Genomic DNA, 105,492 nt, shown 5'->3' on the forward strand with positions numbered 1-105,492 from the left:
GCCTGTCACTCTGTCCTCCTCCTGGAAAGGGAAGAGACGCTGCTCTCAACCTGAGAGCTGGTGCAGTCGCCGCAGCCTCCACTAGAACCCAGCTGAACTGCTGTCCCCTCAGTCATTTCTCAGAAACCAGGTGGCCACCGTCTTGAGTTCAGAGCACTGAGATGGTGTAATTACTCTGTAATCACTTGGCGATGTGAAGACACCTGCTACCGGTCACGGCAGCGCCTCTTGTGTTCAATCAGAATGACACACAGCCCGGGAGAGGGCGGACCGCCAGGCTGGGAGACAGGCACGACGACGTGTCTGACGGCAGAGGCACTTGCAATACAACTAAACCCTCACGGGGGGGACCAGGCCTCCGTCCACGTGTCTACCAGTCAACACTTTTAGCTGAATCCCTCTTCTAAACTGCTCACGGGCTCATGGTGCTAGACAGTCAAGAGCGTGTACGTGGGATTATACGAGAAATCAAGACTCAAAAAAGGAGCCTGGATTTGTGTCCCTGACCTTTTCAACAAACTCACGTATTAACAAAGAGTCAACATCTAAATAGACTTTTATTTTTTTTCTTTTACTTATTTGGACAGAAAAGAAAATTCATCAGCTTTCATTAGAGTCTCCCTAAGCGTTGGAGACGCGTTAAACTCGGAAATAGTGGACCTTGTAGAAAAGCATCACAAATTAAAAATAGATTTCTCCACGTGGTAAAAGTGCTTCCAATCCAATTAAAGGACACGGCGAAGGTGTGTTGAGACGCGATTTAAAATTTGGCCTACGATCCGTGGCAGCGGATTAAAACCACAGGCGAGGTGACCGTCATGACCCCGGGGACAGAAATGTGAGTTGGGAGCATGCCGCCAGCAACACTTGTAATTAACTGAGTGACAAGGAAGAACGTCCCAAAGCCTGAGTAGAGTAGGTTTGCATCTGTAAAAATAAGGGGGCGACATAAACTGGGTCGAAGGGGGATCACGTAACTCTAGGAATGACTTGCTTCTTATCTGCGGGGACAGCCAGACCAGCCGACCACCCTGGCCGAGGTCTCCCAGGGAGACCTGTGGACCTCGGTTCAGAAAAGGCCCAAGTGTTCTGGGCAGTAAGCAAAGCCCTTGCTGCCAGCTGCTCGTCACATAGGCCTTTCTGGCTGGCGGTGAGCAGGCCCCGGGCCCGCGGGAATCAGGCCCAGCCAAGCTGGTACAGGCGGGTTTGCCAATGCCCACCACAGCGCTCTGAGGGGTGCTGTGAGGCCGGCAGACGCCGCCCGGTGACCATGCGAGGGACAGAGTTAGCCAGTGGTCATCCGCAGAGACATTCTGGTGTCTCAGCCATGCTGTGTGTTTTCCAGAACAGGTAGTTCTGCTAATGGTGACAGGCCCCCGTGCTCTGATGGAGGCGAGGTGGCCTCTCTGGCCCAGGTCTAGGCCTGTGATCATATGCGAGGAGCCACGACGGGGTGGGGTGAGAGGGGGAGGGCAGAAAAGAAGAGGGATATCTCCTTTTACAGAAGATCTGAAGCAACAGTAAGAAAATAACCTGAAGACATATTTAAAAACAAAAAGCAGCCTCACACTTCGCTGCCATCCTATCGCCGTTGTCCCTTTCTCCCTGTGCACCAGCCACGCAGGGATGGGCAGGAAGGCCGCGTGGACGTATCAGAGGGCCCCGCTCCCCACGCCGTCGCTGCCTTTTAATGGCGCCGGGTTGTGTTTCTTCTTCTACGAGCCCCGTTCTAAGCTGCCTGCGCGGGGCAAACGCTGGAAAACCCTCCGGGCTCCCACACACACCTGAGCGGTCCCAGCTGCGCAGAGCCCACCCGGCTCGCTTCCCGCCCCCTGCAGGCACGGCGAGACGCGGACCATGTCACGGATGTCTCTCCACCTTCACCAAGCAGAGCGCGCTCCGGCTCATCTCATCCCATCCCTGGCGCCCCTGGTGGCAGCAGCCCTCCCAGGTCCCCTGTGCTAAGTGGGCTCTCCCGCGGCCTCCGGGGGGTCGTGAGGGTGCCCTCCATGGCCCCCCGCTGGTGGCACGGAGGGTCTGGTTCAGGGCCACACCTGCCGGGTGCTCGCTCCGAGGCGGTGGCCGCTCTCCGGAGGGAGGCCGTGCTCTTCTTTGCGTGGAAAGCGGGATGACGCCATCCTCTGACCAGGTCCGTCCTGGTCCCTCCAGAGGCCCCGAGCACCCCTCCCGGGCCGCAGCCCCACGCAGGGCGTCTCCGGGTCTCTGGCCGGCGGGTCGGACGTCAGGCTCCCCCTCCCCTCCCTGGACCTGGTCCTTACCTAACCTGGGCCACGCCCCTGGCATCAGAGGCTTGGAGAAGTGTCCTCCAGGCCCAGCAGCTCTCGCACGAGTCTCTCCCCGAACTGGGCCCGGCTGTACCTCTTCACGTGGTAGGCCTCCGACATCTTGTACAGGATGTAGGCGTTATTGATGGCAATGCTTATGGCAAACCAGAACACCTGTTGCCAGGTCTTGTTTGGTTTATGAGAAATGAAATACCTACGAGGACAGAACGGCAAGAAAGGCTGGCTCAGACGGTGCCCAGGGACCCGGTGCAGGAGAGACATCCCCAAAAGGCCTCATCGGGGTCAGCGAGATGCTGCAGGGGACGCGGCGTGGGAATCCGGCTGTGGGGAGGGGCAGCCTCGCTCTGAGGCTCGGTCATGTGAACCGTACTTGAACGTGCAAACAACCCCTATCAAAGATCAGGTGGGAGGAGGCGGGTCACCACAGGGGACACCGAGACCAGGAGCCGGGCCTCTGCGGTGCAGCCCGGAGCTCTGGCGGGAACCGGGCCTAGGGGCTCCCCTGCTCGCCGAGGGCCCTGCGCAACTGCGGCACAGCCCAAGCCATCTCGCGCCGCGTCCGCCCGCAGCTCTGTGCGTGTCTCTTCACCACGCCCGCCTGCCCTCAATGGAGGCCTCCTCTGCCCCGAGGCGGAGGACGGCGCTCCCCCCGGACCGCCAACTCAGAACCCATCCCTGCACCGCGCCCTCCGTCTGCACGTGTGTCTCTGCACCCCGGGGGCCAGGAGCCTCGGCACCACCGAGACGCCCAGCCAGGGCGGCCACGGATGTCCATTCGCTCAATCGTGCCGATTCCCCTGGAGCCACTGCGCAGGCCCGCGAGGTGCCAAGCACGCTGCAGGCTCCGCGGAGCCCGTCCAGTGACTCCCTGGGCAGCGGGGCTCCCTCTTACACCCGGGCTTTCCCAGGGACCCAGGTCCACGTGCTGCCCTCCCCGCCCACAAGCAGCCCGGGGAGACGTCCGTGGCCCTCAAGGAGCGCTGAGAAAATGCCCACCACCTTTGGGGTTAGTGCAACCCTGTTTCAGGCTGTGAGGCTCAGGCCCAGTCATTTCATAGGCAGACCGAGGTTCAAGGGCAATCACTTTTTCCCTCCTGTTGTGGACACAGGAGCTCGCCCCGAGACAGCAGGGGGCCGTGTACATGCACACCGTGCGGGCACTTGACGACGACCCCACACCTGAGACCGCGCCCGCACGCGAAAGAGCTCCGTAACCAGTGCCGGAAAACACGCGGCCCGGCCCGACGGCGCCCAGGGCCCAGAGGGTGTGGGGTGAAGGCCAGCGGCTGGGCCGGGGGGGAGGGGCAGAGAGGGCACTGGTGCAGGAGGTGGGGGGCTGGGCAGGCCAGGCCGCGGGCCCAGGATTTTCTCTCTCGGGCTCTCCCGTTGTCAGCTCTGAACCTGGGGAGACTGACCGCCCAGCAGCCGCTCTGCTCTCGGCGGCGAGGCCTCCCGTGCCGGGCGCCGGCTCACTTACTTGCTGTACTTGTCATCGTACTTGCAGATGTAGCTGAGGTGGGCGGCGAAGGCCTCCACGGCCAGGGGGCAGGGGATCTCCCCACTCCTCCTCTTGATGATCACTCCTGTGGGAAACAGACGGGACATCCCCTCTGAGCCGCCCCCCGCAGACCCCCGTGCAAAATGCGCCCCTCCCCCCTGCCTGCTCGTCACATAGACGGCAGGGGACGAGATGGAGGAAAACCACCACCAACACCACCACTGCAGCTTCAGGGGAGTGCAGGACACCAGGCCACGGCAGGGCCACGGCACGGGGCCACGGCACGGGCCACGGCAGGGGAGGAGATGGAGGGGAACCACCATCAACACCGCCACCGCAGCTTCAGGGGAGTGCGGGACACCGGGCCACGGCAGAGCCACGGCACGGGGCACGGCACGGGGGCACGGCATGGGCCACGGCAGGGGAGGAGATGGAGGGGAACCACCACCAACACCACCACTGCAGCTTCAGGGGAGTGCAGGACACCAGGCCACGGCAGGGCCACGGCACGGGCCACGGCACGGGCCACAGCAGGGGAGGAGATGGAGGGGAACCACCACCAACACCGCCACCGCAGCTTCAGGGGAGTGCGGGACACCGGGCCACGGCAGGGCCACGGCACGGGGGCACGGCATGGGCCACGGCAGGGGAGGAGATGGAGGGGAACCACCACCAACACCACCACTGCAGCTTCAGGGGAGTGCGGGACACCGGGCCACGGCACGGGCCAAGGCAGGGCCCGCTGCACCCGATGGGGCCTTGAGAGCAGAAGGGGAGCTCAGGACCCACCTTCCCCCTCCCTCCCTCCCTCCCCCGGGCTTCAACCCCTCCCTCCAGGGTCTGAGCGGGGTGGGAGGAGGTGGCCACCAAGGTCAGGCAGCCGGGGGTCTCTTCCACCTGCCCCACCGCCCCCATCAAGGCAGAGGGTGGCACTAGAGGCTCAGGAGAGGCAGGAGCTGCCCCGACCCCAGGCTCTTCCACGCCTCGCGCCGCGCACAGAGTGCTTCACACCCAGCCGCCCCTGGCGCTCCCTCTCTCACACGCTTTCAAACGCCTCTTCCTCCCAAATACACGTGGAACCGCGTCCCAGGGCCACTCGCCAAGGTCACGGCAAGATTCAAACGGCCCACTGACCGGGCATGAGAAGCAAGAGGTCATCAGTCCTCTTAAGCCTGCTGCCCAACAACCTGTTTTCCAAGACCTGCCCCGCCCACCTGGGTGGACGTCCACTGTGCCCACGGAGGTGACGCGGGGGCGGGAAGGACGCTCCTGCGAGCGAGGTCGGGATTACAGAGCGCTTCCTCCGCGCAGCCCGCCCCCATCCCCGCTGCCCACAGAACGGTGTGATAGCAGAACAGCGCCATTCAAAGGGCTGGGGGTTTTCAGCACTACTTAAATAGGCGTAACTGAAGTAAAAATGGTCACACGGGTCCATGTGCTGAGGCTGAGCCCTGAGCCGGGATCTTTTTTGTCTCCCACCCCGCTCCCCCAGTACTGAATTTTTGCACTGAAGAAGCACCTGGACATCTTGTGAGAGACGGAGAAGCCAGGCCCCGCCCCTAGAGCTGTGGTCTGGGGACGCCCGGGGCAGGACCCGGGCAACACACTTCCTAAAACCTCCAAAGCTGAGGATCTCCGTGCCCAGCCAGAGGGTCCTGGGCCCTGGTTGCTTAGGGATCCTTCCCCCACTCAGAGAGACGTTCTATGGACGGGTGATGCAGATGCACGTGCATCCTCCACGGCTGGGCTCCTGGCCAGAGGGTCCTGGGCCCTGGTTGCTTAGGGATCCTTTTCCCACTCAGAGAGACGTTCCATGGTCGGGTGATGCAGACGCACGTGCATCCTCCAAGGCTGGGCTCCTGCCTCCAAGGAGGGCTGTGTCTCTGCAGCACCCTTCCTGAGGGGACCTGTGCTGGTGTCTTTGCTCACCACCCCACCCGACCTCAAGTCCAAGTGGGCAAACACCCCAGTTTCACACCCCGGCCCAGGCACATGGCCTTGGGAGGTTTCCCACCTCCAGCTCCATTTTAATTTGCCCGACTTTCGACCACAGCCTCCTCTGGGACTAAGGAGGCGCCTGTAGGGCTCCCCAGAGTCCACATGTGTATGAGCAGATCAGACCATCCCATAAGGAAATAAAACCCCCTCCGTTCTTTTCCCAGAGGAAGAGGACAACTCACTCCGAGTCACCAGGGCTCCCAGCGGGTCAGGCCCACTGTCCGAGGGCCTCGGCCAGCACCGTGCCCCCGGGGCTCCCCGCCTGCAGCTCCGGCTGCCGCCTTCTGCACAGCCAGGGCCGCCGCTGTCCCAGCACACCCAGCCGTGCCGGGCCTGCTTTCCTTCTCCGTTTCCCTCCCATCCCTTCGAATGTTTTAACTCAGCATGAGGATTGCAGCTGGAAATCTCAGGGGACTGGTTGCAAAATCCAGGTGTGCGTCAGTCTCTGAGCATTTCCCCAAGTTCATAAACCAGTCCACGCTCCTCTCTGCTGACGTTTTGGATTTTAGATACTATTTGAGCTGGAAAGGGTAAGACTGCTGTCCTATAGTATCCTTTTCTGAGGACTGAAAAGCTTTAGACATTGGAAATACTGACAAGAGGTGATGTGACATTTATTGTGTCCCCTGGCATCATAACCAGGAATGCCGTGCTCTCCTGGGTGCACCTGTACATTTCCAGCCGTGTGGGGGACCCTCTGCGCACAGCTTCATTCCACGTGTCTACCTCTGTGACACTGTAGGTCCACGTGGGCCTATGAGAGGACCACGTTGTCTTCATGTTCCAGTGAGTTCTGTCTTCTGCCTTCCCCAGGCTTTTTCTGGCTGGGCTGACCTTCTTTCCGTCCTTCTGTAAGTCTGAATGAATGAGTCAAGACCTGACTCACAGACCCATGCAGACATTCCACACTCACATTAGCCTCATGGAAACTGAACCCTAAGTGGGCAAAGACGGAGATGGCAACGAGATGGTAGACTCAACATGGATTCTAGAAGAAACGCAAAAGGATGTGGTTCTCAACGGGGATGTCCCTGGATGAATGAAAGCCTGCATGTGCTCACCATCTCTGAAAGAGGGCTCATTTCCCCTTAGAACCTGGAGTAAAGAATAATAAATCAATCCCTAAAATGTTCATAACTAGTTACATGTTTGCTAAAATTCGAAATTCTGCTCATGTTCTAGAAGAGCAAATACGGTCACGGTAGAAGACGGTATAAAGCTGAGATGCAGCCTTTAGAATACAGGAGACTTTGTCATCTGGGTGACGTGTAAAGTAAGTAGGGAATAAAAGAATTATCTGATAAATGGTGCAGGTACACAGGTGGGGCTGCTTGGTCAACCGACCTTTGCCACTTAACGAAAAAAAACATCGTAGCAGCCCGACTGGTGCCGTGACCAAAATAAATTCCAAGTGGATGGTTGCGAAGAGCGCAAAATCACCCTATGAAACAACCAGGTGAACTGCACTTGCCTGGCCTTGGGACACAGCCGGGGCTTTTAGGCATGAGAGCAAATAACATGATCAACAGCTGTGCCTATGCGGAAATGAAAAACGCTTTTGATGTTAAAATTACTGGCCATAAATAAAAGCAAAAGGAAAACAAACGAAGAAAAATGTCTGCTATAGGCATAAAATCTGCTTTCAATTTCGGAAGACACATACCTCCAATGAAAAATTGACAAGAACATGAAGAAAGCATTGAAAATTAGCTGAAAACACAGGAAAAGATGTTCAATCCCACCAACAGTCACCACAATTATATTTAAAATTCTGCAGCATTTTCAGCCATCATATTGACAAATTTAGAAAAGAAAAAAACTAGTGTTGATAAAGCAGGAGGAATAACCCACTGCAACGGCAGTAAGTACAGCCTTTTGGCAACACAGCATCGAGAGCCTTAAAAACGTTCAGACCCTTTGGCCTAGCCGTCCAACTTTTAGATTTACCTGGAGGAAGTGATCAAAGATGTACCTGAAGATTTACATGTGAAGATCTTCACTACATCATTCTTCATATTATGAAAAAAGGATCATTCATAGGGGCCAAGATAAAGAAATTATGATACATCTAATGATGGAATACGAGGTGCTTTTTATTATTATTATTTTTTGCAGGCCTCTCACCGTTGTGGCCTCTCCCGTTGCGGAGCACAGGCTCCAGACGCGCAGGCTCAGTGGCCATGGCTCACGGGTCCAGCCGCTCCATGGCATGTGGGATCTTCCTGGACCGGGGCACGAACCCGTGTCTCCTTCATCGGCAGGCGGATTCCCAACCACTGCGCCACCAGGGAAGCCCACGAGGTGCTTTTTAAAAATTATGCCTTTGAAGTACACAGAAAGGAATACTACCTCCTTCATTAAGAAACGAGGCCCTAGGATGTGGGCCAGGAGAAGGACTCCCGGTGGGGCGCATGCCGGCCACATGGCCTCCGCTCTGAGCCCCCTGGGCCGCACCCAGGGTCTCCTCTCACCCGCCGGGCTCCCAGTGTCCACAGGCCCTGGGGGTGCCCAGGGGCCTGGCGGTGGGGGTCAGTCTGTGGCCAGGCTGTGGACACACTCCATGGAATTTTCAAGGGCGACTAGGATTGGGGACTGCATGATGTATAATAGAGTACGTACTTTAGAAAACTACCACGGAATTGAACACAAATACCAGTTGCGGCGTATTTAAAAATCCCCCCTCCCAGTTTTCTCATCTAGCCTCAACAGCCTCCCGCCTCCTTCCCTTGGGGCCTGATTTAAGGGTTCTCAGGTGTGTCATCTTCAGTCCTAGTGCAGGCTTCTCCCTAACCTCCCCAGGTGCGGTCTTTTCTCTGCTACCTCATTTCACCCAGCTCAGACAGGTGCGAAGTCCTTGCTTCGGGACATCGTTTCAGAGACTATCATTTAACATAACTTGGTGGGAAGCAGCTCCCATGCCCTACACCCAAACCTGTTCCTAGAGACACTCTGGCCCCAAGGCCCGAACCGCAAGAGAGCCGAAGTCCAATTCAAACTGGCATTCAGCTGACAAGGTCAATTCCAAACCTCTCCTCTAAGTGCCCTTGACACAGCACTCGAGGGGGGGGGGCGCTTTCTCCACCCCCTACACGTAAGTAGGGTCACGACACCCACGTGCTTGAGTCCCTCGATTGCAATCCCCACTGAAAAGTAACAACTTAGGTGTGTGTGGGGGGTGAAGGATGGGAATAAATGAACAAGAGGCACGAAATACACACCCACATACCACATACACGCACACATACCACGCACACGCAGACACACACACACACATCGCACACCCCTGAGCTCCTTGGCAGTGTTCCTTCAATAGAGAAGAGGAAAGATGGCTTAATGTAAAGGAACACAAGGGACTTTTCAAATACACTACGCAACGATAAATATTTTTGTAAAGGGTCCCTTTGTCACTGCAATTTCCTTTTCTGTTGTTTAATCGTGTTTGAGCTGTAGGTTACCTTAAATATAGGCTCCTTGCTAAATGAATCCCCTTGTTAGCAATGGATTTTAAATCCCAAGGAAAATCAATGATACCAGCTGAACCCCCCAAAAACCCAACGCTAGCGATTAACTTCTAAGGAAGACATTTCAAAGATAAGAATGGTTGACTATTCCCCTGCCTCCCATCAGAACAGATTTTTCACAGAATCCTAGATGATGATCGTGTAAATACCGTTCAAACGGAGCCTATTAATCACACCGCGTACGACCTGGGGGACCTGCAAATGCCAGCCTCATGGCTTCTGTTGACGGCTGGCAAGTCCCAGGCAGCGGACAGCCTGCGGGCCCAGGAAGCGCTTGCCGTCCCGTGAAGGGCAGCAGCCGTCACCCTGCGGTCCAGAGCCGAAGAGGGGCAGGGGTCACCCGACGCCAGAGCTCACCCACACCCCTGCCCCAGCGCCCACCACGTGCCCACCTTGCTGCACGGGCGAGTAGGCATTGGTCAGGAAGCGGAAGTGCCCCTTGTTGTACCAGCAGATCAGGGACATGCTCCCCTTCGTTCGGATGCTGTGCTGGCCCCGGGCGGGCGGCAAGGCCGGGCTGTTCAACATGGAGGGCGGCAGGCCGGTGCAGTCACTCTTCCTGGGGCTGAGCAGCCCGCAGCAGTAGATCCCTGCGGGGACACGGACCGCATGGCCTCAGGGCGGCTCCCCCCGACCCCCTGGGCTCGGCCCTCGGGGGCCCCCTAGAAGAGATGGTGAAGTCCGGGGGCTTTCATCCCAGATGTGCCACCGCCCCCAACTTCCGGACGTACTAAGATCGCAGGGAAGAGCTAACGCAAGCAGGGCGTCGGCAGTAACAACGGCAGCTCTCGCGGCCAGAGGGCTGGCTACCTGCCAGCACAGGGCTGAGCCCGAGGACCCAACCTCCCACCTGCTTCTAAAAACTTCTGAGCACATGCGATGCACCAGAACTGCAGGCTCCCGGCTGGGCGGGCAGAGACGGACATCATTAGCACAGATCTGTCTGCCATCTAAGCCTGACCCAGCTAATCACCCTGCCCCCTCACCAAGACTCGCTGGGCACCCGGGCAGCCCCGGTCCCGTGCAGCCAAGTGAAAGGCAGAGGAGGCAGGGAGTCCTCACAGGACACGCGCGCTACACGGGGTCCTGCCTGTGCTGTACACCAGGCCCCTGGGGGCGGGGCTTCCCTGGGGCGGGGCTTCCCGGGGGCGGGGCTTCCTGGGGGGCCTCAACGCCCAGCACCTTCCACGGGGCAGGAGACCCTCCAGGCAGAGACCAGCAGGAACAAGGAGGCTTCTCTAAATTCCGCCGGGACTCAAGGTCTTTCCCAGCCCTCCCTGCTCGTGGTCTCCGGCTCTCCCTGAGCCCAGGAAGCCGTGGGGAAGCCCGCCCCTCCCCACACCCGCGGGGAGGGGGACGTGAAGGGGCACTTTGACTGAAGGCCCGCGAGCAGTCCGCCCCTCCGGGCTCACTGACACTATGGGCACATGTCCCAGGCCCATGCGCTCCTCTCCACTGCGTCCCCCCCAATGCTGAAAGGACCGCTGATGACTTCCTGTCTTCCTTGCCGCCCCAGGAGCAGCAGTGGGTGAAGAATAACACCCGCGGGGGGGTGGGGGGGCAGGCCCCGTCTTGCTGCCAGAAAAAAGAGGGCTCCCTGCAGCTCCCATCTCTACAGATCCAACTACCCAGACTCCGCTGGCCTTGAGATTTAAGAAGAACGTGTCTTCCAAACAGGGAAGAGGATTAGACGAATGGGGATAACGTTTTAAATCGCCCATCGGGTTCGGTGAACCCACGCACCCAAAGGGCAGCTGCATTCTCCTAACAGGGGAGGAAGAGAATCAGCAGCACACGAGTTTACTTATGAAAACAGCCAATCTTGCGTGAGTATCCTTCCTGGCTGTTGTTTTACAGAGCAGTCTCCGTGCGCCCAGGAGGGACAGCCAGACTCTCAGCTGGGGCTCCTGTCTTCAACCCCGGCCGCCCTGCCCGTTAGACGCCCCTGGGGGCACCAGGCCAGACAAGGCAGTCAGAGTCCCTGCGGATGGGGGGCAGCCATCCGTGAGCAACGTGGAGACAACCTCCCCGCGTGTCAATCATCACAGGGGAAGCCCAGGAGGTCATGTGGGAGGGCTCACAGCCTCAGATGCTTCTAACAAACAGGGGAAGAAATCTGTCTGCTCTCGGAAAACTTCAAATTCCATGTCTAATTATTTTCTTCCCACTGGAAGATTCTCCTCCATCCTCCGCTAATTCCCCGTGTGGGGAGGGCCCAGGCCAGCGGCCCAGCTCTCAGGGAAGCCTCTGGCGTCCTCACTCAGCACCCCACCAGCCCACATGCTGCAAGCGGGTCCTGACTACGTCATGCGGCTCTTGGCCCAGGAGACAGGGACACCCACGGTGTGGGGCAGGGAGCGGGCCTGCAGGGCACACGGATGCCGTGGGGGGCAGTTCTGGGAACCCCGGCGGCCATGCACGTGACACTCACCCTGGGACCCGCACGAGCGGGCCAGCGGGTCACCCCACGCTCTGACACGGGCACCCATTGTGCTGGGTTAAAGTGCGTCAGCGCCAGTTTTCTCCAACTTGACTCCACGGCCCCTCTTCACATAGTCTGACCTCTCCACACGGAATTCTCTCAACAATTAAGCCCTGAGCCCCGTTGGGACCAGCCTTACAGATGAGTAAGACGCAGCCCAGGCCGGCAAGAGCACAGGGTCCAGGCTGAGGCCGTAGGTCGGAAGCTGTGGGCTCCCCATTACTTGAGAGGGTTTGCTTTTTTTCTTTTTTTTGGCTGCGTCAGGTCTTAGTTGTGGCACACAGGCTTCTCTCTAGTTGCAGCATGCAGGCTCTCTAGTTGAGGTATGTGGGCTCAGTAGTTGTGCACGGGTTTAGCTGCCCTGCGGCAGGTGGGATCTTAGTTCCCCGACCAGGGACTGAACCCACATCCCCTGCATTGGAAGGAGGATTCCTTACCACTGGACCAGCAGGGAAGTCCAGAGGAGGTTTGGTTTTAAGGGCAGACATCAGATCTGTTGCTAAGCAACCGGTCTGCAATTCCAGCGTCTGGAGTAGCTGAGTGGGGGCTTTCTGTGTTTCTCCCGAGTGGACTGGATATAAATCCCAGATGTAGGATGAAGTGAAGGCAGATACAACCTGCCATGGGGCTTCCTGACTCGGCCCAGGTCTGTCTCTATAGCCCCATTTCTGCCAGAGCCCTGGAAGGCTTGCCCAGTCTTTGCAACAAACGAACCAGGCATCTTAGCACTGAGGGGAACTAACACCTTTCTGAGGCCCGTTGTACTGCTGCCTGTATTAATGCACACAATTCTCTGCCCAGCTGGAAGGGGCCACGTTACAGACTGGGGTGGGGAGTTCAGACTTCCTAAGAGTCTTAGTAGGAGCTGTGCCTTGGTGCTGCGGATATAACGTTTGTGTCCGCCGCACCCCAAATTCCTATGCCGAAAACCTAATGCCTGAAGTGATGGTATTTGGAGGTGGGTCTTTGGGAGGTGCTTAGGTCATGAGGGTGGAGCCCTCATGAATGGGATTAGTGCCCTCATAAAAGAGGCCCTACAGAGCTCCCTAGTCCCTTCCACCATGTGAAGACACAGGGAGAAGTCTGCAACCTGGAAGAGGGCCCTCACCCGACCACACTGGCACCCCGATCTTGGACATCCAGCCTCCAGAACTGTGAGCAGTGAATTCCTATTTATAGGAACGATAAAAGGATTTATAGGGTGGTCTATAAACCACCCACTCTGTGGTACTTTGTTATAGCAGCCCGAATGGACTAAAACACTAGGAGGACTCCTCAGATGGCCATGGCCTTACCACAAAGGACACAAAGAGATGTGCCCGGAAGACCTGAACTGACCTGTCCCCCAGACCACGAGTCTGGTCTCCCTCCAGACCTCCAGTGCCCAGCAGGGTGCAGGCAGCCGGCAGGTTGGCATGACCTGTCCCCCCGGGGGCGGGCCCCCCCGCCCGGCATCCTGTGCTCTGTGCTGCCCGCCACACGCCTGCGTCCCCAGCCTTGCCCACCACTTCTTGGGGGCGGGGGACTGCGCTCAGACTCGCTCCCCACTTGCCAAACCTTGCTTTTCAAACTCCTCAAACAGGGTCAGGCTGGTGATGCTGGGCCCCGTGAAGATGATGTAGTTCTTCCCGGCCGCGGTCCGGCACAGGCTCCTGGCCACCATGCTGTGCAGCTGTGGCTTGTTCTTCAGCGCGTCCAGCCCATCAGGGCCCCCGCCTTCCTTCAGGTGGACGTAAATCTGCATCAGAAACGCACAAGGGTCAGTGAGCTCACAGAAAGGTCGGGCAGGGGTCCAACCATTCTGGAAGCACAGGCTTCCGTCTCCAGGCCGGGTGTGTGGGAAAGCCACTCCTCCCCGGGCTTCCGGTTCCACAGTCCCCACTGATCCCAGCATCTCCGTGGCCCACAGAGGCCACCAGTCACTCCCAAGGCTGCCCATCAGCTGGTGCCTCAGCCCCAGACTCTGCAATTTAGAAATGTCAAGGTAAGAAGGGAAAGGTCAAACTGTTACAAGTAATGAATCTGGCAGCTGGGATCAAAAGCAAACACATCCCCCCATTCTGAAGCACAGGAGTCAGTTCACGGTAAACAGAAGTAAAGGCTACTTCACCTGTAAGAGATAAACATATCCGTGCACATTCTGTTTGAATACAGCTTTTTAATTCACAGAGCACATCCACAATTACCCCCTTACTCTTTACAGTAATCACCGTGTGGGCAGAAGGGGTAATATTGACTTCATACTGCAGAGGAGGGGACAGGATCAGGGATTTAAAACTCACCTGACGTCCCAGGACCAGCAAGGATATGCTGCAACTAGTACACAATAATTTTAAATTCTGTCCGTGAACATCCTCGAGGAACATCATCTAAGAGGTGGGTGCAGGAAGTGGGAACGGAGCCAAGAAGCGTGTGGTCCTCCCTACGGCTGACTGAGCCACGCAGAATTATCATATGGGTATTAACCACTGACCTCCTTCAGGGAGAACAGCTCTTCTCATGGAATGTTCTGGGTGCCTTTGCTGGCAGCGGTTCACAGACAGTGTGCCCGTCACACTGATCAGGGACCCTGACTGTCCTCCGAGGCACAGAATTGCTGAGTGCAGGCCCGTCCGTGCAGACTGAGCACAGCCGAGGGCGGGCACAGGGAGGACCGGCAAGTCCACGGTACCGCCAAGTCCACGGTACCGCCCTCAGGCAAACGACTGCGGACAATCATTCGCAAAATACAGTGTCTCAGGTTCCTGAGGCAGACGAACAGCAGGCGGTGTAGGTCCTTCTCTAAAAGCAGCTCATCCTCCAAGGCTAATTCTGTCCCGAATACTCATCTGAGACGTCCCCAGGGAGGACCGACTTGCCCGCAGCCCAGCAGGCAACAGCGGGATCACGCAGCAGGACCCCAGCACTTCATTTTGGGGTCTTTACGCCTTCACCGCCTCACTCCCAGGAGGAACCTCTCTGATAGAGAGTAAAACACCGACACAGAGAAGCCAATCGTCTTGGCCACGTGTCACGTGAGGTTGCGACCGAGCCAGGACATTTCCTCAGAACCCGCCTGCTCTCCTTCAGCAAAGCCCAGTCCTGCGGCTCCCACCATGGGTTCTGCACCGAGGCCAGCTCCGACTCACGGCCCCTCCCAGGTATCCTGCCTGAACTGCTGGCACTGCCACGCTGGGCACTGTATCCCCAAACCTACCTGGGGACAGCTAGTTTTGTCCCGTGTGTCCCTCGAAAAGTAATCATCGGGCTACACACACCCAGGATTCTCACCAGGAAACAGAAGATGTGCTGCTGGAAACTCTCAGGCCAACCCTGATGACACCCCATGTGGCTTCCAAAGTCCCCTGAGAGACGGGCAGACCGTGGCATACTCGGCCCGAGGCAGGCAATATGTCGTAGGATGAAATGCAAAATCCTACAGCCAAGTTCAAAAACTTAACTGCATCTAGTACAGGATGCAAGAAACGTGACTTAGCAAGAATATTTTTGGAAAACAAACACTAAACCCTTGGAGATGGCCAACTGCAGGCCTCAGATACCATGACTGGCCTAAGTGATCATGACCCGCATTAAAAACCAGGGTGGTGAGCATCTCATCCTTCCCTGGTCAGGCGTAAAGAGAAGGGTGGTGGTTGGCATATTAGTTTGCTAGGGCTGCCATGACAAAGAACCACAGAGGAGCACAGAGGACTCCAAGAACTTTGCTTTGGCTAGAGAGCTGTGTCATGGAATGATGAAGAGCTTTCTAAGGCAAAACCAAGATGAATGTATACAAACAGAAAACAGATCTGCAAGCATCAGAGCCCTTACTAACACTCAGAGCTGTCCAAACACTGAATGGGTGGCCTCAGAGAGGCTCCAGGACAAGCTGGTGGCCGCTCGGGAGGTCTGAGCTTCAAGTACAGGGGGTGTATGCCAGTGTCAGAGGACGGTTCAGAACCACACGGATGCCAAGTTCAGGTGCCCCAACAAAGCGGCACATAAGACCCTGGAGCCATCAAGGCTAAACGTGGCCATCGCAGGGCGAGCGACACCAGAAGCATAACCTTGCCCTGGAGCCAGCAAGGCTAAACGTGGCCATCGCAGGGCGGGCGACACCTGAAGCATAACCTTGCCCTGCGTCAGTCCTAACAGCAAAGGGTGTCGGAGTCTGAATTCAGAGAACACCGCTTCCCTCCTGGATCTAATAATACCCTGGAGAGAATCACGTCTTTCTCACCAACCGCTTTCCCAGCTGAGGCACTGCGTGAGCCAGGGCCTTATAAACTCGTTTCCAGCAATAAAGCCAGTGTTTTGGAAGGTGGGTTATCCAGGCTCCCGGATAGGAGATGCTTTCAAAACATCACCCCCCCTGGATTTCCAGACCCGACTCAGCTGCACAGACTGGTGTCCTCCCCTGTCCCGCCCCCGCCCTCTTTGGAAGCGTGGATGTCCTCGGGGTCGGCGGGTGGGGAAGGGGTGGCACGCAGGGGCGCTGAGGACCTGCCACAGTCCCTGTTGGGACAATGCTGGGAAGGGAACCGGGGCGCCTGGTCAGGGGACAGTGGATCCCTCACACGGCCCCGAGGGACTGGCCGCTTCTGCTCATCATAAGACACGCACCAAGATATGTGAGCCAGGAACTGAAGGCAAGGGAGGACCGTCCTGTCTCAGACTCACCCATCAGGGCACAAGAGGGCCGAGGCACCAGCTCCCACTTAGCAGTGATGTGCAGCCCTCCCCAGGACCCAGAGCTGTGAGACATCCCCCGAGGTCGTGTCTCAAAGTACCTCCCCTACTTGCCAGGCCACGGGCAAGGTGACGCATGCCCCCTTCAGGGCAAACGTCGTCACTCCGCAAAACAGTGTGGCGTCAGGACTGCGTTGTGACTTTCGTGGGCCCTTTTGCTTCCACGGGCCTCTTCCTCCATGAAAAAGTATTTGAAATTATATTTTACAAGTGCATTGGCATACAGAGAAGTATTACACGTCGAAGCACTTCCTGCAACTTACAAGTTCGTTATTTTGTCCCTTCTGATTTTAAGAGAAACAGAAACACCGTCGCAGGCCCCTGAAGTGCTGTGGGCCTCGGCACTGATCCCGTCGTGCTGTGGAGCCGTCGGCCCTGGGCGGGTGGGCAAGGGAGGAACACACGAAGGCCGTGAAGCGGTGGCCCGGGCGGCAGGTGGTGCGGGTGGGATGCGCGGGCCCTGGCGTGGTGGCGCTGAGGGCCGTCCGGGCAGCAGCCACGCACAGAGGAAGGTGGAAAGAGGAGACGGTCGGGCGGGCAGATACAGGGGAAGAGTCGGCGCCTGTGGGTGCCAGGGGCTGAGCCGGGCCCCTGGGTCGCCAGCATTGGGGGGCGGGCCGCGGAGGAGGGGCTCACAGGGAGGCGTCGGGGGGATGGGGGGGAGGGCACCCGGAAGAGGAGGGAGGGCTCAGGAAGGCCCAACAGCCTGGCTGGAAAGCAGTGACCGGGGTGGGGGGGGGGACACCCGAGGACGCTGGTGACTCCTCCAAGGCCACGGGGCTCGACGCAGAACTGAAACAGAAATGCTGTTTCTAACTACACGTTATTTAAAATCCGGTCTAAAGGACGATTTCTACCTTCACACACACAACTGTCCTCTCCTCACGCAACTCATTCAGTATTTCCGGACAGATATCCACACTCAAATGTAGACACACTGTGCACTTGCTGCCTCTTTTCTGCTGGGTCACGAGTCACCACAAGCCAAGTGGCTTATACAACACCTGCTGGCACTCCGGCTCTGCAGGGCACCGTCAAGGTTCTGCTCAGGGTACTTCGGGGCTGCAATCAATCAGCATCGCTGGCTGTGTGCGCCCCGTCCCCTGCTGGCCGAGCCGGGGGGGCTGTCAGTTCCTAGAGGCCCCTGCCCTCTCCCCCCAGGGGCCCGTCCATCCTCAGAGCCGGCAGTGGAGACTCTCCCTTGGGTTGAGTCCCTCCTGTGCTGCACGTCCCTTTGCCAAGGAGAGCCCTGTTCCCTTTAAAGGCTCACCTCGTTAGGTCAGGTCCACCTGGGATCATCTCCTTTTTAAAGTCAGCGGGTTTAGGACCATAATTATACCCGCAAAATCAAATTCCCTCCACAGCAACACCTAGATCAGCGTTTGAGTGAAGAGCTGGGGCCATTACACGGGGGCAGGAATCTGTGGGCATCTTCGATTCTGCCTGCCACCCACGGGGGCACAGCGTTTCAACAGCCGCGTGCCTATGCACCTGACGGACCCAAACACCACGGCTGATGAAGGCAACGCTCCCCCATCTCAGTAATAAACCCAGCAGGGTGCTGATGATGTCATAAAGTTGTTGATGTAAAAGTAAAGTGGATGATGTCAACTTTATTCCCTGAAAATAGACTGATTCCATGTACAATGTACGGAGACCAGCAGTGAGACCTCCCTACCCAAACACCCCACACGGGTGAGGGTTTGGGAGTGTTCATCACTGCTGGGAACGCTGCCTTGGTACAATCTTTGTGTGCGCGTGTGCGTGTGCACGTGCGCGTGCGTGTGTGTGTGCGCGTGTGCGTGTGTGCATGTAGATACGTTGACTATACCCTTAAATGGCTATTTTTATACGTTGCAAGTATAGATAATTTGAGATTTTTGTTTTGCATGCTAAACACTCAAGTCAATTTAATAAAAAAAAGACAAGCTAAATATAATTATAGAAGAGCCCCCCATCAGGGTTACCCAAGCATAGGCCCACGTGGAACTCTTATCTACTCCCGAGACAGCCCCACCTCAGTTAGCGCTTGTTAATATGCACTGCATTAAGCCCACACCTGGAGGTGATGACAGCCTCTTCGCTGGGATAACACATTTCTCCAAAAGCCATGACGTGTGGTGGTGTTACAGGACCATCTCAGATGACTTAGCTTCGTATGCCCACACAGGCAAGTCTGAACACTGGTGTTTCCCCAGATTCCAGCCAGTCCCTTCCCAAGGAGTAGACACTCAGCTGCTGCATCAGGAGAAGGGGAGAGGTATGGGGTCAGACGTCTCCCTGTTCCTATTAGGAAATCTGGAAGAAGCCTGAGGCCAAAAAGTGGCACCGATAGGAGTCCAAGGAGGGTCTTGAATTATGGCACTCGTACTAGAAGGTAAGGTGAGTTTATGTTTAAAGTGAATATAGGGCTTCCCTGGTGGCGCAGTGTTTGAGAGTCCGCCTGCCGATGCAGGGGACACGGGTTCGTGCCCCGGTCCGGGAAGATCCCACATGCTGCGGAGCGGCTGGGCCCGTGAGCCATGGCCGCTGAGCCTGCGCGTCCGGAGCCTGTGCTCCGCAACGGGAGAGGCCACAACAGTGAGGCCCGCGTACCGCAAATAATAATAATAATAATAATAAAGTGAATATAAAATAGGGTCTAAATAGGAACTTCCCTGGCGGTCTGGTGGTTAAGCCTTCTTCGCCTTCCAATGCAGGGGGCACGAGTTCGATCCCTGGTCGGGGAGCTAAGATCCCACATGCCTCGGGGCCAAAAATAACAAAACATAAAACAGAAGCAGTATTGTAACAAATTCAATAAAGACTTTAAAAATGGTCCACGTCAAAAAGTCTTTAAAAATATATATATATGATCTACAAAAATAGTAACCTCAAAAGTCCCAGCTGAGGGGCACGGTTTCCAATGAAGTGTTAAACTGGGCAGTCAAAAGGCCACACAAGGACTCAACCTGCCTGACCAGCGCCGCTGGGTCAGCCTGGTCCAGCTCCCACTGGTCTGGGTTTGCTTTGACTGAATAACTTTAGCTGGTCTAAGATGTGAACCTGTACCCGAGTTGGATGAGTGAACCTATGACTCTATGAAAACAGTCATAAGCTCCCATGGAATCTTACCCCAACTACACGCCATTGCTCCAACTGCTGAAGACAGGCGGCCGATCGTGTGCAGATTTGAAAGCCCGCCTTAGACAATCCCATCACACCCCGACAGAGGCAGCCCCACCGAGCACCCCCACACACCCATACACCGCGCTGGCGGCCAAGGAAACGCCACACACCTAAGTGTGTAATTGCTGCCTCGTTGGCTTTTCAAGCGTTCTCTCTCTCCGTCCACGCACGCAGAGAGCACCGTCACTGTACAACAGCCCCTCCTCCAGCAAGGAGGGGCACGGGGGGGCTCCCATCACTGCGTAAAACGGAATGTGCGGTTGAGACCGTTCCCCTCTGAGCTACAAGCTCGTTTGACAAGTGTCGTTAGGGCAGAAAAATGCATCTTTCAGTTGCCAAGCTTTTCACTTTTCCTGCAAAAAAGTTCTTCTTCCTCCTAGGATTTATTGACTTTTTCATATACAGATTTAGAAAGAGAAGGAAGAACATTTACTGATATATGATATCATACGGTATTACATTTTGCCCCAGGATGTTATTACTAATGTTGTGTATTTTTTATTGACATCGTAACAGAAAGAATCTTAGGAAACATGGAGTACAGCGGTAATGCCTTGGGAGATGCCTGCACCACGTGACTGTCTATCTTAGCCCTACTTCTGAAATGCCCCAAGACCTCGAGAGGTGGGATCTAGTTCATCACCGCCTCCCCCAAAAGAACACTGGTGACAGCTGCCGTCACGGATGGACTCAAGGGTCATGAACATGCACCAGCTGATGCCTCCACTAAGCTGTCCCTGGGCTTTGCTGGTCTTGACCACTGGCCCTACTTCTCTCGCAGAACAGACGAGAATCGGGCTTTTCCATGGCTGGTGGAGGGCATACCTGGGGACGGGGAAGTCATTCCTCGGGGACTACGGTGCACAGAGCAGGTGTAGGCTGTAATCCCAGCAGTGGGGCAACAGCACAGGAGTGCAGGGGCCGCACTCATGGAAACCACGCGGAACAAGCACGTGGAGATGGGCGGGGCTGTCACCCATGCGGGGGGACGGCCACACGTGAGAGCCATCAGGTTTAAAGGATGCTCACTCCTCTCGCGAGGAACGGAGTCTGCCACCAGGAGACGATGAGGGCAGAAGTCCTGGATGCGATGGGCAAAGCCTCTGCCATTTAGCGGCTTATGTGATTTGGGGCCAGTTAGTTAATTGCTCTGAGCCTTGACTTCCTCATTTGTAAGGATAGTACTACTCTCTGTACCTCGCAAGGCCACTGTCTTTACGTGCAAGTCGTGTGCACAGAAGTGATTTTTTTTTTTATGGCAAAGCTCCATATCTGTGCTGTAGCCTCGAGATACATGGGGCTGTTTTAATTTAAATTAGCTGAAATTAAGTACAATGAAAAACTCAGTTCCTCAGTCACACTGGTCAGGTACGCAGCAGGCACATGTGGCTAGTGGCTGCCGTGGTGGAGCCCACGGGTACAGGACGTTCCATCCTCACGGGAAGTTCCACTGGACGTGCTGCCTTACGCCATCCTTGGCTCACCAGCCTGGTTTTCCAGCAAAGTCTCCATGCCATCACCCTGTGGATGGTTTTTACTACCAGTGTTTTCTCAGGTCACCTCTCGCCACGACCACGGCCAGGAAGGGCTTGTGCACTGAGGCCATTCTCTACCCCGTCTTCTCCAGCACCTTCGGTACTACAGGTCCTTACAAGAACCTTGCTTTGTTTTATCCCAAAGCTCAAATAATCGGTGAGTCCGTCTTTCAAAATGACGGATTGCGGAGGAAACTCTAATTCGAAAAGATACATGCACCCCAATGTTCAGAGCAGCTCTATTTCCAACAGCCAAGACATGGAAACAACCTAAATGTCCATCGACAGATGAATGGATAAAGAAGAGGTTGTACCTATATACAATGGAATACTACTCAGGGACTCCCCTGGTGGTGCAGTGGTTAAGAATCCGCCTGCCAATGAAGGGGACACGGGTTCGAGCCCTGGTCCGGGAAGATCCCACATGCCGCGGAACAACTAAGCCTGTGCACCACAACTACTGAGCCTGTGCTCTAGAGCCCACGAGCCACAACTACTGAGACCGCGAGCCACAACTACTGAAGCCTGCATGCCTAGAGCCCACGCTCTGCAACAAGAGAAGCCACAGCAATAAGAAGCCCACGCACCGCAACGAAGAGCAGCCCCCGCTCGCCACAACTGGAGAAAGCCCGCGCGCAGCAACGAACACCCAATGCAGCCAAAAATAAATGAATAAATTTTTAAAAAAAGAATGCTTTCTTAAAAAAGAAAAAAAAAGAAATACTACTCAGCCATAAAGAAGAATGAAATAATGCCATTTGCAGCAACATGGATGGACCTAGAGATTATCATACTAAGTGAAGTAAGTCAGACAGAGAAAGACAAATATCATATGATGTTGCTTATATATGGAATCTAAAAAAATGATACAAATGAACTTATTTACAAAATAGAAAGAGACTCACAGACATAGAAAACAAACTTATGGTTACCAAAGGGGAAAGAGGGGGAGGGATAAATTAGGGATAAATTATACACACTACTATATATAAAATAGATAAACAACAGGGACCAACTGTATAGCACAGGGAACTATATTCAATATATTGTAATAAACCATAACAGAAAAGAATATGAAAAAGAATAGATATATAATGGAATCACTTTGCTGTGCTAACACAACATTGTAAATCAACCAACTACACTTCAATAAAAAACAACAACGGATTGGAGGAGAAGGTGGCTCTGCACCCCTCACATGAGTGTAGTTCCTTGGGGAGAGGGCCAGGGTTTCATCTGGTCCAGTTAGTGCCTGACGCACCTACACGGCACTTACATTCTTTGCTGTCTCTCCTTCCCTATATGGTAAGAAGGGTTGGGCAAACTAAACCATTCCACAGTATGAGGAAGGGATTAGCGCTCAGCCACTTGCTCAAGGACACTCAGGTCTGTGACAGATGTCCTGTGCCCCGGCCAGTTCCATCCTGGGACATAGCCACATTCAACCTGGACAGGATTGAAGCCAGCATCCCGGCCACTGCACAATTAAACAGATGGGTATATGCGCTGCCCAGTTTTTGATTCCACAAGCAAAATTCACTCTTGTTAATTAATTCCATTCTGAGCCTCATTTTTCAAGCTAATCCGGTTAGTTTTAGGTCAGGAGCAATTCACTAGTACACAAAAAAATTAAAAGTCAAATAAGAAAAAAAAAACCTTCAGTGCAAAATCCTCAAGTTCTTTCAATATAAAAAGCATGTCTCAAATAAGGGAGACCAGTGACAATTTGAGGCTAGAACATCAATCACACAACAATCAAGTCGGGTAAGAAACAGAGACTTGGTTTTTGTCTAAAGGGAGAAAAGTTATCTCCCTGGGACAGACCATACCCTAGTGGTCCAGAGGGTGGGCTCCGGGGTGGGGAAGGCTGGGTTTAATCCCAGGTCTGTCCCTTTAGGCTGAGACTTCGGACGAGGTAGCGAGTCTCTCTGGGCTTTGGCTTCCTTACCGTGAAACAGAGGCAGGAGCACCCCTACCTCCCAAGACGGCTGTGAACAGAAAATGAGCACTGCACGTAGAGTGCTTAGTTGTGGAGCCTGGCCCGCGGCAAGCGCTCCACGGATGCAAACTGTCATTTTCTGAACTGCAGAAGCAGCTCATAATCTACTGATTAGACTGAAGGGAAGAAAAGGCTCCAGAGCAGCTGGTCCAGCCACACCAAGTGTGCGGCCCCTCACAGATGCTCCCAGGGTCTCCTGGACACCGCCGGTGACGTGCACGGGGTCAGGCGGCAGGGTCCCCTGGCCTGGGGGCTCCATTTGGCTTCCGGCTTCTGAAGCCCAGTCTCTGGTGTAGGTGCACTCACTGAGCGGTAGGACCACGCTTGCCATTTAGAACGGCTCTGCCCCCGCTTGGCACCCAGCACTCAACCCTCTAGAGACTGTCCAGTTGTCCTCTGCAGGCAGAGCACCGGCCCTTAACTAAAGGTCCCACACGGGCCCCCCAGGCCTCTGCTCTGTGCCCCGCTCTGCCCGGTGCTCTCCCAGCCGCCACCTCCGGCTTGGGACCCTGGGTCTCACACTGCAGAGGCAGGCAGCCTATTTCAACACATTCGAATGGGAGAATTCGGCGCTTTTGACCATACCAGCTTTTTTTTTTTCATTAGTAGACTCTTTTCTTTCTTCCCCAAAGAGTCTCAGGGCTGCTCTTAACCACCGTAGGTCAACACAGCATTAACTAAACTGTGCTCGTTTTCCCCACTTTATTCTCAATCTTTCTGACGTGGTAGAGACAGAACAGTCTCTACAGAGAGAGTTTCCTCCTGTGCCCATGGAAGGGTCACAGGCTTCCAAGGTGAGGGACCTCAGTGTCGCCGACTAAGAACCCACGGACGCCCGGTGACACGGCTTCCCCTGAAACTGGACATGCCCTCTTCTGTACAAACCCCTCCTTGCAACCCTCAGCTCACTGGGAGCCATGGACGAGGGCACAGGCGGGGACCTCAGCTCACAGGCGGCACGGGCCGGAGGACCTGCTGGGGTCGGGGCAGCTCTCGGCAGGCCTGTAACTCACCAAGAACATTCTCTCCAGTGTACCACATGCCTCTGATCTGGAAACGGCAGTGGTTTTGCAAAAAGAAGGCATCAGCCGCGGTCTCAGAGCACAGAGCTTTGTACCCGAGGAGCAAGCGCGTCTCGGGATGGTCAGAGCCTCACGTCACCAGTGATTCCCCCACCTGCTCGTTCCACTGCCGTCAAAACCTGGGGTCACAAAGCCTAAAGATCCTCCAGGGGACCCGCGACAAGTACTCCAGGCCGTGGGCGCCTCCGTCAGCCTCGAGGATTCTCCACTGTGGACAGAAACGCCGCGGATCACCTGATTCTCCGGAAATGGACACTTCAAAGGTGAGTCACAGAAACACTCCGATGGGTGTCAAAGACGCCCGCCCGTGTTTGAAAGAAGATACTGCATGGGCACGCACTGGCCCCGAGCCGGGTCACCGGGTGTCTCCTCTCCCTCCCTGAAGGGGTCCTGGAAGCGGAGACCGTGGAGTAGGGGGCCGGCCAGCCCTGTGGCTCACATCCCTGCCTCCATCTATCATCGCCTGGAGATCTGGGGTAAATGACTCAATCTCTTCGGTTTTCCCAGGTGTAAAGTAAGGACAGCAAGACGCCTGTCAAGGTTGCATCCTCTCAGTGGCCATGCTCAGGGCTGGCCTGTGGCGAGTGACACTGGCTCTCACCTGTCAACCTCAATCCCTGCCTGCACGGTCCACCTTCCCCTCTGGGGCACCCGGGAGCCTTTCTTAGCCCCACAGGCGCCACCCTACAGCCTCACAACATTCCACACACCCCTCACACGCAGGTCACACTGTACTCAGGGATATTTTTTAACTTGCTTTTTTATTGAAGTGTAGTTGACTTACAGTGCTGTGTTCATTTCTGCTGTACAGCACAGCGACTCAGTTACACACATAGAGACATTCTTTTTCATATTCTTTTCCACGATGGTTTATCACAGGATACTGAATATGGTTCCCTGTGCTGTACAGTAGGACCTTCTTGTTTACCCATTCTATATGTAATAGTGTGTACCTGCTGACCCCAAACTCCCGATCCTTCCCTCTCCCACCCTCCCTCCCCCTTGGCAACCACAAGTCTGTTCCCCACGTCTGTGAGTCTGTTTCTGTTTCATAGATGACGTCAGTTGTGTCACACTTTAGACTCCACATATAAGTGATATCATATGGTATTTGTCTTTCTCTGTCTGACTTACTTCACTTAGTATGATCATCTCTAGGCCCATCCCTGTTGCTGCAGATGGCATTATTTCACTCTTTTTTATGGCTGAGTAGTATTCCATGGTATCTATTACTCATGAATATTTTTCATACTTCCATCTCTCCTATGAGGGAGGCCATTAGGGCTCCATCCACTTCTGGGTCTTCAGTGCTGAGCACAACGCTAATCCCATAAAGTGTGGTTAGAAAACAACCTGCACTTAGGTTTTCCTTCGTAGACGTCTTGTTTTCCCATCTATTTTGTAAACTCCTTGATTATAGGGATGTCTCTGACTTCAGAAGAAAAAAAAAAAAGCTGGCAAGCCCCTTAGGCTCTAGAGAGGGAAGGCTGAAGAAGCCGTGGTCCCTGCCCTCTAGGAAGCCAGGGAACCTCAGACACAAACAGGTTGTGTGAGTTAGGTGGTAGCAGAAATCCCTCTGCAGTGGAACCAACGGGATGGAGACAGAGATACAGAGAGAGTTCTATCCATCTATCCATCTAGCAAGAGATAGAGGTATTTATTTCAAGAAACTGATTGTGTGATTACGGAGGTTCATTAAGTCCAAAATCTGCACGACAGCCTGGCAGGCTGGAGACCCAGGGCAGAGCTGCAGTTCGTATCCAAGGCCGTCTGCTGGCAGAACTGCCTCTCCTTTCAGTGAGGTCAGGCTTTTTCTATTTAGGCCTTCAACTGATTGGATGAGGCCCACCCACACGAGGGAGGGCACTCTGCTTTACTCAAAGTCCACTGATCTAAATGTTGTCACCTAAAAATACCTCCCCTGGGACATCCAGAATAGTGTTTGACCAAATATCTGGGTGCTGTGGCCCAGCCAAATTGGCACGAAATTACCCATCACGCCCTCTGAGCCCTGCTAACGTCAGAGGGTAAAGCCAGAAAGGCCGGGTCAGAAAAGAGGTGAAGCAGAGCAGGCATTCACGGGCACCCTGCAACCGCCCCCTTCCCCTCCCCCCGGCACCAGAGCCACCTGACAACAGACTGCCCAAGAACACTACACGTGACCGCAAGCGCCTCTCCTGCACGGAACGCAGACGGCCCGCGCTGGGGCCAAAAGCCGAGCACATACCCTGTCCCGGCCACTCACCTGCCCGTAACTGGGAGTCCCAAAGGCCCAGCAGGTAGAGCAGCCTGACCAGGGGAGTGTGACCAGAGTTGAACATTCAACCAGACCAGGGTGCCAGGTGACCCCGCCTCCGAGCTCCAGAAGCATCCATAGTGTACCCGGAGGATGCCTTTGCTCGGGGGGAATTCACGCTTTCTGTGTGATCGTGTATCATCCCACGGCTAAGAGAGATGCTCCTGGCTGTTGGGGTTGATGAAACAGTTCTGGAAATGGATCGTGATGACGGTTGCACAACACTGTGATGTATTTAATGCCACTTAAAGGTAAATTTCACGTTACGTACATTTCACCACAATAAAAAAAAAAAAAAGATACGCTCCTTCAGGATAGGCCCACAAGATACAATACAAATTTCATCCCTCAAAGTCCTTGAATGAGTTGCCAGATTACCTCAGACTCGTGGCCCCAGTCCTACAGGCAGCAGTCTCCTCCCCAGGGCAGTGTGGCTGGCCTCATTTGATTGTTCCTCGGCCCTGAGCACTGCAGGCTGCCATCGTCACATGCTGATTCGGTATTAAGCGTTCGGTGCAGGGGGAGACCCCAAGGTAGACACCTTGGACCCGAGGGCTTTTGTGGTGAGTAGGCCTGCAGGGAAGCTCTACAAGCGCCAAGTGGGGGACCGGCCCCACCACGATCAAGGCCTCTCATACAAGATTCTGGAAGGAGGGCTGGAGGAGAGAGCTGAGGACAGACGAGGCAGCACCACCTCATCACACGGGACAGCATCTCCACACGGGTGTGACTCTCTCTGCAGTGACTGCACCTCCTCTGATGGCTTCTTCCTCCTGGAAGAAATCCCTCCCTCCCTCTTGCACCCCCAGAAGTGAAACACATTAACTCCTTCATTTTCAGGGCGACACAGTTCACCTCTTCTCCCACACACCTCCCTACTGTCTCCTCACGGGTTAGATCACCCAGGACTCTTAACCACTTTCATCTGATTCTGAGATTCCCCTTCAGATGAATTCAAGAGTAGTGAACCTATAAAAGTACGGAAAATACTGGGGTTCCTCTGGACACCCTTCCTGTTAGCAGCAGTGTCTGTCGAACTGTGGGTTTTCCTTCCTCGCTCGGGTGCCCTTAGAGCACTCACCGCTTCTGAGGTTGGAGCTCCTGGCCAGCTCTCACGATGACCTTTACTGGGACCACCTGAGAAACCACGACCCAATCTGGAATGTTTTTTTCCTCACTTAAACCTTGATCTAGAATCTTTCAAGCGGAGCTAATCCCCAATGCAGCCCTACCTCAGAAGCATGCAGTCCAGTCAGCAAACCTTACAGTCTTGGCCGAATGACACTATAAAGCCAAAGCCAGGCCATGGGTCTCCTGGAATCCACTGTCCCTTCCAGGTATCAGCTGTGTCCATGACAGGGTAACAGGAGGAAAGTCATCTGGTCAGCTTTGCAGACCCTAACTGGCAGGCCCCGGGGCAATTCTGTTACTGTGTCACACACAACAGCAAAGCCTCAGTGGCCCGCGATCACTTTTATGAGTTCATGGTTTCAGGACTCGGCGATCCAGCCGGGACATCTGCCCATGGTCAGGGCGGAGAGGCCAGAGGAGAACCATGCACACGCCCTTTCCAACTCCTTCATGCGCCACGTCTGCCGGCCTCCCATCGGCCAGCCTCAGACCTGCTACCGGCGGGAGGGCAGCAGGGGTCGAAGGGCCACTTGGGCAGCAGCATGGCCACAGCCTCTTTAGTCTCAGCAACCGGGATCCTCCAGTGGAAAGTTATTTAGAAGAAGAATTTATTTGACAAACTTAAATGAAGAAAATGGGCTTGTGTACACCGTCCCACAGGTGATGTTAAAAAAGAGAAGAATCACAGACCCTTGCAGTAGAAGGGGCCTCACTGATTAAGGCCCCCCATCCCTTCACTCTAGAGCTAAGGACACTAAGATCCAGGACAATTTGGAAGCTGGCTTAGTTCACACAGGAAGTAGCAGAGCTGGGCTTGTAGCTGGCCCCCAGGACTGAGGAGGGGGTCCCTAAACATCAGCAGCGCTGAGCCAACTCATCTGGGAAACGGGTGTGCACACCACTGCCCCCTGTACCTCAAGGCTGGTGTGAGAACAGAGGAGATGCAGGTGTGAAAGCTCGGGGGTGGGAGGCTCCCCCTGCCCCTCGCCCCATGGCTGGATCTGCCTGGGCCACTGCCTAACCAGGATTAGGGTCTGGGGGACCAAGACAAGGGCCAGGATGCTAAAAGGACAACCGTCCTCAGGCCGCGTGGGTCCTTCTCAGACAGAGGTGTCCCTCCCTGCTTTGCTGCCACCACAAACACCTTCATCTCGACCAACGAACCGGGGAAGCCACGGAAGTCCTCGCTCCACCTGCCACGGGACAGCCTGCAGTCAAGGGTAGGTACCCCTTCAGCACCTGCGTGCACGGGGCTTCCAGTCACCCCGGCCTCGGCGGAGGCCAGACTGCTTGGGACCGGGAGCTGCCAGCTTCCATCCTGACTTCTAAATTCAAACCCTCAAGCTGCACAAAGCTTCCTAGGATCAGAGAGTTTTAGAAATAAAAGGGAATTTCAAGGTACCATCCGAACCTTTTATCTGACAGATGGGGATTTTATAGGTTTCACAGAAACTAGGAGGAACCCGCACAGAGAGGAAGAGAGAGAGAGAGAGAGAGAGAGAGAGGCCTTGCAGGTAATGGTCGTGACTCCTCGCTACTCGTCAAGTTTACAGTAAAAAGGAAGTGGTGGGCTTCCCTGGTGGCACAGTGGCTGAGAGTCCGCCTGCCGATGCAGGGGACACGGGTTCATGCCCTGGTCCGGGAAGATCCCACATGCCGCGGAGCGGATGGGCCCGTGAGCCATGGCCGCTGAGCCTGCGCGTCCGGAGCCTGTGCTCTGCCAACGGGAGAGGCCACAGCAGGGAGAGGCCCGCGTACCACAAAAAAAAAAAAAAAAAAAAAAAGGAAGTGGTGCCAGATGCGCACATTCCTTCAGAACCCGCACAGGCAGAGCCCTGGGAAGGCAGAGCCATGACTTTGTACCCCGGTGCCTGGCACGACGCTGCAGGCCACAGCACTCAGCAGTAAGTATTTATTCAAAGGATGACTAAATGTCATATATACAGTGAAACAGGCTCCCCTGTCCCCAGGGCAGCGTCACTGCAAGATACTATAGCGATGGCAGGGGTTGTGTGGGGAGGGAGGGCCCAGGCTGTACGTCCAGAGTGTTTCCCGCTCTGGGGTGGGTCTGCCTAGCAACAGCCTGAAGCCTGTGCGTGAGCCCAGCTGGAGAGCCTGGGCCCAGCCCGACCTGAAGCCCCCCGGCCTGCGGGGCAGGGCGGGCTGCTGCTTGGGGCACACGCACCTTCTTTGCCGCGGCTCGAGCACATGCGGCACGGAGATGCTCAGCTGAACCTCCCTATGAAGCCTTCCCTGGCTCGGGGGAGGGGGGAGGAGGTGTGCAAAGCCCCTGCGCCTTGGGCCTGGGGCTGCAGCCGGGCAGGGCAGTGAGGGCCGCCGAGTGGCCTGAGCGGCAGGGCGGGAGGAACCAGCCCAGCCGGGGTCCGCTTCGCCAGCCCCATCTCTTCTTTCCGTGCGCCCCGCACCCTGCCGCTCCGGCAGCTCGGCGGCATCTGACACTGTTCCCGCAGCAGAGCTCGGCCACCTCTGCAGGGCAGAGCCAGGGAGCAGGCAGCCAGGCAGGCTCAGAGGGCCGGGCTCCTGATGCCGTTGCAGGCCTCTGAAGAAGGTGTCCTTAGGACAGAGCCCCGGCGGGGTCTGGGGGGTGTTTCTGGGGCGTCACACGGCGCGCTCTCGAGAGCCATGGCAGCGACCTCTGTGCCCAGCGTTCTGGTGAAGCCTCTGGCTGACACTGTAAGGGCCTGAGCCGTGATCGGTGTTTACGGCTGTTGTTTAACCCCAGGGGCCGGAGTGGGCAGGAAGAACGTGCAGCGGACAGCGCCAGCTAGCCCCGTGTCCCAGCAAGGAAGAGAGCAGCACAGCCCAGCCTAAGCTGCAGCATCTAGTGAGGCGCAGTGAAAAGGGTAAGTGGGCAAGTTCACCGGTTACCAAATCCTCCCTCGGCCTCCAGGGCCGGCCCAGGGCTCACCTGGATGATGAAGCCAGTGGAAGAGCACTGCCGGACCCAGAGGCTGAATTTCCGCTTTTTCCTCTTCCGCAGCTCCCGCTCTGTGCACGTGGCAATGAACACAGGGTCTTCATCAATCAGGGGTTCGTGTAGCACCTGCCGGGAAAGAAAAAGCAGAGATTCTCATGGAAGGCAGCGTGAGCGCAGGGTGGGTCTTCAGGTCTGGGCTCAAATCTAGTCTCTGCCTTTGACCAGCTGTGTGACCTTGGCTAAGTTACTTTACCTCTCTGATCCTGAGTCCCCTTGAGTCTCCTCGAGTCTCCTCATTTGTCTATACCAGTGTTTGGGGGAGGATTAAATGAGAAACTGGCACTTAGCAGGTATTTAGTAAATGGAAATCATCATGACAGTTGTTATTATTGGCCTAAGGTCCTCAGTCCAAACTCTCACTTGGGAGAGGGACCTCCAGCAGGGGTCCTGACTTCCAGCTGGACATGCCTGGTGGGGACACCCACTTCCTTTCAAGGAAGACCTTTCCACTGATGGACGCTCCAACCGTTCACTGACGCAAAGGTGACCTACATCTAACCTAAACCTACCGACCCACCTTCACACAATTCTTTAGGTTCTTTAGGTTTTCCGGACAGCTCTCATGCTGGCCCATGACCTTCTTTTTCCCAGGCTAAACATTCTCTTTTTAAAAACTCTTCCTGAAATGACCCAGTTCCCTCATTGCCACGACCGAGCCTCTGGCTCTCCTCTGGGTCATCACGTCCTTTCTGACGTGGGACTCCCCAGGCAATTTTTAAACTTACTTCACCTATTTCCACTTCTACATGGCACGGTGACAGGACTTTTTCAATGACAAGACAATAAAGTAAAAAGAAATGGCATAAAAACAGGTTCCAGGGGCTCCCCAAGTTTTGTTTCTTCAAGCTAAAGCTTTTGGGGGGACTTCTGGGGAAATTTTAGGAAGCTGCTACACCTCCCTTCCAATCCAACTTCAAGCTTCCTTACGGATTGGTGCGCACATGTGTGGTTCACTGAAATGAAGAATGCTGGAAGCACTATGATTCCAAGAACTCTTCACAAAACTCCAGATTGGGGCTGGCCCACTGCCCGCTGTGAATGAAGTTTTCCCAGAACCCGCCGTGCCCCTCACTGACGTGCTGTCAGTGGCTGCTTTTGGGCTACAAGGTCCCAACACAGACCACACGGCCCCCAAAGTCTAATACCTGGCCACTGACAGAAAAAGCGTGCCAATGCCCGCTCTCCATCAGGGCCTTTCAACTTGAATGAACAAACTAGTCACCTGGGAATCTTATGAAATGTGGGTTCTGTTTCGGAAAGCTTGGGGCAGGGCCTGAGTTTCTGCATTCCCAGCGAGCTCCCAGGTGATGTCAGAAAGTGGTCTGACGAGGGCAGAACAGGGGATAACACTGACCGAGTGTGAGATGGACAGTGGCTTTCCACTCTCCCATCAATGTTACCTCGAATTCCACTTAATAAATAATGGCCCTGCAGTGTTGGGTCTTAGGTGTGCATACCAGCCCCTCCAGTGCTCTGTTGCTGGAAGCCGGGGGCCTTAAGCCCGGCCTCCCCTGCCTTGAGCTCACGAAGGAGAGGCTGGAGAGGCTGACCTCGTGCCCGGTTCCGTGCGGCTCCCCAGACCTTCAAAGCCCATGCGGAACCACTGCAGCAGGATGGCCACGTCCCACACACGGAGGGGCGGGCGGGTGGAGTGGGGAGTGAGGAAGATGCGGCCCTCTCTCTGCTCTCCAGAAAGCCAACGTCCTCTACTCCACCTGCACTTATCACAGAATCCCGTTCAAGTTTCTATTTAATCACATGCTTCACCGAAGCAAAAGAGCCAGCAGGAACGCCTGGCCTTCCATGGCTTCTCCTCTTTTCTACCCTCATTACAGGCATGTGGAACGGGTCACAGCTGAGCGCAGCACGGGGTAGGGCGCTCTCCAGAGCTCCGAAAACTGCCCCCTCCTCTGCCAGGCTGTCGTCGGCCAGCACTGCTGTCGCCCAGCTGTGTGTTCTGAGTCCCTCCCGGGTATGACGAGCTCAGGCTGGGGGGGCAGTGGTTATGCAGGGGAGACACGGCAGCCATGTATTGACTTCCGCAATCCCTCCCCCAACCCTCCTTTAACTAATCTGCCCCCGGGCTTGAGGAGACACAGCATCTCCCCATTTGGTAGCTGTGTATAAACACTCGTGCCTGGGCGCACCCCACTGCTGGGGTTGCTGATGGAGTCTGGAGACTGTAAGCTCATCCCAAAGGGTCCCATTTGCTGGAATAAAAAGGCTCCAGAGACTGCAGGGCAGAGGGTGCTGTGTGCCGTGTGCCCAGGTGCGGTGTGTGTGTGGCGGCGATGCAGAGCTGTTCCCCGGAGCCTGGAGCGGAGTCTGCTGGGGGATGGGACGGGGACTGTCCCACTGGTCTCAACAGGCAGAGTGAAGACCGGTCAATGGAGCCCTGAGGCCTCGGGGTGGAGGACTGCCACTTGAAAACACACCTTCTCCTAGGATGGAATGTTCCAGAGCCAACAGGGATTTCAGAAAAGGAGAAGCTGGGAAGCCAGGAAACCTTGAGGGTTTCCTTTATTTTACTTAACGAAGACGTATATGACCCTGATGTTTCTATGTGTAAGAACGAGGCAGCCTCTGCGGCAGCGAGGCAGAGAGGCTAAGGGCGTGCGCGTGTGTGCCCAGCGCCACCGCTCGACGGCCCGCGTTGGCGGGACCGCCAGCCCACAGGATGGCCTGAGCATGCTCCAATCCACGCTGCACTTTCTGGTCTCACGTGCTTTGGCTGGCCCTCCTCACGCAGAGTTGGCTCAATGGGGCCCAGAGTCAGGAGGAAGAGGAAATTCCAGGTGATTACCAGCTCACTGGAAAGCCAGTCCCAGGGACTCGGACTTCCCCTCTGCCTCGTGTTCCTGTCTGGTGGGTGGACTCTACTGGGTACTGTTTGCCCCCCAGACCCCCTTTCCATCTTCCTACCCTGCACTGTGTCCTGGTGGCCAACCTCTTATAAACCGCACACCCCAGGGCCCTGCCCCCAGCGCCTGGCTTGTGTGGCCACGAGGGAGGGATGAACAAGAGATGCGAGCCCTGCCTGCCTGCCCACGCCGTCGCCACAGGCTCACGGCGGCTTCCCGCTGCTGCCAGCCCAGGTGTTCGCCACCCTGGTGATGCCCCTAAACCCTGACTGTCCACAGTCCCTGCTTCCAATTCTCTGCAACTGCCCTTCTGGAACATAGCATTTGTTTCCTGCTGGGATCCTGACCGACATTTAGAGCGCGGGATGGAAAATGGTAGCAACAAGAGCACATAAGTTTGCAAATACAAAGGTAAAAATAAAAATTAAATACAAAGTAAAATTTTAAAAAGAAAAAGCGAAGTGGGGGGAACAAAAAAACCCAACGTGAGCAGAGAGCCGCGAGCCCTTCCCCAGACTAAATCTCACGTCAGCCCCTCTTTTCTCGTCTCAACAACTGGACGCAAAGAAAAGACGTGGGCGGCAAGAATAAAGTGACCGTCCCTCGAGGGTCTCCCCTCGTACCCATCTGAGCCGTACGACGCAGGAGGGCAGAGCTGCCGCCCCAGACACCCGCCCCCCTCACGGCACCCATGCCTGGGGTTGGGAAGGGGTGAGCCCACACAGCTCAGAATTCGCTAGTGGGTGCTGCAGTGTGCCCACCGGCTAAACGGACCCTGGGGACACACACAGAGGCATGGCGATCGCCCGGGACGCAGGTCTCAGGTGTCTGATGCTGCAGTTCCAGAGGGATCAGACCGTCCGGGGCCGGCACACGGCAGGCACACACAGACATGGGTGTAATCACGGGTACAGCTCGTCTAGGGGCTGGAAGGACCCTGGGCAGCCTTATCTTTAGGCTGTTGAATATCAATCATCCAGGGAGTTGCTTGCTTGACTCTGGGAAGATGCTTAGTCTGAGTGAGCTCACAGCCCCGTCCAGCAGCTCTTCAAATGTCTGATGCCAAGGATGGCCAGAATATTGATTTTTCCCCTTGCATCCCAGCTGGTCTGGCTCATTTTCAACCAAGCAAATATTCAGTGACACACACAAAAAAGCCACGCCCAGCCCTGAACTTGGTCCTGCAGGGCCTGTTATAAGGCAGGGCGTGTGTCCCCAAAGACCCCACCTCCTGGTAAGAAGGAAGGTGAGTGACAAGACAAAACGGCATTCGTTGCCCTATAAATAGTTGGGGGTTCGGGAAGCCTGGAGTCACACGGGGTCCTGGAGATGGGAAACCTGCAAAGCCAGAGAGGAGGGAACACCTCCCAGGAGTCAGAAGGCGCGTCACAGACACCTGGAGACCCTCATGAGCCGGCACATTCACAGGACAGCAGAGCAGAGGCAGGAGGACCGTGCAGGGACCGCGGACCTGACACAGGACATTATCTTCCCCACAGAAACCCTGTGCTTTCCAGCTGTGCGGAGAAGGTGAGGCAGGGAATTAGGAGAGGATCTCAAAGAGAACAGCGGAAAGAACCTGGGGCTCGTGACGAAGGCCTTTAAGGAAAAGCACAAGGAAAAGTAGTTGGTTGGATGGGTCTTTAAATGTACAGATAAAAGAGAAGCAAGATTCTGTCTCCGTATGGAACAGGTCAAAAGGAACTGGGCTCACGTGGGCCAAGAACCTCCTGATGTTGTCCTTAGAGAAATTTCTAGAAAGAGCCACCTCCTCAGTTTCCCGACCCGCAGAGCAACTTTGAGGACGATTCTGAGACTGTCTCACCACAGCCAAGTGCGATTGCCTCAGCCAACCAGAAGGCCTGGGCTCGGGAGCTGGGACACACACAGGCTCCATTTAGGAAGCGAGGAAGGTGAGGGGCCGTAACAGTCAGGGCCGGGGCTCTGTCACCTCCCGTCCAAAGGCGCCCCGCGCCAGGGGACCTCAGCACCTGAGCCACTCCGACGGCCTGAGGACGGCTGCAACCCCAGGGTCGTTCCCTTCACCCCCTAGAAGGCCTCTCGCCTCCTTTCACCACCAGCAGATGAGCACGTACTCGGAGGATACAAGAAAATTAACATTACCCTGAGCAAACCATCATTTACAAAGAAAGTGTAATGAAAGGAGACGGAGGGGCTTCCCTGGTGGCGCAGTGGTTGAGAGTCCGCCTGCCGATGCAGGGGACACAGGTTCGTGCCCCGGTCCGGGAAGATCCCACATGCCGCGGAGCGGCTGGGCCCGTGAGCCATGGCCGCCGAGCCTGCGCGTCCGGAGCCTGTGCTCCGCAACGGGAGAGGCCACAGCAGTGAGAGGCCCGTGTACCGCAAAAAAAAAAAAAAAGAGAAGGGAAACTGCATCTCGGAGCAAAACGCTGAATGTGGGTTGGAGCTGTTCCTCCTTCAGCTCCCTCTGATTGGATGGGGATGGATGGGCTGGGGGACGAGCAGGGATACCCCGGAGGTGACCTCGGGGTCAAGGCAGGATGGGAGGGTGCCAAGGGCACCACCCACCGTTTCCCCAAACCACTGCCACCCCTGAAGGCCCGGCCCTGGCTGGCGGCCTCACCTGGGTTTGGGAAGGCCTGAAGGCGGCGTCGAAGCCATTCTGCAGGGAGTCCAGGAAGGGCTGGACCTTGTAGAGGCCGTGTGTGGTCTGGCTGGAGCGGAAGGCCACGACGTGGAAGTACTTGAGGATCTTCTCGAAGCGGGCCTGGCTCATGACCAAGGCAAGGCTGCGGTTGCTGTAGAAGCCGCCGCTCCAGATGCTGAGGACGGACTCGCAGTGGGAGGTGCTGGTGGAGATCACGTAGCCCAGGAACGCCTTCATCTCCGGCAGCGTCACGTCCACCCAGGCCCCGTCGCTCCCGAACCGCTCCTGGAACTTCTTGGCGTACAGGTTGGTCTGCACCACCATGTTCTTGAGGACGTTGTCAGGGACGAAAAGCTGGAAGAAGTCCACGGCACTGGCGCTGGGCGGCATCTTCCGGATGGGACCTGGACAGGCAGGCCAAGCGCCACTGCTACAGCCACTGGGTCCCCTCGAAGCCTCCGCCCGAGCGCCACCTTCCCTCCCGACTCCCTCCAGGGAGGAGCCCGAACACGCGCCCCGAAGCGTCCTGCTCTCCACCCCTCCCCCGACAGGACACGCCGCCCCGCTTCCCCACTGCGCCCTGCCCTCGGCCCCGCCTCACAGCTCTGGCAGACCAGAAACACCATCGGAGAGAAAGGCCCGCGGGGTAGGAGGGTGGAGGGCCCCCACCAGCGACACAGCGAATTCGGAACAGAGGAGCTCGGCGTGGCGCTCTGGCTCTCGTCTCCTTGTAAGTTAAGGTGACTTTGGAAATAAGAATCCTTTCACCACTCGGGGCCCGAAAGATTCCGTTCAAGCGAGACGGCAACCTATTAGGTACTGTCTGGGTGGTGACTCTTAATTTATTAGTAAATAAATCTGAAAGGTCTTGTTTAGATAATTTCACCAATGCAATGAAAACCTCACAGTTTTTTACAAATGCAAGGACAGCCTTTTGAAACACACACACACACACACACACACATACACACACACATCCTTAAAGAGACATGGCTTTCAACTCCATGTAAGCCAGGCTAACAGCATGTAGAGACTTGAAGGGGCAAGCTTTGCTTCTACTGCATCCTCATAGTGACTTCTAATAAAAGCTGTGCACGTTCTTTGGAAGCTTAAACTCACCCCCAGCCTACCCCCAACTTTCCTCTACGACTGAATTAGGCAGTCTCTGAAAAACAACTTTTCTACAGCAAAATTAAGACTGACAGTGTACACGAGGCATCCCAGGTCTTAAACGCAGATGGACAGATCTGGGACGTGCAACCCTAAATTTACTGCTCGCTAACTGCACGGCCTTGGATAGATTTCTTCATCCCTCCCGTTCATAAAGTGGGCACAGTAATAGCTGCTTTGCCAGGCTGTCGTGTGGGGCAGGCTGAACGGGGGACGCAGGGGATGCACCGCGCACAGTGCCTGGCCCTACGGAGGTACCTACAACTGGGTAACCTTTACTGAGACGTTATCTACAGAAATCCATTGATGGCGGGCTGAGGGCTTTAGAATGCTCTAACTGCCCTCATTTTACAGAAGAAGAAACCAAGGCCCAGAGAGCAAAGCGGCCACCATATTCTTGCTCACCAGTCGTTTCTTGGAAGGGCTCCAGGCGGTCCTGGTGCCACGGGCACCGCCCTGGCTGACCTGACAATGAGGCCGGGAAGGCGACTCCACGGCCGCCCTGACTGAAATCATTTTATTTCCGCGAACCTTGCAGTAGGTGAGGCCATAAATTATTCAGGGGTAGCTTTCAAAAAGGAGGCAAACCAGCATTTTAATGGCTACATCATGCTGAGTAAGCAGAATGAAATGTTCTCTTCCAAAAGTTATGTTTAAAGTCGTTTTGCCTCTCAGACCATTTCAAAATGAATTCACACAGGGGCCTGGCCGACCGCTTAATGAAGAAACCGGGAAGTAGCTGATACCCTCTTATAAACTCACACAGCCGTCTCCCTCCCCTCCCTCCTCACGGCCACCCACCCCATCGTGTCACCACGCCGCTCCTTCAAGGCCCCATCGCCACCACCCACCTGGCTCCCTCGGCCTCCAGGGGATCAAACCCAGGATGTGGCAGCAGGCCTGCAGACCGGGGGGCCCCGACAGTCGCTCAGAGACTCCCCAGCCCACCGCATGCGAGGAAACCCTAACCCCCCTTCTCAGCAGCGGCTACAAAAGCAGATGTGCTGTTTGGAAAGGGGACGGTCACTCGAGGGTGGCAGGGAATCACCATTCAGTGAAAAACGTCGTGGTGACCCTGGGAACAGAAAGGAGTGCGACCGGTATTCCCTCCCCAGACGTTCTCGATGGGGTGAGGGGAGCAGGCCACGGAGAGTGACCCAGTGATGTCAGGCTGGGGAAGGCTGTGCCCACGAGGGGACCCTGACTCCAGGGCCTGGGGACAGGGTCCGGGAGGCTCCCTGAAGGGGCCACGCGAGCTGGGCTTCATGGGTGGAAAGTCATCAGCCCGTGGGGCGGGGCTGCAGACGTTGCAGAGTATTTCGGGCAGAGAGAACATCTCGTGCAAAGGCCCCGGGAGGAGGGTAAGCGGCTCGAGGCGTCGAGGGGCACGGGACCTGGGCTGGCACCGTGAGCACAACGGACCACACCTCAGGGGGTCCTCGCTGCCGCAGAGTGGGGGAGGTCTGGGCAGCTCCTGAAGTCACTGAGACCCGGCGGGGACCCAACGGAGCGGGAAGGGTGGCCACGGCCCATCCCTGTGCTTCTCGGGCTCCTCCCCTGGTCCCCCTGCAGGTGTGCTGGGCACGGGCACGGACTACAGGCGAGGGGGCAGTGGGGGCGGCCTGAGCCCGGGAGCCTCCATGCAGAAGCGGTCACATCCACTGATCACTTCTGCTGGCACCAGGACTGGCACGCAGGCTGATACCGTAAGCTAACGGTGTCTGGACCGAAACCCCAGGCCCCCACTGCGCCCCCCACCCTCCGCTCCTCCCCACCGGCCCCCCGGTTACCTGGGCCAGACACCTGGACCACCGTGGGTCCTGCGCCTCCTGCAGCCCACGCCCACCCCTGCGGCACGTCCTGCCACCCTCACCGCCACACCGTGCCCACCAACCAGCGCATGCAGCCCGCCCTCCCACGCGGCCGCCACCTCTGGCCCGGACGATTAAAGCAGCCTCCCGCACGGGCATCCCCCCTCCCCAAATAACTGACAGCAACAGGGAAATTATTTTAAAGACATAAACCGGAGTACAGTACCCGCTGCGTAAGGAAAACGCCCCCACGAGCGCCCACTGCACTTAAAGCAGAACCACATTCCTCCCCAAGCGCTCAGGGTGCAGGGCCCTGCATGCCCCACCCCCAGACTCGCCTGGGCCGCGCTGCATGCCGGGCAGGTGGAGCTGGTGTCAGGCCTGGGCCCCGGCATCTCTTCCCACCACAGGCCCTGCGTCCACGCAGGCCCGTCTGCGGGGACGAAGCCCTCCTGGCCTCTGGATTCCCTGAGCATCCCCGGTAGGCTTTCCTGCCCACCCAACTGCAAGCTGACCAGCGCCGGGCTTCTCAGTCTCGGCCCCCACTTGGTCTCCCCGCTTATGTTCATCAGCCTACGGTGGTTTCCTTAGGGACTGACACTTGCTGTGGCCTGCCTCTGCTGCCCCACCCTCAGAGGTCGAGGCCGTCCTATCACCCTGCCGCCTTGGAGCCCAGTACACGGTATGTTCAACACATTCCCGCTGGTGGTGGATGGAACGTGAGTGGCAGGGAGGAAGGAGCCACGCCCACCAATGAGAAGGGGCATCGGTGCTGAGCCCCCTAGGCAGGGTCTGGTGTCTGGACAGCAGCCCCCCGTGCTAATGCCTGGTGGAGAGGCCAGGTCAGCCAGCAGCTTCTGTGTGTAACAGGAGGCCTGAGTGGGCGGGCAGGGTGGGGCAGAGCTGGCACACCCCTGGCTGCACCTCCCTGAGGACACCAAGCTGGGGTGGCCAGGTGAGCCCTGGGTGGGACAGGATGTGGGAAGGGGCGCGTCACAGACACCTACCAGGTGCCCAGCTTCGGTGAGCTGGCTTGGGATCTTGTTGGGTTTAATTTCCTCCCTCCCTCCCTTCCTGGATTGAGGGAAACCACTGCAGAACTCCCCCCGGCCCTTCTGCGTCTTCTGATGCCTTTTCCCCCTTCCCTGTCCACAGCTGCTGGCTGTGTGACCTTAGGCAGGCCACATAACCTCTCTGTGCCTCAGTTTCCTTACCAATCCGATTGGAGTAATAACCACCCTAGAGTGAGTGGAAGTCAGACAATGGCTGGTCCTGGCCAGTCCGCCCTGAGGCCCGCTGGGGTGTGGGTCCCGGTCCCCAAGGAGCTTCTCCAGCTGCTCCCTTCCCTCCACGCACTGCACCACCCAGACCCGAGGCAGCGGGCACCCCGCGTGTGGCACTGACCCCCACCTCTGCCCTGTCTGGAAGAAAAGCCTGGCTTTGTGTGCTTTCGAAAGCGTAACCTTTTAGAGACTGAAGCTTTCATTTTGAGATGAGATTGGCATTTTGCATACACTGGCACTTTGGGGTACAAACAGTCAGCAGTTTTGCGACATATATGAGGAACAAAGTATTTTGAATTAACGGTTTAAAAATAAAAAAAAAACTTATCTCCAGGCCAAATCAAACGGTATAAAAATATAACGGGAGGACTTCCCTGGTGGCGCAGGGGTTAAGAATCCGCCTGCCAATTCAGGGGACATGGGTTTGAGCCCTGGTCCGGGAAGATGCCACATGCCGCGGAGCAACTAAGCCCACGTGCCACAACTACTGAGCCCACGTGCCACAACTACTGAAGCCCATGCCTAGAGCCTGTGCTCTGCAACAAGAGAAGCCCCCGCAATGAGAAGCCCACACACCGCAACGAAGAGTAGCCCCCGTTGCCGCAACTGGAGAAAGCCTGCATGCAGCAACAAAGACCCAATGCGGCCAAAAAAAAATTAATAAAAAAATATAACGGGAACATCCTGCATCATCACAAAAATATTCCTCTCACTGGAGACACTGAAAAACCTTAAGGCAACAGTCCATAAATGGGTAACGCAGAAGACAGGCGGACCCGTTGTTCTCATTGCCAGCTGCAGCTGGTCTTCATCTTCGGTGGACGTAATCGTCCTGTCTCTCGCATCCTGCTCTCCTTCCCCCGGTGGCTGATAGGCAGGACAAGCCAGCTGTCTGACAAACACTTGAGGTCTAAGTCTCCACTGCAGGACGCAGCCAGGCGGCCACGGGAGAGCTCTAAAGCCTCTTCCCTTGCGTAACTTTTGCTCACAGCTAAGTGACAGGCAACGAATGCAATTCACAGCCGGATCAAGGGGTCTCCAGGCAGGGGTAGGAGTCCCGGCTGTGTTCCCGACGTCCCTGGATGTGTGGCAGGGGGAAGGGGGATACGCTGCCCTATGTCACCAGGCGGCTGTAGGCAGCACCAAGGCTCCCCTTCCGTTTAGGCCTGATCTGCAACGCTTACCAACATACGGAAATGAGCTCAGATCAGTGCTACAGTCCCCTAAATGGTGTCTTCCAACAGAGGAACATCTAAGGCCGTTAGAAAACCTGCAGAAACCTGGCCAGAAAACCCCAAGAACCGCATCAGTCACGTAACGTGTCAGCTGTGGGGCTTCCTCGTTAGGGACGCGTAACAGTAAACTGTGCACGTGTGTGCGTGTGCGTGCGTGTGGTCTTCCTCGAGCTAATGCAGCACAGTGGTTGGCAAAGCAGTTGACCACACAAAGAAAACAGTTTTGGCGCCGGGCACCTGAGTTGATGCTGTTCACAGCGAACAGACCATAGAATAGCAGCGTGGAGTCCCTACAGAAAGAGGCTAGTGGGCTAATGGAGACACTAAATCCAGAACCTTGACTAGACGTCATGTGGCAAAGCGCAGGTACACAGACAAGGGGTGACATGCACCCGAGCCCGACGTGTCACCTTCAGAAACACTCACTGTATGAGGCCCATACACACACGTAAGAAAGCCCTATTTCACACGAAACGTTCAGATTTCTGTGTGACAGCCAACTCGAGTTCCTCCACCTGAAGTCAACCTGCTCCGAGGGGTCTCCTGGGAGCGCTCTGCTGGGCAGAGGTGGCCGTGCCCATCTCCACGTGCACTGAGCTAAGACAGCCCTGGAGAGAAAGGACGGCAGTGCCCGCTCCCCTGGGCCCGGGGAACCCCCCAGCCCGACCGTGTCCTCTCTGTCTGGAGCAGCGGTGTCTCTACAGTCAAGCTCACGTGCACAAACTATTCTTTGGACTCCGTTCGTGAAGAGAGATCAGGTCAGACATGTTTGTACAGACAGAACAGGAATTCCTCCCCCTCCGACCGGATCTGGTTCTCAGCGTGAGTAGCAAGGTGATGACGCCACAGAGCAGACGCAGAGGTCACACGAACGACAGATGTCACTGTAACTGCTTTACTGGCAGTAGCCCAAAGGCCAGGAGGCAACAAGGCTATTCTGCGACAATCTGTGAGTCTGTGAGGTCTGCCATGCCCAGCGTGCTGTGGCCTTCAACAGTCCACGCTACTGAGAAAGCCTGGCCCAGGCTCACCCTGCACCCACCCTCCCCCCAGGCTCATTCCCGACCCACCGCCCGCCCTGGACCAGGCTCATCCCACTAAGATACTTGGGCACCAACACACAGCTTCCCCTCTCCCTTAGTGCTGGGGGGTGGGGTGGTGGTAAGGGTTGAGGAAGAGCTGCGCACAGCTGGGGCTGGGGCTGGGGCTGGGGCTGGTCTGGGGCTGGGGCTGGGGCTGGGGCTGGCCCTGGGTCTGGGGCTGCCTCTCGGTCTGGGTCTGGGTCTGGGTCTCTGGGGCTGGGTCTGGGTCTCTGGTGCTGGGGCTGGGTCTCTGGGGCTGGGGCTGGGTCTCTGGGGCTGGGTCTGGGTCTGGGTCTCTGGGGTTGGTGCTGGGGCTGGGTCTCTGGGGCTGGGTCTGGGTCTCTGGGGCTGGGTCTGGGTCTGGGTCTCTGGGGTTGGTGCTGGGGCTGGGTCTCTGGGTCTGGGTCTAGGGCTGGGTCTCTGGGGCTGGGTCTGGGTCTCTGGGTTTGGGTCTCTGGGGTTGGTGCTGGGGCTGGGTCTCTGGGTCTAGGTCTGGGTCTCTGGGGCTGGGTCTAGGGCTGGGTCTGGGGCTGGGTCTGGGGCTGGGTCTCTGGGGCTGGGGCTGGGGCTGGGTCTAGGGCTGGGTCTGGGTCTGGGGCTGGGGCTGGGGCTGGGTCTCTGGGGCTGGGGCTGGGTCTCTGGGGCTAGGGCTGGGTCTCTGGGGCTGGGTCTGGGTCTCTGGGTCTGGGTCTGGGTCTGGGTCTGGGGCTGGGTCTCTGGGTCTGGGTCTAAGGCTGGGTCTGGGTCTCTGGGGCTGGGGCTGGGGCTGGGGCTGGGTCTCTGGGGCTGGGGCTGGGGCTGGGGCTGGGGCTGGGTCTCTGGGTCTGGGTCTAAGGCTGGGTCTGGGTCTCTGGGGCTGGGGCTGGGGCTGGGGCTGGGTCTCTGGGGCTGGGGCTGGGGCTGGGGCTGGGTCTCTGGGTCTGGGTCTAAGGCTGGGTCTGGGTCTCTGGGTCTGGGGCTGGGTCTCTGGGGCTGGGGCTGGGTCGGGAGCTGCCCTGCTCCAGGCTCTCGTCTACCTGAACCTCCGGGAAGCTGCTGTTTCTCTGGGTCTCAGCTTCTCATTGGTAACTTGCATCATCTCCCTTCCAAGACTAACGAAACAACAAGACGATGATGTAAGTTATCTTGAGGAATGTCAATAATCGCATAGAAGTCTCATATCGTCATTCTGAAATAGCTGCTGTCCAGACACGCTGAGGACAGCCCGCACTGGGCCCAGGTCCCCATGACTCGCCAGGCGTGCGACCTGGGGCACATTGCTTAACCTCTCTGTCTTGGTCTGTTTGGGCTGCTACAACAGAATACCACAGGCAGGGGCTCAAACAACAGAAATGTACTTGTCACAGTTCCGGAGGCCAAAAGTGCAGGGTCAGATCGAGTGCAGGCAGATTCGATGTCCGGCGAGGTGACGGCCGCCTTCTGGTTCATAGGGGTCTGTTTCCTCGCTGTATGGGGAGGGGACCAGGGAGCTCTCTGGGTCTCTTTTATAAGGCACACATCCCATCACGAGGGCTCCACCCTCATGACCTGAGCACCTCCCAACACCATCACACTGGGCGTTAGGTTTCAGCGTATGAATCTGGGGGGCACAAACGCTCAGTCTACAGCACTGTGATCTGCAGTCTCCAAGTCGGTAAAGGGAAGATAACAGTATGAAATTCAGGGTTTGGATGAGGATGAAGTGGGGCGACGTAGGTCAGGAGCCTAAGGTGCGTCGCACACGCCCGACGCCCAGTAACAGCGCCTCGCCACCTGCGGACGGCATCCGTGAACCCCGCATCCCCGGCCCCTGTCCCTCTTCCAGGAGCTCGCGTACCAGATGGCTGTGACAGAACAGCAGGCTTGGCGACCACACTTTGTGTTTCATTTAGACACCGTGTCTATTTTTCACACGAGGCTGTATTTTGAAAGCTCTGCTTGGGTACAGAAAGGACAGAAGGACACTTTCCCACTTGGGGAGCACCTGATGGGGGAGGGACGTGGTGGTGACGAGCAGTCCAAGGCCTGCCCACCTCCAGCCCCAGTTCGTGCAGAGTGGCCAGGGAGGATGGGCCACCCGGATGCCGAGTTAACGTCCCCCATCGCTTCCCAGATCTTCCCTGATGCCAACACACCCACTGCAGCTCTTCAGCCCCAGTCGCATCGGGTCCGTGCCCGACTTCCATCCACCCGGGACACTGTTTATTCCTCAGGCTCCTTCCCCAGACCTACCTCCTCCCGTTCATGAGGGCTCAGCTGAGGCCACTGAGGTTCCCAACTTGCTGCCAGCCCTGGCCAGTTCCAGGTAACATGGCAACCTCACCCGCACCCCCCAAACCACCCTGGACCACGCTAGTCCCTTCTCCACGAGAGGTGACAGAAGCGGACTACGCCGTCAGGCGCCGGGGCAGAAGCAGTGAAAAGGATGTCACCACCCTAGGCTTCTAGAAGGGCGCCCTTGACAGGACAGAAGACCCTGAGGCGCTGGTGGAGGGTCTTCTTGGCATCAAGCACCACGGCAGGCGTGTAACTGGCAGTATTTTCCTCTTGCAACGGTCAACCAAGGAGGCACTGGGCTGCCCACATCGCAGCTGTGGAGGCTCAGGCTCACGGGAACAACTCGTGTGAGGTCACCTGACCTGGGGAAAGACGCGCCGGAGAGCCTCGCCCCGATGCCCCTGCGCACGGGGGCACAGACGCCCCACACGGTGGGTCCCTCTGGCTTTGTGGTTGCTTGCGACCCTCCACGTACGTGATGAAGCTCTGACCGTGAGGATGGCTGTGAGACAGCGGCTGATCAGGAGAAAGGAGGGAAAGCTGGAAGCCAACCACCGGCGCGCACGTGGGCTTGGGAGGTCTCCTCGTGGCTGAAGGAGATCCGCAGAAAGAACTGTGTGCTGCTGACGTGAAACGGCCCCTCCCTGAACGCCGGCGGGGGTGTACCAACAGGAAGTCGTGGATATTGTTAGGATACTGTCGGGGAGGTCAGGGTGATTCTGTCACTTACGGTGACTCCCGGGAGAGAGGGTAACAGAAGGGGTGCGTGTAGGGTCCACGGGCGGGGGTCTGTCTCTTCTGTTCCCTGTTGCACCTTCACTGCCTAGAACACCGTCTGGCCCACGGGAGGTGCTCAGTAGATACCTTGTCGGGTGAGTGATGAATGAATGAGGGAACGAGGGAGTGAAAGGGAAACGGCTCTTTAGGATTTGAGGGCAGTAAACAGAGGAGGTCAAGAGCATCGAGGGTTGGGGTTATGGAACCCGAGGAAGGAGGGGGAAGACAAAGGGGCAGGTCCTGGAGCCGGGGACCCTTACCAGGCACCTGTGTGTGCGTGCATGCAGTGTGTGTGTGTAGCCAAAGAGGTGAGGGACCCGGGCCTCAGGACCCTAGATGTGGCCCTTTGTGCTTACCTACACATGAGATTAAATACGTCGCTACGGAGACACACACGCTGGGCCGCGCACAGAAAACGCGCCGTTTTGGGAATCCTGTCTCGGCACTGAAAAAATGCCGGGAGCCTGAAGAAGCAGACAAACCAGAAGCAAGTGGCGCAGGCTGGCCCCGAGCCCTGCAACATCGCAGCCACAGGCCAGAGAGGATGAGTCTGGAGAAGCCAGAGGCCCTGCGAGGCCCCCAGGGAAACGGTCCGGCCCTTGCCAAGCCAAATGAGAAAGTAACGGTCACGCGGCAGCCTGCCCCAGACAGCGGGCCTCGGAAGGTCAAACCTGGACCTCCTCTCCGGGGCCCAGCCCGGCCTGAGCAGCAGTTGGTCAAGGATGTATATGGACATGACGGCCGTTAGATCACCGATGGGCGGGGGTGGGCGGGGACAGCTGGTCCGTGCTCTGCTGGCCCCTACATTCCAGGCACTGCTGGCTCCCAGGCTCCCCTCCCCAGAGGGCAGCGGGCTCCGCCTGGTCCGTGCACGCAGTGATGGGGAGGTGGGTGGCACTGGACTCCCTCTGCAGGCGGACCTGCAGGACATGGGTGATAGCCCCCCACCCTGGTTCTCTTGGGCAACGCCCCGACACACACACACACACACACACACACACACACACACACACACACACACACACACACACTCTCTCTCTCTCTCTCTCTCTCTCTCTCTCTCTCTCTCTCTCTCTCCTGGCTTAGAATCACTGGTGCGATCCATTACCCCCTCTTACAGACTCGTCAGTCACTTGAGGCCACACAGCCCAGGTCTGCAGACCCGCACACCGTCCTCCTCCTTCTCCACCGTCAGTCCCTCTGGATTTACTCCGAGCGTCTGCGTGTGCTGGGGACAAGGGGGTGCTGCAGAGTAGCTGGGGTTAGGAGGAAGCCGCAACAGCACAGGGCTGTAGCTTCTACTACCCCAGGGCCCCGCGGCGCCCCACAGACGGACAGACAGCCGGTGCCGGCCCTGTCTCAGCGCAAATGAAGGCACAGGAGCCGCTTGGTCCCCGGATGCTGAGGCGATCCCTCTAATTCCCTGCACACCCGCCCACACCCTGGCGGGAGAGAGAACGCAGGAGATAAGGAAAGGGGTGCTGGGATGGAGAACCAGGCCCTGAGGCGGGGGGAGGGAGAAAAAGCCTGGGCAAGTGAGGGACAAGCAGCACGGGCCCGGGATCCCCGCTCTCGGCGTGGAGGCCGGGCGGGGACGGGCAGGACGCTGCAGGTGCAGACGCGGAGGGCGACCCCGGAGACGCTGTGGGCCCAGGCTGACCCCGTCCCGCTGGTCACCCCGTGGCCTCCAAGACAGATGGCACATCCGCCTCACTTTCCCACCAGGAAACAAAGACCAGAGACGGTCACGGTCACAGTGAGTGAGCTGGGGTGACTCCGGCCTCTGGCCTGCTGGTAGCCTTTCCCCTTTCAGGCCACACTCCGGAGCCCAACTCCACAAACGCTGCCCAGGGAGATATTCATATATTTATCAGTAAGTAGAAATAAATCACGTTTATTTTACTTAACAAAGACCTATATGACCCTGATGTTTCTACGTGTAAGCACAAGGCCGCCTCTGCGGCAGTGAGGCAGAGAGGCTGAGGGTTCGCATGTGTTTGCCCAGAGCTGCCCCTCGATGGCCCATGTTGGCGGGACCGCCAGCTTCGGCCCAGGGGGCGGCCCTTGGCGAAGGCTGTGTCACCAGGACCTCCTTTCCCCTTCTGGGTCTGGGTGGGGCTGGGCGCCCACAGACCCCGACCTGGGACCGAGCCCTCTCCCTTCACCAGGAGCTCCACCATCACCTGATCAAACCCACGTCCGGGCACCAGTGCCCGGCTGTCCACGGCAGCACGAGCTTGGACAAGTGTCCGCCGTTTTAAACTGCAGTTTGTTTTCCAACACAAATGCTATTCTTGTCGCCCATCTCGTGGCAATGTTATTTTTTCCTCAGCTTTAAATCATGCAGTTTCAGGATGAAGTTTGTACGAAAATTATCGGTAGGACAAATTACCCGGATGAGACCTGCTCTAGAAACACGATCACCTGTGCATCGTGGGCCACTCTGCCTGGAAGGCCCACCTGCTGCCGTGGGCCCAGCCCCTGGCCACTGGAAAGACAACCAGCGACGCCTGAATTCTAAAGGATTCAGGGACGTTTAAGAAATACTTGGTCGTGCTCGCTTCGGCAGCACATATACTATAAAACTGGAACGATACAGAGAAGATTAGCATGGCCCCTGCTCGAAGATGACACGCAAATTCGTGAAGCGTTCCATACTTTTAGAAACTAACACACCATCGTAAAGCAATTATACTCTAATAAAGAAGTAAAAAAAAAAAAAAATGATACAAGGAAATAAAAATTTTAAATAAACATTACTCAAAACCACCCCCCCCCCAAAAAAATAGAACTCGGGCCTACCGGACCTACTGCATCACAATCTGCACTTCTACAATCTCCCCATGTGCTTGTGCACCCATGAATAGTGGAAAGGTACATTTCTACCTCGACATGTCTTTTCTGTCTGAGAAATACACACATTTTATCCAATTTGATATAAATAAAACACTCAAAAATGCAGGAAAAAAAAAAAAAAGACTTAGTCTTTGAGGAACAGAAGGCGCAAAGGTGACCGCCACTGAGGCCCGGCTTCAGAGAACCTGAGAACAGAAACCCAGAGCCAGTTGTCACGTGCCCAACAGGTCTGTTCAAGCTGGACAGTAGTCAGATTATTCCTTCAGGAGGGGAGCCTCTGAGGTACATCCTTTAATTCCACAACGTACCTAAGTTTGAGGTGTCCGGTATGGGGAGGGGACCTTCATTTAGGGCTGGTGATGTGCCCAGAGCTGCACTGGAGACTCACGTATGTTAGCACCACATTTCTAAGGAAGTTTTACAGATGAGGAAGAAGAGACACAGACCTCGGGCCAACTGTTGAAGGTCAGAGCCCGAGCGTGAGCCCTAGTTGCCTCCTGACTCCATGCCGCTGCCCCGTCACGGAAGCACGCCTCCCACCACAGCGCCCCAAGTGCCATCCAGCCTTGCACCAGCTCCCTGGGCACCGAGCACGAGGACGCGGGCTGGGGGGACGGAAGGCAGTAACAGGTCCCGTTGTGGGGCAGCCCTCCCCAGCCAAGGTGAGTGAGCTCTATCACCTAAGCGTCTCATAAGAGAGGAGCGGGTCTTCCAGGCAGGCGAAGGCCCACGGCGCACAGGCAGCTGCACTTGTAACGTTGTGAGCCCAGGAAGAGCAGGGTGCTCTCAGCTCAGCGCGCCCTCCGACACGTCACACCACCCAGACCACGCAGACCCGGCACTTTTGGAGCTACTGCGTTGTTTAGATTTCCTTCCTGTTAAGGGTGACTCCACACCAGAAAGGCCAATTGCAAAGCACATACACAACGATTCCTCATTTTCATGCATAAAGATAAAAAACTAGAGTGAATAATCAACAGTGAAAGCAGTTAGGAGACCCAGAACACTATAAACCACACCTAGCAAATGCCCTACGTGTCTCCCCACTACCGTCCCCCTGTTGTCCTCTCATTTGGTAAGGAGCTCGCCCCACATACGTGCTAAGAGCACAGAATGCACCTTTCCAATGGTAGCCCTTCCAATTGGAGCAGATGCAGAAAGGCTGTCCTCCTCCTATAGAAACTCGGATTACGTCATATCTTCCTTAGAGAGATGCTCTCTGCAACAGACTCCGCTGGCTAAATGTCGACGGGGATGAAGTTAGTACTCCACTCACCCCTGTTCATAACCAGACGCCAATCAGCATACACGACGCACAGGTCCCTTCCAGAGAGCCTCACTGTGGTCAGCCGGGTGAGGATGACCTGCAGCAGGTGGCCTAGGGCCTCCCGGCACCTCCTGCCGGCCCAGCCTTTCTCCATGGTGCGTCTCCCACCCCCGTCTGTCCCTCACGACTCCAGCTCTGCAGCTCTGCCAGGATCTTATTAGAGAACTGAAGTTCCAGCAGAGAACACCTTCAGGTATGACGCTTCCCACGGGGGTTTTCATTTTAATAAAGGCTTTAGTGACTATCAAAGGCTTCAACTTCCTAAATCACTCCAGTGGCAGAGTGGCTAGTAGGTATGGAGAATGACACAAAGCGGGGCTAAGATTTGTAGCCTTTGTATCGCCCAGGGTGTGTCCAAAACCCATCTGTGCAGGTGCCACCCGACACCCAGCGCATACACGGGCGCTCACCTCCCCAGGAGTGAACAGAAGAGGACCTCACCCTCCACTTCAGCATAGGTGTCAATCCCTGTCCAGAGCTCGTGTCAATTCCAGTAGTTAGCAGCTGCCTGTACACATGTCAAGGAGGATTCTGAAGCCCTGTCTGGGGCTGGGGGAAGGTGGTGCTGACTCACAAGCAATGCTTGCTGTGGGGGCAGGTGACCAGGGGCAGGGCCGCCATTTTAAGCGATTTCCATTTTTCATACTATTCTGAATGTGATTTCTGGGACTAATGGATATAATTAAATATATGGCCTTTAAAATTAGAAAAAGAAGAGCAAATGACATTTTAAAGACTGGGCACTTGAGGTCCTGGTGTCCTTCTACCCTTCCTTTCAAGGCAAAGGGTTGGTTTCACTTGTAAAGCTAGAGTGGGATTAGGGGGTTTCTAGAATCCTTTCTACAGTGATACTCTGTGCATCACGGCCTATCTGCCTCGAGCACCAACTTCTACTCCTTAGACAGGAGGCCACATGAGCAGGAGAGAAGTCGAGCCCCAGGCCCCCCTTCTAAAGCCCGCGGCCCCCAGGCTCCAGCTCACTGCCTACAGCACTCCCACTGGGCGGCGAGGGGCAGAGGGCCCTGGGGCCAGAGCTCTTCAGAGGCTTCCAGAGACTTCCAGCCCCTTTTTCCTCTTTGGGATTCCACCTCCCCGACCTAAGTTTCTAAGAAGGAATTAGCGAGCGGACAAGCCAAAACACCCAACTTATGGAGACTGAATGCAGTCCAGACCTCAGGGGGTAAATTTTTTATGGAAAAATATAAGAATCCCTCAAAAGTTAACATGGTAGTCAAGCACCTGCTTGTGCTTGCCACTGGTTACAGATACTCCTCTTTGTAACCAAGGGTGTTGTTTGTCAAGACTTGGGGAAGAAAATGCAGCCTGAGCAGATGTTGGCAAAATGCTAATGCAGGAGCCCCAGCAGGAGCGGGTGTAGCAATGAGGGGAGAGGCGGGGAAGCTCCGCACCCCAGACTCTTGTCTTCTAAGCAGCTGTGCGCTGCTCCCCAAATCAGAAAGCAGGTTTCCAGGTTGACATTTCCACGCTGGACGCCGGAGATGCACTAAGGAGAAACACTCTCCATCCTCGCAACCCCTTACATGTGAGAGAGATGGCCGCTCGGGCTGGGCTTTGAGCTTTCATCTGAGCTTTCCCTTCCTGTTTGTGTGTTTTAAATACAGACAAGGGCTTCCCTGGCGGCGCAGTGGTTGAGAGTCCGCCTGCCGACGCAGGGGACGCGGGTTCGTGCCCCGGTCCGGGAGGATCCCACATGCCGCGGAGCGGCTGGGCCCGTGAGCCACGGACGCTGAGCCTGCGCGTCCGGAGCCTGTGCTCCACAGCGGGAGAGGCCACAACAGTGAGAGGCCCGCATGCCGCAAAAAAAAAAAAATAATAATTATATATATATATATATATATATATATATATATATATACACACACATATACACACAGACACACAAAGAACCTCACAATGAAATAGCAAAACATCCAGGAGGATGTGAGCAGACCTAAGCAAGAGAGGGCGTCTCTCTTCCCTTTTCCAAACAGGCACCAGTGTCAGAAGCCGTCGTGGGCGCTTCTACATGAGACTTCTTTTTCATCCTCCCACGACCATGGGGGGTTGAGAGTGAAGCCTCCGGCACCAGCAGCGCAGGGGTGAATCTGCCACTTGTTAGCTGTGTGACCTTGAATGCGATGCCTCCTCTGTGGGCCTCAGGCCACCTACCTCACTGAGCTGTTGTGAGGATTAAATGAGTTAGCACTTACCAGGATGCACTCAGGAACCATGGGTCACTCCTCCTCTTGCTGTTGTTATTATTTTCATGGTCGAGCCACAGTCTCTTGATGTGACATGGAATCAATGGAGAGCAGAGCGTGGGCGGAGGGCCGTGGGACGGCCAAGCTGTACAGACTCCTTCCCTTCTAAGGAGGCATCGTTCCAAAGGAACACTTTACAGAGGAGAAGCTTTGTGTAGTTTTATTATTCTTTTTTTAAAAAAAAATTATTTATTTTTATTTATTTATTTTTGGCTGCGTTGGGTCTTCCTTGCTGCACGCGGGCTTTCTCTAGTTGCGGCGAGCAGGGGCTACTCTTCGTTGCGGTGTGCAGGCTTCTCATTGCAGTGGCTTCTCTTGTTGTGGAGCACGGGCTCTAGGCGCAATGGGCTTCAGTAGTTATGGCATGTGGGCTCAATAGTTGTGGCTCGCGGGCTCTAGAGCGCAGGATCAGTAGTTGTGGCACACAGGCTTAATTGCTCTGCGGCATGTGGGATCTTCCCAGATCGGGGCTCGAACCCGTGTCCCCTGCATCGGCAGGTGGATTCTCAACCACTGCGCCACCAGGGAAGCCCTATTATTCTTTTATTACTTATTCTTCGCTAAGGCGAGAATCCCAAGTCACCCAGGAGGCAGGCAGCTCCCTACCTCCCACCAAACCTGGAGCTGGCCTGAGTGTCTACGAGAGGCCTTACCTTCCTGGACTCAGCCCGCCCGACCTGCTCCATCCACTGGCCAGGGTTCTTACACTTTGAGGTCCTGGGTGACTACAGAAAATATAACGATCATCCAAACCAGCAGTTCTATTTACAAGTGGGCAAACTGAGGGCCCGGGCCCTGGTTTCCCCTCTGGTGGCCCCTGCGCTCTGCAGAGCGGCCCCAGGGCCGTCACTGTCATCGTTCAACGGTCTGTTCACGTCACCGTTACTGAGAATTCTTATTCTAATCCCAAGGACTACTTTTGGCACACACTGCAGGGCCGGGGCCTGCTGCCTGCTGGCTGGGGCGGGCATCACGGGAGAGCTCCGACACTAGGGGGCAGAGCAGGGGCGGGGCAGCACGTGGAGACGGATGGGCCCCGGCCAGCTGCGCCGCCCACGAGCAGCCTGATGCCAGGCAAATATTCGTCTGCAGAATAAAGGGGTTGGACTGAGACCACCTAAGGCTCTTTCCAGCTCTTTCAAAAACATAATTGCTGTCCACAGCCAAGAAGCAGGCCCTACGAAATCTCCAGAGACAGAACGTTGGTTATTGCCTCCTTGGAAAGTGGAGGCAAGGAGTATGCAGGGGTAGGGGAGCGACAGCTGACAGATAAGGCGTTTCTCCTTGAGATGATGATGTTCTGAAGCTGTGACGATGGCTGCGCGTATCTGCGGCCGTCCTAAAAACCACTGAACTGTCTACTGGAAATGGGTGAACTGTATGGTACGTAAAATCTATCTCAAAAAAGCTGTTATCCCCCAGAAAAAAAAGAAGCCGGCTCTGACTTCATTGCTACTGCTCCTGCTGGAAGAAGGGGACATCCCCTCTCCCTCACAGGGCCATCAAGACGGTATCCGAACAGTTCTGAGCGCAGTGCCTGGTGCAGCCCACGTGCTCCGTGCACAGCAGCCACTGGGGAAGGGCCTGCTCCTACAGGGAGGGCCCTTCTCCCAGGGAAATCTTAGAAGGGAGGTGAGGAGCTGCCCTGCCTTTGGCATGAGGTCAGTCCTCCCGGGCCAGACCAGCCCCTTCCTAATCGCACGTGCACACAGCCCCCTGCCGCGGGAGGAGAGCCTAAGCGCGCAGGTGCACACAGCCCCCTGCCGCGGGAGGAGAGCCTCAGCGCGCACACAGCCCCCTGCCGCGGGAGGAGAGCCTAAGCGCGCAGGTGCAAGGTGCTGAGTGTGGATCCCTGTGAAGCAAGTTCCTTGAGATAAAGGGGGTGAAGCTCATCTCCCACAGCAGAGAGGGACCAAAGTCCTGCAGACAACTCAGTCTGGACGCTAAAGCTGTGTGCCGCTGGGGCTTGTGGAATCGGAGAGGCGAATGGCGGCTGCAGAAGTGGAGAAGCAATGGCAATCGGTGTGAAATGCTGCCGCCGACGGTGCCAGGCATGTGAGGAGAAGCAGCTGTGGTGCTGATGATGCCAGCAACGCAAGGAGGATGACCCGGTTCCCAGAGATGGAAGGGTCCCGCCAGGGCAGCTCTGCCCGGGAGTGGATCTCTCGACCGCAGACCCTTGCCGAGCACCGAGCTGACCAACTGCTGCTCCTGGCCCTGCAAAGTCTCCGAGGATGCTCTGCAGAAATAGAGCGCGGGGGCTGCAGTCAGGCAGAGCTGACCGTCCAACAGAGCCCTGGGCAGGGCACATAACCCAACAGAGCCTCGGCTTCCCCGTCTGTAAAATGGGGATGATTGGAGTCTCTGCCCCCAAGAGTAACCACGAGGATAAAATTAAACACTGCGCAGAAAGCACAGCGCAGCAGCTGGTACACACTAAAACTGGAAACAGCACCAGCTACTGCTATTGATGCTGCCTGCCAAGCGCTGACACGGGGCATGTGCCTCTCGACACTGACATGATGATGAGACTCAAGCCTCTTCCCTAAAGACCAGTGAGGCCGAATGAGGACGCACCCCCGGCTTGATCGGAGTGTGAGGAGGAGGGATGCTACAGCCAGAGACTGAAGATAAAAAAAGGCAGATTCCTCATCAAGGTCCCATTGTGGGTGTCCATCCCAAGTCTAAGGCCAGGAACTCATCAGGAGAGCACATCACCGGGTAACGAGAGCACTTTCGCTTTTGGGGATCAAGGGCAACGGAAGTTATTTTGGGGACACCTTGTTTTGGCACGCGGGTTTCTGACTATGATTTTAAGCCACCACACGCGAAGCGATATTCCTGCCTTCCACTGCCTCTCGGTAGGGCCAGGATCTAATACAGCACTAAGGAATCACATCATCTCCTGTGCAGGGATTATTAAAAAAAGGGTCCTCTGGTGGTCCTTTCACTCATGAGACATGCTGTCAAGTTGATGCTGTCTGCAATGGGGGCAAAACAGGGTCCCCCACCCCATGGCCACACCTGCCATTCCATCTCTCTCTCGACATTCAAAACCCTCCCAGTCACCTGGAGTCGTGCGGCTCGTTCAGATCTGCTCCCCTACGTCCCCAAAGCATGCTTCAGAGTCGGGGAAGAAACGGCACGGGGGGCCCGCGGGGAGCCAGGGTATCTCCCGAGGCTGTGCCGTTCTCCGCAGGAAGATGCTGCTTCTCTCTTAACATCCCTTGGAACACTGCCCTGCTCCTCGCCTGCTCTACAAACCCCGGGGGGCAAACGTCCCCGTCAAGCTCCGCCCTGAGCACGAGGCTTCCTCGCAGCCGCCGGATCTCGGCGCGGCCACCGCCCCCAAGACCACGATGCCTGTGCGGAACGAGGCCCGCAGGCGGCCCATCTCCTCCGTCATCCTCGAGACGGGGGCCGATTTTATCCTCCTTTGTGGATGAAGACAAGAGAGACAACCCAAGGAGACAGCCGTCGCCCGAGGGCCTGCTGTGATATCCGCACGAGACAGTAAGGCCGCCCGAGGACCAGTGGGCACGCGTCCACAGACCGCAGCCCACGCCCCACGGCCTCCCGCGCTCACCCCGGCGGCTAAGCTCCAAGCTGGCAGCTCCACGTGCGCCCGCGACCCAACCTGCCCGACCCCGGCTCCTCCCCTCCCCGCCCCCTACCTGCCCCGGGACGGTCGTTCGGGCCACCGGAGCCCTCTGTCCACCCCAGCCCTCCGTCCACCCCCTGCCTCTCCCAAGGCAGGCCGTGCAGCTACACACCCTGAACGACGTCTCCCCCAGGCCCCTGCGCAGCCCCTCACGCCACGGCTGCCCAGCCTTCTCGCAGCTCCTCCCCCAGCCTGCCATCGCCTCTGCTGGCGTGACCCCCCCCCCCCCCTCGCAGCTCTACGTGAAATGCCACGGGCCGCACTGCCTGCAGAGGACAGGTCACCGACCCTCCGTGAAACGTTTCTTATTGTTTTCAAATTAAAAAAAAAAAACAAAACAACAACCACTTCTTCCTCTGGATTCTCAGCCCTGCCCAGTGCGTCCTGTGAGCCCGGAGCCTGTCACGGGGAAGCTCCTCAGCCCTGTAGGTTTCGATGCGGGGTCACCTCTGATTGTTCAAGAAGCCCCCATTCACAGCCCCCGTGTGTCCCCTGCACAGGCAGAAATGCAGCACAGGGCGCCTTCCTGACCTCAGATACAGCCTGGGCCGCCCTGTGCGCACAGCCCCGCAGGCATCCCCAGGCTGGGGGGAGCGGATCTCCCCAGGTCCACAGGCCATCCTGGGCCAGACTGTATTCTGCCTATTCTGTCCTTCATTCTAATTCTGAATCTAAACCATACCAGCTCCTTACTAAGCAACTGAATCGGGGTCAGGAGAGACAGGTACTCTCGGTAAAGGTGACTTTATTATTGGCTCAGAAATAATGAATCCTGGAAATGACGTTCCAAGTAAGGTCATTTCAAAATATGAATGTCTTGTCTTTTTTTTTGTCCATGCCTCTACTCCTTCCCATTTAGAAATTTAAAAATTTTACACGAAGGACACTCTACGTACATGCACACATATATATACTACCTGTCTGCTAAACTACAAATTTTATTTAAAAATTAAAAGTTCTTCCAGCTCCATGTTCTAAAAAAAATCCAGCATCAAAAAATAGAAGAAAATGGTAAATGCATGTTTCCAAAGTTTGGTGAGGTTCTTCAGAGCCCCTAAGGTAGCAGGGACAGATGACGTTGGCTTAGAGTTAGTTGTTCAGTCGTAACCTCAAACGCACTTCTTCTAAGGCCATGATTTTTAGGTGGGTTTAAGGAGGAAAGTCTCTATAGTGATGCTGAACATTCTCCCAACTCAGGCTTCCTCTCCGAAAATCCCCTCCTGCATTTGGAACATAATCCAATAACAGGACAAAACACCATGTTGGAAATTAGAACTACATTTGTAACATATTTCACAGAGATAATATCTAAATATATAAAGAGTTCTTACCAAATCAAGAACAAAAATGATAACCACCTCAAAGGAACACCCACAAAGGACTGAACAGTAGGCATAAAACAAAAGGCCAATAAGTAAATGAATTCATGTTTAACAACACAAGTAAGCAGATGAATTAACCACTGGTGATGAGGCACCATTTATTTTTATCAAGCTATCGAAGATTTTTTTTAAAAAGGATAATGGCCAGAATCAGCATGGGAAAACGGGCACTCACGCTTCCGATGGGAGTGAAATTTGGCATCTGTCATCAAAGACCTTCTGTTCCACTGATGTATCCCAGGTAGGTGATCAGACAGAGATGAAGACATTCGGTATAAGGATGCTCACCGCAGCACTGATTATAAAAGTGAAAATCTGTACAAACCCTATACGTTCAGATAAGCTCATCTTTAAATTAAACATAGACACACACACACATCCAGGTATGTGGAAAGATATTTACCAAAATGTGGGAATGTTGGGTATTTTTCTTTTTGCTTATTTGTATTCTCTAACTTTCCCTATAATAACCCAGCCCTCCTTGTGCACTCGGAAAGGGGTGGGCGCAGAAATCGACTCTGACTCGGCACACGGTGCCCATCGGAGACGGCCTGGACCATCTCCCGCCTTGCTCATCCTGCCATCACTTCAATGGAAGTCAAGCTTTCTTTTCCAAAATCCCTTTTGCATCAGGAAGGGGGGTACAAGTTATTTTAAAGATTCGTTTCATTTTTTTCTGCCATGTAAAAGCTGTGGGTCTGGCCCTTTAAAATACTGCTTAAAATTCTCCCTTAAAAAACAAGGCGATTACTTGCCAAGCCCCTGCTGCAGGAAGGAAACCTTGTAACTACCCAGCATCTGTCTCTCAATTCAAAGTCAAGGCTCCACAGCCAGGAGACACTGTGATTTAGAGAACAAGAGGACCGCGTGAGCTATGGGGGAATCTACACCCGAATCCTGAAATACCATGTGCGGGAGACTAAAACTTCAAACCTAAGGCTGGGTGTGAGTACATCACATGAGCAAAAAAGAAAGAAAAGCAGGCCTCTTTCATTTGGTACATTACGCTGCTGGGCAAAATAAAAGGCAGCAATTGTAACTGCCACCTTTGCAAAGAGCAAAGTTGAGCTCAGTGACTAAAAACGTGTTTACTCAACAATAGTCCTTTAACTAGAATAAGGAAGAGTGAGTAAGCCACGATGCCTAGAAAGTCAGCAGGCTCTGGACCAGCAGTGCTATTTTTGGAAACACCTCTTTAGAGCAATGTTCAGCACTAAAAGGGGGAAGGAAGATGGGGAAGCACCTCTGGGTACAGAGACTTGTGTTAAGGACATGAAACACTATTTCCTATAATCACAAGAATGCCCATTTTACAGATGAGGAAACTGAGGTAAAGTGGCACCATGGCGTAATGGGAGAGTCCAGCGGACCTGAGATCCTGCCCCAAGGTCCTGTGTAGGCTTGCACGAATCACTTCTAGCCTCTCACTTTCCATTTCTTTACTTGTAAACTGTGGATAATAAGAGACCTGCCATATTTGTAAAGCTGGACTGAGGGCACATATGGCAACTTTCTGGCAGAGTGCCCAGCACACGGCGGGTGCTCAGCAGATGGAAAACACTAGGAGGAGGGTTTATACTTGGCCCAAGGACCCCAGGCCTACATGCCAGAGGGCGGATCTGAACTTGGGTCCTTCTCTCCCCAGAGTCCCTGCACACAATCTCTCTGCACTGTTTCCCTCAGAACCCCTCTCCCTCCCCGTCGCCCACTTGTGAAACCTACATCTCACCAAACTCTCCGGTCAAAACATCACAAGTACTAACACACGTTCCCTCTTTTGACGACTTTAGTTTCTTGTTTTTATTAACATGATAATTCAATAATAATCTCAAACTGAATCTTAATGGTTGCATGATCCAATGTTCCTCCAACTGTCATCTGCATGTCCCAGGTCCTCTTTCCAAAAAGTATTCCCCCTGAAAAAATCAGGAATCTTCCTATCCACACAGCAAACCAGTTTCTTTGAAAGTCAAGAAGCTTTTCCAACAGCTTGACCGGACACAAAGGTGTTTTCGCCTGGAACGGACGAGGATGCCGCCGGTCCCCCAGGTTCCATCACCATTGTTGCTTGGTCCAGAGCCTCACCTGCCATCGGCACCTTGCTTCCTCACACCTGGGTTTCCGCTCCCGTCACTGCTCACCCTGGCAGCCCACGTGGCCTTTTGTCCCCAAGGCACAAGCACGCACAGTGCCTCCGATAGGAAGGTGCTTTCGTCGGGGAAGCCAGGAATGGAGGTAAAAGCCAGGTACAGCCAGCTGATGGCTGCCAGGCTCTGAGCAGTGAGCTCTCAAACACCCACAGAGCTCGGCCCCTTCAAAGGCCCACCAGTCCCAGATGCTGGCTCTGTGCTGCCCCCAAACTCACGCGTGTGGGTCTCTCAAGAGACAGCGAGATGGTACAGGACCACCGGCCAGAGAGCTCCCCACCAAACGCCAACGGGAGAAAGTTTAAATAGAGGCCAGCATCCTTGCAGTGAAGTGACCACAGCATCTGGCATTTAAAGAGCCCTTAACACCTCGCACGTGCTTTCATAACAGACTCATCTCCTCGGGTGACCAACCGCCCAGTTTGCCCAGGACTGTTCTAGTTTTAGCGCTGAAAGTCCTGGGTCCCAGGAAACCCCTCAGTCTCACGCAAACCTGGACGGCTGGTCACCCTGTGACCCTTATGGCAGCAAATGAATCAACCAACTCCGTGAGGTCCGGGATACCCAGATCCCAACAGCCGGAGCTCCACCTGGCCATCACCAGCTCCACCTGTTCAGTCCAGAACAAGTGCTCACAGACGGTCAACTATGGGCCTGGCACTCACGGCTCTTCTCTTTACGTTATTGCTTTGAAAAACCTCCCACTTGTGGAAAACCTTGAAATTCCATCACTAGGACTTCACTGCTTTGGGTCAAGACCCTTGTGTCTTGATAAAAATTAAAATACTTCAAAATGCTCAGGAAGAGAAACAAATCATTAGCGTTAACACCTAGACAGAAAGATTGTTTCTTAAATGTCTTTTAACAGGGAGAAAGGAGGAAGGGGAAGAAGCGTTTCTAAGAGGCTGAGATCGTGTGGGACCTCGGCCCCCAACATGAATTCCAGCCATCTCGCCACATTGCAGGTTCGCGCACCACCAGCCTTAAGTGGAACAGCCTAGAGACATTCTCCATTTAGCTTATATCTGCTCTCTCCTTTTTTTTTTTTTTTTTTTTTTGCAGTACGCGGGCCTCTCACTGTTGCGGCCCCTCCCGTTGCGGAGCACAGGCTCCGGACACGCAGGCTCAGCGGCCATGGCTCACGGGCCCAGCCGCTCCACGGCATGTGGGATCTTCCCGGACCGGGGCATGAACCCGTGTCCCCTGCATCAGCAGGCGGACTCTCAACCACTGCGCCACCAGGAAAGCCCTATATCTGCTCTCTTATCTCAGAGCGGCACTAAGAGAGATTTAGGACCGACAGGCCTATTTCTCCAAATTCCTTCTGCTTCTCGGATACATTCGCTTCACTGAATACTGAAATGTGTGAAGAGCAGCCATCAAACCTGAATGTGCTGGAAACCTTGGGGACCTGCCGCGCTGCCGGGTCGGGGGTCTGGGCGTTGGACCTGGATTTCAACCAGCTCCCGGGTGATGCCCGGCCTGGGAGGCGCCAGGCCGTGGATCAGGGAGCAGGCAGGAAGCAGAGTTCTGCCCCTTGAATCACGGCCAATGACCAAATATTTCCCCAATTCTATTCAAAAGAGGAGTGACTCAGGTAGGAGTTTAGGTGACTGAGTTGCAGTTACCAAGTTCAGGGAACACAGTTTGCAGTGTGTCCTCTGGGGGTGGCAGATGTTCCCCAGGGAATCTGTGAGATGGGAGAAGACGGGCCACAGGCAGAAATGAAAAGACAGACAAGCATGTCCCCACGTCACCAGGCCCCTCAGCACGTGCCTCAGGAGTCAGACACACAGTCGAGAACAGGTCCTCAAAAACAGAGAAGGTCAAAGTCATTTACAACACCCAGACCCGCTGACTTCTCTTTAAACACAGTCCTAGGGCTGCCTACGTGCACGGTGGCAGCCCTCCCAACCCGGGGAATGGCCGGGAGGAGCTGTGGCCACCCCGGGCTCTGGTGAGTCAGGTCCCCAAGTGGGAAAGGAGGGGCCTGGTTGGAGAGAGGAACAGACGGAGTTGGGGGGACCTCAGGCCAGGGTTCTTGTTCTGGCCCCTCCAGCCAGGGAGACCGGGAAGACACCGGCCTGGGGCGTGGGCCTGGCCCTCCAGCCACGCATCCTCCCCGCACATGTCGGTACCGAAAGCTCCCGTTTCCAGGGCTTCCGGTGAGCTTTCTGCTGCAGTGCAAATCCCTTGGAGATTCTGCAAGAGCGATGACATTTCTCCGTATAAACATACACATGCACACTCACATGTAAAACTTTCCATAAAATATGAAGGGGTCCAAGGACTCCCCAAACCCCGTCTATGGACCTGCGAGCTCAGGTGTCCAGCATCTCTGCAGGCAGGCAGGCGGGGCCTTGTCCTTCCTTGGGCACTGCAGACACAGCACCTTCAGAAGGGCTGTGGAAATGCTCAAGCCCTGAAAAGGGTTTTACTGACTCCATAAAACAGAAAGAGGACTGAAAAATCCAGTCAGTAAACGTTTCGTTAAAACATGTAAAGTGTGGCCTTGCATCAACAGCAACCTGACTCCTATTACTTAGAATTCCCAGGTGACTCGATGTGGAGAATGGGACCTGTCTGCCATCATTTGGGATGGGACCTGAGAACACTACCCTGTCCCAAAGTGAGCCCGCCTAGGGCAGGAGGGCATCACCCATCCCTTTTATAAAGATGGACACTGGGGTCCAGGGGAGGGGGGAAGGGCAGAAAATAAAGCACAGCTTTGGAGTTCGCAGTGACTGCCAGGTTGGGATGCTCCCAACTGACCATAAACAAGGCTCCGGAACAGACAAGGTGGGACATGCACAGGCGGCGTCCACACCATAAAACAACCGAATGCCCCAGGCTCCATCTGCCACGGCGGCCACTGTTGCTTTATGCTGCAAACCCGGCCCACGATCACCCTCCACCTTCTACATAAAGGTGACCGAGATGCTCTGTCACTGATGAGTCTGGACATCTCCCGGTCGAGAACTGGCCGCGGCTTGGTGTCCTCAACCTGCCTTAGAATCACCCAGCAGAAGCCCAGACCCCGTGCAGAGCCCTCCTGATGCCTCTGACCTCTCACCTGAGGCCCTGGGGTGCTCCCCTCCCATCCTACCCCCGGCCCGCCAAAGCAAACTACACCGATCCAGGTTTATTAGCCAGTGGTATTCCTGGCTGTCTCTGCCGGTGACCTCCGACAAGGAGAGGGCAAACCTAGTCTAAGGCTGGGTGTCCCAGCCTTGCCCTCAGCTGCTGGCGCGCTCCCACGCCGCCCAGCCTCTCCGCACTCAGAGTCACCCAGGGGCTTAGCAGGGCCCAGTGGCCGTTTCTCCACCCCCATTTCATACTGACGGGTCGGGTACTGGGCTCAGTCCTTCAGGAGAGCACAGGGCACGTGGCCGAGGATGGAGTTTGCCTGGGCATTTGTGTGACTGGGGGCGGGGGCTGCTGACGGGAGGCATCTGGAACGAAGCAGAAGGGGGTTCGTGACCGCAGCTCAAAAGTGAGGGTCCGAGACAGGGTCCTGACTCACTCTCGTATTTAGTCATCAAAACATTTAGGAAGGATTCAGAAACCGCATATGGTACCACTGTTTAGCACTTTTCCAATTTTGCCCCCCTCATCTTTTTCCCCAGCAAAAAATACGTTTGCTCTTTCCTTGCCCACAGGGATGTAACAGAGGTCTTACAGACGGACTGCGTCTCAGACAGCAACATTATAAAATGGTACATACTGTGGGGTAACCCACCTATGACGTTGGTATCAGTGAAAAGTGTAACACGCTACGCAAATGTAACACCGACTATTGCCCGTCAACACCTGACGGGCTAAGTCCTAACATGCTTTTCTCCTTGTACCAGAACAGTGTCCAAGACCAAACTGTGTGATGCTGAGAGGACAAAGAACTGTATTTTGGTCATCCATAAAATACGGCTCCGACAGTGTTTTTGGTGCAGTTAAGAAAATGCGCTATTTCCAAGAGAAACAAACCTCATCCTCACCATCTCTAACAGCCAATAAACAGAACGGGCTTTACAATTATGGAGCGCCCCCAGATGCCTGGCGCCAATCCTCGTTACAGCATTAGACAAAAATGAAGCCACGAACGCAGGCCTTTCTTCCAGGCTACGCGGCAGCCCAAGCCTGCCCCAGGGAAGGGGCCGCAGGGAGCCAGACACAGGTGTCCTGCTGGGCATTCGCTCATTTAATGATGTGGTTAAGCAGAAGATGAAAGGAGCGGATGATGAAATGGACTTTTTACTGGAAAAGGCAGGACTGACGCTTCCCAGGACCATGAAGCTTCATTCCCAGATCTCAAGCCCAAATGAAAATCTGACCTGCTTTGAATCTTTTCTTTAAGTGCCTGGGTGAGCTCCCCTGGTGCTGAGTCCAGAGGAACAGCTGGCCCTCCCCAGGCCTCAGGGCGGAACAAGGGCCAGGAGGCAGGTGCTGGCCGGCGGGAGCAGGTGAGGGATTTGGTCCCGATTCTGGGACAGGTGAGGACCCTTCTGATCGTGGGCAGGAAGGGGGCTGCTAAGGTGTCCCTGCCCACAGGCTTCTCAATTTCACACACATCAGTAACAATCTGAAAAACAGAAGAGTACTCATAGGGTCCCAGGGTTTATTTTGCCATAAACTCCCTCCCCCTCAAAAACAAACAAAAAGCAAACAAAAAAACCCTCAACCATTTTAACATTAAAAAAAAAAAAAGGGAGAAAGGACGAACTCTCAATCAAGGACACATTATGAGACCATGACCCCAGGGTCCTGACTCATTTTCTTTTCACTGTGGACCAACAGGAACTTCCCTGTTGACCAGCAGTGGTCTGCAGGCTGGCACTCGGGAGTCCTCGGTGCAAGCAACAGATCCTGCTTCCTACCACCTTGAATGGCCTTTGGGACGGTTTGGGCGCACCCACACCCTGCCCTGCAGGGAGCCGTGCAGCCAGACCCAGCTCTGCTCCCAAAGCCGAACCTCCCTGAGCCTCTGCGCTCGTATCTGTGAAATGAGGGATTCCCACTTATCTCTAATACAACGCATGCTGAACACCCGACTCCGCGCCCAGCACACAAGCAACAGCTCCTCTCCCCTTGGTTGTACCCAAGCCGGGTGCATTTCACACTTGCTCCACAGCCGGGGATGCTTGGTGGGGCCCCAGCTGGAGTCAAGCAACAGATGACTACATCTACCGGGCAAAGAGGATCCGTATCGGCACCTGCATCAAAGCCGGGTCCGCACCAGCATCCTCCCTCTCTTCACATGCCCTGCATCCTGAAAGATCGAGCAGAGAGAAGGCAACGGCCACTTAACAGCCACCAGGGTCTCCCATCAAAGGGCTCGAGGCATCATTGAAAAACTCTGCTCTTGTGGTGTCTGCGGACTGCAGCAAGGCGTAAAGAGGAGAGGACTCAGAAACGAGAGAAGATGAGCCTTGGACTTGGTCTTGGGCACCTGCTCCAGGTGGCCTCAGCACCTCCTGACCCCTATTCCACAGGCGTGGCACTGAGAGGTGTGGGGGAGCCAGGTGTCACCGGGGATCGGCCCTGTAGAGGAAGCCCTGCGGCCACAGGGAGGCCCATGGCCGCCTCTGCCCACACCCTAGGGGCCTAGGGCTGGGATTACCCCCCAGTCTGTCCCACTAGGTGGGAGCAGCCCAGCCGATGAGGCGGAGGGCTCTGATGGCTGCCGTCTGAGCCTGTTTCAACCTAAAGCGTCAAGTGTTGTTTAATTCCAGGCAGCTCTTTCCCCCTCCAAAGTCAGTTAAAAAGCACCCAGAGCTCTGTCACTTTCACTCAAGGAGCCCTGGAGGGCAACGTGGCGGAGGAGGAAAAGGCGGCTCTCGGGGCTCTCAGGGGACACGGGAGGGTCTGGTCCTGGGGCACAGACTGGCTGCTTCCAGCGTCCGCCACCAGCTGGGGACAGAGCTCAGCAGAGAGGCTACCCATTAGGGTCCCACACCGCCCGCTCAGCTTAGAAACCCAGGTGGCTTTTAAAGGCTTTGCTGCCCCTGGCCGTGGGGTCCTGCCCTGGCACCCAGCACCCAGGGCCCCGAGCTCCTAGCCCTCCTTTCTCTCTCATCCCCAGCTGGGCTGTGGACCCTCCATAATCCCCTTCTCCTATTCCAACCCTACCTATGACTCCCCAAAGGACCAGCCCACATCCTTTACCCAGGTTTTCAGTGAAACATGCTATTATCTTTTTATCTCCCTGGAGACTACCCACCCCTTGGTCAGGATTATTCCCAAAGCACCAAGGTAAGGTGCCCCTCCCACCCGTGAACCGGGCAAGCACGCTTGGTGACCCTGCCCATCGCCCTCACCAGCCCTGGTGTGGTTTCCCTTACAGCTTCCACAGGGCCCAGGCCTGAGCCAGCCCTGCCGCTGCATTCGGGGCAGTGTTTCTGAGCGCCGGCAGGGGAAGATGCTCCCTTCGTCTGTTCCCGCCCCCCTCCTCTTCTGCCCCCTTGCCCCCCCCCATGCCCTCCCCTACCACTCACCCCCTCCCCTCCCTAAGCACCTCTGCCTGAACTCCTCATTCCCCCCCTCCTCTCTCCTCACTTCTCCCCCCTCCCTGATCTGCCACCCCTGTGGGGCTCTCCATCCTAGGGACCTGCAGACCTGTCTCTGCATGGAGTACTGCTGTGCCTTTGCAGCAGGGGCAGGTTCGGGACACCCCCAGGAGCACACGCTCCCGAGGTCCTCTGGGACTGGTAAGCTCCACAGGTACTCCAGGAAGCCCCATGGACGCTGAGGTCAGCATACCTGAGGGGCATCACAGGAAGCCCCTGGGTGCACCTGGCCCACCCATGGACCACTGAGAGCCTCCATCCTTTAAACCAGGACAGAGCCACCCGTGGGCCATGTGAGGATGAGAGGATTAGTGTAACCACTAATGAGGTACTTAAGTAAACCATCACTCGAGTTTTAAACTCAGAAGGGTGCCTTGAAACTTCACGCACCTGGGGGCCACAGGGGCTTGGAGTCACACCTCGGGGTCCTTCCTAAGATGACAGCTGAGAGGCACACTGGTGCCACAAAGAGGGAGTTCCATTTTGTTCAGGCTGAATCGTCAGCTCTCTATGGCCCAATTCCGGGTGCTGGGAATAGACACGCTAATGAGATCTACAGCTACCCAGCCACCCACACCGGTACGCTCACATGCAAGCTTCAACCTGGCCCCTGCGGTTGAAATCCCCCGGCCACCATCCCAGCTCAGGAAGCTGTAAGGAGGGAGAGGATGCCCAGCTGTCAAGCTGTGATGGTTTGCCAAGTGCTCTGCTACCCTCACGGGCTAACTTGTCCAATTTAAGTTTAGGACACTGTTCCCCTAACTGTGGAATCTAAAGCAAAAACTCACCAATTGCACTTACATAGAAAACATTAAAAATTTTACAACGTGAAGTTCTACAGCATAACAAAACCAGTAATCTAGAATCAAGGGCTGCTTTGACGCCTCCAAATTAATCCAGGCTTCAAATTCTTAGTTTTTGACCCTGGAGGTGACATTTTTACGAAAGAAGATGAATCTTTAAATGGCAAACTAGCCCAGGCAACAGAGGGTATTAAAGAATATTTCCCAAATTCACTCCTAAGAACGACGATATAAAAATAATTTTAATTACCCGGAGATGTCGCTGCCATAAAAATAGCTCTAGGATAACATTCTTAGGAAGCCTCCCCCAGAACACATGGGTACATGCACATGCAAAACTCGGCTGAGCTGTGACTCCTCCGTTACAAGTTACCGACCAAGTGACAACTAAGACACTTAGTAAAGAAGGTCAGGGTCCTCAAGGAAGAGCGACAGCCCCGTAGCTTCAGAGCTGGATGGTATTTTCCCTGCGAGACCTGCCTCCTGCAGAGCTGAGATGTCTCATCTCAGCCCTGGGAGGCCAGCCTCCCTGCCTTGCTTTCTCATCTGCCTTTCGCATCTCCTTGCTGATGGTCTAGTCATCGGCTGGACTTAACAAAACAAAGCACCACAGCCTGGGAGCCTTAGACAACAGGAATTTATTGTCTCTCAGTTCTGGAAGCTAGGAGTCCAAGGTCAAGGTGTCTGCAGGGGTGGTTTCTCCTGAGGCCTCTCTCCTTGGCTTGTGGCGGCCGTCTTCCCCCTGTGTCCCCAAGGGCCCTCCCTCTGTGCATGTCTGTGTCCTGATCTCTTCCTATAAGCACCAGTGACATTGGATGAGGGCCCAGCCTAATGACCTCACTTCAATGAAATCACCTTTAAAGGCCCTATCTCTGAACACAGCCACATTCTGCGGTCCTAGGACTTCAACATACAAATTTAGGGAGGGGACATAATCAGCCCATAACAGAGGGAGGGACTACCTAGCAGAGTAGGTGCTCAGGACAGGGCTGGAAGCAGAGGTCTCCCCAGCAGAGCAGACCATAAGCTCTCAGAGGGCAGAGCCAGCCCAAGGCCTCTGCGCCGCTGGCACCCGACTCCACTCCCACGGTTCCTAGTCCTGGGTTTTCCGGGCTGAAGACCTTGAGCCTCGGTCCTCAGCACTGCCTCATCCAGGAGGACTTCAAACCCAGCAGTGGGCCAGCAGGGAGTCCCCCGGCAAAACTCACGTGGGAGAAATAGGAGAGGAAGGGCAGGCTGCACAGTGCTCTGATGAGAGCTCGGGATGAGACCTGATTCTCTGCTCAGACGACGGGGAAGGACAGACCCAAGAACACACAGAATCTTCTCCCCACACAATGAAGCGTCTCTTCCAAAGTCAAGTCGGTTACTCGGCAAGCCTGACAGGTTACGAAGGTGCACCTCGCCCCTTAGCAAGGACACACCAACAGAGGCTAGGCAGGTGTAGCAAATTTAAATACAGAACGCCTACTTCACTTTGAATTTCAGATAAACAACAGCAATGTTTTCATACAAGCATGCCCCATGCCGTGTTTGGGGCAAACTTACACTCAAAAAAATGATTCACTGTTTATTTGAAATTCAAGTTGACCTGGCATTCTGTGTTCTGTCTGGCAGCCCTCCTGCAAAAGAAGAGCCCTCCCAGCTTTGCCGACGGCCACTTGGCATCTTCTCAGGAGCCAACTACTCAGAGAGCTGGAGGTCCTGCCCGGGGATGCCCAGGGGAGCAGGTCTTCTCAGGAGGGCTCCACAGCAGGGATAACCTTGGCCCCTCTTCCAGAGCCCCTCCCACTGGCCCGGTGATGCCGGAACATGCTCACCTCATAGGGGAAAGTGGTTAAGCCCACCTCCTCCATACCTGGGAACTCAGCCATAACAGCCAACGCACACCAGCCCTTGCGGTCTGGTTCTCAGACAGCTGTTACCAACACCACTACCACCATCACCAGTGACAACGATATTAACAAGGACACGGGGGAGGCCGAGGGTGACTCAACTGCAGGATGTCAGGAGACCCTGCTGACGTCAGCTCCACCCGGCGTCAAGCCAAGCTTTTGGGAAAATGATGCATCTTTCTTCCGTCAACACTGCCGACGATTCCTCCAAAGCTCAGTCCCTAAGGTCGGATCGTTCGATCCATCAGGGCACGTGGTTGATTCTAGTTTCAAGACACATCCATCGCGGCCTGCACTCCTCCAGCCCCGCTCTTCAGGTCACTACGTGGCCAGATCCTACACCTGCCCCAGAGCATCTCTTTAAAAGTTGTGTTGGGCCAGGCTACTCTTTGCTGAAAACACCCCAAAGGTTCCCCATCTCACTCCAGTTAAAGCCATGCCCCTCCGACGGCCAGCAAGACCCTCCGTGATCCGCCTCCAGCCCGTCCCGCTGGGACTGCCTGTCCTCCGCACTGTCACCCACTCTCAGCAACTCGGCCTTCCTCCCCTCCAGGCACACCTCCACCTGGGGCCTTACACTGGCCGCTCCCCTGCCTGCCCGGGAAGGATATCCACCTCCCTCACCTTTGCTCCAATCTCACCTTCTCCACGGGGCCTAATCCCGTCCGCCCTACTGAACCGTGCAGCGGACTGCTGTCCCCTGCTCCAGCACCCCCGAGCCTCCAATCCTGTCCACTGCTTCTTTCCTAATGTTTCCATTCTAACACACCATCTGTTCGCCCTGGTTATCGCTAACTGTCTGTCTCCCCCTCAAGAACGTATACCTCACGCAGGCAGGAACCTGTCTTGTTCGCTGACGAATTCCAAGAGCCTAGAACGGTGACTGAAACACAGATGTGCTCAATAAACACTTGTCTACTTCACCGTCCACCGCATGGACACGGGAGACCAGGAACAGGAAAAGGGCCAACACTTCCTGGGCGCCTTTTACATGCAGGCACCATGGAAGGGGCTTTACAAACGCTGGACAGGTCAGGCGGGGTGAGGGGCCTCCAGTTCCCACATGAGAAACCTGCCTCCGAGGGGGTCACTTGGCTACCAAGGCACACGGTTGGGAATTCGGACGAGACGTGAAAGCCCAGGCGATTCCATCATCCCGAGAGGCGTGTGCTGTCTGCCGTCACCTGGGAAGCACCGCTGTCCCTCCCGCCTCGTGCCTGACATTTATCAGCAGGGCAGCCCCGTGCAGACTGTCGGGCAGGGACTGCCACGTCCCCCTTTCGGGAGGCTGTGGGATGTGAGGAAAGGATGCTGGCTTTGGCCCCCGGGTCACAGGCCACCCGCGGCCGTGGGGTGCACACAACGCCCACGAGACGCGGCCCGCGCCCAGCCCGTGGGGCATGTGAACGTCCATGTCCTCGGCATCCGGGAGAAGCTCAGTGACTGCCTGCTGGCACTGAGGTAGCTCTTCTCACAAGGAACTCCTGACCTGGCACGGGGAGGACCTCAGTGCCTGCGGCCTGGGGACAGAAGGGCGAGCAGCAGACCCTTCACAGGCCAAGTTCAAGGGCAGAGAGGGGCCGTGGTGCTGGGAGGGGCTTGTCGGAGCTGAGGGCCTGCCACGGTCAGGCCGGGGAGCTGCCCGGGGTGCCGGGATCCAGCACGAGGTATCTTCTTTCTGAACGTGGGGATGGCAGCCAGAGCAGGGAGGAAAAGAAGTGTATAGAGTTTCCGCTCTCCCCTGACTTCCGGAGGGTTAAAGAAACATGGAAAACACGTCGGCGTCAGTAAGTAACCAGGCTTCACATGCTTCCTCATCTTCTGAGCAGGATTTCTGCTGCCCGGGCATCTCCCGAACTAGAGGCCTTGGGCATCTGCACGGCCGGCAGTGCCCAGGCAGCAAACACCTGCCGACCCCAGACGAGGCGGGAGAGGCACCTGGACGGAAGTGTGATGCGGAGGGGCCTGGGGAAGGGGGACCAAGGGCCGGAACTGCCTTACAGTGTAAGAGAGCAGGACCCCAGCCACAGAGCCCCTGCCAGGAGTGATGGCTGATCGAAGCAGGGGCGTCTGCCAAACAGGGCATCCAGCCTAAACCTGTGAATTCTCAGACTTGCCCGGTCTTCCCTGAAAAAAGAAATGCTTGTGCCAGACATCACTCCACATATTCTACATCCACACTTCTCACAAGCAACGCTGCCCAGATGAACGGATTCTAAAGGAAACCGACACCCACGCGCACACCTGACTGGTCCCCCGAAGGGGGTGAGCCTGGGGAGCCCATAGAAGCTGCCCACGTGGCCCAGTTTCTCCTCTTCATCCTCAAGAAAGGCCTGGGAAGGGTTCAGGGGACAGGCAGAGCAGGGGAAGGGGACACACACTGTCGGAGGACTGGCTAAGGGTCAGACACAGACACTTTACAAACATGTTATGCCTTCCGACGAGGCTGTGAGGACCCACTATGTCCCCATTCTACAGATTAGAAGACTGAGGCTCAGGTTAAATTACTTTGCCAAGTGAGTTACCAGAGGCTGGGAAGTCTGAGAACTCAAAAATTTGGCTGGACTCACAGCAGACTTGGGAACTTTGACTCAAAAAGTTCTTTACACTCTCAAGCTTCACCCAACATGAAGCCAGAAGCTGCCCAGGCGTCTGATAAGCTACGGCCGATGCTGGCACACGGGCTGGCTGAAGGTCACGGAACCCGGCCGGGACAAGACCAGAAAACGGGCCACCTTCTCTTGGCTCTGAGGAACTAGTCTTTTAATCTCCACGTAGAAAGCGTGGAAAATAGGTCAAAATAATTTTAAGCGAGGCTAAAAGTCTTTTATGGTAGCAAGAACAACGTTTAATAGGCCTCAATTATGTAACATTTGGCCCAGCTGAACACCCGTCCCTCCGGCCAAAGGCCACTTCAAGCCACTGCTCACATGGTCATGACTTTGGTGTTCCAGAATGAGGGTCTTCAGGGAGACTCCTGCCCTTAATGGCTTCTTGTCTTCATCCCAGCAACTACCAGACCAAGTCCTTGTTAGAAAGTTAAGGAATGGGAGATTAGGATTGACATACATACACCACCATGTGTAGAATAGATAGCTAGAGGGAAGCTGCTGTATAGCTCAGGGAGCTCAGGTCGGTGCTCTGTGATGACCTAGATGGGTGGGATGGGGGGTGGGAGGGAGGGAGGTCCAAGAGGGAGGGGCTATATGTATACATACAGCTGGTTCACTTCATTGTACAGCAGAAACTAACACAGCGTTGTAAAGCAATTATATACTCCCCCCACCACCAATAAAAGAGAAAGAAATCCCCCCCCCCAAAAAAAGAAAGTTTGAGGAATGGAAGCCCTGAACATGAATCTCATTGGAAAGCTACCCACCTCTCCGCTGTTTCCTCCAAAGCACCCACGTTTGTAGCCGTGGGGATGGCAGAGCAGTACAGGACAGCACGAGCCAACATTCAAGGGCATGCTCACTGCGTGCCAGGCCTCTTCTCGCGGAAAGACCAAGCAGCTGAGTTAGACCGCTGCTTCCAGCACTACTGCTTATGGTATACATCCCTTAACCTCGCAAAGCCTGTTTCATTTGTATAATGGGGATAACAATACTTACCCAAGTGTGCAATAAAATATTTTAAATGCTACCCAATAAACCTTTATTCTTTTCCTTCAGAGAGTCTTTGACGTTTCTCTTTGAAAGAACACGGTGACTCCGACACGGCCCTTACCTGTCCCCACCAGGCCCCTCCGGTGCGGAGACCCGCAGGCTCCGGGGGGAGGGGAGCCTGCCCCCACCTTTTCCTGCCTCACGCTGGAGGGACCGCCCCGGAGCCCCAGGTGCAGGAGGCCTGAGAACACCTGTGGACCTGGGAGGACGGTCAGCCTCACCTGTGTGCTCACCTAGATTCCCAGGCTCCACAGGTAGAGAAACAGCTGGAGAACAGGCGAGGCTTCCTGCCCCTGAGCCTGAGAGAACAAGCAGGAGGTCCTGCAGGTGTCAGCCGTGGACATGTCAGCTGTCTTCTCTCTACCACCCAGGCCCACAAGCCCACAAAGAAAGACAGTCGCCCTTCCAAGGGTCTCACAGCACAGGGAGTATGGCGACTCAGAAGAAACAGAACATTCACTCAGGGAGAGAGAGCTGCTGGCAGATACAGATGCCAACTTGAATTTTAATTAAAATAGTCATAATAGCACTCAAAGAGATGCAACGGCAACACACATGGGGGAAAAAAAGATTTCCTGTAACTATAAAACATGATTTCCCCACTAAACAACTCTTCAGGCAAAGAGAACGAGAAGGTGGTCGCAGATGATCCCTTGAATCACTGACTCAGAAGACTGAGTCCAAGAAATAAAGCAGAAAAGCCCAAGTATGAAGAAATGAAAAGCATAAGGGACAGGCTATGAGACTTTCAAGCTACATCCTGAGACAGAGAGAGAGAAAAGGACAGATGAAGGACAGGCAGTACAGGACACCCAGCTCTGGACATAAGGGATAAGACAAGGGCCACATGCCAGTTAAGTTTCTGAATCTAAGGACAAAGAAAAAAAAAGACTGTTCTTCAGGCAGAACGAACTCGTACCTAAAAAGGAAACAGAACATGGAGATGGACACGAACTGGCTGTGGACGATGTCAGAGCAGCCCGGATGGTGAGAGAACGTCTGAGAACCACGGGACTTGGAAATGCCTCCCCAGGCATCAAAATAAAGGCTCCTCAGCTATCACGATAAAAGGAAAGGTCTTTGAAGACAAGAATTCAGGGTATATACCACTAGGCACCAGGCACCACAGCAGAGGAGAAACAAGGAAGGAAAAGCTCTAACAACAAATGGAATAGAACAAGACTCCATGCAGCAAAGAGGGGCGAAAACTGATGACTAACGAGCTGAACGGTCTTGGCCCTGGCGAGGCTGAAGGCCGATGCCTGCGTCAGTGTCATTTCTGACACCCCTGAAGTAATGGGTGATCGACACCATTTAGTCAGGTAGGTTCTCATCACGCCTAAGCAGTACAGCCATCTCAGGCACAAGGCACAGGACATGCAATTCAGACTGGTTATTAATATCTGAGTATTCACTTTCACTACAATTAAGCATTCTAGATATAACTCAGGCTGAAAATATAAACTTATAAGCTTTCTATGGTGGAATTCTATAAGTTAAAGTACAAATGTATATTTACTGGTATGAGTAAAATGTTGCAGTAATTAAAGACTGGAATAGCTGACCATTTTATTTAAAAAAAGTAGTAAGATTAAGAGCTTTCAAATACTTAAATCAAGAAACAGAATGACAGTTAATACAAACATTACACGTACATAGTCCAGATAACTTTAGAAAAAATATCTATCCTTCAGAACTGAGTCATAAAATTTCAGTAATGACAGAAGGCAGAAAAACAGTTTAGATTATATCAAAATTATAATCTGTGTAGAATTATTTCAGGCACTAGCTTTCATAAGACTAAAGCAAACAGCCCTTGAGAACTTAATGTAATTTTATAATCATTCAATTTCATTCAGGCTATGAGTATTTCAAGAAAAAGTCCTATTTGTGAATTCTTCACCTAGTGAAGATGAATTAAAATCAGAAAGTCAACTCTGCCAGCTTAAAAATTCAGGAACAGAAAAAAATTCCACAATCATTTATGACAACATCCACAATAAATCACTTTCAATCTATGGAAAATAATAGAGTATGAAGAAAAGAAAGTGTTACAGAATAATTTTGTTTCCATTAGTCAAGTTTTAAAATAACCTTACAAGAGTGCCCTTTAAGAAGACAACGTCTTGTAGTTTTAAGCCTATGGAAACTAACGCTACACTCAAAGTGTCTGTTACCATGAGGGTAATAACTACCATCTTCAGTAGTTAGAAGATGAAGAACTGTTGAATCACCCAAACTATGAATCCTAGTTACGAAGTTCCTCCTGGAAAATGTGATTCTGAAGATCTGTTCCCCTGAATGAATGTGCTCCTTCTGCATCTTGCATGGCACACGTGTGAAGGTTGCAAACACATCCAGAGGCCTCTGACCGCCGAAAGCCTACAGTGGTGAGGGAGTTACCCCCGGTCCTGCCTTTCTGGCTGGCCCGCAGAATCCTGGGTCACCAGGCTGACGTGTCACAAGAGCGTAAGTGTTCTTTACGTGATACGAATCGTCTCCTCGGGAAGACGCCAAAATCCATGCACATATCCATGCTCGTATACCAAAATTCGAGGTGCAGACAGAAATTCAGAAATGATTTTGTTATCGTGGAAGAAAAACACACTGTTCCACTGCCACGTTCCCAGTTTTTCCTCAAGGGACTGCAGGAGGTAGCAGTTGCAGTCAGAAATATTAGAAGTAAAAATTACAAGGCAACATCTGAAGTTTACTCCAAAAAAATACTCAAAGAATACCTGTAAGCAGTCAACCAAGGTTTAGTTCGTGGGATTTTGCCAATGACATTGCATCACCCCACAGACTGACCAAGGCCTCAAGTCTAGGAGATGAAAAGAAGGTAAGTCTCTACCTTCAAGAGCTACTGTGAGGGAGGAAGGTGCATTGTCACTGGCACACGTCCCTGTGCTGGCAGACACGACCACCTTGCCCCTTCCCTAGCCCAACAGGAAGTGAACACAAGTGTTCACAGGTGCGCAGCGGTGCAACTACAGGTACAGGAAAGCCACCGACAGCATGAGAAATGGCTATTCCTGTACTATACTGTCAACCTCTTGAATTTTGACACCTAAAATGTTTAATAAAATATAAATGCTTTTTTAAAAGAACAAAACTTCAGACTGTGTCTTTATCCTAGAAGTTCATTCTACAGTTGGCTTCAGTCCTGCCTTAGGCAAATGTTTAGCCATTTGGACAAAATGGGCAAAAAACGTGAACAAACATTTCTACAATATACAAATATAGGAACAGCCAACAAGCACATGAAAAGATGCTCAACATCACTAATCATTAAGGAAATGCAAATCAAAACCACAATGAGATACCACCTCCCACTCATTAGCATGGCTACTACCAAAAAAACAAAACACAGGACTTCCCTGGCGGTCCTGGTGGTGGAGACTTCGCCTTCCAATGCAGGGTGTGTGGGTCTGATCCCTGGTCGGGGAGCTAAGATCCCACATGCCTCACGGCCAAAAAACCAAAACATACAACAGAAGCAATATTGTAACAAATTCAATAAAGACTTTAATAATGGTCCACATTAAAAAAAAATCTGAAAAAAAAAAGTGATACACTGCTGGCGGCCACCCACTTTGTAAAACATTTTGTCAGTTCCTCAGAAAGTTAAACAGAGAGTTACCATACAACCCAGCAATTCCATTCCTAGCTACATACTCAAGGAAAATGAAAACTATGCCCACACTAAAACTTGTACATGAAGGTTTTGGCTTTATTCATAGTAACAAAAAAGTGAAAACAGTCCAAATGTTCATCACCTGATGAGTAAACAAAATGTGGTATATACATCAGTTCAGTGGAATATTATTCAGCCTTTAAAACGAATGAAATTTTGACACATGCAGCAACATGGATGAACCTCGGAAACATTATGCTAATGGTAAGAAACCAGTCACAAATCACCACATACTGTATGATTTCATTTAGATGAAATTTCCAGAACAGGCACATCTATAGAGACAGAAAGTAAATTAGCCGTTGCCTAAGGCTCGGGGTGATGCCTAAAGGTTTCTTTTGGGGATGATGAAAATGTTCTAAAACTGACTGTTCACACAATTGGGAATACATTAAGAGCCACTAAATTGTACACATAAAATGGGTAAATTGTATGGCATGTGAATTATATCTCAATAAAGCTCTTATCCCCAAAATGGAAAGAACTTCCATATTTATTGCATAAAAAAAGAATGAACAACTTGATCAAAACACCAAAAACAGGGAAAAGAGTAAGAAAAAAAAGTGAATTAAATAATATGGAAGGAATAAAATCATGCTTGTTTGTCATCCTTTTAAGTGTGTACAGGGACTTCCCTGGTGGTCCAGTGGTTAAGACTTTGCCTTCCAATGCAGGGGGTGCAAGTTTGATCCCTGGTCAGGGAGCTAAGATCCAACATGTCTTGTGGCCAAAAAACCAAAACATAAAGAACAGAAGCAATATTGTAAGAAATTCAATAAAGACTTTAAAAATGGTCTGCCTAAAAAAAAATCTTTAAAAAAATTTTTTAAAAAACTAAATAAAATGGAAAAAAAAACAGTGTGTACAGATTGATTTCTCCAACTGAAGAGTCTATCATGTGTGTCAAAAATATATATCCATCTACATGCTGTCTGTGAAACACAAATAGGGGCAATAAGGGGTTGGAAACAATGCCCCAGGCAAGGAGATACCCGGCAAATGCAAGGGAGGAGACAGCAGGAAAGGCAAATTAACAGCCAACAAGCTGGATTTAAAGTTAAAGGTACTAAGCAAGATGAAGAGGGACATTATTACAGGCACACTTAGGTGGGAAGATATAAAAGGTATAAGTACTCACGCACCAAACAACACGGCAGCTAAAGACTCCTAAATATGCAAGCATATGGTAAAAACTCAGCTCTTCAAACGGGAATATCTACTAGACAGAAAAAAGAAAAACAGAGAGGATAGAGAAACAGACAGACACCCTTACTTCCCTCAAATAAAAAATACATTTTTTCTTACCTATGTATGCCACGTTTGTAAAGATTAACTAGATATCTGGCAACAAAGAAAACCTTTACAAACCTTTCAAATTAAAGGTTTAAAGGACAGCCCTTTGATCACAATCCAATAAAATCAGAATTAAATAATCAGGTAACAAAAACTCTTAACTACTTAGAAATTAAGAAATATACTCTTAGGTCAAAGAAGAAATCAAAAGGAGGAATGGAAAAAATTTGAAAGCAATGGAAAGGATACCAAAACTTACAGAATACACCAGAAGTTATACTCTAAGGATATTTTTGTGTCAAATGCCTTCAATACTAAAGAGTTTTTAAAATAAAAAACCATGCACTCATCTAAACCAATTAGAAAAGGACAGCTCAATAAATCAAAAGAAAGAAGTTATAACAAAGATAAATTTTTAAATTAAAGAAAACGTAACAGGGACAAATAAACTCAAAGCTAATTTTTGGGTTTTTCTTGGGGGAGGGCCGCACCACGCAGCTGGTAGGATCTTAGTTCCCCGACCAGGGCTCGAACCTGAGCCCCCGGCAGTGGAAGCTTGGAGTGCTAACCACTGGACCGCCAGGAAGTCCCTCAAAGCTGATTCTTTGAAAAGACCAATAATACAGAAAAACCTCACATGCCCAATTAAGGGTAAGAGAGAGAAGGTGGGTGATGGAGGGAGAGGAAAAGTGGAGAAAGTGAAGGAAGGAGGGGAAGGAGAGGAGGGGATAGGGGAGAGAGAGGATGTACAAACACAGAAGACCAGGGCTGAGAACAGACACATAAAAGCAAGTGCAGATTACGAAAGCAAATCCGAAAGAACCATTTTGCAAAACTGCATGGAATTTTACATTAACAAATTTGAAAACCTAGAATAGATAATTTCCTAAGAAAACATAAATCATCAAAATGATTCAAGACGTGGAAAATTCAGAAGTACTGGGATCAGACAGGTTCACAGCTGAGCTGTATCTAACGCATAATTCCACCGCTGAACGGCAACAGGCAATTAAACAATAATAAGCCAATTCATTTTGTGAAGCTGAGCATTATTTTAATACTCAGACCTGAGAGAGATGGGGGGGGGGAACAATGAACAAATCTGGCTTAGGATGGATTAGCTACAGAAACACTAAACCAATACCAGCAAACAACGGAATTCAGCCATCTATCAAAGAGACCGACTTGGATATATTCCAGGAAACTAAGGGAATCTCAATACCAGGAAATCAGTGAAATTTACTTTGTCCATAAATTAAATGTGAATAAAAAATAGGACCACAGCCATAAATGCATTTTGATAAAAATAAAGGCATTTGCTAAAAGTTTGGCAGTCATTCCTTATAAAAATAAACTAAGCTAGGAATAGAAGGAAGTTACTGATGAAGTATTCTTGAATGAGAAGAGCATAATACAAAGTACATAAAGTGAGTCTGTATTTGTCAAACAGTGACCCCAAAACTCCTACACATGATGCATATGCACAAATGTGTTTGCGAATGAGCAACAAGTGGTCAACACAGACGACAGGGAGGCAGGCAGTGAGGAGAATTCTAACAAGAAAGGGTGAAACAGGACTGCAGTCAAACCCCATGTATGATATTAACGCATGTAAATAAAATTAGACAGTTCACGTGTATAATTTTTAAAAGACTGCACAGTATGAAAACTACCAAGAAAAGAAGTATTCCTTTTCTTTTTAAGTCCACAACCATCACTGACTTTTTTTTTTAATTCCCAGTAACAAGTTTAGGATAAGATGATCTGTTGTCAGTATCGCCTTTAGCTGGACTCCTTACCGGAAACGGGAATCGGCTGCAGGTCAGAACGTAGTCACAGCTGTGATCCTTCTATGCAGAGCGATCCCGCGTGCCCAGCTCCTGATATCCCATCCCGGGGGAGCCACTCTGGAGCCAGTGAGAAGCAGGTATCTGAGCAAACCATCCTTGGCTTCCCTTGGTGCCGTGTGCCGGTCACATTTACGGATCTACAGAAGTGCTGGGCCTGGCAGCTCCCACAGCACCAGGATGCCCTTGTGCTTACGACAGCACCCACCATACGGGTCACAAGTCTTGGAGCACTTCCTGTCTTCAGGGCTGGGCACCATGCTTTCCTTATCCACTTCTCAAGCCCCAGCTGCTGACACAGTGCCTGGCCCATCACAGGCCACATGAATGAAGTGTATTCAAAAGAAGAGATGACGTCTGAACTCAAGAGCTTTTCTTTTGGGGGCCGTTTAACTTTAGCTTTCCAGGCAGCTGTACTTAAACGTTTTCCAGCCCTGCTGCCAATGACCTGCTGGGGTGAAAGAATGTTGGCACACCCCAGGGGGCACATGGCTTTGGCTGGTCCTTTGGCAGCAGGGACACTGGGAATTGCTCTTAGGAGCCCAGCAAGACAGTGGGGAGGGTGCTTCACCGAGCGCCTCCTCTGTCAGACCACATAGGATCTCGTTGGGTGCCTGGAGCTGCCCTGCAGGAGGCGGCGCTTTGGATGCTGAGCTGGGACAGGTCCCCCTCCCTCCCAACACAGCATCTCACGCGGAGTCTGGGCTGTACCCTGGCAGCCGGCCGCTCTGCCGTCTCCCTGAACTTACCGTCATCTTTTCAAAATCTTTCTACTTCTTCTCTGCCAAACTTCTTGAAGACAATGAGTCTATAAACGTGTGAAACACACTGTGAATTTACACTTGCTGATTTTTACCTAAAATTGACCTCTTCCAATCTTAAACGCCTTCTCACTGGAGTTATCGCCAATTTCCAATTATGTAATTTTCTAGATTCCACTGGAATTCTGAATGCATGTCCCCTCAGGTGAAATACCTGTGGTCCAGTTTCTCAGCTAGCCAAGGAAGCCTGACTGGGAATTTTGCTGAAATACAATAGTGCTAAGAGCAAACCAAATGGAACATTTTTATTTACCTCAAACGCTGGGGCCCAAGGAAAGCAAGCATCATTACAGGCAGATGAGGAAGGAGGGGTGGATTTTTTCAAATGTGAGTTCTAAAATGAAGGTCTACTCACTCATGGAACCTTGGCGTCTTTACTCAGCACACCCCACTGACACAGCGGGGGTCCCAGGGAAGCTTCTTGAAGCTACTACTGATTCTCCACTTCCCCAAATGTAGAAGGAGCTCACGTAAGCAAGCCCTTCATTAACCACTCTCTAAATGATTCCACTTGTTTCTATTTTTTTCTTCCCAGAAAATTATCCTTTATCCCAATCCCTTATATTCTCTTTGTAACTCTGTCTTCCAAACTTGAGAAAACAGGTCTCCTCCCTCTCTGGTTCTTCTAAAGTAATTACATTTTTAATCACCTTTGCCACAGAAGCTTTTTGGTGGCTCTGAGACAACAATACTGCATTCACCTACTGGTTTCCTCTCCACCATGGGAAAGAGGATGGGGCCCAGCAGAGCCGAGGACACTAACTGCTTCTCACCGATGTCCATCATCTGCCCATGGAGTCTCTCTCCCCATCCAGCCTGGGTTCCACCAGATGAAGGCCCTCGACAGATGGGAGAGGGATCCTGAAACACCTCACAGGGTGCCACGCGACCGAGGGCTGCCAGAGAGGGTGGGGAGGCCAGCTGGGTGGGTTCCGGGGCCTCTCCCTCCGGCTTCCAAGAGAGCCTCCTGGTTTTGTCCTGAGGTTTCTGGTTGCTAAAAAGTTTTGAAAACCTTCTAAGTAGCACAATATCCATCCATTTTGGCCACATAGGAAAAAAGTAGTTGAAAGGAATGAGAATCAGCTACCTGGAACGAAGCACCAGCTCTGTGCTTTCCCGCATGTCTTTACTGATTCTCGGTGCGGAGCTCCACTGGGTCCCCTGCCCGAGACTGCAGGGCGAGCACGCAGCAGAGCCCAGGCCCTTTACCCTGGGCATGCTCGCTCCCACCAGAAACCGACCCCCAAGCCCCTTCCAAACCCTCTACCACTTCAAAACATCAACGTGCGATGAATAACTGCGTCTAGAATACTCCGTGCACGTTGCTTACCTGCGTCATCTCACCTGTTCCAAAGTTACAATGGGAACTTCACGGAGAGAATGCAAATAATTCATTCTTTTTCTCTAGGCTTTTTTTCCCACAGTCTCCCCTCGTGAATCCTGTATAGATGATCAGCGAGAGCCCTGCTGGTCTGAATGCGCTTCCCCCACCCGTCTCTGTTCTTCACCATCTGCGCAAATAGGACTCTGCTGGCTCCTGTAAAACGCGCCCTCCACCGCATGCCCCTGCCAGGAGGGAAGCTCATTTCTTCATAAATTTAGTCCATGACAGATATGACTGATCCACAGGTGGCTGTGCTCCAAATGCTGATTCAGACACAAGGTCCTCTCATCTGCTGGCCCCAGCATCTCTGACGTGTGGCCCAGAGGAGCCTTCCTCCTGGTCAGGCCCGAGCATGGGGTCCACACTTTGCCTCATCTTCCATTGCCCAGAACCCAGGCATCGGCCCTTCTCACCGCACGGGGTGGGGTGGGGGGGCGTTGGAAAATTAAGTGCAGCCAAAGCCTGGGATGAGAGTCAATGGGTGAGACAGATTTGCAGAATGACAATGGTCTTCAACTCAGAGCCCCCTGCAAGGGACTTATTTTTAATTAGTTGATCTGACCGGCATATACCATGGTTCACATTCATGCTTAAGTATGATGCTTACTTGTACCCTAATCAAAGGGACCAGTCCATACTATGTCACTTAACCTCTCTGTGACTCAGTTTCCTCATGTTGAAAATAGGAAAAATAGGGCTTCCCTGGTGGCGCAGTGGTTGAGAGTCCGCCTGCCGATGCAGGGGACACGGGTTCGTGCCCCGGTCTGCGAGGATCCCACATGCCACGGAGCGGCTGGTCCCGTGAGCCATGGCCGCTGAGCCTGCGCGTCCAGAGGCTGTGCTCCGCAACGGGAGAGACCACAACAGTGAGAGGCCCTCGTACCGCAAAAAAAATAAAAATAAAAAAATAAATAAAGGAAAAATAATAGTCCTGACCTCACAGGGTTGTTATGAGGATTACATAGGTTAGAAAGTGCTCAGGACGCTATCTTGCACACAGTAAGTGATACACAGGCGTTTGTTAAACAATTAAGCTGTACAAGGAGCTGGTTCCCTGCAAATTCCTAACACAGTCCTGTCTTGGAGGTCTCCAGCTACTACAAAGTGGGCAGGTTGTAGAAGCCCAGGGCTGGAGTGTTCCCCAGAGGCCAACGAGTTCAGTCTTCCATCCAGGACGGAAATCCCTGTTAAACACATCCTAGACTTGCTTCAGTGCCTTCCTGGGAAGGAACTCATTCCCCATCCACGCTTCCACAATTTAGATGTTAAAAACGCACAGGTCCTTGTAAACATTTATTCACCGACACCAATTCCCACCCCCATTTAAAAAATCTACTTCCGCATCCATCTAGTCTTTTGTTCATTCATTCATCCAACAGAACTTGAGGAATTACCATGTTCTAACCGTGACCAAGACATCCAAGGTCTCAGCCCTGGGAAAGAGTTAGCTTATATGGGTGCTAAAAGGGACCAGAGGGAAGACAGTGACTTTAGGTTCTTGGAGGCAGTGACATTTGAACCAAGACCACCAATGACCAACAAGCAAGGGCTGCTATTCGAGTATTGGGAAGAACATTCCAGGTGAAGGTCTGGCAGGCACAAAGGCTCTGAGATGGACAGGTCACGTGGCGAGAGAGTGCTGTAGGACAGGTACCCAAAGGAACGTGGGACAGGAAGGCTAGCAGGCCCTGCGAAGGACTTGGGAATTCCCTTTGGCTTGAAGTTGAAGCCACTGAAAGGTTTTAAGCAGAGAAGTGAGTGGATGAGCTCCGGTTTGTAAAGATCACTCTTCTTCCACAGCCAATGGGAAGAGAGATAGAAGCAGGGGGCGGGGCATCAACAAAACTGGAATCTGGGAATCCCAGCAGATGAAGGCTCCAATGCCTTGACCAATGAGTGATGTTGCCTTGGTTAAAGTTGGAAGCAATGGCAAGGATATAAGAAGAGAAAGAATTTGTGGTTCTAATTGTTTTAATAAACTGATTTATTAAATACACACCTAATATTTAGTATGCATTTAATAAATCAAAAAATGTATGGCCAGACAGTCATACTTCTGTAGTAATTCTTCCTGGAATTCACAAACAAGGGGAAGAAAGTTCTTTATACCATGTGCCAATCCAGGCAGAGCGTCCCTTTACGTTACAGGATATTTTAGGTATCCTGTTGTTCTTGTAGCATGACATTCTCCCCCTCACCCTAAGTTAATATTGATACTATACATCCTTTGGCCATAAAGGTTTTACCACACTGACTCTGGTTGTCATTCATATCCCCTCTTCCTTCCTTAAAGAAAAACCCCCAGTGCCTCTCCATGGATTCCACCCTCTCTAAGCACTTATTTCTTGCTAAACCTGCCAAATTCCCCTCACTGGGGGATCCAGCATTTGCTAGGTAAATCCGTACCCATGCCTGGACTTCAACTTCAGATTCCAGCTACAGTTTTCTTGCAATGGTAACAATGACAAACATCAAACTTCAAGCCATTTTCACTAAGGCCTCAAGTAAAGATGCTCAGCTCAAGGGAGAGTGGGGCTGCCCATAGGCAAAGATGGCATAGCTTCTTTCCACCTTCCACCCCAGCCTCTGCCTAAGTTGCTCCCTTGTTTGAGATGCCTTTTTCCTTCCTTTTCACCTGATTCATTTTTATTCCTCAAGATGCAGCTTTGGGGCCACCTCTGCCAGAGGATTAGGTGCAACCCAGCTGGATTAGGTGAGGTGCCTCTGGAATCCCGTCTAAATGCAGGTTTACTTTGATCACAGACTCTTACCTCTTTTTCTTCGCTTTGTCTCTCCTACTGGACCCCAGGAGACATGCCTTACTTACCCCAGCAGGGTTCAACATGCTTGCTGAACGAATACATGGCGCATCTCATGCACCACTGGTGCATGTATAAACGGAAAACCATTTGGCAGTATCTACTGCAGCAGTGGTTCTCTGCTGCAGATGACTTTGCTCCCCAAGGGACACTTGGTAGTGCCCAGAGAGAAGTTTGTTTGTCACGACTAGAGGAAGGCATGCTGTTGGCTTTCAGCGGGCAGAGGCCAGGAGGGCTGCTGAGTAGCCTTCAACGCACAGGACAGCCTCTGCGACAAAGGATCCCCCCGGCCCATGGTGTCTACGGCGCCAAGGCTGAAACGACACACCTGTTCTATGACCCAGAGATCCTACTCCTAGGTACATACGGCCCAGGGAAAGTATGTATATGTCTATCAAAAACATGCTCAAGAATATTGGTAGCTTTATTCATAAAAGCCTGAAAAGAGTCCAAAAGTCCACTGATAGGGTAATAGATAACAAACTGTAGTATTTATACAATGGAATGCTACAAGGCGAAATAAAAAAGACTGTCAAAATAAGACTTGGATATGGGCTTCCCTGGTGGCGCAGTGGTTGAGAGTCCGCCTGCCGATGCAGGGGACACGGGTTCGTGCCCCGGTCCGGGAGGATCCCACATGCCGCGGAGCGGCTGGGCCCGTGAGCCATGGCCGCTGAGCCTGCGCGTCCGGAGCCTGTGCTCCGCAACGGGAGAGGCCGCAATAGTGAGAGGCCTGCGGTACCGCAATAAAAAAAGTACTAGGTACTGACTGGGAAGGGGCTGGAGGGACTCTACCTTGAGCTGGGGAGCTGCAGGGCTGTGCTGCACGCGGTGACTCGCGTGCTGTGTGTGTCACACCTCAGTAAGCTTTATTACAGGGAACACCCTCTCAGGGCCACACTACCAGCAGGAATCACACGTTGGTTTGCTGCCTTAGAAGCCAGACTTCCTAATGGACTTTCTGGTACACTGCTGGCCAGGGTGTAAGCAGCTGCGTTTCCAGAATGCTATTTCACAAGAGAGGTCAAAAATGTTAAAATGTGCAAAATCCTTATTCAACTCTGCTTTGATCATTTTATGCTAAGGAATATATTAAAGACGAGCACACAAACTTAAACTTCAAGAATATTTATCACAGCAGAATAAATATAAATAAATATATGTAAACAGGGAGGGGGGCAATGAACCCAAAGCCCACCCAAAGGGAACTGGTTCATTAAAACGGCACTTTAAAATTGAAATGGAAAAGGTTTACGATATAGTAATTAGAACTAAAAAGCAGGTCACCGATAATATGTAACCTAAGATTTATGAAGGGTACACTCAATGAGTTAACTGTGATTATCTCTGAGTAACGGGAGATTATGGGATTTTTTAAAATTTTACCGTTTTTCTTCTTGGTTTTTTTCCTAAAATGAACATATATTACTTGTTAATAAGAAAAAAATATACTCACAGCTCTTAAAACTAAAGGTGAGTGTTACACTGTAAAACTGAGTACTAGACCACACTAAACTCCCAGGGTGCTGGTGTATTCAAAGCCCTGCTCCCCGCAGAGGAGCTCTGACCTCCCATTACCATGGCTCAGGGGAGCAGGGATTAAATCAGAAGCTAGATAAAATCCTAGGTCTTCTGTTTCAATCCCGGACTGTGGGACTGAAATCCCACTGAAATACACAAATCCATACCTGCATTAAGCCTCACAGGACTATATATGTTTCCAGAAAAGGGAATGGCAAATCCACGTATAAACGTGAAAACCAATATAAATATTTTTGACTGGAAAGAATTCTAGGTGAAAAACAAACACACAAACAAAAAAAACCCAACCCACTACCTTTCCTGGATTATCAAGTCTGAGCAGTTAGACGGTGGTGATCACTTAACCAAGGTAATCTCGTTACCCCCAGACTCTGGCAGAAAAGCCCCATCTGTCTTTCTCTGTGAAGTGGAGAAGAGAACTCCCACACAGAGTACCTGTGCCGATTCAGTGCGATAATGCATGAAAAAGCAAGTTACAGATGCAAACTGTAGGTTATTATACTCCTCATGAGCTCAAGTTTCCCCACCACAGGAGAAGACTCCTAGGAAGAGAGCAAAACACCTCTCCCAGGAAGCTCCCTTCTCGGAAAGCTGCCTGGCTGCGCACGCGCTTGAGTATTAGGTAGCACTGCATGCGATTTATCTCATAGCTCACCATGATCTGAGCTCCCCCCGGAGCCACAGAGCTAAAGGTGGGAGCAGCTGCTTACCTGACACCAGAGGGGCCCAGGATCTTAGCTGACAAATCCCACTACGGTAGAAGGTCTCGGTTTAATTCTGGTTTTAAGAGAAAGGTGCTTCTCTTCTTCCTTGTTAGTCAAAAAGACTCTAAACCAAATAAACCAACAACAAACTCTAAAGATAAAACATTTCACAGTGTTAATTATCAATGCCATACGTCCCCCCCCCCATCTTCTCAAGGTCACACCTCCCCACTGCATGATGACAGAGGGTGGCTGACATGGGCCATGGGAAGACAACTCCTGTGAAGTCCACGCTCTCATGGAAAGAGTAAATAGCTCAGATCCCAGCCTCCCACGACAAAGGACCCACAAAGCCAAACAGAAGAAGCCCCCGAGCATCTGTCAATCTGCCTGTTCCTTTGCCTCCTCAGAAAGAACGAATCACAAGACTGCTCAGAAAGGGCAGGAGCTCCCAAAGCAGCTGAATTTCATGCTGTTTCCAAAGAGTGCGCTTGCATGGTTATTTGCACGGTGGGCAGACGAGGCTGACAGCTTGAGGGGGCTATTTTAGGGGGATACCCTGCGAGTCTGGTTAGAAGACAGTCCTGGGCCCTGAGCTCCCAGCAACCACTTTCTGCCTCCAGGCAGACCCCTCCACCCACCAGGGGTTAAAATGACCCACACAAGGTCTCTGTACTTAAACCATCCCAAGAGGACCCAGCGGGAGGAGAGAGAAGGGAAGGGGGTGTGAGAGAGAGGACCTCCCCACCCATAAGTGCACTTCTGGAGAGCCTCCCTAAGTGCACTTAGGGAGCTAAATACACTGAAAAAAACAGAACGAAGAGGCTGAGAAGACAACCTTAACCACAGAAATGCTTCCTCCTCCCTCCCCTCCTCCGGGGCATCCAATGTCTCCCTACTGTGTACTCTCCCTCCCACGCCCGGCCAAAAGCAGCTCTGAATGCAGATCAAAGGCGGCTCTGAAGGCAGATCAAAGGCACAGTGGTGCCCAGCGTCTCTCTCCTACACAGGGACTCTCTGAAAAGGGTTCCAGGTCATCAAGAGGGCTCGCAGACAGCGGTCATAACCTCTTTCTGATAGAAGAAACCAGGCTCAGCACAAGCGATAACGCATTTTCACTTAAGACAGTCACATGCATACACGCCTATTTCCATACAGACGCCTACGTGGTTTTTCACAGCAGGAGGCAGGCAGGAAGCCTGTTCCACGAGTCTAGAATCCTTTGCTTTCCTCATCTGATTCTAGCAGCAACAGCAATTTCCATTAGGGGTTTTCTTTGATGAGGGCTGATTACAGGTCAAAATGCCACCCTCTGGCTTGGTCTCCTTCCCACCGTACCAGCCCAGTGAGATCCATCAACAAACTGGGAAACAAAGATGGAGGGAGGTGCAGGCTGCGTTCCTTAAAAGTGGGGAGCACACTCTGGCTGGAGCGTCTGAGCTACTGGACTTGGTAAACTTTGCAGGCTGACCCTTCTTTGCTCAGGGCATCCAGGATGCAGCTCTCATGCCTCTTAACACACCTCTCTCTCCGCACCGGTAAGGCACAAGGATTTTCTCTCACCAGCAGCGTATTTCTGCACCTATTTTCAGCCCCCGTAAACCCTATTCCATTGTTTCAGGGGACCTGAATTCTTACTTAATAAACCATCAATGTCATCCCTCCACCGCTACCCCAAATTCCCTCAGGGAGAAGGCGCTGCAAGGAAGAAGAAAGTTCTTAACTAGGGCTGTGCTCCTACACAAAATAGGAAAGCAAAAATAGGTATAAATATACCATCAAATAACCACTAAGGTCTTTGCTTATAGTGCTTGACTGCGATTCTCAGGTCCAGGTGTGAACTCAGTGGACATGTGAAGGAAGCAGAACTTGAACCTAACGCCAACTGACACACGATGCTGCTCTTCCTGACCGTTTGTGCTGCAGTGGCTAAACTGCTCTGCTGCAGAACTTCTCCCATTTAGAGGTTACTAAGAAACATAATATTGCTTTAAAATTTCAGTGTGTTCAGCCTCCTCAAAGCAGCATACTCATGAATCTTATTCATAACCAGGCTGAACCCAACACAATTTCCCTGTTTTCTCCTGAGACAGGGGAAACACCGCATCCTCCCAAGCAGACACGCATCACAAGTGTTCCAAGATCAAAAACTGGATCACAGACACTCACTGCATAAAGCCTGCCAAACCAGGGCTCTGGGTAGGTACAAATTCTTAAGAGCCGATATGAAAAACAGCTGTCTGGGGCTGGAAGACTTTATGACGTTTTGGAAAATATGGGGGGGGGGGGTGAAAGGATTTATACAGAGTGATGTGACTGAAAACTCCCACACTCTTAATCAAAGCCCAAATAAGAACCTGCTTTTAAATGTACCCACCTCCAACACTGCACAGCTAACCTGGACTCTGGAGGCCCAGCTGTAGCTTAGCATATCCACACTGCAGCCTGACTGCTGGAGGCTTGCAGACCACTCCTTGCTGAGAGTCCAGCCAGCCCTGGCAGCAGGCTGCAGCCTGATGTCCTGATCCGAGTCCAGCCACCAGCCAGGGGTCCCTTGGTCCTGTCCTCCTATGGGCTGTGTTCCCGACCAGTCAAACAATAATCGGGGAGAGCCGCGGGGAGAGCCACAGGGTAAGCCGCAGCTCACCCAGCATCATGCCCACTGCGGCCACTCCCTGGTCGTCAGCATCACCGGCTGCTTGCCATTCCACCCATGAAAACAGTGTGCAGAAACCAGGGGCTGCCACGGAAGGCGGCGCAGAGCAAGGAACAAAAGCATCAGAGGACAAGTGCAAATGGCTGGCCTCCAGCTCCGGGAGAGAGCAGAGGCTACCGAGTTTCCGCGGGGAAAGTGGAGATATTTTAAAACCACCTCCCAAGAAAGGAGGCAGCAAAGAGGATCTCAAGCAGCCAGAGCTGCCAGCCCTTCTCCAGGTATCAGGGGCTGGTCTATGACCGTAACAGTAAGCAGGACACACGTGAAAGTGCCTTCCGGTGCAAAAGCATACGCCTTGATGCTGCCCAACTGGTCCTTTCACTCTTCCCTGTTTTTCGCAAGAGATTCTCAACGGCACGGACACGGAAAGTTTCTCAGATTAACTGCAGAAAACTAAAGCCCAGTGAAGACGCCATGGGTGGCCTCTCAGCCCTCCCAGGGCCTCGCTCCAACCGCTACCTGCCCCACCCCTGGCGCCCGGGTAAGGCTTGCTCTGGGGCCAGCAACGCAAAATGACTCCCCCGCCCTAAGACACGCCAGGTTTTCAGGATCCCCTCAACTAGGAGAACCTAACTCTGACCCACCCCCCAGGGGCGAGTGGCTTCTGGTGCGGGACGCGGGGACACTCCCAGCACGTGAGGGTACACTCCCCCGTGCTGCCGCGGCCTCGCCTCATCCTGTCCACCCACGAGGAACTCGGCGGAGCCCCGGCACGCTGCCGCAGCCTCGTGTGTTTCCTGAAACGCACAGCTGCCACCCGCAAGCCGACCCGTGGAGCGTCGGGAATTCTCGCGCCCCCGCCCCCGGGCCGCGCCTTACCGCCGGTGCCCTCGAAGCGCGGGGCCGGGCGGTCCCGCAGCGTGGCGCTCCAGCCCGCGCCAGCCTCGTCCTCCTCCGACTCCTGCGCGGCGACGGCGGGGGCGCCGGGGCCCCGCGCGGGGCCGGGGCGCTCGGCTTCGTCGTCCGAGGATCCGGCCGAGGAGGAGCGCGAGGCGGCCGACGTGCTGTAGAAGGGGTTCCCGCTGCTGTCCGGGCCCGACTCGCCGAACACGTCGTCCGAGATGTGCAGGCTCTCGTAGCGCGCGCGGGCCGCCTCGAGCAGCGCCGGCGCCCTCCTCCGCGCGCCCCCGCCGCCCTCGGCCATGGCCCCGGCCGCCGCCCGCGCGCCGGCCCCCCACAGCGCCTCCCAGCCGCACGCGCCGGGCCCCGGGCCCGCGCCGCGGCCCGCCGTCCCCCACCAGCGCAGCCCGCAGCACAGCGCCCGCCGCCCCGCGCCCGGCCGGCCCGCCGTCTTGGCCGCCTCGGGCCCAGCGCCCGGGGAAGCGCCTCGGAGCTCGGGCGCCGCGGGCTGCGGGCCGCGGCGGGAAGCAGGGGTTGCGGCCCGGACCAGGCGCCGCCGCTCCCGTCGCCGCTGCGTCTCCTCCGCGCCCGCCGCTTCGCCGCGCGCCCTATCCGCAGCGGCTACCCGCGCTCCCCGGCCAACCTTCCCGGGCGCGAGCCGCCAGAGGCGGGCCCCGCCTCCTCGCGCCTCCAGCCTGCCGGCCAATGGGGAGCCAGACCCGGGCCGGGCGAGAGGGACTGGGCGGGCCCTGCGCCGGGAACGCCCCCCCGTCCGCCCCACCGGGGCGGGGCGAGGCGAGCGGGCGAGGCGAGGGGCCGGGGAGGCGGGCAGGGGGCGGGCAGGAGGCGGGCGGCGGCTCCGGCCAGTCCCCTTGCCTGTCGGGACGCGCCGCCCGGGACGGCCACCGCAGGACCTTCGCTGCCCCTGGGGGAAAAGGGAGGAACCAAGTGGGTCTCCCTGAGGAGGACGCAGTGTGCTCTTCCGCCGCCCGAGCCCGCTGAGGGTGCGCGGACCCTCCGTGCTCACGTTTCCTTCCGCAGTAGGCGCCCTGCACCGGGCGCCGGGGAGCTGTCCGCCCCGGTGGTTCTGAATCAGGCGCTGCGGAAACGCTCCAGGTAGGCGGAGGGTCACAATTCCCCGGCTGCTTCTGCGCTGCTGCTGCCCGTGGGTCACGGCGGGCTGCGCCGCTTGCTCCTATAAATACAAGGGCTGTCCGACTTCCGGGAACCTTGCTGCGATTAGGAGCCGGCCTCGCCGGTCCATTTCTGGGGTCAGTCTCCCTTCGTACCCCTGTAATTTGAGGGTGGCGGCATCGGCAGTTAGGTAGATAGTCATTCGTCATCGTCTTTGACGTTTGACATCTTTTAAATTCAACATATTCACTACCACCAAAATATTGATTACTCTAACACCGCTATTTCAGTATCTCCTTCCCTCAGACATTTGACACACTCGTCTGTTAAAATATAGCACAATCACCCGGGCTTCAGGACTCTGATAAATAGAACAGAAAGGTTCCAACTGCCCCTCTTCCATGGACAGGAGTGTGTGGCGGTCATCCTGTTGATGGTGGTACATAGGATCCGTCTGTCTTGTCTTCTTGCGCCCCCTCTCCCTCCCACAAATAGTGCAATAAGTCACACTGATGTTAATTGGGTCATAAAGTCACTATCACTCTGAAATAAAATAAATCCACAGCAATGTGAGGGCTTACAAATCCTACCAGGTATTAGCTAAATAATTACACAAAATGGAAAGGCATGTTGCTATTTCTAAGCAGGCATAAAGGATAAAGATGTGGGGACCATTCTGCCATCAACTGAGGTCAGTTCTGTCAGGCAGGCAATTTCTGTTCCTGACCTCTCTTCCCAGCCCCCATGTTTCCTCCTCCCAAACCAGAGCCACTGTACAGGCAGAACTTCATGAAAATCACCGAAAGACAACATATAAGAAGGAAGGGATTCACATAACATGGCGTGCTTTATGGATTGACTGACAAATGAGAAGTGTTTGCAAAGCATTTCAACTCCCTTGGAAGAATTATGCCACAGAAAAGAACTGATTTCCAACATATCTATATACTGTGCCAACCAGCCAAAGAGTTTGAAGAGGGTATGTACAGGTCCTCAGGCTTACCACAAAGCGTCATGTGAAGCATAGACCGCAGATGCAAGGAGCAAAATAAGACTCCATACCTCGAGTACAAATCCTGCAATTAGAAATTGTGTAAGACTCCTGTGAGATTTCATGTTATCTATTAAAAATAATTGAATAGGATCCAGAGGGGTGGATTCTATGGGAAAGAATTCCTCCTTCTCTTCTTCAGGTAGCCAATGAGAGTCAGCAGCTAAGGCAAGTGTGTGTTTTTAAAACAATGGATTGCTTTGCTACCCCTAGGAAGCACAGAACAGAGCAGTGAGAGTCACATGGATGGACACAGCCTTCCACTGTCCTTAATTTGCATTTATATGGTACTAATCCCAAGGAAATGCCGGGCCTTTGTGCATTCCTGACCTCAAAGTGCTTGTAGCTCACACAGCATGTAACAGTGGGAAGAGGATTATTTGGTCACAAAAGACCAAATTTCCAAATCAAATTGTTACCCCAAAGCTTGTCAAATAAAAATTAGATGACTAGTCCTGTTTAGAATCAATGTTTAGCATGTTACTTTGTTTAACCCAGTAAAGTAAAAACCTAGAAAAGTAAAAATATTCCAACCTTTAAAGACAGTGGCTGCTTCTCATTGTGGAGGGAAGAGAGGAAAGGAAGAAAACAATTGGAAAACAAAAGGCAAAAAAACTTTCCCATCTGCCTGGCAACTTCCTACTTGAAGCTACCATGATGATTCTACACCATTAACTTTTATAAGTAACATATTTGTGAGGATAATTACAGAACCAATGTGACACTAAGATCTTTTAATTTTGAGTCATTTGAAAACATCTTCCAAATAATATAACGTTGTAATATAATTAAGTAATTGTAGGTTAATATTGAGCTTTTGGTTTATAGTCTTCTCAAAGAGCTCCAGGTAGCAAAAGCAGTTCATTTGTGTAGGAGATTCCTTAGGTTTTGTTAAACCAGGGGTTCGTACTTTTATGCACCTGGGGCCAGTATCCGTATTTCATTGAGTCTAGGCCTCCTTTCGTGGTATAGTACAATTTTGTTGTATGTATCACCACGAAAGAAAAAATACCACCATTTAAACTATGATACAGTGTTTTCTTTTCCCTAATAATTTAAATTTAAACATATCAAAAACACCTCTTTGATAATTATTTATAGTATCAAATCTAAATACAGATACAGATTTTTATCATGTAGCACTCTAATGAGCACATAAAAATACGTTAAAATAATTGGTTAGCATTTTCCTAAAACTTCATCTCACTAGTCTTATTTACTTTCTCACTGAGAGTTTTCAATGCCCAGGTTTTCCCCACGGGTATGTTCCTCTGAGCCACCCAGAGCCTCTGTCACACCACACTTCTTATAGAAGTGCCTTGAGATCATCCAGGTTGCTGCCCTCTGTTCTGCATGGCTTAATGCTGGTATTTGTTTGTTTGTCTTATCCAAGGTTTTCATACAACAACCAGCTTTATTTTCCTTCTTTAATTGGTCATCAAAAGGTCCTCAGCCTAAAGTACCGAGGGGAATAGACAGCCAGGCATGTCCTGGAATCGTAACCTTGCTGACACAGGCTCAGGCTACGTAGGAATTCCCACTTGCCCACCACCAACTACAAGACGATTCCTGATGTTTGAGATGTGAAATGTGAGAGAGAGAGAGAGAGAGAAAAAAGTGGGTATCTTAGAATGATAAAATATGGTGTATATTTCTTCCTGTCGGTACTTTTACAATTTTTATTTTGCAAATGGCCAAGCTGCTGCAGGGAATGGAAACGCACCAGAGACTGGCCTGGCCAGCCCCACACTTCACAGGCCAAGTCAGGCTTGGGCAGTCTGTGTGTTGCTGGGTCACCGTGGGCAGAGAAGGCAGAGATAGAGTCGGGGCAGCTGCTGCCTCTCCCCACATTGCGTTCATCACCCAAAAGGAGGGGGCTGGAGCTGAAAAGGAGCTCCTGGAACCGACAGGAAGGAAGAGACACAGCTGCTGAAGCATGGCCAGTATGTGGGGGGAGGAGGTTGAAGGCCAGTGTACGTGGCAAGGTGTGACTTTTGGGGTCATATCTGACATAGGGACCTAAGGATTAACCTTGCTCAAAATGATTTTATATGAAGAATTTATCTAGGAGTCAACCCAAAGAGGCAGAGAAAGAATGATACAGGGTAACACGATAGGAAACTATGGGGAAAGAATCCCTTTCTGGGATTGAGATGCCCTGACATTTCCATTGCTTGCTTGCTTGATTGACTGATTGATTGATTCATTCACTAATTCATCAAAAATGTACTGAGTACCTACTATGGACCAAGCCCTCTTCTAAGCACTGAGAATAAATCAGAAAAAACAAATCTGTTTTTATAGCACTTACATTCAAGTAGAGGGGGAGAAGAGAAACAAATAAACAAATAAATATGTAATACATCCGTTGTTGATAAGGGGTAAAAAGTAGAGGGACAGAGATCATGGTGATTGTGGTGGTGGTGATAATGGTGTGTGTGTGTGTGTGTGTGTGTGTGTGTGTGTGTGTGTGTGTGGTGGTAGACGTTGATCTGGTAGAAGACACTGGGGCATATCCTTGAGAGAGCAAGTCCAGTGCGTTCAGGAAAAGGACACAAGTGCAAAGTCCCCGAGGTGGGCGCACACTAGCTGTACTCAGTGAGCACTAAGGAGGCTGGTGCAGCTGAGGCAGAGAGCGCTGAGTGAAGTGTAGGAGAGGAAACTGCAGAGGAAGTTGGCTGTTAAATCTTGTAAGACTGGATTTTGAGTGAAATGGGGAGCCACTGGCGAGCTGAAAGCAGAGAAGTAACAAGATCTGACTTGTATTTTAAATGGATCGCTCTAGCTGCTGAGTGGAAGATAAACAGGAACAGAGCAAAGATGGAATCCGGAAGACCAGTTAGGATACCACTGCAATAGTCCAAGACGTATAAAAAGGGTGTTACGGAACAGAGTGGTAGTGATGGAGGTGATGAGAACTGCTCAGACTGAGAATATATTTTGGAGGTAGAACCCACAGCTTTTATGGAAGAGTTAAAAGCAGACAGTGAAAGAGATGAGTCGAGAATGATTCCATAGTTTTTTACTTGAGCTACTGCAAGAGCAGCAGGATTGCAGGGAAAGAATAAGAACCTGGTTTTGAATGCGTCGGATTTAACACATCTAAGTGGATCTGGAAAGCAGGCAGTTGAAGAGAGGAACCTGGAATTCAAGGCTCCGGCCTGGACTGGAGCTAGAAATGTGGGCGTCATCAGTAGGTCGGTGGTAGATAGTGGACAAGACCACCCAAGGATTAGGAAGTCTGAGGGGCACACTCATATTTATTGATTTATTTAAGCTTTGCATTTTTTGTATTTTATTTTTTTTAATTAATTTTTATTGGGGGATAGTTGCTTTACAATGTTGTGTTAGTTTCTACTGCACAGCAAAATGAATCAGACATACACATACATTTACCCCTCCCTTTTGGACTTCCTTCCCATTCAGGTCACCACAAGTGCATCAAGTAGAGTTCCCTGTGGTATACAGTATGTTCTCATTAGTTATCTATTTTATACACAGTATCAATAGTGTATATGTGTCAATCCCAGTCTCCCACACACTCATATTTAGACATGAGGGAAATGAGAAGAAACCACCAAAGGAGACTGAGAATTCAGAAACCAGAGACAAAGCAAAGTTTTAGAGGCTAAGCGTGTATTCTGAGGAAGGTGTAACTGTCAAATGCTGCTGAGAGATCTAGTAAGATGAGGGCTGAGAATTAATCACTGGGTTTGACAACGAGGGGATGAAACTGTGATTGGAGCGGATTTCAGAAAATGAGAGAAGAAATTTGGGTGTTGAGTAAAGACAAAGTTTGAGGAATTTTGCTGCAAAGAGAGGAGAGAAAAGGGAGGTGGCAAAGGTGGGTTTGGGATTGGAGAAGAGATTTCTTAAAATCAAGAGAAGTTTGAACAGTTGTGGACATGATTCAGTAGAAAGGATACAAGGGAGATGCTGGAGAGAGAGGGAGCAGTGACTAAATGAAGCCCTTGGTTGTTCGAATGGTGATGGGCTGGAATGCAGAAGCAGAGGGGTTGGTCTTCTCTCAGAAGGGAGTGAAGGCCCCGTGCAGGTAGATTTGGTGAGAGTCTGTGGTGTTTTTTCCTTACTGATTGGATTTTCTCAGTGCAGTCATCAGAAGGGTGATCAGCTATGTCTGAGGAAGGGGTTGGTCCTCAATCTTGGCTGTACACAAGAGTCACCTGGAGAATTTTAAAAGCACGTTCATAGGGCTTCCCTGGTGGCACAGTGGTTGAGAGTCCGCCTGCCGATGCAGGGGACAGGGGTTCGTGCCCCAGTCCGGGAAGATCCCACATCCCGCGGAGCGGATGGGCCCGTGAGCCATGGCCGCTGAACCTGCGCGTCCGGAGCCTGTGCTCCGCAACGGGAGAGGCCACAGCGGTGAGAGGCCCGCGTACCGCAAAAAAAAAAAAAAAAAAAAAAGCACATTCATAGCAAGGCCCCCTGTTCTATCTACACAATTAAATCAGATTTTCTGGTGTTGGGGCCTGGGCACTGGTGCTTTTTACAGGCTTCCAGGTGATTCAAAGGTGTGGCCAGAGTTGAGCATCCCACGGTTGGGGGTTTGAGGAAAGAAGGTGTGAAATAGTTCTCTAGGGGCGCAGGGACTCAGTCGACTAGAGATATACAGTTGGATTTGTGGTCGAGAATTTACTGTGAAACCTGCCAGCATGGTTGTATTTTTCTCCAACTACATTCAGCTGCCAGGAAGAGACACGGGGTTGACAGACTGCTGGGTTTTACCCAGGTGGGATATTGCCAGGTGTGTGTGATGGAGGGTGACAGCACAAGAGAGTGATTTTAATGACAGACCTGGAATCTATCAAGTGAGAATTTGGGGAAAGATTAAGGGACATTAAAAAGGAGTTGGGTAAATGGCTTTTTAATCACAGGAATTTTTTTCTCTTCTGAGTGGTTTAGATCATTAATATTTCCACAAAATAATTTAAGGCAGCTAGACCCCTGCAAAGCATCACAAACAACTCTGATCAGTGTTTCCACCTACCTTTTATTCCCAGGGTTTGAAATAAATTTTTTTCCACAAGTGAACATATGAGACATTTAGAGAAAAGAAAAATAAAATACAAATTGGAAGTTAGCTTTTCACATTCTTAGAAAATGGTATAGTTATGGAGTCAGGGCTGAGTCCAAAGCCCTTCCCACAATTTTGTACTTTTGTCTAGTTCCTTTCCCTTCTCCTCTGGAGACATTTTTCCGTTTTATAGCACACCCACCCCCCACCACCAACAACAACTTGTTCTCCGACCAAAGAAAGAGATCTGATATGAACACCATCCCTAAAACTCATTTGCTTTTAAAGGAGAAACTGCAGTGAGAGGTTAGTGTTTAACACAAGATAGTGAAGCACTTAGTAGTAGAAACTCAGATATGCTAAGAAACAGGGAGAGATGCTCCCTGGAAGAGAGGGGACCTTCTCCACGTTCCTAAATTCACAAACCTATAGCGGATGCCGACACAACTCAAAGTGTAAACTGGCGTTGCAGGGTCAGGTGCTGTCTGGATTACTGAACTGATATGTCGTTGTAAACTCAATGTTAAAGCACCTCTGTCCCTCAGGCTTCTTACACTGAGAGGGACCAGAGGATGATTCTTACGAGGGTGTCTGTGAAAGGCCAAGCGCCTACAAAAGCACGTAGCGGACCTGAACCATCACCTAAGTAGGATGTAAGCTGCGTTCTAATCGCGGGAGGCAGAGAAGAAACACTCATGTCAGGGCTTCCATCGAATTTACTGCAACCTCCCATCGCTCCTCTATCTTCATCTGCAGTAATCTTTTGTAAGCATTCATGTCAGGATTAATAATGCCCTTGGTCACAATAAGCAACTCAATTATCAGAAAACCTTTAACGTTTCTTCTAATTGCTAAAGCAGAAGAGCTAACAGAATTTAGAAGATTTTCAACAAGGTTTAAACAAAAAGGATTTTCCACTTCGTTCTAATTAGGTCAACACAGATATCACTTTCCCATAACATCCGAAGCAGCTGATATTTTTCCGAGATACCTTTTGGCTCTTTTAGAAAGATAAAAACAGAGGTCCATAAAAATGATAATCAACTGTCATGTATGCCTTCTGAATGCCAGCAAATGTGCTGAGTGGTTCACCTGGAGTATCTAATTTAATCCTCAGGACAGACCCTGTGAGGTCAGTGTTCTCATTACTCTCATTTTTTGTTAACAAAATAATGGTTAACCCTTTAATTATTACACTTATATGTACAATTCCAGTTTATGAGTGCAAAATAAGTCATTCTTTAGACGTTCAGCTATATTTAAAGTAGCACATTTTATAACTTTTGCAGCACTTAAAAATGCAAAGAACATCCTAAAATGACAATAAGCTTCCATTAATATTTACATAAAAACGAGAACATAAATTATTGGCAGAGTTGCGAGAAACAGATGTGCTCTTGCAATTTGACTCAGATTTTTTTTTTTTTTTTGGTGGTACGCGGGCCTCTCACTGCTGTGGCCTCTCCCACTGCGGAGCACAGGCTCCGGACGCGCAGGCTCAGCGGCCATGGCTCACGGGCCCAGCCGCTCCGCGGCATGTGGGATCTTCCCGGACCAGGGCATGAACCCGTGTCCCCTGCATCGGCAGGCGGACTCCCAACCACTGCGCCGCCAGGGAAGCCCTTGACTCAGATTTTTAGGAGAGCGGTAAGACACAGAGCAATAGAAAATGAGGTGTATCAACTGTTCCCGTTCTTCAACCAGGTCACCTGACTTTGGAGCAAGTGGCTCAAAGAATCGACTCAGAAGAAAGAAAAAGGAATCTACATCGAGAGGTTCATAGCGCATTATTCATAATGGTCGCAAGCTGGAAACACCCAACGCCGTTCAATAAAGACGGTAGACCAGGAGACTTCCCTAGTGGTCCAGTGATTAAGACTCCGCACTCCCACTGCAGGGGGCACATCCCACGTGCCTTCAGTGCAGCCAAAAAAGACAAAGAAAAACAAAAAAAAGACAATAGACCAGACTCTAGTGTTAATACCGAGAAGTGCACGTATGTAATGGGTTTCACACACTGATTGTAAATGTGAATTCGGTACATCAAAAAAAGAAAAAGAAAATAAAGTAGCATAGTGTTTCTCTTTTCCTTACAAAATATCAACATAGAGAGTGTTTCTTTGAGTCACAAACAAAATGACTTTTGTTGTATCAGAAAAGACATATTGAATACATACAATGGACTATTATTCAACCATAAAAAGAGGGAAACCTTGCTATTTTCAACAACATGGATGGATCCCAAAGGCACCAGGCGAACTGAAATAAGTCAGACAAATACCCCGTGACCTCACTTATATGTGGGATCCTAAAAACCGCCACCACCAACAACAGAAAAACAAACAAAAAAACCCCCAAACAGCAACAACTGAATTCACAGACACAGAGAACAGAGGCAGGGGGGTGGCGGTGGATGAAACAGGTGAAGGAGGAAGGTGGTCAAAAGGTACAAACTTCCAGTTATAAAATAAATAAGTTCTGGGGATGTGATGTGCAGCCTGGTGACCATAATTAATAACACTATATTGTATATTTGAAAGTTGCCAAGAAGGTAGATGTTAAAATTTCTTGTGAAAATATTGTAACTATGGATGACAAAACTGATGCTTAGAGAGGTGATTTTCCACGGCCATACAAGTAATCTATGAGGGAGCCAGAATTAGAACCCAGACCGTCCAATTCCAGCCTGAATTCTGTTTGACTGTAACCTGCTCCAACCCCACTTCCGTCTGGGGACAAGCTACAGTATCTAAACCACAGTGGCCGTGCATGAGGGGTGACTGCTGGCTTTGATTACTTATATGCAGGGTGGAAGGGCTGCCTCGTATGTTCTGCTCCTTCCTCTGCCCAGGAAAGTATCCATCCTTCAAACCATCAGTATTAATTGTTGTTCAGAGATGAATTACGCTTCAGGGGTCACACACAGTGTACTATGTCGTCCATATTTCTTTCAGAAAACCTAAATAGCATTCGCTTGGCGACAAGGAGGAATGACGAGGGGCGCGGGGCAGGGGAGGATGTTCAGAAGGGCTCCCGGAGGTATTTCTGGACCAGTAACGATCACTAGCCCTTGTGTTACTCTTGGCGTCATTTTGCTGATTCTTGAAATATATCAGTTTGCCCTAAGATCACGTGGCCCCTCATAATAATCAAAAGCTGCTAGGGTGGGCCAACATGTTACCCCACATGCTGTGATTCTGCAGTTTGAATGTATTTCTCGGGCCCTTTCCTGAACATGCTGTTTTAAGGGGAACAGTGACAGGTGGGCAGACATGTGACAAGTGACATTATCAGGTGGGAGGGCGCCTAGGACACTGACGGGAAGGAGAAGCCCGTGCTCCCTGCTGACCTGAGCATTTCCCAGGAATGCCCGCACCCTCTGCAGCTGAGACCTCTGCTCTCAGGCTCCTGCCCAGCCAGGGCCAACAGGGCTCTTGCTAAGGGCCCTTTGTTTGACCCAAGAAGAAACACCAATCAAGACTTCTCCTCCCTTCATTATCTGGCTTTGTCTCCCTGGCCAGAGACTTGGCCGAAGCACCCATTTGGGCTTCTAGGCTGAGGCAAGAGGCCACATACAGAGGGAATAACGTTAGGCAAGTGTTGAACTGCACCGAACCTTGATTGTAACACCTGAAAGGTGGGGAATGTGTGAGGACTAATTAAGGCAATGCTGAATTGTTACCATGGAATTGAGGAAAATCTCTTGAATGCAGTGCATTCCATCTTACCCAAATAGTGGGCAAATCATATTGAATTTTATATATGTAGATATAGAAATGTGTACATATGTAAATTAACACATAAATACATTTAATATGTGTATTTATATTTAGCTTGAGCTGCAGCACTACCCTCCTGAGCAATGGAAGAAAGGCAGGTTTTTGCGGTGATTCACCAAATGGTCCGACCCAACAGAAAGGCCAGCCTTGCACCACGTTATAGGGGAAAGCCTGGGGATGGGGAGGGGACCGAAAATACTGAGCAAAGAGAGTCAATTAGTCTTGAAGAAACACCAACCCACCACAGCCATAAAGCATTGGACATATTTCTTTAGTTTCAACTCCAGTGTCCAAAGCCTGAAGGTCCTTGGGGAAGGGCAATGGCGAGAGAGGCAGGGTGGACTTCACGGTGGGCAACACTTGGAGTTGCACAGGGCCCTGCCTCCAAAAGGCCCGGCTCCCAGAACCCCCCACCCCCAGAAGGGCCCGCCTCCAAAAGGCTCCACTCCCAGAAGGGCCCGCCCCCAGATAGGCCCCACCCTTGGAAGGACACCCTGCTAGATTTAATGCTCTGCTGTCCCTTGACGTTCTTAGTAATTTTATTTTATATTATTTTATTTATTTATTTATTTTTTTGCCGTACGAGAGCCTCTCACTGCTGTGGCCTCTCCCGTTGGGGAGCATAGGCTCCGGACGCACAGGCTCAGCGGCCATGGCTCACGGGCCCAGCGCTCCGCGGCATGTGGGATCTTTCCGGACCGGGGCACGAACCCGCGTCCCCTGCATCGGCAGGCGGACTCTCAAACTGCGCCACCAGGGAAGCCCAATAATTTTATTTTTGAACTTGTGTTTTGTGAGTGAAGTGGATAGGACAACGGAGCACGTACGTGAGCAGGGGAGACGGCCCATGTGCATGTCCATGGTTTCTTACCTTCTCATTAGCATAGAGCGGTCGCCCTGCCTGTGAGCACAGCATTGAAGTGGACATGCTATGCTCATGGACGCTCAAAGTGAGTACAAGGTAAGCACTCACGTCGATGACCACCCACCCTTTCCCTGCAAACCACAGCTTGCTTTAAACACAGAAAGAAGGCAATGGCCTTTTGCGAACAACCAAGCACCTGTCTTACTCACATTATTTCTCTGTTAACCGACCACTAAAGCTGAAAATAGTGACATAGAAGGAAAGGGACAGAAAAGCAGCCTCCTGTTTCTGAACTGTTCAGCTGTTCCTTATTCAACAGTACGATGATGGGTAGGAGGGTTGGTAACAGATGTGTGTGTCAAGTGGAATGAGCTAGGCTTGTGCAGGATTTCCACTGTTCTGATGAGAACAAGATACTTGTGCACCTACCAGCTGTGAAATAGGAACTGAGTCCCCATACAAATTATTTACAACTGGCATTGTCCAATATAAAGATGAATGGTAAAATTCGTGTGAATAATTAAATTATTCACTTATATCGGCATTAAATAGCAAATATAAACTACCATCCACAACAAGGAGAGACCAGGGAGGACAGGAGCCTTCTGTTTTACTACGTTTAACAATGCTTTGTTCAAGCATTTGAGCAAAGACTCCAACATGTTCATGTTGCACTGGGCCTGCAAATTATGTAGTGAGCCCTGGGAACACCTGTGCGGTGTCTGGAAGGCCCAGTGGGGTAAATGTCATGAACCTCCTGCCCTGACACAGTAGCATAGCACAAGCTCCCCCAAACTGAAGCAAAACTTTAGGGTAGGGCTTCCCTGGTGGTGCAGTGGTTGAGAGTCCGCCTGCCGATGCGGGGGACACGGGTTCGTGCCCAGGTCTGGGAGGATCCCACGTGCCGCGGAGCGGCTGAGCCCGTGGGCCATGGCCGCTAAGCCTGCGCGTCCAGAGCCTGTGCTCCGCAACGGGAGAGGCCACAGCAGTGAGAGGCCCACGTACCGCAAAAAACAAACAAACAAAAAAAACTTTAGGGTAAAAAGGGGGGCTCCTCAAATTGAAAGAGACGATTTCTGAAACACAGCTGTATTCATTTGCTCTGGCTGCCATAACAAAGTACCACAGACTGGATGGCTTAGACATTTACTTTCTCACAACTCTGGAGGCTGGAAGTCCAAGATCAAGGTGTCAGCAGGATTGATTTCTTCTGAGGCGCTCTCCTCCACTGGTCCATGGCCATCCTCTCCCTGTGTCATTAAATGGCTGTCCTTTGGACTGTATCGTCTGTGTCCAAATCTCCTTATCGTATTGGATCAGGGCCCACCCTAATGACTCCAGTTTACATTAATCACCTCTTTAAAGGCCCTCTCTCCAACTACCGTCACATTTTGAGTTCCTGGGGGTTAAGGCTTCAACATATGAAGTTGGGGGGACACAACTGAGCCCATGACAACCGGCAAACCTGGATTCAATAAAGAAATTTACACATTTAAAAAGAAGTAAAATCGTATTTTTTGTGCCCCTTAGTTGATAGACTGAGATGTATTTGCAGCCTTGCAGTGAAACATTCTTTGGAATGAGCAATAGAGCTTCCATGTAATTCCACACGTCTGCAGTCAGAACAGACCCCGAGGCTTCCTAATTTGGGGTTTGGCCACTCTCTGTTCAGTGGCAACAGAGACTTGGGGCTTTTCTTTTGTTCTAGCAGAAAATCAGCAGGAAGAGGAATTAAGCACTTAGACATCGCGGTGGTGTCTGCTTTTCATCATACTCTATTCAGCCATCGGAACCTAATTAAGCTCTTGGCGTCACAGAGGAGGGATGATGTTAGTCATATGTCATTGGCCACAATGCGCCTTTTTAAAATTATTGTTACTATTTGTGTTATTTTTAGGAATAAGAGACAAGCTTTATCTTAGCTCAGGTTGCTATAACAAAAATTACTGTAGATTGAGTAAGTTAAACAACAGACATCTATTTCTCACAATTCTGGAGGCTGGGAAGTCCAAGATCAAGGTACCAGCCAATTTCACGTCTGTCTGAGGGCCCGCTTCCTGGTTCACAGTGCCCATCTTCTCACTATACTCTCACGTGGTGGAAGGGGTGACGGATCTCTCTGGGGTCTCTTTTATGAAGGCACTAATCCTTTTCAGGCTGGCCCCACCCTCGTGGTACAAGCACCTCCCAAAGGCCCCACCTCCCAACACCATCACCTTGGGCATTAGGTTTCAACATAGGAATTCTGGCGGGGACACAAGCATTCAATCTATAGCAGGATTCATTGAGCATCTTCTATGTCTAAGGCACTAGTAATTGACAAAATTAACCATTCCCCCACAGCCTTTGAAGAGAGAGCCATTCTCCACTTTGTCTTCCTTGAGAGCTTTTTCCCAGGGGGAATCCTGAAAAATTCAAAAAGGATTCAGAAGAAACCCACTGACAGCTGGCTGAATCATTCTTCCTAGTAGAGCAGAATTTATCCTAAAACAGGTTCATCTTGGATATCCAGGCAAAGAGACTTTGCTTTAAAGTCATCTCAAATTATGTTTTGTTATTATGAATAATAATAACTGTAATAGCAATACGACGCACCAGGTACTGCTGTGCACCTGAGCTACTCTCTCAGCGTCCTCACCATAGCCCGCTGACAGTGACGCTGTTCTCATCTCCAGATTAAGGATGAGTACTAAGTCCTGGCAGAAGTCCCACGACTCTCCCCAAATCACGTCACTACCAAGGAGACGACTGGCTCTGCACCCACTTTGATTCCAGAGCCTGTGTTGGCACACATGGGCCACACTAGCTGTTCAGGCCGTGAGGCTGCTGATAGGGGCAGAGGGGAGACAGCAAACTCCTGGGGCCACCCTTTTCCCCACACCCTGGCCGTGACTATCTGAGTTGGGGGTGAGGTCTGGATGCAGAAAGGGGTGTATTTCAGGGAGCAGATGTGGCGGCAAAGGGGCTCACAGAATGGACACAGGGAACCAGGACTGGGGAAAACGTCTATAGACTGGGTCTATAGAGCAGAGGTTTCCAAACGTTCGTGACTGCGCGCCTTTTGTTCTCAAAAAAAGATTTTTTTTTTTGAGAACATACCAGCAATGTAAGCATATTTATTTATGGATGCATACTTATTCACAAGTTATAAACTTATACGGCTGCACTAAATTACTATGTGCATTATAAATGGTATACAAAAGATAAACGCTTAAAAGGATGACATGGAAAATTAAATACAAATAAAACTTCTAATATTTTCTTCCTGCTCCATACCAGACTATCTTTCAAACCTCACTTGGGAGAACACTTTTCAAAAGAGAGGTAGGGCACTTCGATTTTTACCATTAAATCCCAGGATTAATATGGAAAGTGGGAAAAGAGCTTGCTTCTTAAAGAAACACACTGACAGTGAATAAAGAGGGAAGCCAGTCCGTTCCTGGCCTGCCTGTCCGTGATGCAGCATTCATCCGAGTCTCAAAGCTGCAGCTCTAGGACAAGCCCTCTCCTCCCTGACTCGCCAACTCAAAGCTTTAAAAACATATTTTGGGCTTCCCTGGTGGCG

The 105,492-nt window shown here is 52.8% G+C and overlaps 1 protein-coding gene across 1 annotated transcript; it reads right to left on the reverse strand.

The window, feature by feature from the left end:
• Positions 1–2,303: 2,303 nt before the first annotated feature.
• On the reverse strand, positions 2,304–90,367 carry PGBD5 (piggyBac transposable element derived 5; the record flags this gene model as incomplete). Its single annotated transcript, XM_082674031.1, has 7 exons — positions 2,304–2,499; positions 3,784–3,889; positions 9,716–9,913; positions 13,363–13,543; positions 30,674–30,808; positions 36,209–36,636; positions 90,043–90,367. 7 exons carry the CDS (start codon positions 90,365–90,367, stop codon positions 2,304–2,306), a joined length of 1,569 nt encoding a protein of 522 aa, XP_082530157.1.
• Positions 90,368–105,492: the final 15,125 nt, after the last annotated feature.

Source organism: Grampus griseus, assembly GCF_964374135.1.
Source record: "Grampus griseus genome assembly, chromosome: 16".
NCBI classification, from domain to species: domain Eukaryota; kingdom Metazoa; phylum Chordata; class Mammalia; order Artiodactyla; family Delphinidae; genus Grampus; species Grampus griseus.